At 40.7% G+C, this 144179-nt stretch overlaps 1 protein-coding gene across 3 annotated transcripts; it reads left to right on the top strand.

Annotated features, from left to right (window-relative positions):
- Nucleotides 1-57634: 57634 nt before the first annotated feature.
- On the top strand, nt 57635-121264 carry NUDT14 (nudix hydrolase 14). 3 transcript variants are annotated; one of them, XM_064511973.1, is made up of 6 exons: nt 57897-58028; nt 72374-72539; nt 87077-87120; nt 102083-102147; nt 107251-107485; nt 119379-121264. In XM_064511973.1, the coding sequence occupies exons 3-6, from the start codon at nt 87104-87106 to the stop codon at nt 119617-119619; spliced, it is 558 nt and encodes a 185-aa protein (XP_064368043.1). In that variant the 5' UTR covers nt 57897-58028; nt 72374-72539; nt 87077-87103; the 3' UTR covers nt 119620-121264. The 3 variants fall into 3 exon arrangements, with proteins under 3 accessions (XP_064368044.1, XP_025969886.1, XP_064368043.1); XM_064511974.1 differs by lacking the exon at nt 72374-72539 and having other exon boundaries at nt 57635-58028; nt 107383-107485; XM_026114101.2 differs by lacking the exon at nt 72374-72539 and having other exon boundaries at nt 57815-58028.
- Nucleotides 121265-144179: the final 22915 nt, after the last annotated feature.

The following is a 144179-nucleotide window of genomic DNA, read 5'->3' on the forward strand; positions in this document are numbered from 1 at the left end:
TTTTCTGTTGAGTTCGACAGAATAGTCTCCTTTCATGCTACTGAGGTTGAGCACCACAGCATACAGATGAATATGCCTAGCTTTGCATGCTGAAAAATACCTGCATTGCGTAACTTTGTGGGTATTCAGAAGTAAATTTGTGATTGCTCGGGTGAGAGCCTTCAAAAAGTTGTGCAAGCACAAAATTATGCTCTCAGTCTTGCTGTGGCTTTCTGCTAACAGCAAACGTAATTTGACAACTGCAGGTAGCCCAGGAGCTTTTTGTGTGGTCTGTAGTAGGAAGGAATTATCCACAAAACAATATACTCCCGATGACATTTCCATTGCCCCAGAAATTGCCACCTTTCTCTCTGCTGGCATTACTGTCATTACATTTTCTTGTTAACAATAGCCTAAGACTTTCTCCTCAAGGGGGGGAATAAAAGAAAAAAAAAACCAAATTCGACTGTCTAGATACTGGAAATTGCCCAAAATGCTTCATTGTGCTAAGCCATTGCTAACAGAGACCAAGGGAGGTTAAACTGTGTTAAACCTTCACCCAGCTGTGGAGTCACTTCAGATTTACCCTGGTGTCTGTGAGAACCGGGCTTAGCTCTGGGTATTCCCAAATGCTCCCTCCCTCTGCACCAGCTGCCTGCGCTGTATCTTTGTCAGCGAGATAACGCAACCGTGTGCTTTGCTCCAACATTGCCATCAGCTCTGTGACTTCCACAAAACACCTGTGAGCTGGCAGCTTCCTACGCACGGTTGTGCCCGTCTTCCCTCGGGAGCGCAGTGCATCTCTGCTGAGTGAGGAAGAGGAGGGGTGGCCAAGGCCTTGGGGCTAGCAGCCCCCGCTTCAACCCGTTGCTACTGCTTAGCTCTGCCTCCAGCCCCTCTTCGCTGCAGGGGCCTGATGTGGTTGCGCTGTTTGCTCCAGCAGTGGCTGTACCCTTTTGCCTGGCCTCTGAGACTGCTCTCATTTTTCTGGTGAGAGCAATACCAGAGTATGCCCTCTTCTTCCAGAAGCCAAGACATCCTGTAATCAGCACGGCTGCAACTCTATAAAATGTGAGTCAAACTCTGTCTTCTCCCCACATCCTCCCATGAAAACAGGGTAAATTGTAGCCTGCCTTTTTCATGAAGGGCAAGCTGTAGTCTTACAGCATGTCCTCACATACACACAGCTGTCAGAGGCTTTGCTGTTCAGATGAAAATGGAGGGAGTATTTTGATATTCGTGACTGACTTGGAAGGTATTTAGATGTTTCAGAAATGTACTCCAACAAAACTGATATCTGTAAGGAAGCAGTTTGATCGATATCATTCCATAGTACTTGTTAAAGACTCCTAGGAAATATGTGAAATTAGCAAAGGCATTTTCTGATTTGATGCAAAAACCTTTTCTATTCTTAAAGCATCTTAAAGCAGTGCAAAGAACACAATTTTTCCCCTTAGCATTCAAGGCCCACATACCTAAGGGCAGCTTAAGGGGAAAGACATAATAAAATGAGGGTGTTGTGTGGCCAGCCCCTGTCCAAAATAACAATAATACATAAATAGTTCTGCTTTTAAATAGGACTGGGTGATCCTTTGTACTTTCAGTATTTCACCATCTGCCAGGGCTAAAAAGAAGTACATGTAGCCAGGAGCACTGAGAAAGTTAGGGGAGATAGGCAGACACGGGATCGTAACCCCTGTTTGTGCCCTTGATGCTGAGAACTCACATCTGAAAAGAGATCTAGGACTTCAAATCTGTCACTAGTCCTGCCCTTCAGAGGTAGTCAATTGGCAGGGCATAGGTTCATCTTTGTAAAAATGAGAAACTGTTGGGGTGGTGGGGCAATAACACCAGAGGAATTCAACTACATTTCAAACTACCCACCTTATTCCCCTCAACTCTCCTATCAGCATTTCCTTTCTCTTATTTCCATAGTGAAGCCAGATGTAAAGCTGTGAAAGAAGTTCAAGATGTGGCATCCATTTGGAAACTTCCCAGGCAGTTGTACTAACATGTTTTTAAAGACTGCCTGTAGGTCTTTCATCTGGATTAGCTGCACATTCTTTCCTTGACTCTTTTTTTGTACTGAAGAACTCACTTGCTTTTATCCGCTGCAGGACAAAGTTCCCCACAAATCCCCACCTTAGAACTAGCTAATTTACACAATAGAACAGGCTTGCTTACCACGGCCTTTGCGTCTGTATTTACACGTGCAGGGCACCTGGATTCAAGTGAAGCTTCTTTTGGGGATTGACTTCCCCTTGCAAATCAGGAGTACATTCCAGAGCTCCGCTCACTTTAAGTTCACACCAAATATGCAAGTTCAGCTGGCTTGCTTACTCATTTGAGTAAGGAAAGCAAGAGCTGGCCTTCTACTTGACTTCATATATGAACAAGGTCTCTTTTCTTCTTATTTTTTTAAGTGATAGAATAAGTAAACAGAGATTTCTGTTTTCAAAGGGAGGACTGGTGGAGACATCTCACAGATCCTGTTATCCTGGGCTACTTCTCTTCCACCAGGTTGTTTTTTCATTAGTGAAGGGGAAAATAATATAGATGGAAAAAATTCAGGAAGATCTATGCCAGTGACACAAAGCTGAAGTGTTCATGTTTTGCAAGTTGTTTCTTCGCCTGTCTGTTCGTTGATAATGGAGTTTTTGACACTGAGCCACAGAAAAACAAATTCTTGCCTGCCTTGGCCACCCTATTGAAACACATCATCTCCGCTTTCCAATCTGTTTCCAGTCCCCTCATTAATCGTTCTTTCCTGCCCAGTTTAACTTTCCCATCCTGTTATCTTTGTTCCATGATATTTCACCCAAGACAAGGGTGATGCCTACCATACTAAATTCCTCCAAGAGACCTGGCAGAAAGAGAACATGACAAGAATCTGCAGGTAGACAGAAACCTGAATGGCTGGCCTTAAGCTATATTGATATTTTTGTAGTGATATATAAAGGAACTGCAATAAAAAGCTAGACCTTTGGCTCAGTAGGGCCCGTAACTTGTTTTTAGAAATGGCTGCTAATTAATCTTTCAAAGGAAGATGAAAAGCCCCTACATTACAGCTGAGCCACAGCATTACACAGGAAATTTTTCCTTGACCTTACAAAATCAGCAAGGTATTTCATGATTCTTATGGTATTGCCTTAATTCAAATATCTACAAATGTTATCAATCAACATCAAATAACTGAGTCCTATTCAAAACCCAGGTCAGCAAATCTATGTATGAGACTGGGTAACCATGTCATTGGTCATGATATACTGCCCTTTAAAATTTTTATTTTTCCTCCTTTTTGGAAAGGTTGAACTAAATGATCTGATTGTCTTTGACCCAGCAAGGGGAAATGAAATAAGAACAGCTGGGTAGGTCAAGAAGGAGATGAGTCATGTTACAGTCAACTCATCAGGCAGGGCCAGAGATCTGGACTACAGGAATTAGGACAGCTGAGTGGGAGTAAACCAATTTCAAGTGTATTAGACTCTTATCCAAATCTCTTAAAATGGGCTTTGATTCATACAAAGGCAGGGCCAAACAGAACTCAGCAGAAACAGGGGTTATTTTATAGAAAATATTTGACAAAAGTGAAAAACAAATTGCTTTCAACAAAATATTTAGTAGAAAATGTCAGCTCTTTATTTAAAAATATGGGCTGCTGTCTGAAAACCTGGATTTTTTTAGCATAAGAGCTGTTGCAGTAAAATCCAAACTAATTTAGGTAAAATGAATAGTCTATCAGAAATGTTGTCAAAAGATTTTCTTGCCCTGCCTCGATGCAAACTACAGGCACTTTTTGGATATTTTATTCCTGAAATGTATCATATAGGCCTAAAACAATTCGCTGAAATATTGGCAACCATTGCGAACAATACATTTGCTTTCATTTAACTATTAATGGTATTAATATAAAAAAGAGTAAAATATGCTCTTTTACATGTACTGATTACTTCCACTTACAAACCTGGGTTTGCTTTAACACTAATCTTCCGGAAGGGGAGACACACCCTTGAATGCTTCACGCTTTCTCCCCTATAAATCATGTGTAAACTCTTTTCCATTGCCAAAAACATATCTCTTCAACACTGCTCCTGCTTGCTTCCACCATATCTGCTGCTTATCCACTCACTTGACACTACAGAGTCCACAAGCAACATTGCGGGGGTGTCTCAAACCAAAACAAAGCATTTATGAATAAGTGAGAATAGCTGAGTCCACAGGACCTCAGATAACACCATAAATACAAGAGTGCCAAATGCCAGTGGGATGGCTAAAAACTCTCATCAGGTCAATGGAGATGAGGTAAAATTGGAGGCAAACGAAGGCAGGCAAACAGTCTTTAGATTAGGCACATGGGTTTTTGCCCCATGATTTTGCTCTGGGCACATTTTCAAGTTTATAACAGCTTTTAATTATAGCTCCAGTGTTTGAGGTTCTATTGGGGCTTTTTTTTTTTTCTGAGTAAAAAGAATATTGAAATATGATAAATGCTCAGACAAACTGGCAGGAAATATTTCTTGAAATCAAGAGAAGCAAAGATGAAGAAAAAGCACCAGCAACTCACATTTCCCTTACTAGTCATTGCAGTGCCTTGGGTAATTGTTTTTCACCAGGAACAAGAAGGAACACAAGCGCAACAGCAACATCTCCGAAGGACCGAGGAATGGCACTGTATAGCCCAGCACAGAGACTCCCATTAGCTCACCTAATAGCTGCATGGTGGGCTGTATTTAAGTATCATACAACTTCAAGAGAGCAATGAAGGACTCAGATCATTGACTGTGGTGGAGTCTCCATCCTTGGAGATACTCCAGACTCAGCTGGATATGACTCTGAGCAACCTGATCTAACTTTGAAGCTGCATTTGACTTTGAAGTTGGCTCTGCATTGAGTGGGTGTCCAACCAGATGACATTGAGAGGTCCCTTCCAACCTAAGTTATTCTACAATTCTCTCCAAAGCTGCTCACATCAGTTGCTTATATAGCTGGAGTGACATAAAGTAGCACAGTGATAATGCTTTTGTACAGCAGCTATAGGCAACAGCATGGGTAGCGTCTATAGGCAACAGCATGGGTAGCGTCTCTGTGTTTCCAAGGGTGAAGGGAAGATTTGAGAGCTGCAAAAGTCATGATGATCTAAGGCTATAAACAAAGCAGTTGTTTGGAAGTAAAGATAATTTCTTTTCATTAACCCAACTGATAAGGGTGGAAAAACAAAGATAAGTTTTGGGGCATGTAAGCCTTTTTTCAGGTCTGCTTTTTTCATTTCAGATCATCTTCAGTTGATCTGGTAAATAATCATGTTTAGTGCAGTGCTAAACTATGGAGAGATGACAACTCCATCCATGTTAATTACTCATGAAAATGAAGAATATGAGCTTAAGCTTTAAAAATATGTATTAAGTAGATGTACAGCCTGGAAGGAAAGAAGCATTGACCATATTTTTAAATAAAATATAGTGTAAAGGTAAATTCTATTAGTCTGACTTCAAAAGTCGCTTTAAATTTAATTTTCTTGGGATGCTCTAATTTGCATGGACTGCAGTGCAGTTCGTCAGAAATGGTGGTGTCTGCCAAAGAGAGGCACTGGTCTGGGAGAACAGAGGACATTTCAGGTCAGAAGCAAACAAGCTTTTCACTGGTGGTGAGTGGGTGCTTTCAAAGACCCTCCTAGTGCTGTGCCTACCTCATGCCAGCCCTGTGAGTCACTCTTACACAAGCAATAAACTCACCCAGATTATATATACTTAAAAGAAGAAGCCAGTCTTTACATCTTGGTTTTTTTTAGAGATGTCCTGTTTCTTCAACTGTTCAAACATTAAGACATCTCCCAAGTGCTCTGTGGCAGCTGTGTACATCTTGCATTCAGGGAGCTGTCTGACCATGTTGGGGCTGGTCTGTGGCTTGGACAAACCAGAACCTCCCATATTTTTGCCCTTATAACCCTTAGATTATTTTTTAAAAATCCCCTGCCATTCAGCAGCTGGGTTATTTGCACAGACTCTGAGGGGAACCCCAAAGCCCCCTCTCCTTCTGGTTCCTAAATGTCTCCAAATCCATGTAGCTCACTACCTGGCAGCCTCCCTCTACTGCTGCCTCCAACTCTGTGTAGATTAACCAAGGGTGAGGTTATCTTGGGGGGGGTGCTTATCTTGGGACTTGTTTCCAAGTGCTGGTATTTTTAAAGCAACTAAGGTTATATGAGGGGTGGATTATATATGTGAAAATAAGGTAATGATAATAAGGGAAATGTCATGGTGCGGTGGTTGGAAAAGGCACAAAGGACCTGTATCCAAAGACCACCGGATCAATAGAAGGATGTGCAACAACCTAATCTGATGAAGCACGGGGCAATGAAACACTCAGAAGCTAAAGCCTTTGATACAAGAGCTCTGTAGCAAAGATTCCCTGGATGCCATGAAGGTAAACTGAGGTTAGTAGGGAGCAGATAAACACGGGAGGGCACAGACTTCCATCCACCTGATGAGGGAACACAGTTTGCTTTCATCTAAGCAGGGCCTGTGTTTTCTAAACATTTCAGATGCTGCATTCTTGTTTTGGTTTGGTTTTCATTATTAAAAACACAGCAAATGAAACTCCCAGAAAAAAGCGGGAGGGAGAGCTGCTCCCACATTTTCACCTCTAAGTGGGTTGCTTGACCCTGCCCACAGCCCCACTTCTACTGAACAACAAAAATATAAATCCCTGTGGGACATGGGAAGATACTGTTTTTATGTACCAGCAGAGCATGACTCAGGTAAAGGTATGAAATCACTGCTCAGGAACTTCGGCATTTGTACGCAGCTCCAAAGCAATCCCCATCTTCTATTTATTGATTGGGTAAATCCTTTATTTCTTGGGTGCCGGATCTTTGAATTCCTACCTATCGCAGAAACAACAGATACCTTGTTCCTCTTGCAGCTGCATCCTGTGCACACAGAGGTGCCCCACGCTCTCTCAGACTTTCCCTCTTTGTTTTCTTTCTTGGCATCATTTTCTTCATTAAAGGACTGTCGCAACATTTTGTTTGTGAAGGAAACAATGACATTTACCAGAGCTACCACAAACGTCTGTAGGCAACGTTCCTTACGCTTATTCTTCACAAAGAATATTTTAAAACTTCTAGGCCAAAATGTCTTGAAAGCTAGTTATAGTTAACATGAACCTGTCTTGGCTTTGTGAAGCCAGATATTTCTCTAAGTCCCAATAAGGCTCTGAAATCCATTCTCAATGAACCATGTGTATGGGGCATCAAGGATCCCACTGCAAGGAGGAAGCTTGCTCATGATCTAGGCAGGGACCCCAGTACCAGGTGCTCTGCCTGGAGAGTGGAGTCCAGTCAGGCAGCAATAAACCCACTCGATTCCCTATATACATTTTAGCTGTGTAGTTGTTTCAGTGATGCACCAGGTTCGGGACATTCTTTCTGCAAAGCAACAGCTGATGGAGAACACCCATTTGACACCTATACAGACTCCAGGTCATTAAAAACATGCTCTTCTCAGTATGAGAGGAGAAACAGCATGTTAAATGACAGAAAACCAGTTCTTATGACTATGAGTCCTCAGGTGCCAAGGCAAGAACCTTGCAGGTTAGGAAGATGTGTCCATCCCCTTGCAGACACTCTCAGACCAGGCAATGGAAGACTAACAGGGCTGAGCACATTACAGGAAGAATATGTTTTCCTGGGAGCTACCCAGGGTGGACCTGAGTAGGAGTGGGCACAAAACCTTATTGAGCTGGGAGGTTTAGCTGAGCAATACGCCAGTCGTTCTTATCACATGCAAGTTTTGCCCCAGGCTGTGCTTCAAAAACCTCAGTTTCAGATAAATGGCTAGTGCTTTCTGCTCAGCTTAACTATGGTCCACGCATGGGCTTGTGCACCCCTTTGTCATGACTCAAGCTATCCAAGGAGCTTGTTGATGGGTTTCTACATGTTAGGTAATAACAAGCTACCAGCTGGATGGGTGCATTTGCTCAGACTCCAGCATTCGCATGGTGACTCAGATCACAATTTCAGCAGCATGCTGTGATAGTAATAGTGTAAAACACTTTGGCTAAAATGAGTGCACACAGTGTGAATATTATAACCCCAGACATGTTCTGGGTCCCTGTGACTACGCAGATCTCTAACAGTTCAGCAGGGGTTGAATTTTGTTGTTTGTACCTAGGAAATGTGGCAAAGTCAGCCCTGGTATAATTCCTTAGAGCTTGGGGTGAACTGAGACCTGCCTAAGTATTAACTGAGGTAATTATTCTATAGGATTTTGCTTGAACTCTTATCCTAGGACTAAGAAGAGCTGGTTTTGATGCCCAGACTTCCACAGACTCCTCCTGTCCATTGGGCCACGTACACTGGATGGGGATTGCTGGATGCCAGACACCATCTCTCCTCTGCATATACTCTCTGGTGACTGGCAGGAATTACACGGCGTGCCCTGCCTGCCCAGCCCCTTATTCTCCTCCTCCATTTTCCAACTTTGCAGTCTGATGCTTGCCCTCTGCAGCCAGTGGTCCTAGGAGCCATGCACTGGCTGCACACTTGACAGCTACACTCCTGAACGGGCTCCTGTTTGTGGGTGGCACGACTGCAAAATGCTGCTGCGCCAACTTCATGTCGCTTGCAGTCTCCCTTTCTGGCCGTGCTTTTTCCAAGGCACAAAGATGGGTTTGTTAACGCAGCGCTAGTTACCATGATTTAGAAAATCACACCTTTTGCCTTGTTGCTGGGAAATCTGTGGGTGCTGGATATATATATATATGTGTGTGTGTGTGTGTGTGTGTATGTACTATATACTTACATATACATGCATATGCATAGTTTATGTCTTATCTGTAGAAGCAGGCTAATATGCCCTTTTTTAAAAAAACAAACATTTATTGCTGACTTGTCAGGCATATTCCTTTTTGTTGTTTTTTTAACTTGGCCAGTTCTTAGAGTACAATAGTACATTGGCCATCTGTGCAGAGGAGAAGAGGGTTTTAATGAATAGACAAAGCAGGGAATGATTGACTGATTGGGACTGTTTCCCAGTCTCATTCATAGCAGCCATACAATGGAATCACTCCCCATTTACACCGCCAGAAGTGAAAGGAGAATCACGTCTGTTTTGAGTTCTTTCCTCAGAAGCCCGGATCATCCTCCTGGGCAAGAGACTTTAAAGCACGTGCTGCTGAAGCTAGGCTGTCTGGTTTATTCAGAACATACTTGAGACTTTTCAACATGCTAGTAAAATTAGCTTCTTCTTGGTCCCTCCAACGGTGTCAGGCAGCAGACGTGGCCTTTGTATAGGGCTAGGACAGTTTGTGTCCAGACAAACTTGTTTATGCAACCCAGTATGCCCCTTCCTTTTTTTGTCCCCATGTATAATGACAAAGTTCTAGGCACGTGGGCAGATCACTTTCTTTCCCCTTTTGTCAGAGTACAAATTTACAACAGCCTGTTTGCATACCGTGCGCTGGATTTTAATCAAGTTCACTGTAAGGAGAGATAATAAAAATGAGAACCATGATTACTTCACAGTTGATTTCATTTGAATAAAGAGCTGCTCAATGACAGATGGTTTCTAGAGCTGCTCTATATGTGAGCTGCCATGATGTTGAATAGTAAGAAGCTTGAGGAAGTATGCTGCTGTGGTCTTTGGATCCTTACTTTGTCTTATCTATATTCATGTTTTATTCAGAGAGGAAATTAGATTCCACACCATTTTTTATTCAGAAGAGAAGGTTGGAAAGGGATAATACACAGTATGCAAACTTGCCAGCCTCTCTCAGATCAGGTCCACATCCCTGGACTCCGCCAATACAGTTTTAACAGTATTCTCCACCAGCAAAATGCCATATTGTGAATGTAGCTTATATCAGGAAAACTGTGCTTTTGCCAGTGTGATTTGTTCCACCTCCACCCTCAGCCCAGAGGTGAATGAGTTATCCCAGTAAAAGCAAACCAGGGGTTTTTCTTTGTAAGACCTATGTGAGGAAGAGATGTCTCTGTGCACTGCCTGATGGGTTAGGGCAGCAAATCTTTGCAGCGCAGACATGAACCGTGAGTCTGTATCCATGGGCTTTGGAGTTGGTTACTTTTGCTGGCTTCCTTTGTCAAATCTATACACTACAGCATTACACGAAACTGTTGGGGACTTCCTTTATGCAGAGTTTGATTCTGCGGCACCAATGCCCCGCTGAATACATTGACAGAATATGTAACCTGCCCAAAACAAAGGCTGACTCTTGCAAACTCTCACTTGTTTGCAAAACCAGAGGTCTGCCGGTTGTGATCCACATTTATTTCTTATTGCAACATCTTGGTGACATTATTCTTGTTGGAATGGGTGGTTTTCATGGGCAACCCTAGAATAAGGTTTTTTCTTCTTAAACAAAATACTGCCCTCCCCACCCCCGATCTCTCAGTGATTGCATGCTTATTTGATCCCAGCTGCATTATTCTGATTGACTCTGCTCTGAGATGGAATGGAAAATCATTGACTTCATGAATCCAAATGTTAGACTTGCTTTGCATTTGGAACAGATTGTGTGCAAAATGAAAAAATCTACAATTTCTGAATTAGATAGGAAGGGCAAGATTCACTGAGAACGGGAATAGTTTCTATTAGGCCAGCTGATATGCTTGCAAGGGTTAGAAAAGCTTATAAGCACACCACCAATCTTGAGTTCAGAAAGCACCAATCTTCCAAACTAAGTACAGGTTGAAAACTATTGCTCTCAGTTCAGTTACTGTATCAGGAAGATCATCCAGGACAAAACACAGTGTGTGTGTGGGCTGTTGGTGTTGGAAGGGATTACTAGTAAAAGCTGAGTCCAGAAGGGCATTAGCCTGTGCTGTTCAGAGGGAAAGAAACAGGTAGTTTATCACCTGGGGAACACATAGGGATTCGCTGAGAATAGTTAGTGAGAAATTATAACATACCTTAAAACCTGCCTATAGAACATACCTTAAATGCATTTATTGCATCTGCAAATTTTGCATTCAGTAATGATTAAAACAGAGAAGTAAATATTTCAGCTCATAAAGTCTCATTAATGGGAAACGTTCCAGTGGCTTTAGAATGCTTTGAATTGTGCTCACAAAGGGCACATGCATCTTGTAGGGCTTTTTGGCTAAACTTTTTTGGCTGTTGAATCATGGTCTCGGCTAGTGACCACCTGTGACTCTTGAGATCACTGTGATTATTAGCTTAGGCAAAAGCACTTGTCTTCCATTCCTCCTTCCTGTCTCCATTTATCCTACCGGGGTATTCACCTGTTGTGTATTGTTGAAACCCTTGATTAGGGGGTCTCCGGGTCAAGGCCTGTCTTTGTGTCCTTTGTTAGATCTCTTCAATATTAATCCCCTTCACATTGGCAGTGTATGAAAGGTGGATTCCTCACAAATTCTTATTAAGTACCCAATTAATAAGAGCAAGAGCATGTTAAGGGCACAGCACAGAGACAATGCTCCATTCAGATGCTGCATAAAATCTTGATGCTGATACTGTCATTTGCTTGAAGACTGTCTGGGGCTGGGGATGAATCCCATGATGAGCAGTAGGAGAGGATTACAAACAGGGCTGGAAAATTTTTTTGAGTTTGGAATTCAGGGGCTTGGGGACATGAAAGAAAATACTGAATAGTTCCTTCATTTTTCTCTATGCACACTTTATATGGATTTAATTTTAGAAATTCAGACAGAACTTAGTCCTGAAAGAAAAGATGAATTTCTCTCAACATTAGCCCCCAAACCTAAGCATAATCAGGAGCTTTGTTCTGCTTGGCACGTTATCTAGAAGCATACAACAACAACAGAGCCTATAACAGTCATTCATGGCCATTTTGAGGAACCAGTACATATAGCATCTTCTCCTGGGTTATCGGCATTTCTGGGGACTCATGAGTTCTCCCATGTGCCAAAGGATTAGAAGTCCAGACAATGTCAGACCCAAAACCTGAACAGAGCAGAACTCCTACGAGCATCAGTGAGGCAACCTCCTGGCAGATAGCCATTGAATAAAAAGGATTTTGTATTAGTCTGACAGGAGAGCTGGCAGTGAGGTCACCCTTTGGGAGTGACAACAGGGAATTGGCAAGGTCTGGTTGAATATGACAGACATTGAGCTGAAGGGAAAGGTTCTGGTGGTCTTGGCTGGGACAGCAGTCAAGAGAAACCACTGGATTCTATGTGAAACGCCAAACTACATAAGATGCCAGACTATAAAATTTGGTTTCAGTTTAGATGGCTAAAAATTTCTGGAAGGAGGCTCAAATCTGATGTTTTCAGTGGTACATACTGCAAGGTACCAAGCTCTGAAATCTGGGTATGCTTCCAGACTCTTTCCCCTTGAATGAGTTCAGACTTTTGTCTTGCCTTGCTCCAAGCCTCTGCAAATACAGACACTGGAAAGGCTGGGTGCACACAGGTGTCCTTGAGTTTCTGACTCTATAATGGTGATGCCTTGAAAAAATATTCCCACGGTGCACCTCCGGCCATGGATGCGAGGTGATAAAGGCAGTTTTCTCTGTACTTCTAAGGATGCTGGGTGCTCATTTTGCCATTCATTCCCCTATAGAGCAGCCTTTAGGCTGCTCTGAATGGTAACAGGTGCTTCTGGCCCCATTGTGCCATCCCAGCTGTCAGGGATTTCTGGGGACCAGTGAGTGAGATTGTGTAGGAGTTGCTTTAGTGGCTCTTTGCCATTCAGGAATTCTTTTGCGCCAAGGGAATCCTCCAACAGCTGTTTGGGCTGGCTTGGTGACAGCTTTGTGCTGCAGGAGCTGGGCAAAGCAGCCCAGCTGGGCCAAGGATCTGGCTCCTTGCATGTAACTTGCTTATTTAGGCCTGTCGCCCTATTTTGTAGGTAATTCCTGCTACTGTTAGTGAATGCAGAGAGCTGCTGAAATTGGTGGCCTTTGCCAAAGAGCGAAATACCGGCTGATGTAATTGGAATGTGAGATCTGCAATGCTTGAAAATTCTGCCAGAAACTAGTTAAATGGAGATGGCATCTCATTAAAGGGAAGAATGGGGTCTCTGTGCATGTTTTCTGTCCTTAGTCTGGGCAATGGATCTCCAGCAAGCTTCCTCTGCAAAAGTTACGCATTTGAAAGAGAAGAAATAAAATGGCTGGTTCTGTGGATGAAACATGTAAGATGCAGGCATACCGCATTCAAGGATGCAACATCCAGGTGCCACAAATGAAGACCTGACTGAAGGCTACGTGTCCCTTTCAAACAAAGATATGCTTTGCCATGCCATACTTTTGGTTTGTGTCTGTGCCCTGAATGTTCTTCCTCATCCCTTTGTGCTACAGCCTATTCAGTGGCCACGAGGAGCATATCATAAGGCCAGCTAGCGACAGTGTCTCCATATCTACTGAGTCACGACTGGCAACGCAAGCTTCAAGGATCAGCTGTTTGCTTATCCATTTTAACAGAAAGCATGTGGCTTTACTCAGCTGCTCAGAGCAAAAAAAAAAAAAAAAAAAAAAAAAAAACAAGACAGACAACTGACTAATTGTCAAGAAGTGTGGACAGTAAGGCAGGAGGGGGAATCCATGTGACTGTTTTCTGAGTGTGGTCCTTCAGTATCTAGGTTAAATAGAATTTGCTTGAGCTATCTGATGTCCTGCATATGTAAAAATATTTGTCCTTACTCCAGAGGCAGTGGGACACCATATACTGTGAATGGGAGAGTAGCATACATGCACATGGAAACCAAAGAGGTGCCTTGCAATTAATCCATATGAAATGATACATCTTCTTCAGTGTGTTGTCAATGGGCAATCAGGTCCCAACAAGACTGTCAGGAAAATAAAAGCAGCAAAAAACAAACTCCTCGATACTGAGCAAGCCCATTATTTGCCTGCTCCTAAATATGTAAATAATGAAACAGGTTAAGCAACTGCAACTAAAAGAGATATTTTTGTGTTCTTGCCTACGTTTTGTAGCCTATTAGATTAAAGTCCAAAGCTGAGGGCTGCTTTAGAGACATGTTATTTGTGGGATGTTCAAAAGCTCATACTTTTCATTAGACAAAGCAGGCAACCACCTCACTGTCTTTGCTTTGAGTAAAAATGGGGCTGCTTTTTATCTTCAGTGCTAGTAAAGGATACACTTTATTCCAGTAACTGGACCAAGGAAGGGCATGCAATAGAGGCAGACATCATCTAGAACTGAGAGTAGAATATTTGCTGTTATTTGAAATATATCTCCCTGGGGAGGATGGTAAAAATACTCACCTCCCTAGTCTTTATTCCAAACACAGCTACAGAATTATGTGGCCTGGACTCAACCTTGAAATTAGAGCCTTGAAGGGACTTTCCCAAGGGAAAAGAGCTAAACCTGACCCTGCGCTTCCCATCCATTTCCTTCTGGACTTTAGTGAGGATGCTGCCCACAGATGGTGCCCATACAAAGTACAAGGCTGGATGGGCTGAGGCAGGGCTGCCGAGGGGCTTTGTCCCCAAGCCAGCCCTAAAAAGCTTACCTGGAGAAGCCAGAAATGCCTGGAGCACCACTGCGACTGCTGCGCTGTCTGCCAGGCTCTCTGCTGGGGAGCAGGGGGATCTGCAGGGTGTACAGCCTGTGCGGATGGGCCTGGCTTTCTGTGGATGCCCTAGGATTGATGATGTCCCTGGAAACTTGCTGGATGTGAACACCCACCTCTCCTCTCCCTGCAGCCCCAGCAAGTGAGACTTCACCACATAGACCATGTGATGGATGGGGACCTGGGCTTGAATTTGCGCGATGGGCACCCTCCAGACACGCGCTCAGCTGGGGGCTTTGGCACCCCCACTTCCCACCCAGGGGAATTGAGTGCCCACATCCAGGGAGCCAAGCTTGGGGGCGGTTTCCCACAGGAGGTGTGAGAGGCTGCACAGGTTTGGAGCCAGGGCTCGCAGCTATTCACATGTGGAGGTAAACATGTGGGGGGTGGAGGAAGGGATGGACTCTCCCTGAGGTGATATCCTCCCTGCGAGGGACTCTCCAGGGTTTTTTAAGCGTAGGCTACAGAAATCTTTTTGATTCGTAGGTACATGTTGCTCCTCTTTGAAAGAAAACAATTCCCCATTTTTTTCTTCCCCTCTCCAGGCTGCTTTAAAATCTTCTCCCATGAGAACTTTATCCAAGAAAAGAAGACTCCTCATTGTATCAAAGGGAGGTCTGCTGTGCGTGAGCCATTGCATCAAAATCAAAATAAACCTGGAAAATACTGCCAAAATTAAAAAAACTAAGTGCCTGTGTAGTGTGGGAAAATTTGTTTTGTGAGCAAATTAAAATGGGAAAGCAAGGGGAGACTTTCCTGAAATGGAGCCCAGAGGATCTCTTAGGGCCTGAATGTCCCTGGCCCAACATTTCCCCATCGTTTCTGCCTCCCGTGCTACAGAGTCCTCTCAGGTCTCCTGGCTCTTCCCCATCGCACAAAGTGCCTCCTTTGCCACATGATCCAACGTGCTGGATACATCCTTCTGCCCCTGTTGCCCAACACTAGAGAACGTGACAGTTCAGTGCACGAGGCTCAGTGCAGGCACAGGCCCCAGATTAATCCAGCTCCCAAGTCAGGGCATTGTCCAGACTAGAAGGAAAGGCTCTGGGCTCTCCTGAAACCTTATACAGTCTAACCTTATACAATCACAACCTGCCAACACAGGAAAGGGGCCAGCTATGATCTTTTCAAGCAGCACTTTTTCTCAGCTTGAGCATGAGTAACATCAGCTCACTGAGATTTTTTATGATATAATAAAATGCAATAAACATTTTGGGAGCAGCACCCACTTCCATTTTCTTTCTCAGTTTCAACCACTTTAAAAATTAGCACTACAAAATGCCAGGCAGTTACTATGACTGACTTACAGTCACTAGTGATGATGGACTAGTAGGAGGGAGAATACTGTTTTCTCAACACTACTTTTATCTCATGCTTTAAACTCCAACAAAGAATTTCATACGTATTTCTCTATACATTGCAACTTGCTATTGGGACTGGACTTGGCTATTGTTTTCCGTTAATTGCAAGTTCACTTTATATTTTATTTGAAATAAATCAGTTCTAAGAAACTGCTAAGAGGTCATTGTCTTAGGTACTGCATAAATGTCAGCTATGTTTTCATTTGCTCCTTTGCTTCCTTTTTTGTTGGGCTTTTCCTCCAGGCCATTGCCCCTTCTAGTTCAGAGTCCTTGAGCCTCTGTTTCATCCCCTCTAGTTTCCAGCTGAGCATTGTACTGTCCTTAGTGATGTAGTTCCAAATGCACACATTTCTTAGGGTTGAGATAATAATTTTTGGGGCTTTCTTTGAGTATTCTCGCTTGCTTTGGCATCACTTAAAAATGTTGTTACTGACTATTGTTCATAGGAAACAAATCTGCATTATTTCTATGCACAAATTCATCTCCTCTTTCCCTGTGGACCTAATCCTGTAATTGGATCCAGACACAGAAGCTACATGCACACGAGTAAATTAAACATGCCCAGCAGTGTTCCTGGGCGCTGCGGCCAATTGACCTAGAGTAGGCAGTGTCTGTACTAGTGGCCACCTGGTAAGTGCTTACTGGAAATGGCCCCTAGACTGGTCTAAGTGCTATGCCCAGGAACCATTCAAGAAGAGCAATAGTTAGAAGGGACCAAATTCATGCCAGGGGATGCTGTAACAGTCTGTTAGGGCAGACAGTCACAGCCCAGCACCTGGGAACGCTACTGCCATACTTGAATTTTCTTGCACAGCCACTGCCTCCTGAGTAGCTTGCTACAGAGACAGCATTGCAGGACCAGGGTGTAAAGGCTAGCCCACTACTTTATCTGGGTGTGTTGTTAGTCATATGGTGCAATTCACATTTGCTGTATATGACAACATACCTCTGGTGGCTCAGTTGCAGTAGTTAATGTCTTAGGTACTGTAAGAGACACCATGAAGTTTAAGCCATTGCCAAATGACACATTATTAGGATATATCATGATTTTTCATTCTTTGGCTCTTCTCACATGTTGTCTAATTGGAGAACTTAAGGTGGAAAGGACCTCAAAAAGATCTCACTCCTCACTGCAGGACATAGATGTAAAGATTCTTACACAAGGTCAGCCCACACGTCCAGCTGCCCCAGGACCCTATCTCTGACAGTGAGCTTTAGGAGGTTTGTAGAAAGAGTCCAAAACAGGCCATTATACAGTAATCATCCTCTGGGTGTAGTCTTCTCTCAGCTTTCAGCAATCAAGGACTTCCTAAGCCACACAACATACCTAAGCCTTTACATTCAATAAACACTAAGAGAATTTTCCTTCGTGAATTTTTCTACTCCTTTTCTGAAACTAATTATATTCTTGGCCTCCATAACATCCTGAGCAAGGAGTTCCACAAATTCATTAGATGTGGTGTAAAATAGTACTTTGCTGCTTGAGACATTGAGACACTGCATGTCTCCCAGTTCTTCTATTGTAAGAACAGCTGTTCTTTATTTACCTTCTCAATGGCATTTGGGACTGAAAACATTTTTTCTCAGATATTGCCTTTCATCATCTTTTTTTCCATAAGGAAGACTCCAAACTACTTGTTCAGTCTTCACATAGAAGTTATTTCTGCATAACTATCATACCATATTCTACTGTAGTTACAGATCTACTGTAATTCTGCTCTGTGCTTCTGAGATAGGGGTGACCAGACCCGTTTGAGTGCACTTGGATTTATGTGATGGCTTAATAACCATTTCTATCTTGTTCTGAATTCTTTTTCCAATAATTACTAACATCCCATTTGCCTTTTTGACCCCTTTTGAGCACTGGCATGATATTTTTGTAGGACTGTCCCCAGTGACTCCAGGTTCCCTTTCCTGATTGGTAATAGCTATATCAGAACCCCTCATTACACATGTAATATTTGGATTCCTTTTCTCCAAAGTGTATTACTTTGCATTTTCCAGTACTGGCTTCCATTTGCTGCTTTATCATTCAGTTGCTCAGTAATGCAAATCTCTTCTGCAACTCTCTGCAGTCAGCCTTAGTTTTGAGAGCCAGGTCCTAACAGATTTTGTGGAATCTCCTTGCACTGACCCTTTATCCTATCTTTGATTCCTCTCTCTTAAAAAGAGGTCAATTCACAGAGAAGCCCATCCATTCCTTTGCAGACTGTCTGCGACCTATACACTATCGCTGTCCTCCAAATGGAAGTCTTGTCATAGACCTGCCATTCTTCTCCAGTTGATGTTGAACTAATGAATTAAATCTCTTATGACTGTTATTGGGAACAGGACTGGACTTCTCTTACTCTATAAAGCAATATAATTTTCTTCGTAGACTTTGTGTAGCACTTTTAATGCCCACATATCAAAGTACTTGAAAAGGTGAGGGAGTATCAATATCTCCAGGTGACAGCCAGGGAAAGTGATACACCTTTTAGTAGTAACAGTATGCAGCATTCTAGAGTGGCCGGAATGCTATTTGTTGCATAAATTAGTTAATGAGTAACAGCAATAGTTGCTAATTAACACATTCAATGAATATTTATGCTGGCCTCTAGCCAGTTTTACATCTTATACAATGTGTCTTTCACTCTCACTTTCCCCTTATTTATTTCATACCATGAGCTCCCATCGGAAATGACCTATCCTGGCTCTGTTTCCCCAGCATCTGTCACAAGTAAAGCTGACTTCTTCCTTCCACCCTCCAACAGCCAATCACAATCAAATGTAAACCTCAAAAATCATCCCCAGCCTCATCATGCCCCTACCTTCCCAACGTAGCAGTAAGTCAGCACCCTCAGGATTTGCAAAGTCAAACTGTGTAGTGTGAAGAAGATGCCAACCTAAGAAAGGACAGAGCCCATGAGTAACCTGTGGGATTCAAGGTTACATCTGTCCATTTTTTGCCACTGTTGCAGACCAGCATCAGAAGAGGCTTGCCTTCAAAAAGTAAATGTCCTGGGACACTTAAAGCTTCATAGAAAATATCAAGAGCTTAATTTCAGCTTGGAAACCAATCTGCAGCCAGCATAGTTCCAAGCACATCACTGTACCCTGCAGAATATCATGCAGCCTGGACTAGTTTCAGTGTCTGGAATAGTCCCAAGCATGTGCATTACCCTCCTCTCATTAATCAGGCATTTTAACTCAGCACACGCCATGGGATGGTGAGGTAATAATTGATGCTTTTAATTCAGGAAATCAGGGGCTCTGTTGGTGTCACCTTGCCTTTTGAGACATCAAGCACATCTTTGGTCCAAAGAAGGGCAGCATTTAGGCATAAAACCCGACGACTGATGGCTTATGTCCAATAACAACCTCAGACAGGTGACTCCAAGAATTAGCCTAGTATTAGTCTTGCCCATGTTAGTAGAAAACTAATGCTGGTTGTGAAGAGCTGCAGAAAATATCACACTACCAGTGACTGTAATCTTTAAAATAGCAAATAAAAGTTTGGTGTTAACAAATGCAAGCTAATGCTTACAGGGAAAAAATAACCCTAGCAATGTCTATACAGTGAACATTACATTAGCTATTACCACTCTGGAAAGACATCCTGCAATCACAGTGACAGTGCTATAAGTACTTAACTCAATGTCCAGCAACATTCAGGAAGATAAACTGAATGTTGGGAACTGCTAGGAAGGGGAAAAAAAGACACCTCCCCTATGTCTGTGTTGCTGTATACATTACTGATGTGTGCCCTCTTCATCACTGCAGGCACGACTGCTTACTGTGCCTCGGAAAAATAGAGTAGGACTAGAAAGGTTCAGAGGAGATCAACAGGAATGATCAAAGCTACAGAAAGCCTTCAAAATAAAGAAATCATGTGGGCTGGGACTGTTCAGCTCGAAAAGAGAGCACTGGGAGGGCAGATGAGAGAGGTATGTGAAACCAGGAATGGCCTGGAGAAGGTGATAAAAATATGTCTCTCACAGCGCAAGAACTAGGGAGCCTTTACATGATTAAGTGTGAGGTTTAAAGCAAACACACCCAATACATAACCACATTGTGACACTCATTCCCACAGGATGTCATGGGAGCCAAAAGTATAAATGGGTTCAAAAAGCAATTAGAAAATTCTTGAAAGAAAAGTCCATCAAAGGCTACTAGACTGCAAAGACGAAGATACAGCGCTGGCTCAGGAAGTCCCTAACTACAGAAACTGGAAGGATGAAGTGGAGGAAATATCACTGTACTTGCCCTGCTCTTGTACTTTTTTGCTGAGCATCCGCTACTGGCCGGTCAGAGGCAGGATATGGTCTAGGTGACCCTTTGGTCTGACTCAGCACTGCTGTTCCTGTAGCCTGGCTGTTTTCCAGCTGGGCTAATTCACACGATGGCTGGTTGGAGGCTGTATTTCTTTAGGTCCTACTGTCATGTGTTATTCAAGTTATTCAGGAGGGAGGGATGCATTTGCCAATGATGGCACACCCTCACTGGAACCGTCAAGTCAAGGGTCATAAAACTTTGGACGTAATAACCAGAGTTGAGGAACTCAGTCCTGTGAGGTCAGGGGTCTTGATATATAAATGCAAAGAAAAAGTGATGACGAGGACAAGAGAAACAACAGCCCCTGGGTTTGCCATGGCCAGACTGGCACGGCACAGCTACCACATCATTCTGGCAGGACCTCACTAGAGTGTAGGAAGTTACATTCAGACTCATTTCTGCTGAGACAAGCCATCTCCAACCCACCATGGGGTGGGAATATGGCTGTGTAAGGGCTTTGGATCCATGCCACGCCCGGTGCTTAACCACTTTCTGCCATCCTCTATTTCACCAGGGTGTAACCACTCGAGGCTTTGCAGTGCAGTTCCTTGCTGAATGAAACAGGGACTCAGGGTGTCTCCTGGCTCCTGCAGGGCTCTGCAAAGGAAGGGAAGAGACTTTTCCAAGACTTCCCGGCCTTCCCATGGCAAATGCACAGAGCTGCAGGAGGTTCAGATAAGGCCTCGTTCCAAAAAAAAAAAAACCAAAAAACCCAAAAGACAAAAATCAAACCACTGAGTATGCAGGTAATGAGCAGCACCTGTGCACCTCTAGGCACACAGTGCTTCCCAGAGGAGCCCAGGGAGCTGCTCCACGTGCTGAAAATTATGCCGGTACTTCAGTGTTTTGTTGGACCGGGGCATAAAATTGAGCAGAAAAGCTCTCCTTTGCCTCACTTTGAAAAGCTGCAGTGTTTGTGAACGTCTTGCTGCAGATAAGCAGTTTAAGTGCGTTGTAGCAGTGCGGCTGTTTTTGAATTACTAAAATCCCAGCACTATACGCCTTGTCTGTGATAAGCCTAATCTCCTCTTCTCAGCATTATCATGCTAGAAATCATGCTGGAGGCCTCTATAATCTGACTTCATTTTGTATTACCCATAATTGTGAGAACTTGCTTTTTGCGTGCGTGTTTGGGCAGAGATTGTTTGCCAATGATTTTACACAATTATTTTACTCCCAGAAGTATGCCAGAATTAATTTTTTTTGCTCGATTCAAAAAAATAAAAAAGGAATTATCCCAGGGGAAAAAGAAAAGCGGGAGAAAAGAAAGTCCCTATTGTACAGTGTGACTCTGAATTGTACAGTAATAGCTTGAGTGGCACAAATTACAAAGTTAGAGATGCCAGCCATCCAGGCTTCACCAGTCAGCTTGGCGTATGTTGCTTCAGTGAACATTGCTGTGACAAAGGAAGTCCCAAAACACCATCTTTCAATGGGAAAAATATGTAATAATATGTATTGCAGATGTATCTTCAGTATTGCTACTCTGTAATTTATACAGATACAGTGTGGTTTTGGACCTCCTTTTTTTCCTGTTTTTACTAAAATCCATGAGCTCTCTTCACTCCTTATTTTTTCTTTTTCCAAACGGACTGTCAGAAGTTTTCTGTGTCTCTAGGGTCTGATCCTACTCCCATCAAACCAACCAGAGACCTCACTCAAGTGCATGTGTTGTGGGATTTGGGCAGAAGTGGGATGGGAGCTGTAGAAGCAGCTCTGCGCTGTAGCGCGTAGAGACACTGAACGCACACAAGCAGCTCTCCAGAGTCACTCAGAAGCTACAGAGCTCAAAGAGCAAAGCCAATATTTGCAGCTGCAAAACAGACCTGATGCTGATCCCAGCCCCTTTAGATCCTGGTCTGATATGAGAAAAAATGACTTCATAGTCTTTCCATTGAACACCTTATTAGTGATGTTAAAGCATCTGCAGTGACTGAGTGCTATGGAGGAGAAACTCAGCGTAAGCAAGATTTATAAAGCGGAACGCCTAAGAACACGAAACCAAAGATATTATTATGGCTAGTGAAACAAAGGCATTTGATTAATTACTGACATTGCAGCTAAAGAAGTACATTTTTAAAAGTAATTACTGTAACTAGAGATGTTGAGGGTGATAACAGGCACTAAATAGCATACAGTAGGGCTGGAGAAGATTTATGGGATTCCCCTGCACCTTGACTGTGACAGGATGAGTTCACTGAGTCCCAAGAGTTCATAGAAAGAGACCTGAAGAGCTGTGAGTCTTCTCGGAGCCCCTGGAGAGCCACATTAATTCACTGAGATGTCAGTGATATAGATGATATACTGTGAGTCATCTAGGAAGGGGAAGAAAAGGCAAGGTCACCAGGCGGTGGGCCCATTTCCCATACAGGGGATATGGCAGCTTGGCCCTGACCACAGTGTCCTGTGAATGGTCCCATGGGGGTGCGATGGGGTAACCGTGGTGCTCATGCTCTGATGTGCCGTTCTCCCCTGCAATCTCCAAGGAGGGGGTCTGGAGGCGGCAGGGTGTTCTGCCGCAGAGGGCCACAACAGCAGTTTCCTGAGGGGCCTCACATAGGGAGTGCTCTGGTGCACGTGGTCCCTGCTGTCCGGTGGTGCTTTCCACTCTCCTGGCTGAGGCCCAGTACAGTCATATGGCCTCCCTGCTCCTTTTCATTGCCTCCCAGCACTTAGGCCAGCACAGTTTGCTTGGGGAACACCACTACCTCCGAGCCACGTGTGCTGGAGGCAAGGAAATGCATCACATCTCCCTCTGATGTTGCAACCCCAAAGAGACTAGAAAACCGGCCCAGGGAGGGAAGACCTCTGAGGAGGGCCTCTTCCAGCCTCCTACTTTCAGATCATGATAGGACATCTCCAGCAGCTGAGAGCTGTTGCTTGCATTACAGACTTGAACATCAGAAAATGTGTAACTTTCCACTGAAAATTTTACATTACCAGTTGCCACACTTAGTCAGATTAGTCACTGGTGGCTAAGAGAGAAGTCTGGAGGAATACCACTATCTGCTGCCTTGTTATTATCTGTTTGCACAGACACCACCCACCACTGGCCACTCTCAGAGAGCACCAACACATAGCCAAAACTCAAGTTACACATTGCATGTTAATTTGTAAGCCACTTTTGCACTGTTTGTGCTCTGGCTTGGAGTTCGCATTCATAGTTAGGACTAGCCATGCATATTCACACAGTGACCGTAACAAGAGGAGTGCTCAGGACAGTGAGGCAGTCGAGTCTAACATTTCCACCTGCGTTCAAGTTGAGGACAGTACCTAGAATCATTGTACCCCTCTCTCTGCATTTTGCAAGGAAATATGGCTTTACTGATTACAAATCAGGCTGCAAACAAAGCAGGTTTCTGAAATGGCAAACAAACGGTGATCATAGAAAGAGAAACAAGTTATACAAAAATCAGATCTAAGAAGACAAGTTGCAACAATGAGCACTGAGGATTTGACTAAGGGCCAAAAACTAATCCAGTGTTGGTAGGTACTCTTGGACAACCGCAATGTAAAGACTTGGCACAAGATTCTATGCTGGGGTAAGCAAGGACTGAAGTAAATTGCACTAATCTGATTTAAAGCAACAGAGAGTCTCTGCCATTAAAAGCATAGATCCCTCTGGAAGAGCAAGGGGCGTCTTTTATGAGTTGCTGCATGACAGTAACTCCTTATGTGTTGAAGAAATATCTCAATGATTTCACTGGCAGACATATGCCTCTAAGGATGATTCAAAAGGTGAAAAAATAACAATATCCTTGAGCTACCCATAACAGTTGCTAATTTCCAGATAACTTCTTTTTTAATCAGTGAGACTGGCATATGTTGACATTCCTTCATTGCTTCTATTAATCAGATTTGACTATCTCTGTTTAACTATCACCTTCTTATGCCTCATGGCATTTTTTTGCATTTGTATGACAGCTCCATAACCTTATCTGTGTTGCCCTGTGCTAATGGCACAGAGTGTAATGCAGTAGGTTCAGATAAAGATGCTAATAAAATATGCTTATAGATGCCCATACCGTAATGGTATTTTAAGGAATATTATACCTCCTGCCCTCACCAGTAGAGGTCACTGCAGAATGGATGTGTGAACATTCACTTAAACCATTTTAAGTCAAACAAAGTGCATTCCTTTCTTCTCTCCCTCTAACAAATGTGCATGCAAACTCACATACAGAAATAGTCTTTTCTTTCTTTTTTTTTTTTATTTCAGAGTCATTGAGATGTGGTTCCAAAGAATGCCAAAGCCTGCGTGTAGCACAGTGGTTCTCCCCACAGCTCCAGTGACAAGACACAACGTATTTTTAATATTCTTCTGTCCCAGTAGGCCAGATCATACTGGTTTTAGCAGAAAGTACCCACTATAACCCAAAAGAATACAGCATTTTCTCAAAATAGCAAAATATTCTTATATCATTGCTAGCAGAGCAGTTATTTTTGACAGCAGACCTATAATGTAAGAAAAGGGTTTTTTAATTATTGTTCCTTATCTTAGTTTCTAAGGCCCTGATGTTGAATCTTGTAATGTCACTAAGATGTAATTCTGATTACCTAGTTCAGGAAAAAATGTGTCATTTTTCTTTCCTGGATATATAAACAAGAAGTGATTATGGACTGGATAAATTTCTCAGTGCACCCCAGATTGCAAGAGAAATATCGGAGTAGGGACTAAAGGAGATTGGCATGGAAGGTCAACCTGGCTTGTGCACCACTGTAAATTCAGCTTTGTTGCAGGAGCTTTCATGACGATCATCTGACCTGCTGTATAATCCTGATATAAAATTCTATCTTGAGTTCTTCTTCATTGCCAGGTCTTGCATATGAGCTTTTGGGAAGTCATCCACTCTTGATTTAAAGAGAAGTGGAGAATGCAACTTTACTCTAGTAATTACCTTCATTTTTTTGCTTTACTTCTACTTTGGATGTGTCTAGTATCAACAGCTAACCACTGGATTTTATTACAGATTTATTTTCTCCTTGAAACATCTGTTGTATTTTCCCCATGCTCATACTTGCAGACTACAATCAAGTCACCTCATAGCCTTCTTTCAAACAGACGAATTCCACTGAGTTTTTAGTCTCCTACCATAAGGTGCATTTTCTAGATCTCAAATTTTTCAGGTACCTTTCCCTGAAGTCTTTCCAAGCTGTCAACATCTTTTTTGAAGTAAGGACACGAAAATAGACAGAGCATTCCTGTGGTAGCCCCATTCTTTTGTTCACAGAGATAAAACCAGGTCACTGCTCCTCCTGTGTGCATTCAGGATGCTGTGCACCATGGCATCTCATTAGGAGCTGGTATTTGTCAGATTATTTCCCCTCACCCCTACTTCTTTTCAGGTCCCCTCCGATGCAGGAAATGGACCCTTCTTCTTTTCAAAGGGATGTTTGAACCCCTGGCTCCATGCACGGGAATGCAAGGCAGGGCCTGAACTAGGGGAAGAAAATGGCTCCCCTGATCCTTGGACCATTTGGCTTAGGACCAACCACAGGTTTAAGTTAGAGCCTCAGGGAGACTCCCCAGCTGCAGCAGCACAAAAAGGATGGAGCTGGGAGCAAGGGTGGAGCCTGCATTCCTCAATCTAAAAGGAGACTTTTAGTCTCTTCCTTGCCTCCCTCTCTTTGAAATGTCTCTCAAGAGATGGTTAGAGAACAAAGGAAAGGAATGAATAAAACACACATTATCAGCACTTTGCATGAGTCCTGCAGGGAAAGGTGGCAAGCGCTCTTGTTTTCTCCTCCCTTTCTTGTTCCTCCCTTGCCATAGTGACTCTCCCAGCTCCTGGCTGGTTTGGCACTGTCTCCTTGCATTTCTTTGCAAACTTCCCCTTGGAGTCACAGGAGATGCTGGCTCCCTCCTCTGTGGGCCTGGCTGCTTTGCTCCGATTTATTAGCATCCAAGGCTGATCCCGCTCAGTTAAAAATGGCTGGATCATATTGGCACAAATGGCAGTAGCTGGGGGAAGCATGCAAGAATGGGAACAAAATGCTGCACAACACTAAAGGAGAAGCCGTAACAACTGTGGGTGTTGTTGGAGGAGTGCTGAGTCACTGGGAAGCAAAGCAGAGCTGTGTGGCTCTCCAGTGTCAAGAAAAACTGCAAGGACTAATGTTAGATCCCAGAAAAACAACATTTTTTAAAATGAATGTATTCCCTGTTTTCTCTCTCTCAAAACCTCCCTTTGAAAACTACACTCTCCACTGCTGATACCAAACCTCTCTATTTATGTAAGATTTTAATTGAAATGAATTCCCTTCTGATCCATAGTGCTTTACACACACTTTCTCCAAGTGTAAGTAACTCCACTAGCATCATGCAATGGAAAACTATGCCTTACATCTTGTGCTATTTGGTCAGAGTGATTTATATAGGTCAAAAATCTTTTTGTATGCATTCTTTTATTCATTATTTAGGTTTTTGCACTTTTTTCTGACAAGTTCTGTGGAAGATAAGCATTTGCTAGCCTGGAATACATCACCATAGCCCCATGAACAATGCAAAGCCAAATCTATAATCATGCCATTAGTATTAATTTGCATGACTGCGTAATATAATCATACAAAAAGGTGGCTAGAGAGGGACTGTCCATTGTTTTTTGCCATACATGAACTTGGTTCAAAACAAACACAGGGTGGTAGTTTTGCATGCAATAGAAAGTAGATCTATGCAATTGCTTGCCAAAGGATATTGTGGATGATAAAAATTTACATGGGTTCAAGCAGAGACTGGACAAGTTCACAGCAGAGAAATGCACTGAGGTTACTATACATATAGAAACTACACCTAGCTCAGGGAGTCCCTGAAAAGAGAATAGTTGGATGCTGACAGAGTATCATGGGAAAGTATCATATAGGTTTACCCTTGTCTTACTCTTCCCAAGGCACCTGCTTATGAGTACAGCCCCAAACTGGATACTGGGCTAGATGGATCTCAGTCTGACCTGGTACAGCCACTCTCATGTTTTTATGCTTGTGGTACAGATAATGGTGATAAGGAGGTTGTAGCTGTGTTCGTATTTCCTGAAGTGTTTACTTCTTATGAGAAAAACGACCTAGATATTTTTATTTATTTATCATTATTGAATGTTTTGGGTTATGCATAGCTTTCAAGAAGCACTGTTGGTTCATGGCAATATTACTTATATTTGCTATAGATGAGCTGCGTCTTTATTTCTCAGATGAAAATCAGGACATTAAAAAAAGAAGGAAATTAAAAAAAACAAATAAGTGGAGTACACATGTTATTTTAACCCCAAACAAGTCCATGACAGCTTAATACACACAGACATTTCAACAGGCATGTTGGCTTTATAATCCATTTTTGGCGTCAGTGTAAGTGATGAAAGGTAGCCATGTGTCCAGATAACTCCATATGAATGATTTTAAAGCATGGTCATTTTTTCCATGGCACAGGCCCCTACCTGCCTTTTTAAAGACAGCCTTCATCCAAAATGCTTGAAGAATGACAGCTTGTTGCAGTATTATCAGTAATGTCACATACCTGTGAATGTGCAGCCCAGCCCTGCAGGGAGCTTGAGCCAGGGAAGAGGATGAAATGCAGCCCCTAAAAGCCTGAATACTCCAGATGGGCAGAATGTCCCCAGGGAAGAGCTCTCCTTTTGTTTCTATGGTAAGCAAAGAGAAACAGTTAAAAGAGACAGGCCGTGTTTGCATTAATATTTAGAGTGTTTTGGCCAAAGCATAGCTAAATAATGAATCTGAAGGTACTAAACACTGGGGTGTGAAGCTGGAGCTCAGGCCAAACAGAGAAAGAGAGGTGGCAGGAAGGCATCTTGGGGAAGCAGGGACTTTGTTTGGCCCTATGTGATGTCAAGTCTCTCTGGAAGACTGTAAGGAGAGATCAGACGACAAAATCATGATGAACTTGACCTAAACCTCATGAGGAAACACTGGTGTCAACTAGATAGCCAGTGGAGAGCTTTTACCAAAGCAGCTACAGACTGCAGCTTAGTGGAGAAAATCTGGTGAGGACTTGTCTACTAGCCAACCAGAATCACCTTGGCTGAATTAATCAGTGCAGCTTTGAAAGCAGTAGAAGCATCACTTCCTTGAAGGGCCAGAGATCACCCGAACTTCTCTAACCCCAGGCAACAAACAGGAATGAAGAAGGAGGAACAGGCGCTGAATGAACACCATAATGCAGGATGTTCCAACTACAGGTGAAGAACTGAGCTCAGAAATTACTGCCAAAGATGCTGCTGGGGGTGGGAAACAGTGAATCTCACTTAGTAATTGAAGATTAGATCTAGATGTAGACACAGATATTGTTGGTTTATTAATGCACCTATTCTCAAACTGGGTGGCATGTCCCCCTGGGGGGCTGGAATGCACAGGGTTGAATAGTTTACTTCAGGAAGGGAGAAAGAGAGCAAGCAAGTCAAGCAAGCAGATCCCCTGAACAGCTTCCTTCTCTATTACTGCCTGACTGCTCCGGGCTTGTTGTTTTAGGCATCCAAGACAAACAGGCCATTTCCGATGTCTACAGGCTAGGCAGGGCTGGGGTGCGGAGGAGCCCTTGTGTCTGCACGGCCCGTCCTCTCCACTGCCTGGCACGTGCCAGGTACTCTGACCACTGGTCTCAGCACTGTGCTGGCCACATTCCTAGCCCCATGCCCAGTAAAGGCCCCCTGGATTTAGGATGTGTTCCCTGAGGACCACTGTCTGAGTATCAGTTTTTCCAAGTCGAGGCGATGCCAATTTTTCATTTCTTTCCTTTCCTCATACACTCACTCAAGTTTTATCCGTAAGAAGCTTTGTATCCTAAGTGCACCTGGTGAAGCTACCAGTTTTCCTGGGCTTCCAATTTAGGACTCAAACTGGTTGTAGCCATGCACAACTGATGAAACTGTTAAGCATTCAGGCCTATCTCTGTGGTTGCCTGTCGCACCTGACAGGAATTTTGCATATCAGTGTATGAAATGGCAGTCTATCACAAATGAATAACATATTAGAACTGACCAAAGATCAAGGTACCAAACACGATGAACACAGTTGGTCCCACTGCTGAGAAAGGCAGTCTACACTGAGAATTCCTGACCTCTTCCATTCAGTGACAATGCCACCATCCATTTTATCTAATCATGTAAGTACTCGAGTTCATTCCTCTGCCTCTTGCTCTGCTGTGAGGGAGGCTGGTCCAGGTGCTTGCTCAGAAGAGTGTTCTACCACAGAGATCTCATTTTTGCCAAGGGTAGAGCCAGAGAGCTATTCTTCATCAGGGAGGTACCTCAGTCCTATGCGAAGAGCATGGGCATCCACCTGCCTGCACTGCTCTTGCCACTGATGTTCAAAATCTTCCTTTAATTCCTAGGTCATCTGGGAGCAGCATCAATGCAGAAGAAGTGTGAGGGTGGGTCATGAGAAAACACTGTGGTTCCAGTAAATTGATGCTGGCTGAGGTCCTATTGCAGCCCTCAGGGCTCATATCACAGCCTAATGGTTGGCAGAACTTCCCACTGGGATTCTCTGGTGGGAAACTGAGGGAAGAGGTGGTTTTAGTGGTCAGCAACCAGATCAACTCACCAGGGCCACAAGAGGTGGGTGGAGGCGCATCAGACTAAGTCCTGTAACAGTAAAGATCATCCAAAACTGGCTGAAAGGACGGAAGATATTCTGCCTTAGCCTCTCATGAGGATCACCACAAATTTAACTCCTTTGTCTAAGCTCAAGAAGGCTCTTAATTTTGTGATGGGAAATGCAGAGATTTAATTTAATGCTGGAGAGCTCAACAGCAGCCGTCCCTCATTTCTTTGAATAAACACCTTCTAAAAGTGGAGACTGACATGGCTTTGCGCAGAGCTGAATTTCATTCTAAACGGATATATTTGTTTTGGAATGGTGTCTGTAAAGCTGAATATGGTGCAAGTGTGCTGCTGGCAGTGGATTTGCTGGCAAAGTCCCTCTTGGCATGCAACAGAGTTACTAGTCCAGTCCCGTCTTTCACACTGGGCCTGAATCACCAGTGTGTTACTACAGTTTTTTCTGGTACAATTCCAGTGAAATCAGTGAACAGCTCCAGGAGAGCCCCTGAGTCACACTGTGCTCCCCGCCTGTGCTGCGAGGACAATGGCAAAGCTGCCTGCCAGCGGCTGACCCTGTGCAGGAATTCCCTTCTGGCCACCTGAGGATCCTCTTAGTGTTGTCTCTCAACCATCCATCCACACCTCACATTCTCTGCTGGCCCTACGTCAGGCAGTGTGGCGAGAACGAAATGGATAAATGGCTTCTGTGCCTTCTGCAAACTGCAAGAACTCTTTATGTTCCAGCTGTGTTGGAAAGAGTGAAGATGACAGAGAGGCTATAGTGGAAGTTGTGGGGAGAGGCCCAAACTCATTGTGAGACTTGCATCTGACCTATGTCCAAGGTAAGTGGTGCTTTATTGGAGGAAGGAGCTGAGTAGCTTTGAGTCAGAGGGTACACAGAGGCAGAAGATGATTTTGTAGCTAAGGCCCTCAACACTTGAAAGACTTGAAAGAAAGGATTTAGCTCTCACCACTGTCATGAGTCTCCTCTGTCATTGGCCAAACAACTTTATTTCTCTGTGCTTCAGTTCCTTCTCCATTGAATAGGGAATTCCACCTGTCTTCTCCCATCCTTTGCTATTTGTCTATATAAACTGCAAGTTGTTTAGGATAAGGGCTGTTTCTTATAAGGTGTAAATACAGTGGTTATGGCTAGCAGTCAAAATGGGAATTTAAGACTCCTATAAAACTAACAAGTTCCGAAAAGAAACCTCCTCATTCTGCAGGCTGTGTTTACAAAGTGGCTGCATAGGTGGTCAGTGCTTTGAGAAATATTAGTGGGATATTCTCTCATATCCCCAATCGCTTTGACCATTGTATGCTTTCAGTTGTATATGGCTATAGCAAGTCTCCTTAATCGCTAGCTGCTGGCAAATACACAGTCAGCCACCAGCCACTTTTGCAGCATGCCAGACGTGTAGTGGAATATGTGCTCCTCTCAACCCATCTGCAAAACAGACTACAGATGCCAGCTGCTTTGCTTAGACTGACAATGAAGAGAGAGAAAGAAAAGGAGAAAACAGAGCAACCGAAAAATATGTTCCCCATACTACTTTTAACTCATCTGCCTCTTGCCTACATACTTTTGTCTTGCTGTTGCCCTAGTTTTTTTCCACTTTTCATTTTTCTATTGACTAATTAGGCTATCAATGAGTTAATAAGGTTAGTGAGTTGTTATTGCACAACAATAAAATACAACATTTTCCTAAAGTGTCTCCACACTTATCTTTCAAGATATAGGACTTCTATTCAACATGATCCCTACTTGATGGTTTGGATAGTTTGAACACACTGACAAGAACCATCAATTCTGAGATCCCTTCAGTGTAATTCACCCTTCATTCACAAAGAAAATTAACACCGCTGTTTTCCCTAGGAATTATTCCTGATTTAAAAAAGGGTAAGATACAAAAGAGCACCGCGGTAATAAGCCTAACCTTGTTCTTTCTTATGTTCTTTCTTTCACTATGCTACTCTGACTCCATTGACCATGATAAATACACTCCTGGTTGATGCTGGCCAGCAGGAGTTGAAATGGAAATTGAAAAGTCTGACATGAAATCTAGTCAGCCTGCAGCAGGTACACCTGAAAAGTGCCAGTGTGCAAGTTCTGAGGCATGTTGGTATGACATACTGTTGTGTACAAGTTTACTAGATAAGACATTGGTCATCAGGATACTACAATGTAAGGGGGGAAATCATATCATCATGACTGTTGTGCAGGATCCAGAGTACCAGTATTTTAGGAACAAAATTAACTTCTTAAAACTTTTATCCTTCTGGTGCAAGTCTATACGCAAGTCCTCTTTTACAATAAATGTAGCTGGATTTGATTTCATGCACCAACACACATGAGTATGGCCGTATCACCTGAATGAATTCCAGAGCAGTGTGACTGCACAAATAATATAAAACAAGGAGCATTGGACTGGTTAGATATAGGAAAAAGAGCAAAGAGATCCTTACTGTGTGCAATTTTTCTTTGTGAAAACAAAATGAATGGAAGCAAGCAAAGGTTAATCATTCCATGCACTCTCAGACGAAGGGTGGTTGGTGAAGACAAGAAGTCAGTCTGGGAGCTTGCTTTTTTTAGCATTTAAATTTCTGTGAAATTCTGAATTCAGTCAGCACCTACCATATCAAGCTCCCCAGTTCATCTGGGAATCCTATAGACCCTCCTTGAACGCATAATGAATAAATAAAGATTGTTTGTGAACAGCAGAAGCCACCTTTCTTCTGAATTCAGTCTGTCTGCACAGACACACCATGTGAATGAAACCAATCTTTAATTCACAGCTCCTCTTAATTTGATGACAGAGGGGGAGAACACAAGACTGGTGGGTACAATGAGCTAATTGGATAAAAGGCATGTGAAAACACGATGCCTATAAAGTACCTTGTTTGCATATGCAAATGAGATAATTATGCAGGCTGATAACAGTTAGGCATAGCAATACATAGTCCATGTGAACTGTCCACAAATACTTCTGAGATCAAGAAATGCAAGTAAATTCCTTAAACATCCTAATCGGTTGCCAAAAGGAAATTCATTCCAGCTAGAACCTAATTCGGTGTAAAATAATGTAACTCATTTGATCTCAATGAAGATCAAAAAAAGACAACCATATCCAGACAATCTTGGATTAGGATGCTTTGTTTGTATATATTTACTATATAAAGTTGTTATGCAAAAACAAGCTAAATGAGATGAAGGCTCTCTGAAATCATTCATTAATTTCTCATGTGTGTTATTAGTGAGCTCACCACTGTGCTGCTCATACAAGGAGATACTAGGTCCTCCCAAAATCTGGCTTTGTAAACAGGATTTATACAAGTCAATTAGATAGTCAGACATTTCTTATTCCCTTATTTGCACTTAGTGATTTTGCAGTTCAAGTGCTTTTTGCTTACACAAATTTAGGCCGGCCTCTCACCTCTCAAACTATTAATGCACCTCTGAGACATTTTCTGGGGAATTATTCAGGTAGACAACATTTTTTCTACTTGATTTGCTATGAAATGACAAGCACTGTTAAACTAAAGGTTAATCATTGATTAAGTTTAATGACACTAAAAGAAACAGGTCATGTGAGAAAGCAATTGCACTTTCATTTTTGCTGTCACAGTTCATTTATAGCTTTTGATTCAAATTCCACCCCACGCAAAGAGTTGCTAACAACATCCTACTTCAAATTCTAATGTACTACAACTGCAGAGCAAGCATGTGAGCTGGCAGTAATCAGGCCATTTGTAAAGCATACACAGATTCTTTCATTCATCCTGGCCATTAAACTGTTTGAAAAGATTATTTTATTGTTCCGCATTAAGAGGCAACCGTGTTTTTGACAACTTGTTTTACAGAGAAATGGCCCATTTTATTTGTACACGAGACTGTTTTGTCATTTTGGTGCATTAAAGAGCCTCAAACTCATTGTTACCTGCAGTTCTTCCTACCTTGGCATCGACTCAAAAAAAAAAAAAAAAAAAAAAAAAAAAAAAAAAAGAGAAAAGAAAGAAAGAAAGAAAGAAAGGAAACCAGCTTGAAAATAGAGCATTTATTTTCTATGTGACCAACAGCTCTGTGTGCAAAAATACTTCAGGAGCTGAAAAGAAGTCATATATAAGTCTATGATTCTTTCAAGGGTGGCTACATCAGCAGAAAGCTGCTAGTGATAGTAATAGAGCTTGCTTCTGATCTCATCCTCCTTTGTACCACAGCATCTCCATGTGGTTCCAGGACATTACTCTTCCTTTACACCAGTATAAAAAAAAGATCAGAATCAAATCTTCCACCTGCTGAGGGACAGTTAATGTGCATTGTTAATCCAATATGCATCTATGCCTTGGCCTACTAGCCAAAATAATTAGCCCTCTAACGAAGAAAGAAGTCTTTGAAAACTTAGACGTGGGCAGGAAGTAAGCAATAGAAGTAGACCATGAGGCTTACGAGGTTATATAAAGCCTCTGTAAGCTTTCTTTTCTTCCTTTTCATCCAATTAATATGAAAAAGAAGGGCCCACTGCTCTAAGCTTTTGGGCACTCACATCAGGACACATGTATTTCATGCAGAAATGTTAAAGAATTTTCAAAACTGACCATGTTTGAAAGAACAAAGATAAAGACAGCAACATTAGCTTGACCTAATAAACACACTTCAAGAAAGTCAGGGTTTCTGTTACAAAGCTCTACTATAGGTGAAGAGGAACTGTGCTTTCAAAAAACTAATGGTAGGCCAAAAATACGATGTTCTATTTATATATAGGCTGTACCTGAATTCAGAGATGAGTCTGACTCTTGGGAACTAGACCACTGCCACAAGCAAAGCTCCAGAGAAGGGTTTATCTCTGATGCACAGATCTTGATGCAACGGACAAACCCCTCCAGGAGTGATTTGATGAAAATGGCTTGTTGGTATAGATCAGTCTCAGAGTATCATCAAAGGTGATATTAAGAGATCTGCTTTAAAATGGCAGTAGAACTGATTCAATAAAATGAAAGCCTCAAATCATTAAGATATTTCTGTTTTCAAGTGAATGCAGTAAGCATTATTCTAATATAACAACACATGAGGAGAGGTGCAATTCTGCAATATTGACCAGAATTTTTTCCCTTAAAATCTATTGCAGTAATGATCCTAAAAATGTTTGCATTAAAAGTTCTTATTTTCAGTGCTGCAGTATTGGAACTCTGCCAAAGGCTTTTTGAAGAGTCATTCTACATCCACATCTATTTTCACCCTTTCAAACCAATTCTATATTGTTACCGCTGAGTGGCGGAGCTGCCTTTGAAAACTTACAAAATAGGTGATTTTTCAATTGTGTAAAGCCATGTTTGGCTTGGGACATTTGAGTTCTTTGGAATAGCCTTTCAAAGTGCCTGGTCCAAAGTATACTGAAGTCAACGGAAAAACTCCAGGTGACTTCACTGGGCTTTGGATCCAACCCAACTCTGGAGCCTAGAAGTCTGGAATTCTCAACTAGGGTTGCAGTTAGTCCTAATTGTTCAAAAACAGAATAAGAATTTTGCAAGGTCAATCTCCATCACACATGCTGCATCTGATTTTGCAACGTACTGAGGGTCTCCTTAGAAGGCTGCAGGCATCCAGCATCTTGAAAAAAAGAAGTCCCATTTTAGGATAAACCTTCTTATGAAAGTCACAGCAGTAGATATGAAGTAGACTCATTACATTGCCTCTCTCATTCTCCACCAAGATTCATCCAGCTGTGCAGTTTAGTCATCTTTAGCCACAGGCTGTGGGTTGTGGCTAATCTACCCAACTTAGAAAGCCACATGGAAATTCACTTCTAGGGGACTATTCCCACCAGGAATGAGCTAACGAAAAAAATTTTAAAAAATACAAACATTTAAATCGAAAGTGTGATCTGATTTCTGAAACAATTCTTTACCCCTAAAGCCCCCACCCAAGGAACCAGTTATAAGCCTGTTTCAAGGAACTATATTGTTTAAAGAAACTGTAAATGCCACACAGTTAAAAGAGAGAGATGCAGCTAGATTTAGTTAAACAATTGACTAATAACTCAGTCAACAATATTCTTATCCTAGGTAGCAGTTATCAGCTTAGACAGCTGTTACAATCTTTCACTGTAATACTTAAAAGGCAAACCACCAAATTCAATACCATATTGTTTGTGTAGTAGTGTTTGTTTAAAGGTAAATCACTCATAAAAGTGTAATTTCCTGCTGATATATAATGGCGGATAGTGACAGGAAGCCAGTCTAAGCAGACTGAAACCCTGAGATATGCAGCTCTAAATTGCCAGCAGTGCTTTACCTCAACTTTAAAATGATTGTGTTCTTACATCCAGTCACACCTAAATTAGCACCAGTGTATTAGGCCTTCTTGCAGAGGCCTCTTTTCTTTTTGTGCAACAGCAAAAGATAAGAAAAAGTGCTACAATCGACACAATGAAGTCATGTTTCTCCAAATGAAGATTCCTTTCCTGCCGGGGAGACCCTGCTGGGCAAAATTCCCTTCACAGTCTGTTTTTCTTATTGATTTGTTACAGAATCATACTTATAGTTTGGTTTTCCTTCTGTTTGCATTCAGCTGACACACTACCTCATAGGATTTCATCATTTTAAGAACTGTTAATTGAAGCTCCCAGACTTACAGTGTTTCATTCATCGGTTTCTGAGTGTCAGCAGTGTAAAAAGAGAGCAACTGTTGTTGGCTTTGGAAGAGTTACTCTATATTCACGTCAGTATAACTGAGAACACAGTTTTACTTGTAAGCATGTCCTTGTGCGAGCTCTTCCCCAGTGGCCTCCTGAAGCCACACAAGGGCTGGCAGTGTGAAAGCCCTGGGGATGGTTTCAGAGTAGGCCTGAGAGACTGGCACTATATCAAAAATGGGACAAAATGTGCCTTGAGAGGAATCACCTATTACTTCCATTTTGGTACTTTGAGTGGAATGCCTTTGGCCCAGCTTTACTTCCCTAAACCTCAGGTTGTCCAGTCCAAGCCAGCTGCCTAAGCTGTATACTTTAGGTTGTGGTCAATTAAAAGACGTGAGCACCTGTGGAAGACAATCCATTCTGTGCAGTTTGGATACCTTTCCTGGTGGAATGAACCGGTATCCATCTTTCAGATGGTCTAGAGTGCCCAAGGGGAGCATATATGTATTTTCATTTCTGCATTTCTCTAAAGAAATATCCCAGCATGCCACCAGTATGCCTTGATGGCCCAGTGGGACAGCACTCTCCATGTGCATTAAGAACGCATTGGATTAAATTCTGCAGCCTGTATCTCAGGGACACACAGGGTGGGGAGGAAAGGACTCACATTGCGTCTCTCGTCCCCTTCTCTGCCAGGCATATGGCAAGAGGAGAGCCTACTTGCTCAGCCAGCAGATGGCTAACATTAGGCCAAGACCTTTCTTAGGCTTAAGAAAGGAACAACTACCTGTGTCCTCTCTTTTACATGTGTGCACCTGAAAGGCCAGATCAAGCCTGACCTGGATCTAAGCCACAGTGTTCAGAGGAAGTTTTGACAGGGTCAGGATGTTAAACTTTGTTCAGTAGGAAGGGTGACTGCCATGGAATTTGCACCAGAACTCTCTAGTTCTTCCAAACAAGAGAGGTTTCCAATATGTCTAGGTATTATATAAAAAAGTGCATGTGTGTATATATATATTTTTTACAGAATTCCTTTTAGCAGTCCACAGAAAGGAAATAGAGTCCTGAAAAGATCACAGAAAAGTGAATTAGTTTGCTAAATTTAAAATCATAAAACATTAATAGAAGGCTAAATTGGAAATCAGTTCCATCCTTCTCCACTTGCCAAGCTCGGCAGCAAAGCATGTAGCTCAGAAAAATCTCCCATCTCTCTCCATTAGGGTTTGATGCTATCAATTTTTTCCTGTAGCATACAAAAAATTACCTTTAATTAGCTCAGTTTACATCTGTACTGCCCAGCTTTGGAAACTTGTCTTCGGATATGAGAATCCAGCTGTCTTAAGTGCTTTATGAACCAGCAGCAGTAATAAATACATGAAGGTCCTGCAGGTCCTGGCACAACTGAGGCCAATACTTAGTACTGGAAATGGAGCTCCATTGAACATGCCATTACTCATGAACAATCCTGCATCCAATCCAGTTCAGCCATCGTTGTCCCTAGGATATCACAGCACTGAGAGGAACAAGAACAGTAAGACACCTAGCCTTCCAACGTCAGCAAGTATATCATAAATTATGACTTAGGTGGAAGACTAAATGTGCCTTTTTAAATCAGTTGCTTTTTTTAACACAAATGCATTTAGGAAGGCAAGTTTCCAGTGCTGTTTGAGCTGCTCATATTCCCTGCAGTTCACGTCATTAGAAGCGAAGGGGGATTCATTTCCTGATCAGCTGGATGAAAACCTTTTGCAGGTTGCATAGTTCACAACTAAATATAGCATTTGTCAATGCTTTCCTCACCCAGAGGAAGAGAAGATTGTCTATTGGTTTCCTCTTCATTAAACAGTTGCTAAAATAAAATGTCTTTGTTTAATTGAATGCCACTGCTGCCTCAGTCAGGTGCAACTCCTATTTCTTCAAACAAAAGGATAATAAAGGAAACATACAACTGCCATGTAACCTTGTCATTTGCTTTGAGGAGAGGAAGAGTTACAAGCCAGTCATATATTTCCCTTAGTGTTTCAAGGACAGAAGGGAACAGCTGTCAGTCTGGGGGCAGCAGGATGGAGGAGGATCACACACTATATAAAAGCAGAACAGGATTTGGAGTTAAACAGCAATCAGCTGGGAAATGGTTTGGAAAAGGGTATGAAGGACTTTCCCCTTGGTATCCAATTTTGTAATGGCAATCCTTTCTGCTGGACTGTTGGGTTGCTGCTGGGGTAGCTGGTTCTTCATCCAAAAAATTCTCTTAAACCAAGGGAGATTTTACAAAGGATCCTGGTGTGAGTGAAGACTCCATAATTTGGCACTGTCTGTGCAAAATGGACCTCTGGTATGAAGATTGAGTCACCAAACTGAGTCAAGGATTCAGTAACTGTCTCTCCCCTTTTCAGCAGATATTGCCTCTGATTATTGTTTGCACTGCAAACACGACTGAGAACAAGACCTCTTTGTACTAGACATGGTTCATACTCACAGAGGCAGGCCCTGCTCCTCCAGACTTGCATTTGAAATTGGTGAGAGAGACGTGGTGTGACAGCATTACAGAAACACAAAGGAAAGAAGTAGGCTGTCAGAAATCACACAGGAGGTTAGTAGCAGACTGATGAGAGAAGCCAGCATCCAGAATTCCTAAGAAAATGAGACCTACTATTTCCCCCAGTGTCTGAATGCTGATTATAAGGTGCTAATGAGGAAAAGTAGAAATATGGGGAAATAATTAAGGAAATCTTTCAGATTCACCACTTAGCTGATGATAAAATTCAGGCTGCTCTGTGAAAAACATATGTAGATCCATGGATCCCAGCCTCTGTACTGTGAAAAAGCATTGGAATCTCAGGCTTTTTTATTCTAAATTCATTAGCTCTGAATCTGTTCTACCTCCAGTCACAGCAGGGTGACTCTGTTGAAATCCATGAAGTTATAATAGAAAGGAATTCAGCAGAGAGCAGAAAAAAGGCACGTTACCTACCTTGCAGTAACAGTGAGCCTCTGCACAGGTTGCTGTTATAAAACAGTTTTGCTGTCCTATACATTACTCCCACATGAACCTGAATCCAACCCCTCTTCCCTTTCTCTGCATCTTAAATGGTACCGAACAGGCAAAGTTCCCTCAGGCTGGGAGCTCACCAAGCTGCACTCTGGCTGTGGCAGCACATGCATCCACAGCTCCTGAAGCCTGAATGCCTTCTCTTGCAGTAGAAGAGTAAATTTGGATAATGAATGCAATTCACAGATTTGTAATCCCACAGGTTTAATTATGGTCAGAGAGGCTGTCATGATTTTGTGATCCGATAGTCTGACCTCTAGTGTAAGCCAAGTCAGTGAATTGCACAAAGAATTTCCTGCACAACTCTGTGGTCTCAATTTGTGGTAGGTGGCAGTTCAGAAACTATGGTTTGCTCAAAACTCCAGATGATGGAAAATCATCACATCCTTGGTCAGGTATTCCAGCGGTTTGCTACACCCAGTGAGTCACCTTTACATAAATGCTGTTGAGCCTCAGAGGCTACCTATCCACTTAAAAACCTGGAAATCAATGTATTTTGCAGCCCCTATTTCCACAAAAGAAAGAAAAATCTTGTGCTGGGTCTCATTGCTCAGCCTAAAGCAACCAACAGTAGTCAGAGCAGGTGCTCAGATTATATGTAGATTCTCTATAAAGTGCCACTGAAGACGGGAAATGTTACTTTATACCTAAGTCAAAAAGTTACAAGTCAGTGTATTATCTAACCCAGACATTGTTATTTAAGCCAATCTTGGCCTTAGAGAGAAGGTCTGACTTTGCCAAGAGGCTCCTAAGGACATTGAAACGGCATTTCTCTTCCTATCTGAAAACATCTCTTGCTGAAACACCCTTCAAAGAAAATCACATATGCAGGAAACAGCAGTTACAGTAAAGCTTGTTTGTCCCTACAGAAGGAATGCGATGATATCATTTTGGAATGCAATTTCTTTCTCAGGTTTTTGTTTTGGTGGTAGGAATGTCATTTTCTTAAACGGTGAAGCACGTTCTTAGTCATTCTTTCCTCTTCCCCTTCCAAATTTTGCTTACAAATCAATTTTCCCGTCTCCTGCCATGTGTTTTTCCCAAACTGTCAGATATTCTTCGCATGTTACTAGTTCAACCATCTGATGTCAGGCATCCCAGCAGGCAATTATAAATAGTCATTTACTATTAGCCACGGGGCTTATTTCTCTATACATGTAAGTTCCAAGATGTTCTTTGCTATTCTAACTTTAAAGTGTCACTTATTTGCATTTGGCATAGAGGATTTGGCCATTTAAATACACATGTATATCCCTCATGCTGTGATAAAACACCAAGTGACATTTTGGCACTCTGAAATGAACAGCGAATACCTCAGATTGTCCATTTTCAAAGAAACCCAAAGGCATCTGATGTTTCATTCTCAGCAAATCTGACTGGGTGCCTCTCTTTTACAGCTCCTCCTGAAAGTGTCTGTTTCTGACTGGACATGTCTTCAGGTCTGGGTTAGGTCCTCAGCCCAGGACAACGTCCATCAGTGCTGATGAAACTGGCCAAGACATGGAGGTATCCTTTGTCATGCCTCTTCTGTGGAACTAGCTCTTTTCCCCGTTTTAACCCAGCTAATCCATGTTACCCACTTCCATTGCATCCTGTATTACATCATGTTTCCACTGCCAATTGATGTTACGCCTAACTTAACCTTAAGTTACTATCCTAAACTAGTCCATCAAGCCCACAAGTACCAATGCCCCAAATGGACTGTGATGTTGGTGACAGCACTTGCCCTCCCAAGAGGTAAACTCTGTCCTCAGAGCTCTGGCTCTCTTCAGAGGAGCAGCCATGCCAAATTGCTACCTCTGAGAGCACCCCATCTTGTGGAGGAATTAAAATTCAAAACTGTCCAGAAAACAAAACTTCTTACAGAAGGATTTGACTGTTTAATAGTACTTGCACTTCTGAAGTGATTTCCCACTGTGGATCTCAATGTGCTTTGCAGCTGATCAAAAATTTATCCAGTGTCCTTTTCTGGAAGCTACACCGGGAAGTTCTCATGGTTGGAAGGTTCCCTTTTCCACAAGCAAAGATGAGTGTGGCTTCCCCAAAGGACAAACACTAAGGGCAGCAGTCTGGGACCTGTTCAAATGGAAAACAGTTCCCTGCTGGCTGGAAGGACAAAAAGAGCTTCCTGTTGCACCCTAGCAGCCCGAGTGACACCTGACTGAAGGGCAATGTGTACCAAAACAGTGAGTTACAAAAATCCTACTGATGCTTAAAAATGTGGTTTTTGAAATTCGTGGTTTTAAAATGAACACCCAGTTCTATTCAATCCAATGGAGATAATAGAAGAATAGCAGGGCACTGCCAAAATGGGAGTCAATTCAAATGTAAAAATGTTGATTCATGTGTACATAAAAGCTGAGCCGAGATACCTGAGTCTTAAAGTCATCTCATTCTAGTATATGTCATGTCTCAGGGATGACATGGTGCGTTTTCCCAGGTTTTCTTCTCAGAGAATGGTAACGTTTACAAGCAGTCAAACTGCAACTGCTGCTCAGGATCATCACATCTGTAATAACAACTCTACTGAAACCCTTGATCTTTAACGTTCTATCTGATCTCCAAGGTTAATTCCAATGGACACTATTGAGTTCTTCTAATACAAAAGTCTTCCTTTTCCTTGAAGAATGTTCGACAAAGGCTAAAGATCTGTAACTGGACATAGAATCAAAATTATCTAATATAATCAAGGACATTGCAAGATCAGAACCTGACTTTGCACTAGAAGAGCTGTCACTACAAAAGAATTAAGAAGCTTGCTTGGGCAGCTGTAATACTGCAAGGATCCGTTAATACATTTTCTTATGTCTTTTACACTGGCTACAGAAATGATTATGCAAAAAACAGAGGCTTCCTACTGATTTAAATCAGGATTGTATGTGGGTGTAAGGGTGTGCCTTCACTGGAGCAGTTTACATGACAGGAGCCAGAAACCCAGCTCAACACGTCTGCGTATTCTTTAACAATTAGATAAAACAGCAATAAGTTCATAATTGCAATTCCACAAGGTAATTTCATGTGCCTGGGAGATGACAATATGCATACGATTAAAAGAGGAAAGCTTTTCACGCCTGCATACTATATTATATTCCTGAATACCCCAGTCTGTTCTATTTGCAGCACACGAGCAGAAGGGAGAGCAAGGGTCACCTGAAGCAGTGTGGAGGTACGACACGGGGAAGAGGGAATCCTTCTCAAAGGTGTAAATCCTTTGAGTTCAGTTCAACAGAAAATATGAAAATGCAGCTCTCTGATATGCTAGTTCTTTTTAGCGTTTTTCTGCTTTTTGGTTGTATGCAAGAGGAAACATCTTGGGACAAGGTTCTTAGATCTAGTATAACAAATAGTATATTAAAAAAACCCTTTTATTTTAAACATCTTTGAAATTAACAAAGCAGCTCAATTTCTGAATTATTATATTTAACCTGTCTTTCAGCTTTCCTTTCCCCCCAACAGCTTTAAATCTCTCTGTGGGTGGAGGTCTAATGTTGGCACATGCAATTCTATACTTTAATCATTTTTTAACTGCAAGATCAAAGCAAGTAGGGTTTTTTTACTCAAGTGTCCTGTACTTCATAACTTAACTGTTGAATGTCAGGCAATAGGTCTTCTCAATGCACTGTGTTAAAAGAAATCTTTCCAGTTATGACTTCCACCAAGGGATGTATTTGAGGGGGAAAAAAAGAAAAAAAGGAGAGAGAGAATGCTTTAATAATCATTATATATGAAAATTAGTGGCAGTACAAATAAAATATAACAACCTTATTCCTACATTTGCTCTAGGGCTGCATGAGCAGTGGACTGTCTAAGAAAGCTAGTAGCAGACATCATTAACATCTTCATCCTTTTTTTCTCATTTTTAACACTTTTCTTCATGTTACCCCACTCCCCCACAGTATCTCAGAGAAATTAATGCCTGGCCTCTGGCCAGACTGTTTGGGTGAATAGTCCCCAGGATATTATTCCTCTGGCCACGGCAGCGCAGAGCCATAGCATGAGAAGAGTGAAGGCATGTTTTACCCCATGTTGTCTATCCATCCCTATATGTCCCTGAATCCTGTCTATGTCACTGTTCTCTGCTGCTCTATCTACAGTGAATTCCTCCCATGCACTTGCCAGTGTCTCACTCTCCTGGGTGGCTGTCAGAGGAAAAAAATTTTCGAGAGTCACGGCATACTGGTTCTTTTGTTGACTTCGCTGGCTTCCAGTCTGGCAGAATAACTGTAAGATAGGGCAAAATTTTGATCCCTGCTATCTACATCTGGAGAAAAGATTTCTCTTAAAATATCACAGGCCTCTCTAACATTTTCACTAGTCTCACAGGAGGCTGACTTAATCATGCTTAGCAGTCCAAAAGACTTGTAATTTAGCAATGCCTTATTGTGAACACAGCCTAAACTCTGACCTCAACTTTTCTGGGAGTCCCTTTTGACACCTGAGCAGTCCTCCTGAAACGTGCCATTCAGATGCTCCACATGCATGTGCATTCGCAGGACTGCATTCCCACACTAGCGGAGCACACGCAACCATTTGCACTTTGTTGTCAGGTTGAAATCCTCCCAAATACTCCTCTGTCACAAGCTGTTCCAGTTAAGAAGGCATGCAATAATATTCCTAATTACACTTTACTTTGATGAGAGATCTAGGCATTTTTAAAAATGCATGTTGTATAGGCTTAGGAGACTCTTCATTTCTAATTCTTTGCATATTTTGGCATGAGCTGTGTCTCCGCCCCATGGCAGGCTCCAAGCCCTGCAGAGGCACGTGCACCTATTCTGTCAAGGCAGCCTGGGTGCTGGATGCCAGACCCGGTGGAGCGATGTGGGGTTATATTTGTTGACTCACCCTCATGCTAAATCCACGAGGTCTCATCACTCCAACACAAGAATAAAAAAGCATCTGAGCTCTCTGGGGACTCAGACGGAGGGGTTTTGCTGAAAAAAAAATCCTGCAGAACTATCAAGTTCAAGAGAACACTTAGTACAAGATTTATATTTTGTTGATTACAATGGTAATAAGCCACAAACACAAATTCAAAGAGTAAGATTCAACCAAACCCATGTTCTCTTTGAGTGAGATAAAATCTATACCGTTTACACACCTATCTATTGATGTGTTCCTGGATAAGACGTGTAGTTTTAATTAACTGAAAGTACCTGTCTTTTACATTGAACTTGGTGCTAAAAACAAAGAAATTCATACAGCAAAAATGCCATATTGGCTGAGTGCATCAGAGGTCTTTCTTTTGTGCTGAGAAATTGGTGCATGCACTGCTTTCCTCTCAATCAATACACATTAATGTGTAATTGGTGGCTATAAAAATATCCACATCACTTTGCTAATTGTCTTGCCAAACAGGCATCAGCATTTATACATTAAGCTTCTCAGATGCAAGTTCCACAGATAAATGCTTTTCTATTAGTGAAGCAGCTATGGGGAATGCAATTATCCCTAAAATAAGGAAGGAAAAGAAGAAAACCTAAAAACAAATGTGTCAATATATAACTATGGTTAAGCACAAGAAAATTAGATTCTTCACCATAATTATTTAATATAATTCTAGTAAGAAATATTTCTATTAGTTAAACAATCATGTCAAAATTATCTCCATTTAATCCATATCTACATAACTATGTTTGTATGTATATATACATATTATCTGTATGTATGTATATCTCAAGAATGTTGTGTTTTTGTTGGATCTCTCAGGATTAATTCATCAATACAGATCCCTTGATTATACTAAAGGACAATTTTAGGTCAGGAATTTATTTTTACACTGAACCAAAAATCTATGGGAAAGAGTATTTCATTACAGCTAACTTTGAATCTCCATCCAGACCCAGGTCTCTAACACTGCTTCCTGGATATCCTCTGTAGCCTCTGCCCAAACCTTTTGCCATCTCACTCTCTTAACTTTTGACACCACCCTGTTGTTTGACGACTGGGATTTGTTGTTCCTCTGATTTTGCCAAGTCCGGTTGCTTCTACTTCTGTAGCATATTTAGAATTCCTCCAGCCCTTTCTATCTTGAAATTCTTGGCCCTACACAACTGTTTTACTTTGGCTGCTAGAAGCCTACACTAACCTAACCAGATTTTGCTTGAATACACAAACCTTTTTAACCATGTCTGGTTTTCCCTGGGCATATCCTTGTTTACCAAGTCTGGTGGTGGTGGAACAAGTACAGTAATACCCAGTAAATGAAGACACTGAGGAAAATCCATGGCTGAGTGTTTAAAATAGACAAAAGTGGCACAAAACAGAGTTGAAGATATGGCTTAACCCAAGACTCAGGTTTCCTTTATTTTTTTGGAGGATAGCTATACCTGTCTAGTAACTATAGCTTCTTTCTGATGTTTCCAAAATTGAAGCATATGATGCACCATTTTAATTTTTTATGCCCAGCTTGCACAAAGGTGAATGCCAACAACCAACTGTCTCTGGATAATGGCAAACAGGATTCAGAGACTCTAGGATTTTCCCATTAAAGCTGATTGAGTTAGGGAATTATGGCTAATAATGTCTGTTAATTACATCAGTGGATTGCTAGTTTAATGTACACTGGTAGATAAATGTAGTTGTTGGCTTTGGTGATGGCAGTGATGAAAGTACAATATACATCTATGCTCTTCTGCTGCAAGTAAGTTCTTCCTCTATAAACTTTCCCAGTGTTTTAAGTAAAATTTGGCCTCAATTTTAGTAGCAAAGTTTTAAGAAAAGTTCAGATAACATTTATCCCATGACCATTTTTATCAGTATTATCTTCCTCCTTGGGTAGATTAGCAAGAGCACTAACTACAACAGTTTTCCTATATACAAAATGCACGAGATTACTTTCATTTAAGAGTTGCCTCATTGGTTTACCGAAAGACAAAGTTCATCTTTCTTTTTTTTTAAGCTTTTTATAAAACCCTTTTTGACTGAACTTGGAAAATGTGACTATACAATGGGAAAGGCCAAGCCCTTCTTTTTTTTTTTGTATGAACACAATGGCAGGATAAGGGAGGCACCGCTCATTACAAGGAATACACTTTAATCAAGTTGCCCAACACCAAATATTCATCTTACACCACTCTAGATGCCAATGTTTGTTTTCTGTCTGGGAGAAGAAACAGACAACACTTTATTTTAATAAACTTTATTTTAATAAAAAATCTTTCAGAATAAAGCAAACAGATGACCTAATTTGGAGGATCTAATTCTATACTTAGTTTGCAAGTGATTTAGGAGGTAAAGATGACTGGAGCTTCTCCCATTACAGCGTTCCTGGAGAAGATTTAACACTTTCCTGCTCAGTTTGCTAGCTGAGAAGCATGAGATCGATTGTGACAGGGCTTGATTCTGCTCATTTTCTTTCAGTAACATTTCCATTACTATCACATACAATTTGGTTTGAGTGGTAATAACTTTGGGGCTGGAGTGCTACATTTTAAAGTTTCTGGCTGCCACCAGATTACTAATAACACTTTAGGCCTTCAAACATCTTGTTCGGTCTGCACATAGCATCTGGTAGCAACACAGATTTACTTTATTATCTGCAACTGGGTAGAAATTAAAGCCTGAAGACTCCTATTCATAGATTCATCTCCTTTAAAGCCAGATGTCTTGTCCCTTTTCTTCCAGCAGCAGTTACTACCCCAAAATCAAGGGAAGGAGGAATAAGAGGAAGGATGAAGAGGCAGAAACATAAAGCCTAAGTCCTTTTCCCCCTACGTCACCTCACATACCAAAGGAGAAGTCCTGTTCTCACTGAGACATTCAGCAGAAGGTAAGGATGTGACGTTCAGAAGGTAAGGATTCATTTTCCTCTACTGTAAACAGCAACACCACGTCAGCAGAGAGTTTGTCCAATAAGCTGGAGTTGGAAATCTAGTGCTTTTGTTGCCCTGAACAATTAGTTTTTCCAGAGAGGCTGTGCAGAAATCCTGCTGAATTTCACCCACAGGGAGGGACCAGAGACCTCCTGAGACACATAGCTGGGGCAAAGGAGTGACTCCCTGGAACCTAGAGCTGCAGATGTCCCTAGATATCACTCCACATAAACCAGTCACTAAGACTTCAACACAAAGGGCTTCACCAAGATCAAAACAGTTGGAATCAAACATTTCATCATTCATTAGTCAACATCTTTTCTCTTTTTTTGCTGTAAGAAAATTGTTTTCTTCTCCTCAGAACTTCTAAAACCATTTTGGTATAGCAATCTGTTCTCCTTGCTTGGGAAGTGTAGAAAACAAGTGGAGAAAAACAAATTTATTTCCTATAGATTGGAAATCTTCTTTTCTGGTCAGCTCTGTTATTGAGCCAGTTATCTATGTCCACTGCCAAAGGAAGTAATGGGAGTTGTCTATGTAAAACAGAGGTAGCATAAATCAATACGAGAGAAAATTGGGTTTCTCCTCAGTAACAGTCAAAAACAAGCCTATCAATGATGTGAAATGAGACAGGGCTCACTGCTGACCTGCAGATTTCCTGTACTTTAATGATCCTATCTAAGTTGCACGACTGCTTCTTTAATCTGAACAGTATCAGCCTTCAGACTGTCTCTCAGGGTATCAGTCTGCTTGCAGACACTGCTGCACTGATTTCCATCTGGTGCATGTTTAAAAGGTTTCTTCACAACCTTAGGGATTAACTGCCCTTTTTTTTAAAGAAGTTTAGATTCTGAAGCCCACTGAAGAAAACAATCACCGCAAAGAAGTACCAAATCTCTTGCAAACTCGCCCCTGATCATTGGGCATTCAAAGATCTGCTAGCAGCTGTTAATGTAATGTTATGGATGTTTAGCAGGACTTCCTGTATCTGATGAACATAGCTCTTTCAGTGATGAGACAAAGTGTAATGCTGTCCCAGGAAAATAAAAACGATGCAACGTTCAGTCAGGAATTCACTTATTCCATGGCCTGGAATCACGAATTGATCTCATGCTTCTGTAACAAAGATCTCATCTGTAGTCTCTATGCACTATAGGCACTGAAACTACTTCTGAATGAACACAATTATCCTGTTCCCAAAATGAATTGATTAGCAGAGTTGTTCCAGAAGCTAGGTTGATACAGGCAGCATAATGCAGAATGTCATTTAGACAGAGTCAAAAAAACTACAGTAATCTTAAGTATTTTTAAGTATAAGAGTGCTAACAGCATCATCTGATTGACAGAGAAAATAAAGGCTTTTTAAGCACTGCTATAAACATGATGTTCCTGAATCTGAAGTAGACAGAATGGATGGTCAAATGTGTATGATGTGAGCATGGAATATGAGAGGAACGGGCTCTAGTTATTTTCCTGCTGCTTTCCTCTTGAAGCAATTAGACATGCATGTGCTTTTAAAATGATACTGCTTTTTTCTCTATGCGGTGTTGCACAGAGAGCCGATCGAGGGATATGTGAAGCAAAATGAAAGATTGGGAGGTGAGTGAGGTGACCTGGTGGTGTTGGAAACAAAGACTATGTAAGTAACATAGGCAACTTGTAAGAAAGGCTTTCAGCATCTTTTGCCAAATATCTGACTCGTGGCAACAGTACAAGCAAGGAAGTGACAATGAACTAGGAGTTTTGCTTCATCAATACTATAAAATAAACTGCAGTTAAAATGGGTGTTGCCCAATCCAATTGTCAAACATCGCTGCCACAATACAAAGACAAATGTTTATTGGCTTAACTTTGAAACTGCAGTAAATGCTCTTCTATTCAATTAGATAAACAAATACAGCACTGAGTATATAATAGGGTCCTTTCAAGTAAATTATGCTTCCTAACTCATGTGTAAAAGAAAAATGACTTTTAATGTTTATATTCCTGTAAAATAAGAAACCATCAATGCTCTCATTCTATTATATTCCACATATAAAAACTAAAATGAAATGAAAAGGGTTTAAATGATGTTCATTTGATGATAATGTGAGCAAAACAAAGAAACACAGTCAGGCTGACATCCCAGCTTTTCTTCTCACTTTTATGAGAGAGAGGGAGAAAAAATTCTCAGTTCTCTTCTCATTTACAGTAGCACAAATCCCCAGGAACTGCACTGACTTCAGTTGGTTATTCTGGATTTATGGCAGACTAAAAGAGATTAGAATTTGGTCACACATGAATGAAGGACAGAATATCCACATTCTCTCTAAATGTATTTTCCTTTCTTATGTACACAAAATAGCCCCGCTATCCTTAGAAATGACAGATTATGTGCTATTGGTTTGCCTGATCGTCTAGCAATATTTATTCAGGTACCAAGCAGAACACCTCAGGTAAGTAAGTACCTAGTTACCTTCTACAGCAAATGTATCCACATTTGTGTCCAGAAGGAATTGCATTCTCTGCGGGATCAGGGCATTAGGCAAACAGCTAAAATGCATACATACAGCATTATGCATCCAGTGATGAGAACCACCTGTTTGTGAGTCTGTTCTATTGTTTCTGCCAAAGATTGGCTCTAAGTCACGACAATCTCTCTTACAGATATATTAGCATACATGGATTATGTGTCTTTAAAATACCAAGTAGAAAACTGTAGCAGTTATTGTAGAGAACTGTGGTTAAAACAACATATAATCCCTGATCCTGATGAAGGAGCACATTTTCTTCATACAGCCAGTCTAGTCTACTGGAATACCAGATCCAGTCTCAGCAAAAAAGCAATACAATGAATAGCTCCCTACGGATTTAAAAGCAATGACACCTCTTGCATAATATGAACCAAAGAGGATCCTAATGCCCCCCGGGACTCATCAGTCTTGTTCGGCTGAGATGCCACATTATTCGGCACATGCATATAGCCAAACTAAAGGAGGAACATACAGAGAGCCTTTCCTTTGGTCTTGACATCTATCAACGCTGAATACGTCCACCTCTCCTTCTGGAGGCTTTCTAATAAGGAGGCTGAAGGCAAGGAAGAGGCATTACAAGAGGCAGCACTGCAAATGCAAGGTGCAAACAGACTGTTCCAGGAGATCGAAAGAGATTAGGGCTGGATATCCCTGGGCCGAGTCCAACTGTGAGAACACTAATGCCCAGGTCTCCAACTGAAATGCAGCGAGCTGAATGCACAAAAGAATAAAATGAGTGAGATGGTTCACAAAGAAGAGGGAATGTGGGACTTTTTGGTTGTTGATGTTTGTTTTTTTTGGTTTGGGGATTTTTTTTTGCTCAGCTCTAACCGAAGTATTGAAAATGTCTAAATGCACAGAACCTGTATTAAAATAACATTGTCATGGTTACAAAGACAAGTACTCAAAAGTTAGGAAATGTCAATGCCAACAGTTATGAGGGCCCAATTTAGGATGCCTCGGATCTTATTTTTCAGAGCCCTGGGTTGCTGTAGAGCCCTGTGTATGATCAAAGAACAAGTCTCTGACTTTCTAGTGAGTTCTCAACAACAGATCAGATCAGCTAGTTGCAAGTGAATTAAATCACCCCAGCTTAATCATGATCTGAACCATGATTTATATTGCTTCATGACTTGAACTCTCCCACACTTGCATCCTGTTGCCCTGTCTCTGCACCCCAGCTCCTCCAGTGCAGCAGTGCTACCAGACTCTGTTCGCTGTTTTGTCCTTCAATCAGATATATTCTTTGACGGATGTTGCATTTCCTTGGAGTAGTTTGAGAGAGCTTATCCCAACCTTCCCCAGAGCTTTCTCCAACTTACTTCTAGCCACAAGAATCTCTCAAAAGCATTTAGGCTGTTTTGTTCTGTGTTTTGATATTGATGAGCTGGATTCCTAAGCACTGCTGCAATACAAATAAATAACAAAATAACTTAGTATGCTTAACGAAGAAGGGATAGGAAAATGTAAGTCCTTCCATTTCCATTTCATAGATCACATATATAAGTGTATGTCTTTATATTTAAATATGTCAAAATAAAAGCCAGGTACCTGCTCCCTACATCTGGTGGTAAAAAGTCCAATCAACTATTTTTTTCTTTGGAATATATCAATTTACTGAACAGAAACATTTCATAGAAACAAGTTGATTTCAATTAAATTCCTTTGGAAAACAGGCAAGCTTTCACTGGAAATCTGCCAGCCCTGGCTTCTGAGTGGCCCAGCTGGTAGTCTCCTGAGAACCAGGGCTTCCAGCTCCCACAGCTTCAACAAATCTTGCTAGGCAAACTGCCTGAAGATTAAGGACCCTTGGGCTTTGCCTGTCTGCAGTCCAAGGCAGGCTACCAGGCATACTGTCATGGTAATTGGAGAGCTCAAAGATACCAGGGTCATGGCTAGAGTCATGGCCAACATTCAACTATCCAAGAACTCAGGCTCCAAACCTTTTTACAGACTATTTCAAACTATTGGAACAGCAAGATTCCCTGAGAAACCAAAATACTTTTCTCCTTACAGCTATACTGCACACATACGGGCCAAACAAAATCAGATTCTTTTTATTCCTTTACTTTCCTTCAGCTGTTCCTTATTTACTGTATGTTAGTCTTATTTGCTCCTTCATATAAATTAGTTTGTAGCTCTTTGGGGAAATATACTGTTTTTCTACCTGTATTTGAACAGCATCTAGCATAATGAGACCCAGACTGTAGCTGTACATGTACTGTAATATAAACAACAAGGTGTTATCCTTTTTCCCTCGTTAGAGAGGAGCTTATTGAAAAATCAAAGTCTTCCCTCTAATCATTTCCATTCTGTTAGCTGCAGGCAACATTTGTTGGATAGTAATTAAAATAATTAAAAACTATCTGAATTTTGCATGCATATTGTTTCTTATTTTTTCACAGGCTATGTGTTTGTTCTTTCCCTAGCTAAAAAGCTAGAAATCAGAATTTATTTCCCCCGTTCTCACCTCCCTCCCTCTAGTTTATACCATATTGCAACTTGTCATATTATATTATGAATATCTTATGAACTGTCTTATTGATTAGTTACATATTTATATTTAAGAGCTTTTTTCCTCCAGTATTTTTGGAGAGATTGATTTGACATGTCATGATCTCCGTATCTATATTTATTTTGAGTATATTTAAATTATTTTTCTTACCACATTTAGTACAAGGATTTTAATGATGTTATGCAGTAAAAAAGCTTTGCATCAGCCCTTCATTTCAAAGGGCAGATGGGTAAGTTTCAGATCGAATGTCAAATGACACTATTCTGCTTCATGCAGGTGAGCTTTCTACTATAGCCACAAGACAGTACTTGACTTTGCAAAGTAAAGAGCAAGATGGTCTTTTCTTGTTAAAGGAGACACATTTTGGCTTTCTGAAAACAAGCAAAAGCTAATGAAAAATCTGAGAGAAAAAAATTGAAATATTCCTCTACCTTGGAATGCTAAACACCAGCAATGCCACACACCATTCCTGTCTTGCTCATGCTGCCAGTCTTTATGAACCAAATTCTGCAAACCTATACATGAATAATTACTCCGAGCTCTTCTGACTGGGGCTACTCATGTGATTAAAGTGACTCTGAACCAAACGACGGTGAATAAAATTGTTGTGCATAATGTTATATATTGCAGTGCAGACCTCGGATTTTGTATTTAGTAATGGGAATGTAAATTATGTAAAATGAAAAAAACAAAAGTCTCTCAAAAAAGTTACTACTAAAACAAAACCAAATTTCTCTAGGGCTCTATTTACAATGCCAGAAGAATTGCATAAGCACGATTCCTGACTTTCATGAATGTAACCAGGGTGGTTATGCCCCAGAATGGAATAATAATTAAAAGCTAGATATTGGCAGCTTTAGGTTTGCTTTTCCTCAGAAGCCTAAGGGGTAAACTTTAGAAGGCAAGCTTCAGAACAGCCACTTCGTTATGGAAAAAACCCTGCATTTGATCCCCAGAAAGGCACTAAATACTGAAGTCTCTCTGGGAATGCAAGAACAGTCCAAACAAAGACGACACACTTTCATACTCCCAAACGGAAGGATTCCCAGCATGAGATTACAAAATATACTGAATCTTGAACATTTTTATTCATTTTACCAATGGGTTCTTTACAGTAAGGTGTCCAGCCTTCCCGATACCCTTATTTGACCTTAGCAAAAAATGCATACGGCCCAGGGAGCTGAGAAGGAGGAAGTTCTGGGAGTAGTTTCTAGGCAGAGGACAACAGCTCTGCCGGCATCCCTGCGGTCTACGCTGGACAGGGCTGAACCGGCCATGCACCTGGATCCCTGGTCAGCCAGCGTGTGTTGGCTTCAGCAGCTTCTGCTGGCTGTCTTCTGTTCAAACCCGGGGATTCAGATTATCGGTCACCCCTACATGAAAGCCTTTCTGTTAAATATGTGGCATTAGCAGCTCACAAGCCACAGGATTGCCACAGGTTTTTTCTCTGCAAACATGAGGTTTAGAAATGTGCTTTTTAAAAATGAAAGGTAAGAATTGCAAGTCAGCGCACCTCTGGTTGCTGAGGCTTTCAGACTGACAGTATCTTAGTAGCTACAATATTCACAAATATCAAAAGAAATGTAAGAAAACAATGATACTCTGCAATACAGTAAGTAGCTCTCTGGCGATAAGGAAGGCTCAGGACTCAATGACTCTTGTTCATGGACAGTGGCATGTCAAAGAGCAAAGTTAGCCTGATAAGGATCAACTGAATTTAAAAGTGTGCACACACACACACACATGCACAAAAATCACTACGGAAAACGTGTTGCCTAACTGTGCATGAATGAAGCCAGCAGCTCAGGCACTGTGCTAAGCTCCAGCAGGAAGAGGGAAGCATTTCAAGGGACATTCCTGCGTGTCCAAGGTAAACAGTGGGGCTGCAGCCTGCACAGATGGGCTGGGGCAGGTGGCAGAAGACCATCCTGAGTCACCCAACTCACACTGATACACACGCAGGTGCTGACCAGGGGGTTTGCTTGGCTCCAGGAGCTGCCAGAGGCAGGCGAAGAAGGGCAGCAGTGCCAGGCTTGCGCAGGAAACATTCCCTGTTGTGTCCCAAAGCAAACAGCAATAAAACAAACTGCTAATAAGGATGCAACCTGACCCTCTGCAAAGCACGTGCCCAAGGACTGTGTATCTGTGTGTGCAGAACGGAGGGAAGGACCATGTCTGCAGAAACTGCAAACTTAAGGGGATTTTTTAAAAGAAAAAAGAAGTATTGTTTGGGTATTTTGCTGGTAATAAAAGTTACTCACAACATAATACAGAGCAAACACTGCTTTGAAGGAAAGAGAAGTCTGTTAAACAAAGAAACTTACCCAGCAGAAATAATTCCTTTTTAATGCTAATGTTAACATTTCATTTTTTATAAGAAATTCCAGTGAATTTTCCCCCAAGACTCTTTAGTTCCAGACACGACACTTCTCTCTTTTATTCTCCTCTCCCTGTTGACCTACCCTGCTGATGTTTCCTTCCAGGAAAGAAACAAATTTTTAATCACATTTTTGCCTTTCTTTGTTAGGGTATTTATTACACAGTTACAAAAACTGTTCTCAGATCCTTTAGAACCTCTGCAGGTAAAACATCTAGATTTTAGTAAAGTATTTTCCAACAGAAGACCAGTAGATACAGGAAACCAAAAAACTCATGAGGAAACCATCCACAACAACATTCACAATATTATCTATGTTACTTTAATAGGCAAGAGCACAACATATAATTCAGAGGCCACTTACAAAGAAAGGCATTTCACGTTGTAAAAGGCAACCTGCCATTCTGACTCCTTCCTGATTTTCTGGGAGTAGAATTAACAATGACACTTAGCAAGGAAGATGTGATGGCACAGGGCAATTGGTCTGTGAAGCATCTGCAGCTATTTCAGTTAGAAGTGTAGTAGTAAATACGTATAGTGGACTGCAAATAAACTGTGATAGCTGATAGTGATTTAGGACCTAAAAAGTCTGGCAACTCAAGACCTAGGGAGAATATCCTAGAAATATAAATGAGACTTCATGGAGTGGCACTAGTTGAAAACAAAAGTTTTGAAAGCAGTTAAACATCTGTTTAGTATGGGAACGATGTCACTGAAACCAATAGACACAAACAAAGCATCTGAACACCTTGGAATTATGAATATCTGTTTTCACAGATTTCTAGAGAAAAAGAAACACAAATGCTTTAAACACAAATGTTTTAAAACAGGAACAGACACATAGAGATGTCTAATAACACACATTGGAGCAGGAGAGAGAGCTGCAAGTTAATAGTGAACTGAGGTTACAGATCCATATGGGGCAGCACTTCTTCTGAGCAAAGCCTGGCCTCTCAACGTCCTCTGGAATCGAGTTACTTCAGCAGGAGCGGCTAGTACGTGCTGGGCACGTCTGTCCTGGTGGGACTTCGTGCACTGTGTGAGCAGAGCTACCCTGACTGCAGAGCGGGACAGCTGCTGCAGCATCTCTGCACCAGTTAGCGTAGGCAAGCTACAAAAGCAGTGCAAAGGAGATGGGAAAGCAGAAGTGCCTATCACCCATTCAGAAGTTATTCTCCCTCACTATTGTCCGTAGGAAGATGTGGGAGCAGAGGGAGATTTCCTCTTCAGGATTGTTCCTGGACTGGCAAAGCTACTTTGTTGACACAGGATATCGAGGCCTTAGATATCTAGGCCATAATGAAATTCAGGTCCAGTTGCTCAACACCAGTTGCTCAACCAGTTGCTCAATGCAGGACATATTCTTCCTACTCATTTTCTCACTCAGATTTCACCTGTAAAATTATAACACTAAGCAAGTCATATATGGGCTTCCCTTAATCTCAGATTGTTAAATCCTTAGTTCAGCAAGCACACTCACACTGAACACCATGCAGTGCAGAAGTCCGCAACTTTCGATTACGGTTGCAACACAAGAGCTTTTCAAAATGTGATGATCTTTTCCTCTGACAATATGCTCAACTGTTCCAGGTATATTAGAAAGATCAGGCCTGTGACATATCACAACCCCCAAAGCTTCCCACCTAAGAATGGAATAAGCAATTCATCACACCCTATGACATGTTCCCAAAACCACACACACTCAAAACCTTAAAGTGGTGTCAGAATGTTTATTGAAGAGGGCAATCTCACTGGCTGAACCGACCAGGGTACCCAGTAACTTTTAACATAAGCAAACAGAGATACTGTAAACTCGCTATGCATGGAAACTGTGTTTATACTTAAATTGGACTTGGAAGACTGAAATAATTTAATAGAAAAATATAGCTTAAGTTCCCAGGAGGTTTGAATGACCTCAAGATCATGCTGAAGAAACAGAAACGTAGGGACAGATCCAATGATGCACATGGAGTTACACAAACATTTTCAAATAGACAGATAATAAAGAATACTGAGTTGCCTATTTGTTATGAAAGTTTTGCAAATATGCTTTTTAAAACATAACACTTTTCAGTTCCATAAAACATATTCTAGTATTTTGTCAGTTGTTTTATCAGAATTGATGGCAAGCGTGCTGCACATAAGTGCTACCTCATCTACTTAACAAGTTTTGTAATAGTAGACTCCCTTCTTCTTAACCACACTGCTATGACTCTTACTACCACATGAGATGCTGATAAACTTTCTTAATGACGCAGTGAAAGCAGAACAGAAAATAAAGAAACAGATGGGAGGAATTCCAGATTATTCTCAGTGCAGTCAATATACTGACATAAAAAATAATTCGATTTATATGGCAACTGAAATAGCTGTATACAGAAACAACTGCATGGAAACCGAACACAAATCAGAAAGATAATGACCGTGACAAATTGCGAGAGTCTAATACTCATGAGCGTATAAATTCATTATTGGGAATATTAAAAATAGCAAAGACAACATAATCCAATGTTGCATATTGATGATCAAACTCCTATGAATAGCAGGAAATTGTTAAATCTAATAATGATTAGTTTAAAAAACAGAATAAAGGCGGGTCACTATTTTGTAACTTCGTAGCTGAAAACTGCCAGATGAGCTTGGTAAAACCCACATTTGTTCTTCCACCGGCCGGGGAGCACACCCAGGTGCGTGGCTGCAACTGGACGGTGGTCACGACAGGGCAGGTTTCAGAACCACCAAATTCACTGTTACAGGTTACAAACGACCGTTGTTTTTCAGGTTACGAGACCGAAACGTAGCGGTTACAAGTTATGGTTTACAAGGGATGGGGTCTTCTCATGGCTAGGCTTTCGCCACCATACGTGTTTCCTCTTTGATATAAAAACCCTGCAGAGGCAAGCGTACAGGCTCCTGCTTTAGCAGCAAGGGCCAGGGCAAAGCTTTCGGCAGGCCCAGGGAGGCCCGGGACAGGGCCCAGGGGAGGCTCCCCGGCACTGCAGCGTGCTGGGGGAAACAACTGAGAAACAGGAACGGCTCCCAACGCTCCTGAGTTAACAGCCTCGCAAAGACGTTTTGTGCAGCGAGGCAGGAGACAGGGCCGCTCCGCGCTGCTGCGTGTCGCTGTTTTGGCGATAAACTCCGCCGTTTCGGCTCCCCCCGGGACACGGAGGGCGCAGCAGCGCCGGGCCCAGCGGCGCGGCTCAAGCGGGCGGGAGCAGCCGGGCGCTGCGCGCGCCTCTCCGCCTTCCTCTTCCTCCTCCTCCTCCTCCTCCGCCTGGCGGCCGCTGCCCCCGGCAGAGATGGAGGCCATCGAGGAGCTGGTGATCCAGCCCTGCGCCTCCTCCCTCTACCTGCGCCCTTTCCGCCTCTGCTACCGGCAGGTGAGTGGCGTCGGCGGCGGCCCCGGGCGGCGCGGGGCAGCCCGAGGCGGCCCGGCCCGAGGCGGCTCGCCCCTCAGCGCCCGCCCCTTCCTCCGCCGGGGCTGTCTGGGAGGGGTGGCGTCCTCCGCCGCCGCCGCCGCCGCCGCCGCCCGCCCGGCTCGCCGCCGCCGCGCAGCGCTGGCTCGGCCGCCCCGCAGGCCCGTAGGACGTCCTGTCGTGTCCCCCCCCGCCATTTTGGGCCGCTGGTGGCGTCGCCCCCGGAAGTTGCGCCTCAGGCTCATGGCGCCTGCCGGGCCAGCGCTCAGCGCCGCCGCCACCGGCCGGCCCGGCCGCGGACACAGCTGCCGCCTTGCCCTGGGCAGCCCTCCCTGCACCCGGCAGGCCGCCAAGGTGGTCGCTGGGTGTAAAGGGAAGGTAGCGCGAAGCAGGCCCGCCTGCGAAAGCAGCCCGCTGGGGCTGGTGGGCCGCCGCAGCTCCGCCTGGGGCGCGTTACCGGCGCCGGGGCGGTAGGTCACCGGTGTGCTGGGCCGCCCGCGCTGCGTGTCGCGCTGGCCTCGGAGCTGTGTGGCTGAGCCATGCGGTTTTTCCTGCTTGCGCGCCTGCCCTAAGACAAATGGTTATTTACGTTGTCAAACATTATGTAACTGCTGCGCGAAGGCCAGCTTTGCGACACATGTGCGTTGGAAGCGGTAATAGGAAATCCTTTTCCTTACGATGTTTATGTCTCCATGAATCACTTTCCAGAGGATCCCTGAGAATTGCAACCCGCAACAATAGAAAGAATGTAGCGCATAAAATGAAAGTAGTTTCTCATACGGTGGAACAATAAATTTTCTTTGATGAATGTTTTCTGCAAATGGGTTTCTGTGTGGAAAATGGTGGTTTCTCTAGTTGGGAATTCAACGTTGGTCAGTCCAGTGTGAGCTCTTACCCGGGAAAGGTGATGGAAGTGCGAACACAGAAGAGTTTAGGCAGCCCTAGAAATAAGTACTTCACACCATGTTTGTTCACTCTCATTCGCTCTTTTTTATTCCTGACTTTCTTTCCTTCTGAGGACATCAGTTAGAAAAGTAAAAGAGGGAATGCATATGGAGGAGGTGTGCTTAAGTCCAGTAGTGAGATAAGATACAAAAAAGGAAAAATGAGCTTGAATAGCTTGCAGAAAAAGCAGATGCAGATTAACTGAATTTTATCTTTTTTTTTAATCGTACTTTATTCTCCTAAAGCAAGCTCTCTTCTCACAGTTTGAGATAATTAAAACATTTTGACTTGCAAACAACTGTAAGTTTTACACTGAATTAATTATTTCTTTTTAGGTATCAGAAAAAAACCTAGAGAACATTTTTTCATACTCTGAATTTTTGCTGGCTTATTTTGTAAATGACAGGTCCTGTTTTCATTTCTGAGTCATGCTGTATTTGCATGGAAAATGGGGTTCAATTAAAGTGTGCAAGTCATTGTTATAAAATTACTTTTAATGAAATACAAGTCTCTTAAACGTGGTGAGTATGTTAAGGAAGAAATAAGGATGTGTTTGTTCAGGCTGTACGTTCGCGTGCTGTGAGTTGACATAGATGGGCATCACCACCAGAAAAAGTAGACGTGCCCTTTCTGCATGTCTTGCTGTTTGCTCTCAGTTTCTCTCCTCTTGTACAAGTGCTTGTGCAGCAGCATAGTGAGCTGGATCAGGGATCTGGTCCAGGTCAAACTCAATCTAGTCTAGCCGAAAAAAGAAGTTAATTTTAACCTAAATAAGGTTAAAAGACCAATAGGGTCTCTGATACAATTGAAATGCTTGTGCTAATAATGTGGTGGTTAGAAATGAGTGTTTGGGGGCTGACTGAGGGCAGAGATTGTTTCTTTTGGCCAGTACATCTTAAAATGTACATGAAAATATAGCATATATGGCCTCTGTACAGAAGCTGGCTTGGGTTCAGCCTGCTGTGAGCATAAACTGAATGAGTGCACAACTGTCAGCACCTGACCCAGAGACAGGCCCCAGGTTTATTAAAAACACATTTTGCATTTAAAAACTGACTTACTAGCCAAAGGAGATGGTAAATATTTTTAGTCATTTGACTATTTCAGCGGTGTTTAGGCCTGCTGAAAACCCCATGAAATACCTAAACAGTTAGGTCTCTAAAATCTGAGGGAGTTAGGTGCCTGATCTGCTTAAGAACTTTTGAAAATTCCTCCATTCACCTGAAACTGAAAATGATTTAAAATTAGCCCTTGATCTTAATAGTTTTATGGTGAATAGATCTTCCCTGTATACAACTGTTTTTTTTTATTCACTAGCTGGAAAAAGAAACTTTTCTGTTTCTCAGTTCCCAATTGGTACTTTATCTTAGAGTGAATTTAGTTTTCCCCTTCCACAGATTCCCTCCATTGGCTTGCTAAACTCCATCCAAAACTGAAAGTCTTTCTGAATAATAGAATAAGCAAAATGAGGAAAATTTAAATAACGGCATTTGTTGTAAACTAGTTTGGATACTTATTCAACACAGTATATAGCATTGTGCCATAGCTGGAAAGGTTGAGGTGGTCTTACAGGTATTTTTTGAAGCTATAGTTATGTGACCTATAATTCATTGTAGTCAGAATAAGACTCATTGATGCATATTTTTATATTTAAAATAATTTTGGTGAATGATAGTTTAGACTAAGATTGTCATTTTGAAATTTAAACAGGTATATTCCTGAAATAAGCATAGATGCATCTGTTCAAGGTCGTATAAAAATAGAATGCAAGGTTTTTACTTCATTTGTTTGTTTTTTGTGACTACTATTTTTCTCTACAACAGAAAATTCAAAGATTTTTTACAAACAGTATATGATTTTAATATTTATCTCTGAGCATTCATGAGCTCTTATATTACAGGAATGATTCTTAATCATTTCATCTACTTGTGTGGAGGTAACTTTGGTTCCATTGCAGTAGCTAAAAGAGTTAAGTCTTCAACAGTTAAATGTAAGTTCAGATATAGATGACTTATATTACAGTCTATCATACAAGTCTGGCCTTATCCATGCAAACTACACCCCACTGAGTTGTAAATCACTGTTGCTCTAGCTGGTTTGCAGACCACCAGGACTCTGCAAGTTACCAGGAAGCGATCCATGAAATGATTGCAAATTAAAAATATACCCTGTATGCATACATTCTCATGCAATTGGCAGTACCACATTGGTGCTTTCCAGCAGGTCTGGTCAACTACCTTACTGTACATGCTAAATGTTTATGCACACCTTCCTCTTCTTACTGCTAAATGAGATACAAGATGATCTGTGGACTTTTTTCCCTAAGGGGGGTGGGGAGGAGCTAAATCTAAACAAAATGCTCAGGAAACTCTGTTGTAAGCCCATACTTGGATATGCCTTCTAAAGACTGTGGTCACACCAGAGCAAGAGTGAAGCCAGAGCCTAGCTGTTTTTCTGTTTGTCAGAGGCACTTAACACATTCAGAATTGTTGGTCCAGAGATTTGTTTAGTATTTAGGCTAGCTGAATATTTTGCTTGGGTGTCTAGATGTTCAGACAAGGAGTTGTGGACACATGAAGGAACAAAGTCGTATGTACTTAGAATCAAGCCAGGAGGTTATTTTCATGTTAGACAGAATTTCAGCAGAGTCTTTTTAGATTTGTACTGGAGTCTTAAGATTGCCTGTGTTCTGTTTTAAAAGCTTGAGTTCTGTTTTGGATTGAAGCTTTTGTATCTTTGGAGATACATTTGGTTATATATAGAAATACTATAAGAGCAGAAGGACAATGTAGATTTCTGGCTATTTAGTTACTGAGGTTTATCATAATTCTTAGGAGTTCCTGAAGTTATGGCAATTCATGCCAGCCATGGCTCTGCTCCTCTAACTGAGGGACATGAGACCTCTTCATATGAGGCTTTTTCCCTCCCTCTTTCTCTGACTGTATTTTTCTTTAATGAAAGTAATGAGCTCTGCATATTTCTTACAAAGAATAGAAGTAGGTGTACGCCCTTATGAAAGCTTTCTGGGCTTTGAACCATGCGTGCATGGAAGCATCCAAGTTATGGGGAGAAGCCTGGCTCCAGACACATCCCTGTAACAACTAATTTTTAAATGATTTGTGCAGTCTTTGTACAGTACAAAGGTAGAAACAGAAGCCCGGTAAAGGAGTCAAAGGAATGAAAAAGCTATAGCCAGGTTTGTATGGGCAAATGCAGAGGGGTAAGGTAAAGCTTAAAACTATGTTCTTCAAAATAGGCATCTAACAGCTCCTCAGAACAGACCCCGCGTTTCACTTGGAATTTTTAGCTGTGAACCCTCTCCTGGCAACACAGCCCTTAGTCAAGAAATATGTTTTATTTTAAGTGGGGGGAGGGTGGTGAGAGCAAGAGATGGCCAAGGCACCTTACATAGCCTGCTGAGTATGCTGTTCGTTTTGTCAGTAGGAACCCTGCTTATATATTCTTTTTCTGCTTGATTCAGAAAGAGGAGAATTCATTTATCTCATATATAGGATAGCCATCTGGCTGGTTTTAATGTGTACTTGCCCCTAAAGTGCAAATTGATTTGTTGTCTAAAGTGGGCTCTTTTTTTTTTTTTTTTTTTTTTTTAACATATATCACCTCCTAGAGGATTGTCTTCTCTACCAGGAACTCCATGGCAAATCTCTTTTCACTTTTTCCTATTGAAGTTTTTCTGCTTTTCATAAATAATTTATTCAAGAGACCAGAGGGATGGCTAATGAGAGATTAACACTATGCCCAAGGGCTAGGGCATTTCCCTGGGATGTGGTAGAGTCAGGCTGCAAGATCTTGCTTCAATTAATATTGCTTCCCACATCACAGGAGAGTGCTCTCATTGCTGGGAAACACATTTGTGTGTAAATCTTCAGCTCTCTTTTGTGTATGTTAGCCAGGCACTGGACTATATATTAGATAGAAAATACCAAGTTTAAGAGTCGTGCTGAGACCAATGCATGAAATAAACTCTGAGCAACTGTTGAGCAGCGTTGTCAGGATTTTGGGCAGGATTAAGTACCCAAATGGGAATCTGGATTCAACATAGACTTAATCAGCAGCGAAGCAGGAGCTTCAGTGGTTCCATATGTTGGATTTGGGCCCTAACATGATGCTTTGACAAACAGGGCTCTGGTGAATCTTGCTGCAGTAACTTAAGAGGTTGCTGTGTGCACTATGTCCCGGTGCTAATCAGCAGAAGGGAAAGTATTTTTGCTCCAGTTCTTTGCTGTTCCGGTTCAAACCCACCTTCATTGGCAATTTAAGCTAAACTGCTGAGCTTTGCAGAGGACAAAGTGAAGTGCCTTTGCATATTCTTTTTGGTGATCTCTATATTGGATCCTTCAAGGGAAGGCAGAGTATCAGCTCAGGGGAAGCATCTGGCTGGGGGAATATCTTCTTAAGCTGTTTCAGAAAGTTTTGCCCAGAGCCCACAAAGCCTTTGTGGACCTAGCCCAGACTCCTATAGCTTTGCTCTGGCAAGGGAGTTGTTGCCACTGCTTCCTCGCAGTCTATAAACATATGCATGCATTCTGCCCAGGATCTTTCAGAAGTTTGCTGCTAGACTATTATCAACGGTCATTAACTTTCCCAGTATGTATGTAAGTGAGGTTATATATAAAATCTGTGGAATGGTGAATGGGCATCTTTTTCAGTGATATGGGACAAACCTGGAAAGCTCTGTCCATGTTGACTTCAGAATACAATCAGTAATTGTACATCAGAACTTCTTCCTCTTTTGTGAGCTTCACTTTGCTTCCACAGTTCAGAGTAGTCCAGGGCCTGAGCAACACTATTCCACTATTATTTTGAAGTTTAGAGCCATTCATTTTGAAGCTAAGAATGTGAAAAATGTTCTCTTTAATACTGTGTTAATGCATGATGTTTTCTTTCAGTGTTAAGGGAATTAACTTTTAATAGCTTCAAGTTTTGTAGTCATTCTAAAATCATTTTCAAGACTCTTGTAGACTTTAACACATAATGAACATTATAATGGATAGGAAGTGTTCCTCAGGAGTAGTGTGCAATTCATGAGTGTACCAGAAATTTCTTATTTCTAAGCCTAGATTTCATACTGCTTTTTTCTGTGACCGTGAGCAACCACTCTATTTCTGTGTTTTTGCAATTTACATGTCTCAAAGATGCCGTGAAGATTAAGACCCTAATTTTATGATGAGCTGTGTGCTTGCAGAGGAGAAGCAAAGCCTATATCACTTATGTCATGAGAACTTTGAAGATGAAAAAAGCAAAGCTGTGTGGTGTTCTAATAACAATCTGATTTTACGTTCAGAATTTTATGTACGATAATAGCAACAAGAATGTGCCCAGCTGCCTGAAATACTCTCTGGAACTTCCTTCTGCTTTTTTTATAAACATAAAACATTCTTTTCCATTTTGACAGACAAGAATGATGCTGTTGAGGCAGTAAACATTGTTAAGTTACCTGTTCAAACTAGTAACGCTCTTCTGTTGACTCTTCAAAAGGCTCCAGTAGTAGGAAATATGCTACCCAGTAAGATGTTTATTTTATAATTCATTTTTTCAAAGCAGTAGTGCAATAACTGGAGATGTATTTTGTCTGCAAAATTCATTTTAATTTCTTCAGCTTTTCTGATCTCTTATGTCAGTATACAGTATTACTCTTAAGTACAAACAAACCACTTCTAGCTTAGGAAGTCCCTGAGCTGCAAATTGCTGGAGGTTGAGAGCATCTTGCCAATGTGTTCTTCATCAAGCGCCTTGGCCACTGTCAGAGGTAGGATGCTGGAAGAGACTTATTTTTGATCTGACTGATCTGACTGCTGCCATGTTAATGGCAAATTATGGTTGAAGTGCAATATGATTCTTTTATATGCATGAAAGAAAGGTAACACAAAGTTTTAGCAATGATAGCATTAGGGAGTTAGATCCTGAGGGAACACATACTTTCTTCTAGAGGAATTGTTCTTTGCAATAAGGGCACAAGTTTAAGAAGAGAAATTAAGGAATCTAAGCGTATCCATTTGTGGCTCTGCCATGTATCTTGCATGCAATTCTGGAAAGTTGTACGAGTTATTTTAGCTTGAGATGTTTAAGAATTACCTCAAAGGCAGAAGTAATAAGTGGAGTTAGCAAATAAGAGAAGTAGTTGAAAAGAACACCAGCACTCTTCTTTGTTTTAGTGAATATTGTGCTGTATTAGTCTTAATTTCTATATCCAGTATGCTTCAGCAAGAGAACTTAGGGTAGTTTGAAGTAAATACATGGAAATTAGTTGGCAATGAAAAAACTTCACGTTGTTAGATCACTCATATTATGAGTCAACAAACTTAACGACAGCAAATATCTCTTATTGGAAAGAATATGGCAATGTCGATCATGTTTCGTATCATCCTTGCGCAGAGCTGAAATAGATCTACACTTAGCTAAGTGAATGCTAAAATCTTATTTAATGTCATTAATAGCTAGAACATGAGTGTTTGGGAATTGGATGGTTACTGTGAAATAGCCATGAAATTGAAAGCTAGTATTAGGAGGAAGTACGTAAGTTGTAGTTAGGTTAAACGAATATTTTTCAAGTTCTGATACCCTGCTCATTGTTGGCCATTGGACTACTTGTAGGTGGCTCACATACGTTAGCTAAGAAAAGCAGATCAACTGTCAGTAGTTTTTAATGTGCTACACTAGGTTTGCAGCTTCACTGGAAGATGTTTGCAGGTCTGCAAATGAAGAGGTTGGAAAAGCATTGGTTTTGACAATACCGCTCCAGTAGCCTCATCTGCAAGGGCTTGTCTACACAGGACTTCCGTGATTAGCTCCATGTCTCGTTCTACAACAAAGAGTTTGGTTCTGTTTACGTTAAACCATTTTCAAAGTACGACTGCACTTTGAATTCCTACCCTACCTTAATCCATGTTAACTTTCCAGTGTATGCCCTAAGGGAGCAGTAAACTAAACTGAATGACTGTGTCCCCATAGGAATTTAATGGAGTTTAACTAGCAGAATTCAAGTTCATCAGATTAATTTTCTAGGTGCCCTGGTGTAGACAAGCCCTAAGAATGAAAGTAATTTAGTTCTCAGGGAATTAAATGTGCTATAATATCCAACACTGAGATTTTATTATATTTTTGTGTGTGAAATATGACTACTATAGTGTATAAAGCAGTTTTTTGACTTTTTGGTACTATGACTTTTGTAGTGATTGCAGCTAGATCTGAGAAATAAACTAGTATTCATGTGCTTCAACTACTAAATGCTGTATTTGTTTTTCAGTTTGGATCAAAATACATATGTTTGCTTAGATAGCAGTTACTTTTTTTCCCTGGTACAAAAAAGTCTGTCCTCTGAATCATTATTTCAGCTCTGACACTGTGTGCATTTGGTGTGTTTTAAAGCAGATGAATACTGTAACATTTTAAGTGTTTATAGCAAATCTGAATTTTATGGAAATTTGACATTTTCCACAAATGAGAACATTCTCTAAAATGTCTGAGTAGATAAATAGTTTTTGATGGAATGAAAACATACTTCATTATATTCCAGAAAATTCACGTGCATTTTAAATAGTGATTTTACCTCAGCTGCTGCCATACTTGAAATGCAATTGTATTCTCAGCTACAACTCGCAAAAGGTCAGTTCCTGTGTTCTGAAAACTTTACATATGAGTTGATGTTGCATAAATAAGTATTTTTTACGCAGCAGGCATATAAAGTTAACTGCCTGTCTGACTTGCATTCAGATGACTTTTTCGACATAATTTTTAGCTAGAACAAATCTTTTGTGTCAAAGAACTTAGTTTCTGATAGTATTATCCTTCAGATACTGGTCAAAATCTTCTTAATACATAAATAGTAAAGTTTACAGAAGTTTAAGCAAACTAAAGCTCAGTTTTTCTTAGCGGTCGACTCATGTCACACTAAAGCCATGATCGCTGATCAAAACAGAATTAATTATTTGTTTCACGTTGTGGTTGCTGTGTCAAAATCCTTTAAATGCCTCATGGAGCTGAGAGGGAATCTTACAGCCTGTGACAGAGCAGCTGGTCTGGACATGGGCTGATGCCCCAGTTGACAGGTTGTTGGATTAGAAAGAATATCAAAGGCAGTGAGTAAGATTAGGGATAAGTGAACATCTGACAGCAGTTTGCAGCAGGGGAGAACAGATGATAAACAATGGGAGCGGGGTACGTGGGGGGGGTGAGAGGTGAGAAGGCCATGGGAAAAGTGTGGCGGCAATCACTAAAGCTCCAGGTTGCTGAGCCTCATGAATAGAACAGGAAATGGGATTTGCTAGGACAGATGTGCTGAGTGGTGATGAATACATTATAGGGAAATGAGGCTAAACTCCTAAAGGTGAGAGATGTTCTTTCTCGGAAAATAGAAAATACGGGAAAAGTTTACCCTCCTGGAAGAATAAGCATCGATATTTGAAAAATAATATAGAAAGAGAAGCAATACAGATGGTGATTTTAATTAAATTATTGTTCAGTAGCATTTGTGACAAACTATAGGTCCTTTACTTCTAGAATAATGATATTTCAATATTATTACAAATATATTACAAGTGTTTATTTTAAAGCTAAAGCTGCATGAATGATAGAATAGTTTGAGTGATGGAGCAGCCTCTTTGGAAGCAATGAGTGGATAATGCTCAGTCATATTTTCTGTATTTGGCGTATGTTATATAGCACTCACATAACATATATTTGATCCTGCCTCTGTTAAAGAGAGTTTTGCTGGGTGATCTTGTGAGGTCTTTCCAGCCTTACATTTCTCCAATTCTGTAATGTGATTGTATGCTTGTTGAAAATTATGCATAAGCGTAACTGTTCCTTAGAATATTTTTTCTATACTTCATGAAGTTCTTTGTTTTCAGTTCTTCCTGGACCCTTTTCCTATAGTTGTGATACAATTATCGCAGAAAGCCAGCAGAAACTTTCTGTGTGCTTTCTGATAGGACTGTATGTCGGTTCACAGACTTAGAATTCCTTCTGACTTTTTTTTTTTTTAAGGAAATCTCATGGAAAAAACAGTCCTCACATTAACACTTTCATAGTATATTACTTTAGCAGAAAGAGGGTATGCAGCGGGAATGATGGTTGGTGTTACCCTGAGAAAGTATTGGTAAGATTTATTTTCAGAGCTCTAGGAGGTTATTCCACAATATATTCTCCTAGTTTGTAAAAGGAAAGAGGACCTTGCTAAAATAGAGTAGAAACACAAACTGTGAGAGTCGCCAACTGGAAAACAAAAAGCTCCACGGTCTAAGGACAAGAGGTGACTTAGCTGTAATGGAAATGCCCACCATCTGTCTTTCCTGACCTCAGATCTCTCATATGTGCCGCCTCTGTCCTAAGGATGCAAAGACGTCTGCCTGGCCTCGTTTAGTCGCCGTTTGCTCCTGGCCATGTGTACTGTAACCGTAGCTCTAATTTTTAAAAGAACAATGAATTCTGGCTAGAGTCTGGGATGAATAAGTATGTCTTATAACCTGGTGTCGTAAAAGGAGCTGTTTGTGTTACAGAAATGCTACGTGCTGTATTTTGACCATGATGGTATCCCTTGAATATAACACTTGTAGTATCAGTACAGCACTGGAGTCGCTCAGATCCAAAAGTTTCCCCAAATCATTGATCAAAGATTATATTTAAAGTAACCATAATGATACATTAAAAAATAAAATAGTGGTGAACACAGCAAAAGAGAGAGGAAAACCAGCATGCTTTATTGATCCTGATTTGGACAAGTACTAGCCTAATATTTCTGTTTTCCGTAAAACCCTGATTTCTACATTTGGATGAAACTATAACTGAGAACTTAGTTTGTTACAAGGAGCTGCCATTTTTAAAGAGCGATTAAAGGCTATTTGGCAGTTGGCTTAGGTAGTTCTTTTGTGTATATCTCAATTTTTAAACTGTTACAGAAATTACAGAAATGTTACAAACATTTCAACGGTACTGTCCTAAAACATAGAACTATATATAAATGACTAATCAGTTCAATTAATCACTAATTCAATGCTAGTTATATATGACTTTTAAGGAACAGGTGCATTTCTTTGTATTTGTGTTTTCTTCAAAATAGCTGACAGGTTAGAAGGATGTTTCCAAGTTACTTCTTGTATATTTTTGTTTATCTTTTTTTTTCCCCCAAAGGAAAGATGATGAGGAGTTGGCCAGTGCTATAGGAATTAGATTTCAACTTAGTCTTTCAAAACTGAAAGGTAAAAGTGAAATTAAGAAAATAGCAAAACCTCGAGCCAGTTGCATCTGTCGCTTTGAACTGATATTGGGGGGGTTGGGGAGAAGGGAGAGGATGAAAAGCGCTGAGGATCTTTGTGAGGAGGGTCTGTGAGAAAGTCTTAGGAGAAAAATCTAAAGGTTGTTACTAAGCCTTGGCTTCTGTTAGCCCCCTGCTGCTGTTCTTCATCAAGTTATTTTAATGGCTTTCAAAGCAAGTGAGTGGAAAATGGTTTCTCTGGAACTTTAAGGAGACTGAGCTGAAAACTGTCATTGCTTTATAAGTAAAACACATCAAAGATTGATGGAAGAATTGCTTGTTAAACACATCGTAGATTTTAATTAAAAATGGAGATATCATAAAAGAGACATCAAATCATCATAACTGCCTAAAGGTGAAAGTTTAATGGCTTGTCATCTGCTCAGGAACCTGTGTTAAGTATCTCTTTCATAGCTTTTGTGACCCTCTGGATGTGCATGTGATTTTTTATTTTTCTTTCCTCCTTCTGTAAGGAGGAAAAGTATGCAAGCATGAAAATGTAAGTGGTGGTTACTGTGCTTTTAAATTTTCTTTTGCCTGTATTCAGGGATGGTTTTTTTCTGATATTTTTAATATCTAGTGCTTCAAATTCTTAAATATTTTTCAAGAATAGTTATTTTTCTTTCTGTTACAGCATATTAAATATATTCTGTGTGTCCACTCTCTGAAAAGCACGTTTGTGTATTACACAGTAATCGCATGAGTTTGTCTTCTGCATGCTGCTCCTCTCCCTCTTCTCCTCTCCCCCCTTTCTTTTCTCTCTGCAGTCCTCCCAGTCAACAAACAGTGTGTTTTTTAGAGTTGGGTAGTAGATTTCTTCCTGATTGGAAGAAACTATTTAGTGCACATAGAAAACAGTGTTTTCACTGAGAGTTTGAGGTTTATAGTTTAGAGCCAAATTCTCGTTCTGATGTGTGAGGCTGCATATGATCAAGGTGCATTTTTAATAAGCAAATACAAATAATTATCTTACAAGATTAAAAGAGTTCTTCAGCAACCTAATAAAGCACGCAGTACATTATTCATTAGTCCATCTTACAATTTCAGAAATGTTAAATGTAGTTTCAATTTTAATTCATGAGTTCTTTTTGAAGTTAAAGAGCTAGGTGTTATGCATGATTCTGACTCTAGATCTGATCATCATGAAGAAAATTGTTTTTGCCAAGAGCCTGATATATGATGATTTTAACTACTGGGTTATTTGCACATTCTGTGCTTAGAAATGGTATGTATCACTGAAAAGGATAACATTATTAGAGTGATTCTGTAAGGCTTTCATGATGTACAAGTTCACTGAAAATTGGGACTAGGAAGACTGACTATGCAAACAATGTTACATAGAATTTGATAACTTGGTGTTATTATTTTAACAATTTTTGTCAATGAAATTTGTCATTTTAGCTGATGTTTTAGTTAGCCATAATAGTCGAGCATCTTTTTTCTCCTAACTGTATCACATCAAGATGAGTAAATGTTTTTTTAAAAGTTTGTGTGAACCTGTCTGTTAACTGTCTCTTACTGAAACTCGAACCTGAAATACAGTCCATTCTTGTTTGGTATTTTCATCATTGAGCAACAATTACCAACTGATATTTGCGAACTTGTAATGGAAGTAGCATTATGTTTTGCTGCAGAAAAAGGTTCTAGACTGTAAAAGGTTCCAGATTATAAAAGGCCAGGTCTTGTTTTCCATAGTATATGTTTTTATAAACTTTTGAAATGCTGCCTGTGTTGAAAGCAGTGACATTTTTGGTGCTCATATTGGTGAGGCCAGGATTTCACTCACATTGTTTCTACTTAATCCTAAATTAGGCAAACTCCCAAGCAACTTGACTTACAGATTTTTTTACTTAGAAAGTAAACACTGGGCTGCTGTGATTGCAGTCACCTATTTGACCAGAAATCACACATTCTGACAAACTCAGCTTAAGTCAACATGTGGCGAAAATAGGGGAAATAGATAAATTTGCATAGAGTATAACCTTGTAAATAATTTTAAAACATATTTAGGATATGAACCTGTATAGATCTTGTGTATGTTCTTATTTTGAACTGATGAAGCAAAGTATAGCTACTGGCTTCATTCAGCTTTGTTCTGGCTTTAGTACAGATGTTTATTATTGTTTGGTCACTTAAGTATGTTAACTTGGAGCAAGAGTATTAGAAGAAGAGTTGGCTGTCAAGCTTTTTGACAAGTCCGTCCTAGATTTTTATGTCTGTGTCTGTGCTTAGTACTCTGCTTTCAGTATTGTAACATTTCTGCCACTTTAAAATATGGGACATAAATAGGCAGTTTCTGTAGGTAGTTTTTAGCAGAACAGCCTCTCAGCAATGCTTTAAGGAATTGAGTGATGTCTCCAAATAGAATTTTTTATTTTTTTACATGGTTTACATGGTTACTGGCTTATTTTGTCTGCAAGGTTTCTGTTGTTCTTTAGAACAACATTTCATAGTGCTGCAGCTTTATACAGCTTAAAACTTGATCAGTAACTTGTCTGATTTGTCACGCTCAAATAAGTTAAAGAATAATAATAAAGCATTGGCCACCTATTCAGTGAAACCAGGGTCAATAATCCTTAGTGCAGAAGTGACTACCGTAGTACTTTACTGGATAGTTCTTCCAAATGTGACACCTGATTGTGTTTCTGTAAAGCATCTTTTCTCAAGGATAGATGGTCCACCTGTCAGTCTGGACAGCCCTGTTTCTTTTTATCTGGTTGCCTTCTCTTTGATCTGTCTAGGAGTTAAAACCTCTTGGCAGGACTCTCGCGAGGATCAGTGGAACATATGAGCCTCCCTAGAGCGTTATGGTACACTCCATAGAGAAAGATTAATTTGTAGAAGTAATAATACAAATGTCAAGATTTAGTGTAAGAATTATGGGGGGGGGGGGGGGAATAGAGATCTGATCAGACCCAGCAACTGAAAACAAGCTAGTCAGTGAAATCATTTCACTGAAAGGAAAAACTGTTGGAATATTTGCTTTTAAAGTATTTCTTAAGAAAAAAGAAATGTAATAGGTAGATTTGAAGTCTATCAGCCAGGCAAACACTGTGTTTTCCTTACCCTCTGTGTGTACGTTCTTCTACAGCCCTTACAGAGTGTGCCTTCCAGTGTTGCACCGAGTGATGTGACAAGCCATACCTAACACAAGTGCCTTGGGGAGAGGATGAAAGAGAAAAGAAGCAACTTTCTGCACTGCTGTGTTTTCTATATTTTTTTAGTTAGAAAAGTGTATCCTGCTCTTGCAAAAAAAGGTGTGTAATTGTATCTGTAATACTTGTGGAAGCTAATTCTTCATTCTCACACCAGCCCTACTGAATCTGTGGAGCAAATTTATAAACTTCATTCTTTGTCTAAGATTTACAGTTCGTATGTATGTGCTGGGTTCCTGACATTGCATGCTCGGAGAGAAGAGACCTTGAGGTGACTTGATATTTTGTGAAAGGAGCCAGCAGAAACAGCAGTAAATACTTTTGACATGCTTACAGCATTCGGTACTCCTGAAGAGACATGCTAAAAATCCCTAGACCTTGTCTATAACAACGCTTGCAGTAAGTGGTAACCTTGAGTTCCTCTGAGACTTCAGAGTGTAGGAAGCGTCCTTTCCTACTTTTATTTCACCATGGAGACACCACGGTGCTGCACCTGGCTTTGTTCCCAACTTTGTTGAAACTTAGGATCTCCTAAGTGCTGCTTGCTAACCTTGGTTAATCTTGTTAATGCTGGTTCTTTGTTGGCATGTACCAGATTTGTGTGTGATGCAAGGCGTACAGTTCATTGAGCTATGTTATTCCTGGATTGCCTTGACTTCTGCATCAGAAATATTTTGTCCTTCGTAAGTTACAATTACATGAACAGATTTGTTAGTTATTTGTAAAAATCGTATTTATCTGACCGATGCTATTGTTTTACAGGTGCATTTGCAACTTAAAGGAGAAGCTAAGTATTACAGATTTCTTTTTGCTGAATCCAAGTTTTAATAATACAACAGTCTATAATAGACACAGGCTTTTTCTTATCAGTATTCTGCTTCAGGTGACAGTGGTCTGCAGCGAAAATAGAATTTTGTTTTGGAAACTAGCACTAACATTTATCTATTGCATAGCTTTTGAATGCAGCTGTCTGAAAATGAAATGGTCCAGTACTGTGGCAGAAGAGGGATAGCTTCTTTTTCTGCTCCCTGTCAACTGGAGAAGATTGTAATCAACCCATGTAGAAGTTGTAGTGGAATTTGTTAGGATGACTAAAGAGGTAATGAGAAATATAAGACAACTGATGGTAGTGATTAACATTTGGCTGAAATACTAGTGGCAACTTAAACTGTGGTTTTATGGTGTTCTCAGTGTTGTTTTCCTGAATGGCATAGTGAAATTAGTGATGAAAGGACAATTTCTTTCCTTCCCCTTTTGGATAAGGGTCATGACCTAGGGTAGCCTAGAAGAAGTTATGCTTGTAGGCATAGTGGTTGCCTTGGGACTGATGATTTTAAGATTCATTTTCTCCTTTTAGTGACTATACTCATGTCTGCTTCTTTCCCTGCTGTGCTTGCTCAGATGTGGTGAGAGCCCTAAATCCCAGTGAAGTCAGTGGAATGTCTCTCTTTGAGTTAGAGGTTCTAAATTAGGTTGTCTTCAGTATTCCCAAATTCTTTGGTGTAAACTATCAGGGGAATTACTGGAGTTTCAAGAATGTGATTTGGACCTAAGCAGGGTTTGTCCAGTGCTCATCATTCTGGAGAGTCCTTTTTGTAAGGGGTTAAAAGAATGTTTTTACTAATGAGTGCACAGTACGAGTAGAGGAAGACGTTTAAGAATAGGAAGTGAGATTTACCATCTACTGTGGTCTCAGACTTTAGTGATTTGCTATGGGTAGTTTATATTGAATCTTGCTGTGTCCTGAAGATATCCTAGCACAGATGCAATTGATGTGGTTACATTATGTCAAGTGCAAAATTATTTCCTCTGCCAGTCTGTCGCTGGTTATCACTGGTCTGAAGCTTCCCATGTAGGTAGGCCCTTTATCTCAGTAACGCTGTTGTCAAAAGGAGTCAGCTGCCAATGGACTAGAAAAGATTAAAAGAGATTCCCCAGAGTCATTTTTCATTTTTTTGGTCTCTCTAAAATTTTTAAACAAAGCTTCTTTTTTATATAGTTAGTTGTGTTTCAGTAAAATTAGGTAGCTTGGAAAATGTCTTCAGCAACTTAGGTGTATAAGTGCCATTTTTTAGAAGAAATTTGGAGGAATCTGTCTCATTGAATTTCACTAAGTATTAGGCTCCATCAGATAGCAGAGCAGAAATAGCTTTGTAATCCTGGGAGATATATTGCAATTTTGAAAAATGTCATATTCTGCGGGGGAATTTAATAAAGACATTTAGGCTGCCTTTAGAGATTCTGCCATTTGTCTGAAATGATAGTGGTTCAGAGTAAAGTCTTTAAATTCACATCTTCCATCATTGGGGTGAGTGCCTGAAAAGAGACATTTATGGCATGCTACAGAGTGCTTTCTGAGATCTCTTCTTTTGAAGATGTTCTACTTTGTATGAGTTATCATTATAAATTGCTCCCCAGATTCGTGTCCTTATTAGTGAACTACAAAGTCTGGGTTTTTTGTTACTTTGGGTTTTTGTGTTTCTGACTCAATGTGTGAGAATTTCTATAAAGCAGGACAGTTCTAGAAGAAGAAATGAAACAAAAAACACCTAAGAATTCTCGGTACCGTCTGGTTTGGGTATTTGCTTGGCGTTTAATCTCTGATCTGGAGCCAGCAGATGTGCCTTCTGTAGCACCAGAGAGTGCCATAAGCACTTGACTGTTGGTGATAATGGTGTTTGTATACTCTTGAGTAGAAATGCTGTTCTGACTCTGGAAAGACTTTTGGCAAAACTTAACTTTCTCTTTTCATAGGAAAAAATGGGGGAGTTGATTATTTTCAAGAAATACTGTATACTCCTTAATACTTAAGTAATTTTGGAAAATTGGATCTATATTTCTCAGCCTCTTAGGCTGTTCAGAAAATTTTATTTTTCATTTACCTTTAATGTTCATTGGATGTATAATGCGTGCAAAAATCTATCAAGCATTCCATGTTCATGCTGTATGGGGATGTGCTTTTAATCTTAGTGTGTCTGGTTATCACTGTTGCTTGTGCTGGTATGGAACTGAGAAAACAAAACATCGCGCTTTCTGATCACGATTTTTCCTAGGACGGTTCTCTCAATTCCTTTGAGCTTCTGATCCTCAGAATTCTAAGATATCCGTATTAATCCCATTGAACTAAAAAAAGTCAAGCATGTCCCTAATTATTTGCCAGATCAGCATTGTAGAAGGTAAGCGATGAAATTACAGTTAACACTTGTCCGGGGAGGGGAAAAAAAAGGATAAAACCTAGTGAAGTGGCTGCGTGACATTAACCGAAGCGCTGTAGCTTTTTGCCAGTGTTAAACCAGCATATGCCAGCAAGAAAGAAAGCAGTTCTGCCTCCTTCCAGTTCCAGCAACTTGTCTTCATCTCCATGCTGTCCTGTCTCTTGTGTGTTACCTACATTTATGCAGTGGCACCATGACTAAGATAGAGGATTTTTTATGCTGAGGTTGTTTTAACCAGATTACATCGTTACTGTGGCTCAGTGTGTGGCTGCAGAAACGTTTGTGGTGTTTGCACACAGGAGGCCATGAGGAGAGCTGGAGAAGAAGGGAGAGTGATATTATTTTGAGGGCAGTTCTGATTTAGGTCAGATTAAGCATACATTATGGCAAAAGAAAGGAGTTTTTCTTTTGTCTTTGATGCAATAACTGATAATTTCCAAAATTATGTAAATTGTGTGAATTTTTTCTGTAACAATTAACAGAAAAAATATAGGGGAAAGATTCTGTAAATACCAGTTGAATGACCTTTGTAGTTTTTCAGCAAGTATGCATATAGCTGGCTGTGTGAGATGTGTAGTACATAGAAAACAGTACTTATTTACAGAAGAATACTTTGCTGTCCCATCAACCGAATGCACAATTTGCAAATGGTATTATCACTGTTAAATCCTCTTTCTATATTACAAAGATATTTCTTAACTAAGTCCAGTCAAAGTTTTGGATTTCATATTTTACTATCACTTTAAGAAAAAGTAGTGGTAGGAATTTTTTGGAAATTGGAAAGTGTATATTCCTTTCATCCTTGCAAAATAAGGTTGTTACAGACTTTTGAGGGAAAACACAATTTAGTGAAAATTTTGAAAAATAGGCAGCCAAACTCAATAATATTATAAGAATTTAGGTAAAGCTCATAACAGTTTAATACTTGATTGAAATGTTGTCCGTTAAATTAAATATGCTAATAGCAGCTTGTTTTTGAAATCTCTACCTATTAGCAATTGTTTGCTTTATTGGAGTTAACTTGGTACTAGAAGAGCCCATCTGTATCTCAAGTTATAACCTTAAGTTATATGCTGACCTGGCAGTAAAATGATGTTAGTGAGAAGAGTCATAAATTTGACCTCTGTGCATATCATGTTTCTTAATGCAAGCACCATATCCTTATTCTTTATAGTGTAGATTTCTGCATGCTACTGTGTTTTGCTGTGGAATAAAGCACATGTGATATGTATATGCAGTTGCTCTTAATGATGATGTACATGAAAAGCAGAAAAACAGACAGGAAGGAGATTTTACTTATATTAATGTATTCAAATATGCTTAACTTTCATGTTTTAAAAATTTCATTCAAAGGTAAGTGATCTTACTGATAGTTGAATGCCAAGCTAAACTACAACAGCTCCATTGTTGAAAAGTACACACAAAAAACAAACTGTGACCTGAAAAGTAAACTTCCAGAGGATTATAAGAGAAAGTTTACTTACACATCAGGTATCTTAGTTGTAATTGTTCTGGCAGTTGATGTACATAAAATGAACAAAGTGGCTTGGCCCAGTATTGCATTAACAGTTGAATAAATTAATGTGTTCTCCATTGTTTATTTTACCTCCTAAAGTGTGAAAAAATTGCACCTTTGAACAGTAAACTCTATTGCCACCACCATCTGTTTGCAGTTTCGTTGCAAACTCCTACCAGAATAACCCTCACTTTGAAGAGAAAATTGATATGGGTTGTAAAAATTATAGCCTGTGACCTTAGGTTTTATGTCCCTTTAGGTATCCCTGGTGTGGTCTGTACTGATACGTATTATGACTTCTTCAAGGAGTAATTCAGTGTCTTCTAACTAATTTCAGATAGGAAATCAAGTCCATGCCTCAAGGTGTCTGCTGTCACACAGAGCTGAGCACCTTTACCCCTTGTTCAAGATCCTTGTGCACAAAGTGTGTAGCACAGAGCACCGCAGATTTGCCTTGCCCAAAAACCGCTGTGTCAGCTTGAGCTGTCGCGCTAGCGTGTAGGACCAGTTGTCCCCATGAGCCTCGCTAGACTTAGTTTTAATTGTGAGATTATTAATACTGTCAATGAAGGCCTATTAGTGACAGTCGTTTGTGTTTTCGACGTAAAATTCATTTTTATAGGTTGTTGAAAAGTCATCAGTCTGTATTTTTGGATGCCGTTCCCCAAGACACTAAAAACAGTGTTTTCTAACTGAAACATTTAAATACTGGTAAGTTTAAAAACTGCAAAGCACCATTATTTGTAATCATGATGCTTTTAAGATAAACATTCTGGATAGTTTAGTAACGAAATCTTACAAGCTTTGTTTAAAAAACAAACACCTCCCCTTTCCTCTTGAGCTTAAACAGTGGCTTGTTTGAAAAACAGTAAAATTCCATAACACTTAAAATCTTTTGAAGTAGTTCTTCAACATCAGCAAGTAATTCTGCAAATTGCTTTTGAAGATGAGGCTTCATTTACTTCAGCATGTGCAGTCTGATGGAGTCGATTAGTGGGTGTGGACTAAAATTGTAATTTAGGCTTTTTTGTGTGCATGTGTCTTTCTCTTAAGCACTCCTTATCAGACGGATCTCTCTACTCTTGGAATAATTTTGGCTAGACCAAGGCTATTTGGTTTAATAGTCATTGGTGAAAATGTAATATATATATAATGCTGTAACATTGATGCTAGCTACTAAAAATGAAAATTTAATCACCTTTTTTGTAGGGCATATTTTTTCCCAGTTCTCTGAAGCAGCTCGCTGCATCGTTACACAGATGCCAGCGATGGGGTAGGGGTCAGAGCAGAGATGTGCAGTTTGGGTAGAAAGGAGAGCAGCCTGGATTTAGATTGTCTTACGCAGTTATGGAGCTGTACCCTCACACCGAGTGAGTTTCACAGAAATCCTTCTAATTTAAATTAGTAGTTATTTAACGTACCTAAGACGGTTCACTAATATGGATACATGTCTGCAGAAGGGGAGGAAAGAGGGCCAGCTGCTCAACTTGTGCGAATTAAAATAATTTTATTGATTTTTTTTTTGAGCTGCATGTTTTTATGCCAGTTGAAAGTACTTCCTTTCGTTTTGAAAGATATGTAATACTTTCTATAAAATATATAATTATATAAAGAGAAGACAGCTTTTTTCCTGTTTATTACAAATCAAACCTTTAAAGTAGGCAAAAACTGTGATAAGTCATTATTGTAAACATTTAAACATTTTAAACAGTGTCCTGTTCAGAATAGTTCTTTTTCAGGCGAAAAAGTTGAATATGAATTGTCCTTGAATTTCTGACTTTTCTTTTGCACTATTGTGTGTGGATGAAGAATTTTAGATACAGCATGACAGCTCTCTAGTTTCTATAAATGAGAGAGAGATACTTAAAAAACCCCAGCCCTCTTCCCCGCAACTTATTAATTAAAGAAAGGTATTTTATGGGAAATAATGAAACTTTTAAAGCATATTGAAGAAGTATTTCATTTTCTTTGGAAACCTTTACAAGTCCAAATTTGCTTTAGCTGTCTTTCTCTTATAAATTCTGTTATTTATACAGATTTCATAATATCATGTTGACAGCTAATGCTTTATTTTTTTAACAAAAAAATTCCAAACCATGGGGTAGATGAATTTTTTTGACATATAAGCTGCTGGTTTATTATTATTGTTGTTTACATAATTTTTATGTGGCATAGTGCTGAAAGTACTATGAAATTTATTCAGACAGTGCAAGGTAATTTGATCAATAATTTTATGATATGATGGTGAAAAGCATAAAGTATTGGGACTTGAGACTGACCTGGAAATACAGCTTCTGCACACACATTGTTGTGACATTGGAAACATTAATGCATTGTCTGTATATAACAAAAATTATAGTGCATTAATAATTAAGTCAGCAAGAAATGGTCTGTATTAGATTATATATCCTGATATGTTTCCACTGAAAATTGCTGTAGATGTGACATCTGATTCCATTAACTGAAAAAAAGAAATGTAAGAAGGAAGTTTCAACTGATAGGGACACTTCTGCAGAGGGGGAAGAATTCATTTACAGAGGGATGAGGGCTTAGCTTGCAGCGTCCAGTATCTCCAGGCTCGCTAGGTTTATTACAGGGGAGGTCCGCTCTGTTTAAGCCAGGAACTGTGACTGGAAGAGAAGCAGCAGCTAATGCACATCTACTTCAGGGCAAATTTTCCCATCATAGGAAATATTTTATGAACCAAAAAGCACTGAATTACTAATGTGCTGCTCTTGCTAATTTACATATTGGCTGCTTTTATTGATCATAAAAATTGAGTATGACTGAAAAGCATTAAAGTAAAGCCAATTTAAGAAAATAAGGGTGACTGGAAACTGCAGAACTGGCTCAATTGGTGCAGATTTTTGTCTGTCTTGGTGAGTCTGTTACTTGGGTTCCCCAGCTGTACTGCTCATGTGGTTTATCGTGAAGAAAGCCCATCTACTAAAATGCTGAGTTTGGTGTTTCCCTGCCATGCAGGTCTGGGCAACAAGTAGTACTTCAGCAAGAGAGTATGTAGTGAATTTCCAGGTAGAAAGAGGCTATGCTGTGCACAGTAATATTAAAGAGTATAGATAAGTTTATAGAAGATGGGTTGAATTGGGAAATGACTGCAGTAGAAAAACAAGTTTTACACTTGTTTTTAAAGAAAAAAAAATACTCTCATACCTTAAAAAACAATTGAGAACAGAAGAAAGCAAAATCTGATTATCCCTCTAGGGAATTTTACTGCTTTGTTACATGTAAATGATTAAACAGGGACTGTATACTGGCTTGGCACTGCAGACTCCAGCTTAAGACCGTTATTTGCCAATTAATTCTCTTATCTATTTTTCTTTACCTGTAGTGTTACCATTTTATTGCACAATGAATGGTCATAATCCCTTTGCATTAAGGACATTAATTGCCTTTGTGTCTTAGAACTGTGGAAACAGAGTAAGTGGAGCAGTGAGGACAGAGTTATTTTTATGCTATAATTGCATCAACCTCAGGAGTTTTTCACAAACATGGAACATTTATTTCTTGGATGACTGCTTTAAATCCAGTCCAACTGGTAGAGGCTAGAGGATCATTACTGGTGTTTGTCATTTTAACTCTCATAACTTGTGCATGTGGCTTATCTATACCATAATGTATTTGCCTTTCTTCCTTAACTGCCTCTGTTTGTTTACACCAACTTTTGTCTGGGTTCTAACTGAATTGTAAGCTCACTGGGCAGGAACTGTTCCCACTACATATGTTTAGTGCATATCACAATGGGTCGCCAATACCCTTGTTGTCTCTCCTGTAAAGTAAACAATAAGAAGTTAATCATTGTCATGGAAAGATTTTTTTCTTCTTTAGTGACGTATGTGAAGTTGATTTGCTTGTTTTGGACATATGTATGCATTTCAGAGACCTCCAACATCTTAAGTGATCTGTCTGCTTACCCTTTAATCAGTCTCCTCAAAAGTCTGTAATACAGGGTGTGGACCCCTTGGAGATGATATTAGTGTGACTGTAAAGTACCTGGAACCTTAGTTACACTCTGTCCAAGCAGCAGTTTTCTGTGGATAAACATGGGAGATATGATTAGCCAGTGCCTTCAATTCAGTAGTTTTTCTGATTAGTAAATACTTTAAATAAGGGCAAATGAAATAAACAAAGTTGTAAGTAGAGTTTGGGTAAGTATATTTTCTGTTTCAGTCACGCTGTCTGTCCAGGGCTCATTAAAACAAGCCTGGCTGTTACTTAAATTGGTACAATTCTAGTACAACTTTTGATTTGTTGAATGGTCTGAACTTCCAATAGAGTAACTGCAAGAAATCTGTCACTGTAAAGCTGCATGTTGAGCAGTGATTTTAGACACCCTCATTTTTAACAGTTGCTTGATAATTACCACATATATTCTTAAGAGTAAACTGAAAACATGTTAGTATAACAAGTACAAGAATACCATCACAAAAATCCCTTAAAATGTATACCCCTTACCTCAAGAATAAACTGGTTCAAGAGCTTCTCAGGAGGTGGACCATATACTGGTGCTGCCCTCGGGGAGAAGAGGAAGGAAGGCATTCAAGCTGCCCCTAGTGAAGGGTAGAGGAAAACTCCCAGGTGACTTGTCTTAGAGCATATCCAGGATCTCTCACATGCATGGCCAGCATCACCATAGGATCAGAGTGCCAGTGAATGTTTCAAGGTTTCCTACTTTGGTGAAGAAGAGGCCTGGCCTGATAAGGAACACCAGGACAGTGCGGTGGGATGCAGCTCTGAAGCACTGGCTGGGCAGGCAGGAATGGGATGCAGTGCTAATACAAGGCCTGGAACCCAACTTTGCAGTAGCACCCCTAAAGGGATGTTAACACAGGTACATAGTGTGCTAACAGGAGAAGGAAATGATCAGCAAAGGGGACAGTCATGGAGATTAACAGAGCGTTGAGGCCGTGGAGTCATGTCTAATTTGTTGTTGTTTAACAAAACATTCACTTTATTACTATAGCTTGCCCTGTTTACCTTCTTTATTTGCTAGACTGAGGTGAGCTAAATCCTCTTGACTTTCTCCAGTAAGGGCAGCCATCTAGGAATGATCTGCAGATGCTGATTGCTATCCCAGAAATGGTCCTACTAAAAATGGTTAGCCTTTGCACATTTATTCTGACAGCTGTTTGGCCATGTTGTTTAGATGCTATATTCCCTAAGCAGGTGGAGGAAAGTAAGTATGGCTATATTCCAAGCAGAGTGAATCTTCAACCATTTTAGCAAGAGACAGAATGTAGTTTGGAACAAGAACTGGGAAGTATTCTGATTAGAGGCTGCGGAGAAGTCCGATTCACCTGTAATAGATGGTATGAACAAGGTCCTGCCTGTGACTTTGGCAATATGCAGGTGCAGGGAGAGTATTAGAAAATGGTTTCAGGGATAGAGGGAGGACAGAGAATGTGGCCATCAGATATGGACGGTGTCATAAAGAGCTCTCTGCTTGTAGGAGACATATCTGCTGAAGTCACATCCACTGTCAAACACTGGCTTTGCAGCAGACAGTTGTCCTGTAATCACTTGAACTGAGAGGGATCAAGTTCTTGGGTAGACTGTAAAGCATATAGCATACTGTAGTAATTCTGATAAAGTTGTCAATGCCAGCATCAAGTCAGTCTTGTAGGCAAGGTGAACAGGATGGGTGACACACTAATGTGGCACATTCAAATAGTGTAGATATGGTCATTTGTGCTTGCTTTTGCAGGGGAAAAAAAGGACTATGTTTAATTTGAATGCTACCTTGTCTTTTGATGTGCTTCAACTGCCTTTTCTCAAAGACTGGAAGATTATTCTGGGGAAGCATTGCTGTATGCTTCCTCTATTCTTAAGTTTACCTTTAGGCATCCACTATTAGAGACATGATACTGGGCAAGATGGACATTTCATCTGACCTGATATGGCTTTCTTATGCAATTTGTGCTTATGTAAGTAATCTGTCTTCTGTGTAATATGAAACCAAGTTGTCTCACATGCTGCCTCTCCTGGAATACAGCTTTATTAATTTACACATACTATATGCACTGGTTCAGCGTTGCAACATGACAGAACCTGATCACTGAGCACAGAAGTGGAGTGTGATTACTTTGTGATTAAAGATTTACCAAATCAAATTTATGATAAACGATGTTGTTGGAGTACCAGAACTGCCATTCTAAACAGATAAAAACTAATATAAAATACTGCTGACATATTTGTCTTTGTAAAACATCACAGGAAACATTTCCTATTTGAAGGATAATTGTTTAAATCTGTTTCAAATGTAATAATACATTCCTTTCTTCTTGCCATCATCGGTGTTCAGATCTCACAGTGATCTATTACAGTTACTTCTCCCACTTCATTGAAAGATACTTTGATCATTCCTTAGACATTAGAAAATGGACTATTTTTTAAATATACAAATACATATTTATTAAAGTGATGGAGATTAAGCATTTGAGATTTTTTGTTTTTCACAAAGATGCTTCCGGTTTTTGGGGGCAACCTTGATCATTGCTACCTTTAATTCTTTGCAACTATCTGTAGTTGTGATGATAGCAGAGCATTATCAAAGCAGAAGCCAGGATATATGGAATGGAACAGTTTAGTGTAACAAGTAATCATGGCTACTTGGCTTTTAAAAGCATGAATCTTTGATCAGTTTCTGCAATTAATTTCGTTGTCTTATAGAAAATATAAGATAGAGATATTACATACAGCTTGACATAGTTGGTTGGAAACTGGCTAGAATTAATGTTCTGTAAAGTATGTAAAGCAGCATAAGAACCATTGGTAACTGTTTACATGCTATTAATAATTAGCAACCTTCATACTAGTCTGTTAGGAAAGAACCGCACATTGGATACAATAGAAACTCAACTCCATACGGTTGGGTTCAAATTACATTTGACTTGGACAATAAGGCATGAATGGTGCTCATTTGAGTTTCTGCCACTGTAAACAATGAGATGTTGGAATGTTTCATTTGTTTATTGATTTATTTATTTGGACAGGTGCAAGTTGATCATATAAAATGGATTTTTATTCAAATAGGGCCAGAAAATAGCTTAACAACGTTTTCCAGTCAGAGCATATGATAACCAGCATCATGAACGGATAGATTCAAATTAATTTAGCCTGTGGCTGGTTTTGAATTGAGGTCTTCAACTACTCAAAAACAAAACTATGTTCTGGAGAAAATGTTTTGTGTGTTCTGCAGCCACTTAGAAAATAGAGAATACAGAATTATTTTTTGATTAATTTCTTTTTTACATAGTCAGTCTCCTTTATTTTCTGTTAAAGATCATGTGCATGTATGTGAGGTAGATTCTGTTAATGTTAATGGGGTTCATCCATGAGAAGAGGGCATTCAGATCTGATGGATCCCATCTGGATGAGGTTTGTTCTCCAGGGTATAATTTTCCTTGGCTATTTGAAACTCTTTCATGAGTGCTTCATGGCAATCAGGTTCTATAATTTGCAGAATGATGTCAGGAAGAAAGGGCCAGGAGGATTATTGCCAGGATCATACCATAGGAAGTAGTATCACAGGATTAAATTAATCCTAGGATAGCGTTAATTCAGGCTTTTCTTTTTTTTTTTCTTTTTCTTTTTCTTTTCTTTTTTTTTTTTTTTGGTCTTCTCCATCAGCTGGACACCCACATTTCGCCCAAGCTGACACTACAAAGGCAGAAAGGATGGGAGCATATCTTACCATTTGGGGCAGGGGAAGGTTGAAGCTGGAGAACCAATATGATGGTACATGCAGAAGATGTTATCTCTAGTCCACAGTTTCCCAAACTACTCATGTCAAATAACAAATTGCACAGTAATCTGCAAACAAGAGAAAATCCCACAAATAAAGCCTTTTAGGTAGAATTAAACCTACAAAAGGGTTGAGAGGACCTTATACAGTTAATAACTTAAATTTTTCTTGCTACACAACATTGGTCTATTAAGTTCATACTATTAAGTTCAAGTGTTGCAAGTACGTGCAGTGTCCCAGTGCTTTCAAAGCTGTTTCTGTATCTCTCACCAGGTGAAACAGATTGGATATACACTCCACTTGATGAACAAGGGCTTTAATGTTTCAGTTCACATTGAGAATTTGTTGTCTTTATTTCTCTTTCAACATAATGTTGCCTTTAAACAATGACATGGCTTCTCCTTCGATCCACGCGTGTGATTCCTGTCAGTGCTAACAGAAGTTATGTGCAGACACTGATGGAAGAGTAGACTAGAGTTTCTCTTGAGGTGAACAACTGTTTATAATTAGAGCTGTGGGAATGAAGGAAAACCCAGCTAGCAAGCAAACAGTCACTCTTCCAGAAAGCTTGGTAAACTCATAAAGCTCAGGAGCTTAATCTCTGAACCAGAGTGCTTGTTATCTAATCCCCACCAGCTGTTGTGTACTTGGTAGCCATGACATCTGTAATAGAGCTGAAGGGCTTGTCTATATTGGTTGGCACCTTTACCCACCAACTGAACTTGATTCTTCTTTCATTGCTCACATTTACCTGCTTTAAACCATTAACCGGTTGCTCAGGGTTTGATCATCCATTTAAGGACACTTTATAATAGATAGCTTCTACTGCTCTTCACATTAGGCACATTTTAGACATCTAGGTTTTCAGCAGATCTGTTTTTTGCCTTGCTGATAAGAGAAAAGTAGCAACCAAAAGGATTTCCTTTGGTTGAATGCAGATTTCTTATACAGACTTCAAACTGACCTTGGAGAGAAATCTCTGAGTCATATTTGAGCTGAAAAATATTGATACAGTTCTAAAAAATATGATACAGCATTGTATATGGGTCTCTGTTAACTGCTATGTATGTATTCACATATATGATTAGAGAACACAGAATACACATGTAAGCAAATGTGGGCATAGTCTTTTTAACTGTGGAAAAAACATTTGTTTTTATGGGTCAGTTTCAGCTGTGCTACAGTAAGTTTAATTCTTTTTAAGGTATCAGAGGACAGAGGTTGGTCCAAGATAACTTACAAGTAGTTGTGTGAACAGTAGCACAGCAGCTACTGAGAATCACTGTTAATAAGATGTCCGAACAGAGACATAAATCTGTTGCAAACGTGTTCAGCAGTTCTATGCCTACCTGGTTTCTGATAGTTCAAAACCAACATTACATTACTTGCGGGACGGTTTTTGCCAGTATATGTCATAATGCTGGAGACAGAAACCCAAATCATGAAATACATCTACTAGATGGGCTTGAACTCTCTCAGTCTTGAAAAAATAATTCATTTTATGTCTCCCAATTCTTGGGTGAGCGCTGTAACTTAAGCCTACGGTATAAAAAAAATAGAAACCACCACCACAAGCAGGGCTGAACAAAAGCAGTTGGGTAGGCTGTCTTACGTTGAATGGAATGCTGTCACTTTGTGTTAGACAGACCATGGACAAAACTACAATTTGGGGTCTTTTAGGGGGTTAGAGGGAATGATGTCTTGTTCTTGGATCCCAAATGGGTTTGGTTAGGAGGTAAATGCTGAGCTGATCTGTCCAGCTACAAAAACAACACTACTGGGCAGGCACCATGGAAGAACTTGCATCCATGCATTATTTTACAGGTGAAAACTCTTAGCTTCCTAGCACCTGAGTGATTAGATGGAGGTTTTGAAGTTGTTGCTATGGTGAGAATTGGGTTCAAAGTCTACCTTAGTTTCTCTTTAGCTGTCAGTGTGATGTTGTGGATCGAAGCTTTTGATCTGCTCGTGACAGTTCTCAACTTCTGCAATACTTATCATCAAAATCCGGGATAATGTTCTTATAGATAAAACCAACTATACCAAGTCTTGCAAGAAATTCTTGTTAAAGTGTTACTTAATTTCATTTCAGTCAGTTTTCACTTGGAATTCATTTCATTGATGCACTTTTTTTTTCTCTCCCCAGAATGGCACTAAGAAGGTCTGGGACTGTATGAGGACACATGACAGGTAACGGGTGGAATTACACTATTTCCTTTTGCCTTTATGTTGTATTTCACTCCATATTTTCTTCGATAGGCCAAATCCTACTGTGCTGAGTCTCTTCTTTGTCCTCCAACTTACTCTTAAAGTCTCACTTCTTGTGTAATTGTTGAGTTGCAGATGCAACTCAACTATTTTAGATAGAATTAGCAGAAATTTTAGTATCTACTCATGGTTTCTTGTGTCTTTGAGTATTTTTGTCATTTTTGTCTGCCTTTTGAGATATTAGAATGTGAGCATACTGATTACTTTAAATGTATTGCACATTTTCATGCTTATATAGAAGGTGGAACTAAAAGTTTGGATTGTATGAAATTTTCTTCTTTGTGAATTTATTACCTGAGGGAAGGACTGTGCCCCCCACATACGGAGACTTAACTCTGCTATTTGTGCCATTAAATGTCTGTGACCATACTTTCCTCAACTGTGAATGTACAGTGGTGGATAACATCCTAATATAGAGACTGCTGAAAAGTAATCTAAACTTTCGGCCATCCTGTTCGGTTTTGTTACATGCAATTATTTGGAATAAGGTAACCTCTGTTTTAGGTTTGAACAAATTCTAGTGTTACACTAACTTTTTCCCCCCATTATTGCTATATAACGATAATGTTTCAGGCAAAGCCTAATTCAAGTAACTTTGAAAATGTTTGAATACTTTTGTGCCATTCGTTCTATATGCCAAAACCTTCTCCTAAGCACACAGGAAGAAATGGATGGTCGGTGACTTTATTCAGTCTTTCAAGTTGTATTTATCTTATCAGGGAAGAAAAGGAGTAACTCTGGACTTCAAAGATCAGTTGATACAAAATAATAACAAATAAGGAATATGTGAAACAGACCCAATCTCAGATTTATTGAATACTAAAATATTCATTTGTCTGTTCTGATTGTATTAAGATTTAATCTAGCCACTGAAAATTTAGTTAGCTGAAAAATACAGATAAAGCAAAGGTAACAACTTTTTTTCCCTAGGAAAAAGCTTTTCTTACTCTATTAAATGTAAAAAAATGAAGCAATGTACTAATAGCAAAAGATATTATGACTCGTAACTGGACTCATGGTTAGAGTATTCTTCTAGTGTGTGAAATAAGTTGGTAAAATCAATTGCACTTTGGAATTTTTTCTCTGTCAGAACCCTTTAAATCCTTACAGTGAGTGGTTTTTATGTGTAGATACCTGAGATTCATATAAAGTGGTGGCAACTTTTTTTTATCAAAATAAAGATTATGAGGGTAAAAGTTCCAAGAATACTAGGAAAATATTAGATTGATTAAAAATGCTTATAATATTTGAGAATAAGGACAGAAAAAGGAGTGATATTTTAATACAGAAGTTCACACTTGCTTTTTGGAATTTGCCTTGAAGACAGTTTTGTCTTTGCACTTTTTCTGTCCATATGGGCATGTGCCTAGATTTATGGTCAGAGGTAAAAAGGCTGAAATGATAATTGATTCTTGGAAATGTAATACATGCCCTGTATTTTCAAGCAAGTGAATCCAGCCTTAAGTCACAGTGAGAAGAAGAACGTGACTTCTGAACGAATAAATTATTGTATTATTATTTTTATTTTAACTTTAGGTTATCATTGTTAGTATATGCAGCTGAGTGGGGTAAATATTAAAGGATCAGTTTTTCCAAGAACTTCTTGGGAACAGTATTTCTGAAGGACTTTGGTGGACATTTTTAAAATAGTTGAGAACATAACTGTATAAAAAGGCTACAGCCACATGTCGTGCCAGTCATCTCTGGTCACATAACATTTGTTAGCTTCAGATGTACAACAGCTGCCATCCTAACTTACTAGTGACTACTGTTGTACTGTAGAATGTGTAACACTCTTTCACAAGTAAATTCATTGCAACTTCTGAAAATGAAGGAATAACATGAGCTTTCTGTATAGAATACCCATGTTTTTGCATAAATTCTCTTTATGAATATGAAGCCAATTATTACCATATAGACTAGTCATGTTCAAGATCCTTTATAATGCATTAAAGCCGCACATTTGTATTTCAGTAGGACAGTTGTGAGGCTAGTTACATGGCTAAGCATTCCCTGGTAAGCTGTTGCTTCTGTGTAATTGTCTGATGACCTCTGGTTTTGTGCCACCAAATAATTGTGCTTCATTCTGGTCTAAATTTTGTATTTGTGCTATAGTTATTGTATTTTATTTTATAAACAACTGGCTTCACCATTAATACTGTGAAAACTGTTCACATTTGTTCTGGAACATTAAACAAACACATACACAAATATTATAACTGAAATAATAGCTTTTTCTTTTCAGTATTCTTAAGTAGTTCTTACACATTTAAACTAAAATCATAATTTTGCACACAGTGGCATGTAGTTTTTCCCTTTTTCAGTGTTTAAAAATAAGATATTAAAGTAATTATGTTATAATGTGTTCATATAGGATCATATGCCATATTATTAAAGCCAGTGGTCTAGCTGCTCAACAGTAAAGAGGACATCATAGTTAGAGGGCCCTTAGAGGCTTGTTACCCTTAATGAAGCACAGAATAATACTCAAGAAGAGTAGGGGCTTCTGGTATACATGTCCTGTCGTTCAGGATTTCCTAGTCCATAAAGTTAAGAAATAATTGTTGTCTTCAGGAATATTGTAGATGTGTTGCATAACATTGTTTTCTCGAAAGTATTCAAAATTTATTTTACTTCTGAAAATGCTGTAGTGCTGTAAAATGCCCAGAATTTTTTAAACTCAGGCTATTTACTTATATTGAACATGCACATTGGGATGCCAGATCTGTAAAGTACATATATGTATATATTGTATATTTACATATGGTTTGTATGTATAATGAATTTAATGATATTTAACACCAAACCATCATTGTGCAAGTCATTATGTAACAACAGACACCGAGCCTATTGCCTGTCTTCATCTGGCATTCTCTTTCAGTGGCACATGGAAGCATGTGCTTAAGGCTGACTTCATTGCTATGTAGTCGTGAACTAAAGTATAAACTTAGAATTTGTATGTTTGGTTCCTTTGGGACATCTGTGTTTCTTCTCATTTCAAATGAAGTCAGCATAAGCAAAATGTAGTAGATTTGTATCAGAATATAGCCTTGAGACAGGAAAATATTTAGCAGGAGAGATCAAATTATTTTTGTATGAATTTATCCCTTTCAACTGTTCAGATCAACAGCTGATTAAATCATACAAAGACAAAAACATAAAGACTGCAGTAGTCACCTTAGGTGTGAGTCACCTCCTTTTAAAATCTGACAATATATTGCAGTAGGATGCAATACAAAATGATTTAACCAAACAAAAGCTAACTAACGTTGACACAAGGTGAAGTAGCACAAATTTATGAGAGCTGCTTTTCTTAGTTATTGATGTAGGCCTCAGCAGATGGAGGCTTAAGCAAAGTGAGCTTCAGTGTGTGGGTCCTGAGCTTTCTTAAGCTCAGGAGCATTCAGAACTAGGATATCAGTCCTGGAATCACCTCTGCTGTGTTTAGTTTGTAATTTATGCTAAACAAATAATTGCTTACTCTCAATTCCTCCATGCCAGTTAAAAAAAATTGTGGTGTTTTGCAGAATCGTTACTGGCTCACACAATAAACTGTTACCAAGGCAGACCTGCAAAACCTCTGTTGCCAAAAATCAGCTGAGTATCAGTACAGACAGAAAAAGCAGCATTTCCTACCATATTTGGGTTTACATTGTAATGGAAAGAAGACTGTCTCCCCAGCACAAGAAGACATACCCACAGAGAGTAGTTAAGCCCTGGAACAGTTTGCCCAGAGGTTGAGGAACATCATCCTTGGAGAAAGTCAAAACTTGACTGGAGAAGTCCCTGAGAAACCAGATAAAACTTTGAAGTTTGCCCTGCCTTGAGCAGGAGGCTGGATCACATGATTTCCAGAAGTCCCTTCCAACCTGAGTATTTCTATTTATCAGTAAATTAAATACACCTAACCAATGTTACAGTTCCCATCTGACAATTGTCAAAAACCTATCAACTTCTCAAGAAATCTATCAACTTGCAGGCCACTTATCTATCTGAGAATAACACATTTCCTGTTCTGGTCCTGCAGGGTTGCATTCAAGTTAATGTTGCTTTGAAGAACATACAGATGAACGCTATTAGAGTTCATTTATTACATCTTCAGAAATAACACTGAAGAGCACTAAAAATGAAAGAAGAAAAGTAATAATCCTTTGTTATGCCTTTTCAATTGTAATTATTTAACAAGTTTATTGAGTTTATTGCTCGTAAGTATTACGTAATTCTGTCTGCTGTTTTCGGTAGTAACGTACAGCAAAAGATGCTTTCTGCAGTTATTTCATGTAGTGCTTTTGTTTGTAATTGAGTTTACTTTTCCCCTGAATACTCGACTGATTTGTTTGCTTATTACGAAACATATGCTCACAAAAATCAACTGGAGTGCAAAAGATGAAACCTTAAATGCAGTGTATTTCAAGATGCTTCTTATATTTGGGCCTATCAGAACTAAGTAGAAATCTTAGTTGTTGTGTGGATGGTTTTTTATTTTATTTTATTTTTTTTAAGATCACTGCTATTAAAAATAAAACACTGACCAGGAGGACATTTTCCTTTTACAAATTTATAGTGATTTTCTATTGGAAGTAGAAACATACCAAGTATTACTAACTAATCATCTATGCCTGTAACAAAAAATTGTCCTCTAAAACAAGACTCACGGTCCAGTTATATTCTCCCGTATCCTAATTTTGCTATATTTAGTACAGTAAGAGCTTGAAATGTAATACTTAAGTTTTACATTCATCTACTTTATAAAGCAATAGACCTAGTTCGTTTCAGGTTTCAGCAACTCTCCTTAAACAGATTCAAGGCTTTTAAGAGACATAATTTGGGAACAGATGAAGGTCAGTGTGCAGTCATGTGCCTGCTCTTGTGCTTCGAGTAATAATGTTTGAGAACAGGAGCATAACCATACGATTTGCTGGTTGACAAGTAAAAGGACAGCTTTCACATTGTGTTGAGAATGAATATAAACCAAAATTATGGCTACTTTTGTATTTAAAAATATGAAAAAATCAGTTTAAAGCACACATTTAAACAGAAAAAATTGAGACTGAATTGCATACAAGATTGTTAAGCGAGTTTCTTATAACCCTGAAAATAATCATGTGACAAGGAAAAGGCATTTGGACCAAAACCTTACAACTATGCCTGTTCTTCTACCCTTGTTATATTGTGTCTTGAACAACAAAAAAAATGTCAAAGGCACATGTCACAGTGGCTCGCTAATAGTTCCCGAGTTAAGAATTCCTGCTGGAAAAAAACTTTAAAAGCCATTTCTTCTCTCTGTAGAAAAAGGAGGAAAATAATGTCCTGTCTCATAAAATGTGTTTCTTTTAAATTGAGAGTAATTTACTTCACATCTAAAATGTTTGTTGCTATTTTAATTGAACTGTTTGTTTTAGGCTTTATCGTTTATCTATCACAAAGAAAACTGAAAATTACAGTTTTCCATCAGGAGGAAGTTTGCAGGTATTCAAGGAAATCTTCGCTACAGCGTATTGTCTCCTGCAGGTACAAGCGTCGTTGTCGTGTACAGGAAGAGTATTATTGAAGTATGTTAAAATTCATGTAACTTAGCCTGGAAAAATGACTATACTCAATTTGGCGCCACGTGCCGTGGATTTACCTGAGCCCGAGGGCTGGCCTCTGGGTGCCGCCGCGTTTGGGCAGCGTGGCTGCGGCGGGGCGAGCGAGGAATGCTGCCGGCGGGACAGCTGCGCCGCGAGGCCGCCGCATCCCCTCCTTGCCGTGAGAGCGGGCCGGAGGATGGGTCGCAGGAGCTGCGCACGTGGCACCGAGGAGCTGGCGTTGCTATTCTGGCCCAGGGGCTGGAGCAGGCGGCTATGGAGACAGGGTGGAAGCCATGTGCCCTGACCACAGTATAGGAGTGGATTAAATTCCTTCTCCTATTTCATATGCCAGATCGTTTGGGCTTTATGGAAATTTAATCCTGTATGTATTTTTCTGGTTTATGTCCTAGTGTATTATAAGACACCATGAAATATAACTCAGATGCTCTCTTTGTGTAAAAATTATCACAGTAGATTTCAAATGGATGAAATGCTGCTTTTTAACATAGGTAAACTTTCTTGGGTGGCATGTGCCTTTCATGTACTGTGATGTGCCTTTGTGCTGTAAACCTCATCTTTGTAACGTCTCCTTCAGGGTGTCGATGGTGTGGAATTTTCGTGATTATCTTCAGAGATAGTGCAGAAGATAATGCGCTGTTTAAAATAAACTGGGTGCAGTTCAACAAACAACAAAAATGATAAAAAGTTTAAGGAGATAATAGCTGAGAGAAAAGGTAATGATGGCTTGGGCATGTTCATGCAAAGGATAACACAACTGAAGAGAAAGGAATTACTACTTATCACAAAAATGTACAGGAATGTAATAAAGCAGACAGGAATCATTTAATTTCATTAGTCATCAATGACAGCTCGAGAAATAGTGGTCTCCTACAGAAAGTGTACTTGAAATTGAACACTAAGAAACCATTTTTATCAAGAGACAATAAGACGGTCTATGAAGGCATGTTCTGTAATCGCTATCATTGAAAATACTCAAGTCTAGGCAAGGTATCTGTTTAGCAAGGATGCTATCAGGATAATGATATTTTTCCTGCTATTAGAAGGAACAAACTTAGTAACCTGTTAGTTTCCTTTCAAAGCAGTAATTACATGATTTGTTTGCATATGGTATTTGCAAATAAAATGCACTTAATGCCTGATTTCTATTTTTTTTTTAATGCTGAGGCTTGACAGAGCGTCTGCTTACATGCCAGGAATTCTGCAGGCATATTTACTGTCTTTTAGATGTCTTATTATTTGATTATGTTGTTAACTTAGGATCTGATCTATATAAAATCATACCAATGAGGCAAAAATAAATGTATTTGACACTGTAAAGATATCAGAAGAGAAAAATGCAAAATCAAAAGCCCAATTTTCAGATTCTGATATCCAGTTTTTAGGTATCTGCTATTAAAACACCATGTAGCATGCAAACTCTCTCAGCTGTATCACTGAATTTGGATAAAATGTCATTAAATTTTCTATTCAGGGCTTCACTTCATTGGAAAAGTTAAATGTTGGCCTAATTTTAAGAACTGAATCCATAAAAATGCTTAAAATTAAGCACATGTATAAGTGTTTTGGTTGATTAGTCATAATTTTCTAAATACAGGTTTATGGTGGCCAAATTATAGGATCTAGTTTTTACAACTTTAAGAGTTTCAGTTTTCAGTATTTTTAATACTATGCAAAATGAGTAGGCATGTTACTCTGTTACAGTGACTGAACACAAGAGTTTTCCTCTTGCTTCCAGGTGGTTTTGGATTAAACATGTTTTATCTGGAAGGGGTGCCAAAAGCTAACATGGTCTAGAGATGCTAGCATGGTTCTGGTCAGCTTTTGGGATTGGTAGGAGTAATTTTATGAAAGCTAGGAAGTGTTCTGTAATCTCAGTGTATACATTTTTGAATTTTAGCTGAAAATATATCTTAGAAAGGAAGCGATTTCTGAATCCAATATTTTAGAAATGGGAAAACTAGGTAAAATGTGATTAACAGTAGCTATTTCTCAATCTATGCTTCTTGTTAATCATGGTGAGACTATATGCGTATGCCTTAGAAGAGACTGACTGTTATTTACTTCATATTTGATTTTTGGTGCATATGAAACAGAGTTGCTGGTTTGTGTTTTACTTTAGCTGATGCATAAAACTCAAGTGGTTTTTTTTTATTATTATTTTCTGAGCTGTCCTTGAAAGTTGGTATTGTTTTAAAACTTTGACTTTTGCCATTTCAGAATGCAGTCATACTGCTGCTGTTTAGATAGATCATTTATTGTTTTTATTATGTGATAGCATTTATAAACAGCAATTTCACAAATAATTAAGAATTGGAACAAAAGCCCATCAGATTCTTGACATCTGTTGCATATAATGGCCCACAAATCTTTACTTAATCAAATCAAATAAATTAGAATAAAACCTGAATTTAGTTATTAAAATATTTTGTTAAAAGAATCCAATTGAGATTCAGTGTGTCATTTCCAAGGGTATCCTGGGATACGGGCCAAAATATGACACTTAAAGAATGTTATTGAGAGCAACCTGCTTTGATGTCTCATTTATTTTGCAGTTGAATTTACTTTCTATTTTTTTTCTTTGTTATATGAAAATAGGGTGCTGGGAGGATTATTTATTCCCCCAAAGTTCTGCTGCATCTTGTTCTTTGATGGATTGATTAAGCATTCGGGTACGGATTAGTGCCTTACAAGTAGATAGAGTTTATATTTTAAAAGTGCATGTATATGGATTTGTTAGCACTTCTTAATTCATTCTTCCACCAGTCTGATGATTAACCAAACATATGCTTCCTGCTCTATGGTGTCATGAACAACTTCCTGCTGCAGTTCAGTTTACTGAAACTAATCTTCCTTTTGATTTTTTCCAAAGTAGTAGTTATTTTTCTTAAATGTATGTCTCACCATTTTATTCTGGTTTTATTTAATACTAAATATATTTAAATTGTATTGGAAGATCATTCAAATTTCATCAGAACACAGTAGTCTTCTAGAGGTCTCTAATTATCTTTTGCCAAATCCACTTTATCTGTGATTAGTATGACAGGCTGAATGTTTTTGTCAGGAGCTTATAGCTTTGCTTTTGTAATAGGCTGCATTTTAAGCAGCCAATTGGATTGGTGTTGGCCTTTGAAAAATGTAAAATGCTTTGAAGGAAGACTTAAATGAACCAATAAAGATTTTGCAAGCACGCACATTTAATCTAAGGACTATCTGCATTATGGTTAAAAGCTCTGGGAAACTGAAGGAATTGCACTGCAGGATAATCAAAGGGTACAGCTTTATTGCATGTCTGTTCTGAAAATGAAGGGACTGTTTTCTCTGGCTTAAGATACTAGGTGCTTCTCTGATAAAAGGGAGAAGATAACACTTATAGATACCACATTATAAGTTTTCCGGGGCATGTTCAAACTATGAAGAAGTGAATGGTTAATTTGAATAGAGAAGTAACACAGGGATTCTGTTTCTTTACTTCTCACGGACGCAAAAATACTTTTGACATAACTGAAGATGAACTACACTCCGCTAATGTATGAATCCCCCACGAGAATTATTTTTTATTATTAGGTCAAACAAGTTTGTGTTGTTTGTTTGCTTTAAAATTGAAAGTGCAGCCATTTTTCTTTAGAACAAGAAAAGGATGCTTGTTAGCTATCTTGCTTTTATCCTGATCTGGGGTATTTCTCAGAGGTAATATTTTAAAAAACTGAATGGAATGATGGTCTCGATGTGGTAAACCAATGTGAAAGATGTAGTTTCCAACACTGTATAAACAAAGAAAGCTAAATCCCTATAACTTTAAGAGGAAAAGCAAATGTATACTTTTAAGCTAAAATAATTGTAGCACGACTAAATGGTTTATTTGTCTCTTACTAACTTTCCTTCTAGATCGATTCATTACTCTTGCCATTTGCTCCTTTATGAGCCATATAGGCAAAAATATTACATGTTTTATATCCACATGCTCTCCAGCCGAGGTAAATGTAGTTATGTTAATATTCTGTGGTTGCACATTACTTTGGGTTATTTTCTTCTGATTGTATCAAGGGGATTTTTAATAGCAAGTATCTTTTGCGAATCAAGGGGACTGCCTGTATCAATTACTTGCTTTTATTCCTGCCTGTCATCTTTGTACTCACTGTTTTGGAATCTTCCATTCTATTTCCATTCTCTTCTCTGAGAATGGTAACTGAATAACCACATGTTCTGATATTAAGGGTTTTTTTTTTTTAAATCAAATAACATTACTTCCCAGAGCCTCCTTTATAGAGCTGAGATTATCATTTGTAAGCAGCACAAAGAATATTGCAGACTTTGAACTAATTATGAAATCATTCTTAGCCTTTAAGGGTAGGTTGAAGTAGCAGAGGTTAATAACTGGGAAGTCCTGGCTTTTAATGTGTGGGCAGCCTTTTTAGGTGCTTTATCTTCTGTTACTCCATTCTGATCAGAATTTGTGTCTGTGATATGCTAGACATCTATACAGGGAGATATTGAGTTGCTCTTACAATGATTAAAGAAAGGTCAGTTTCTCTGCCCTTATTACCTCATCAATTACTTAGCATACTGTAGTATTAGTACAAGATTATCTTTAAAAAGCCTTGTCTCCAGCCTTGAGAGTCTTACTTCATTCACAGGAACACAAGAGAATCTTGTCCTTTTCTTTGCTGTGACTGTGCTATGATGTATTTTTTGCAAGTACACATTTGTAAAGTATGCGTTAAGGTCATATCTAAGAATAATGAAAGGCTCAGTTAATTTTATTTATTAAAGGACTTTAAAAGTTTGTTTCTGTCTCATGAAAAGCAATTAGTAAGTGTTAGCAGTTGCTTGTGGATTAACTGTAGCTGAGGTCAACAACTGACAAATCATCAAGAGAGAAGATTACTGAAGCAATGACTACAAGGTGAAATTCTGTTTCTACCCAGAAACACAAGAAATCACAAAACTTACCAACAACCAAAACCTCAGAGGAAAAAAAGCAAACCAAAAAAGCTCCTCGGAGTATTGAAGCTTTCGATGTACACATTCTTGTAGCTTTGACAAAGCTGATTTAACTTTCTTAACTGCTAGAAGATGCTTCAAAAGAATTAACTTTCTGTCCTCTATATGTGTGTGAAAATTTTAGCAGGTTGTCAGTTTTCATTTTAGTTATTTTCTAAACTTCTGTAAGAGATGTTTTGGATCATAAAGGATGTATTCAGGTGGATATCTTCTCTTTTAATTAGAGTCTTAAAGCTGGGAAGAGGAATTAAGATTCTGGATTCCCATGTTGTAGATGGCCATGGGTCAGCTGTATGTAATTTCTACTCTGTGACTTACATATCTTAGGGAAGCCTTACTTCCGTTACAGAAGCCTAATACCTGCCTATTTCAGTCAGTTGTTGTTTTTTTTTTTTTTTTTTTTTTGAGTTTAAGTGATTAATAGTTATGTGAGATCCCTGACTGAATAGTGCTTAAAAAAGCATTAGAAATGAGTCTTTTTGATGTCTCTTTAAGAAAATGTCAAATACCAAGACTAGGCACATTTCAACTGAAAACCTGAGTATGCAGTAAAAGTTCAAGTACAGGCTAGCTGGTCTTTGTAGATGTCTTACATTTTAGGCACGATTCTTCCTTAAAATAATTCAAAGCTACCTAATTGTTCATGTATTTACAGAAAGACAGAATGCTATCTTACGTTAATGCACCTGCTTACATCCTTGCTTTCCTTGGGAAAAGTCTGCCATAACTGGAGTGGTGATTTATTATCTGTATAGAACTTCAGGAGGAGGCTGAGGAGGTGTTGGGCTGAAGGCAGAGCAAGCCTGCGATCTCTGCTGTCCCTGGAAGACTCTGTACAAGCCCGTATCGTCTCTTAATGTCTTCTTTTGGTGTGGTCCCTAAGGCAACCTCCGACAGACTCAGCGGGGAGGAGCCAGGGCTCCTTCGCTGGTCCAAGGTGATCTGTGTCTCATTCGAAGCAGAAGCAAATTACAACTACTGAATGACACGCAGAGCACATTTTGAAGAGTTTTCTCCCCAGCCACCTCTTGCCTGCAGAGCTTGCAAACCCTCAGCAGCGGCAAGTGCTGCAAGTTGTACCTGCGTGCGAGGGTTGTGCCATGTGCTCCATGAGTCCCAGCTGCAGGTCTGTAGCTTAGTGGCATTGCATTTACATGGGTGACCTGTTCTTTCTGTTTCACTGAATGCCACATGCTGGAAGAGTAGCAGGCAAACATATGCAATGGTGGATTATGGTAGAAGTAGCAATCTACCACCCAGAATGATAAGGTTGGCAGGTCTAAATTGGGATAGCGTTTCATTTGTGCAGACATGTTGTGGCTTGTTTTTAAGGTATGGAGGCAAGCTTTGGGTCCACTATCATCCTGTTACATCTGAGTACTTTTTCCTCTGTAACCGCCCCCCCCCCAAAAAAAAAAAAATTAGCCCTGTAGACTGCTGTGAGATATGTGCATGAATCCTGTTGTTAAGTTAGGACTTTTGATGTTAATGTCAGATTAAATTCTTGTCCAGGATTCATATCATTCCAGGAAAGTCTGTTTTGTTTTTTTTTTCCTTTTAGTGGTTCTGTGTAATTATTCTGATAATGTCTAACTTGGGCTAGGCTGATCATTTGTGTCTTTTACTTCCAGCAACGTTCCCAATATTCACTGTGAATGTTTTAATTGTTCATCTTATATTTTTACTTTTTATTGATCACTTTAATGTATATATATGTATAATTCTTTAAAATAGGATTCATTGTAATATTTTTAAAGAATTTCCTTGAAACGTTAAATACATATATAACATTCTATGGTATGTTACCATTGAAGGATGCATTTTTACCTCTGCTTTTACAGTAGATAGTCATGTTTAACAGCCTGTATAGTTGGTGAAAATAGTAATCTTGAAATAATTTTTTAATAAATCTTTTACATGATGATTTAAAACTCTTGAATGTATTCAGTATGCTGTCCTTACCTTATAGGCCAGACCAAACAACTGAACCCACATATTTGGGCTGTTGCAGCAATGAGGAACCCCATTGAAAGCAATGGCTGAGGGGATCCTCCACTGAGATTCAGTTGAACAGTCTTGCCCTAAATTACTCTGATATTCAAATACCTGTTGTTAATGCAGTTTTGGGAGGGTTGTCGTGAGTTGTATATCTCATCATCTATGAAAATATTTCATGCTGTCTTGTTTTTTGTGGAATAAGAAATACCACATTGCATTTGTAGTACAACACTCATCTGAAGAAGGTTTAAATTTGAAGCTTCTTCTCTGTAACTCTCCAATTCTGGTGAGAAGTATTAGGACTTGTATGTTGTCGTTTGTTAAAAAATGTAAATTTATGTTCAAAATTGTTTGTCAGTCTCTCAGAAAATTAAAAGTAATTAAACAGAAAGTTCTACAGATTTGTGCCATTTCTGTACCCTCTCATCTCAAGATGGTGTGAGAAGCAGACAATTGTAATAACTTGCTGCTACTCCTTTCCAGCTTAATTTGATCTTGTTCCTTAATTCTGACAGATTGTTTTTAATTTTCCCATCTGTTCCATAAAAATCTCAAATGATTGACTCTTAGGAAAAAATAATGCCTAATAGCTGAGCCATTTTTAATGAGAGTTGGTATGAGTTATTTAACGAGACATACTGAAGAAGGCAAGCCAAAGGAAAGACTGGGCATGGAGTGATGGGTGTAAAGAAAGGTAAAAGGCATGTGTTTCCTTCAGGAAGTTGCTGCTGTTCCCTGTAACTTTAGCTTTCAACTGCTGTTGTCTCTGATTTCAGGTATTTTATATATTAACCACAGTTAAATTTAAAATAATAATAAAGAAAAATCGGGGGGAAAAATTCCCCTTGTTTTTAGTGCTTTTTCTGCCCTCAGACATTACCACTTTGGGGAAGGTGGTTAAAAAAAAAAAAAAAAAAAAAGAAATGGTCAAAGAATAATACTTCAGTAACCTGAAAAACAGTTTAGGCTCTAATTTAACTTCAGCTCACAGCCACACTGTAACTCCCAGATACTGTGCTCATCAGAAGGAACCCCTGTGTGTGTAAACAGTGTGAATAGTCACTTCCAGTATCTCAGAAGGCTAAAACCTTTGCTTTAAAATTGCCTTCAAATAACGTCTCCTGGGCAGGAAACTATCAATATGCAGTATGGATCTTTGAGATTAGCAACCGTGAATATAAATGTTAACATCTGGACTTTTCCTTTCTGTTTTTGTCGTTATATATTACAATAAACATTAATTTTATTTTTAATAATCATCAAATAGCAGTTTCTCTGGCAGCCTGTGAGACTTTATAATTAAATCAAATAGTGAAAATAAATATATATCTCTTCCACAAAGAAAGTTGAGAGTTTGACTAAACTCTGCAAATATGCCATTGTTAGTCTAATCTATTGTAGAATTCATAGAATAATAAATGAACTTTGCGATTGCATACAGTGAGGCATAACAAATGACAGAATGCTACCGTGGTAATGAGCATAATGTACACTTGTTTTTGTGGGTTTTTATAGGATTCCAGCCTAGGAAAGAGACTTTTTTCTTCATTTTTTTTTTACCAATTAAAATCTAGGAGTAATGAACTGCAAGAGGGAGTGGGGAAAATCAGTGCTCTACAGTTTTTGAGCCTCTTTGAATGCTTGGCCTGTCAGGTTTTCCTATGACATGTCTTTCAAACAGCCAGGGGGATGGGATAGAGATTAAAATGTGCTTTTTAAGACACAGAATGTGTTAGCACTTAAAACTGCTTCTAATCTGAATTTGTACACATTTAGACTTGGATGGTGTCTGTTTAAGGCCCAAACACAGCAAATGGCCATGAATAGGAGATACTCTGTGCTTATGCACAGGGAAGTCTCTGGTTGTGGTTGGGACTAGATTGTGCCTAAGAGTTTGACTATCCTAATCTGAGACGGATATGAGGGAAGAAAATATTTTTATTTTAAAGAGGTTTTTTTTTTTTGTTACTATTGTATCCGTAGAGTTGGTGTGGACTTTTTTTTTTGGGGGGGGGGGGGTGGGGGGGAAAGAATTGATTGTCAGGTTACTTTGTTTGCATGGGAGGAGACAAAAGTGACCTAATTTTAGATGAATTCTCTTAGGCTTTGGCAACATGACCGATTACCTATTACTCTTGATGCATTTTGGACAAGTATCTTGTTGCTCTGTGGCTTTAGTAATAAATCTCCTGTGTGTTTATGTAGTTAAAACGAAATTCACAAGATGTAAGTTTAATTGTGCTGCATTAATCCTTCATAAAGCATTGATCTTTGTTTTTTATCTTCTCCCTTAGTGTGTCAATCCTGATCTTTAACACTTCTCGGCAGTGCTTTGTTGTGGTGAAGCAGTTCCGCCCAGGTAATCCTCTTTTTTTTTAGATTTACTTTTGCTCTCTAGTGAAGCAAGCTATTAAGGGGTTTAGCGGTTAAAAGTTGGTGCATCTGTGGTGACAAAATCTTTGTTCCATATTCTGTTTCTTTGTATTTTAGCCCACACTTTTCAGTAGGCCAGAATTTCTAACCAAAGAAATTTCCATTAGAGATGAAACAAATGACCAGGGTAGCCTGATGTTCTGCTTTTGGGGTTAGTCATTGCCCTCTTTTTGATGAAATTGCAAACAAGTTTATAATGAGCGTGCTTGTATTTGAAGTTTCATCTTGACCTGTCTAGTATTCAGTAGGCAGCTTATGTGCCCAAGCACAATAGTCCTTTTTTTAAAACAAAAAATAGTAGTTTATGTGGTATTGTACATTATATACTTGGGAATTTAAATAAGAAAAACTCAGGACTATTTATACATTTTCATCAATCTGTGGAGAGTTTTGTTTTGCCATATATTATGAATTTAAGGTAGTATACTTTTTTTTTTTTTTTACTTTTTGTATCAGTTATTTTAATTCATAGTATTATTTACTTTTTGAGGTTAAAAATCAAATATGTATCCTCTGCATGTTTATTAAAAAAAATCACAAGATATTTCGCTGACTGTTGCTAAGAGACCATTTCAAGACTGCTTGTGGTAGACTTTACTGGAAACTTTCTAGGGTAGTGTCATCCTGTCCTTACCAATAATGATTGACAGGCTGTTCGGTGTTGTGCAGCAGTGTTATATGGATAGTTCATGTTTCCCCTGCAGCACTATGTTTACTATTATAGGGAGAAAGAGTTTGTTTATCTATTTATTGATAATTCACTGTCTTCTATTTGCCAGCCAAATAAAATAGCTTTTATATCTGTTGCCCTATTTGAGGCAGTCTTAGGCAGCTAGACTGCAGAGGCTTTCACACACACATGCATATATATTGATTAATAATGGACTGTGAAATACTCCCCCATTGTGAGGACACAAAGCAGTATATGATGTAAACCTTTGTTTAGGAAAACCAAAGACAAACATGTGAATGAGAACATGTAAAAATAACCATTATTTTTTCCATTAAGGGCATATGCTTAGATTGTGGGGAGGAGGTGGGAGGATGCAAAACATGGGATATAGGTCTTACAGTAACACAGACATGTCCATTATATCATCTCCATGGAAGTACCAAACCTGCTAGAGGACTCTGCCTCAAAAGACTGGATTATTTTTGTAATTCAGAGGCTATTGTATTGTATTGTAATAAGAGGCTGGAACTGTTCAGAAAGCTGGCCGTAGGCACTGGTGCTCAGTCAGACATCCCATAGCAGCTCAGTGATTGCAGCCATGCCCGTACATTACTCATATCGCTATAATTGTGTTTCCATTACCTAGTTATTGTCTGCCTTGATTGTCTGCCTGGTGTTTCCACAGAACAAAAATTAAAGCCAAGACTTTTCTCATTACTTGCGCCTATCAGGATCCCACCAGGAAGACAATAACACAGCTCTTCACTTGTGAGCAAACAGCTGCAGCTCAATCACCAGGCACATCCCCGGCACGCATGGTTGTTGACATATGTGCTTGCCTTTCCTTAGGGTGTGGTTTTGTGGTCAGTTTTTGCCCATTTAAGTCTGTGCTGCTTCTGAAGGCAGCAGTTCCTCTTCATACGTACATTCGCACCTCGTCCCCTTTGACAGCACAAGCCCTTATGCAGCCGTGGCAGAGATCCGATATGGCTGAAACAGATAATTTTTTACGCAGGTTAGCTAGCTGATCTGACCAGTCTTAGGAAATCCATGCTGGCTTGAAGGGATGGCAGAAGCACACATCTGGGGTGAGGTAGAAGATAGGACCAGCCTTTTTGGTGGCACTGTGGACTTAGGTCATCTTGAATGATAATAAAATCATACATTTGGAAAGAGCAGAGAGAGAATGAAAAATTACATATATATCTCAGTAGTTTCCATATCAGATCCTCACACATGACTTATTGCCAAGGTCCTGGGCAGTGCTCAGTTTGGTAGTCAATTGACCACACATTTTCAAATATAATTAAATAACATGTTCCTGGGGAAGGCTAGGGTTGGTACCTATAAACATGTGCTCTGTTTTTTTCACTGCAAATATAATGACCATTCAGTGGATTGTGGTGTTTGTTTTTCAATGACTCAAAATAAACAGCAAGAAAGATTTGAGTCATAAGCCATGTTTTGTTTCAGGAGGTACTAAACACTGGTGCAATCGAAGAGAAACCAGAAGTTTAAACAGAAACTAGTGTGTTCCCCAGTCAGCTAAATCCCAGTTATCCCTCCAAATCCATACTGTTGTCACTTTGTCTTTCAGGAGAGCAAACAAGTCTCTGTATGAGTCACCTGAAAAGGCTGCTTTGAATAGCAGTTCTCATCTGATTTGACTAATTCTGTCTTACATTGTCCCAGCTATGTAGAAGGAAATTTGAGTACATCAGTTCTACTGGAGTCTCTGCTCTGAGATTCCTTACAGCTGAGTGACTCCCAAGTAATTAATCAAGATTCTTAATGAGCCCTACATGGTTGTCCAAGTCCTCGTTGCACTGCTGCTCATCACTGGTATACATCTGATGATGAAAGAGATTGCCCTGTGATGAAGTGGCTGTTCCTAACCAAAGTACCGTAAGCCACGGGAAGACAAGAGAGCAATCAGACACATGGCTAGAGGTGGATTGCTCTGCTGGGAGATGAGTTCTTGATTCTAACGTCTGCTCTCAAAACTGGTTATGCATTTGAAGTAAATTGACAACAAAAATAGTTCTGGGAGAAGGAAGAGGAGAGTCACAGGTTTCCATCTGAAGATCATGCTTTAGCAAATAGGCCACAGACTCATATTCTGCCCATTACTGTATCTCATCTGGCTTATCAATCTTGCATTCAATTTTTCAACTTCAGGAGAGGTGTGGGGGACCCCTCTGTTCCCTGATATTAGCATTCAGCTTGGTGTTCTAGACTTTCCTAATTCATGAACGCTATGAGTTTGAACCTTCCTCAGCCTGGTGAGAGTCAGTGGATTTATACCCTGATTCCTTGGTGAAAGCTCTAATTGTTGGACTCTTATGCAGAAATGACTAGTAACTTTCCTTTTCTTCAGAAGCTGGCTATTTGCTTTGAGTGTTGGTGTATGCCAGGGTATGCCCTGAACAGAACTGCTGGATTTTGTCCTTCTGGGAACATAGGGTTTGATCTACGTGGAGCCCAGTTGTGCTGAGAGACAAGTAGAATGGCAGGTGCCAGCTGGAATGACAGGATTTGTTTCAGGGATTCAGCAGGCTTTGAACAGAGAGTTACTTTAATCACAGTTCCATGCTTCAGTACCTACCATCTACCTGCACCGTCTTTTGGTGCCTGAGTCCTTTACTGGATGCATGTGTTACTCCTTTTTTTATTTACTCTTAGAGGGATATTAATACTGAAGATTCCTTAGACTCTTAAGAGTCTTTTATTTGGCTTAGCTAGGAGAGATCCTGAAAGTAGTTGTCATTTATGGTAATTATCACAGCTTTTGTAAGTTTTTGGAATTAGGACAATATACACCCTCCAGGGATCTGTCTCTCAGACTTTGCATGGAATAATTTTGTTCCTCCTTGCCACATTAAAAAAAAAAAACAAAAAAAACCTATGGGCTCTACTCATCCCTTTAGAATAAGAAATAGAGGCTCCTTTCCTTAAATGTTTGCATCTTAAGGGTCCAGATGTACCACCTGACAACAGCTTTAAAAGTCTTAAGTTCTGAACAAGTTTTTGCACACATTTCTGCACATTATGGGTTGTTTTCTTTTCTTTTTTTTTTTTTTTTAAGCCAGATCTAAGCAGCTCCCTTCTCAGTGTACTGATCTTCTTGCCCTGCACTTTTGAGGTGTCTCAACAAGTGTTGTAGCAGGAGCCGAGGCACCAAATTCTGGGGTACAGATTCTTTCCTAGAGACAAAGTGCCTAAGAGTAGGTCACTGTGCCTTTATGCTACAACAATTTTTTAGGGCCGTGCTTGTATATCATAATTTTAAGAAATAATGAACCATATCCAGTAACTTGAGGAAGAAAACTGTTCTTTAAACTCAAGCTCTTTTATATACCAGTTCTATAAGATTTGGAATGGGGAATAGAAAATAAGCTCATTTGAAAACGATGTTATGCATATATAAAATATGCATGTAAAATATTTTAATTTGATAAAAATAATCTCAGATTTTAAAATAGTTTTTATTCTTGGTGTTTTATAACACTCTGGTAACTACAGTAACTTTTCATTAAAAGCAAGGATAGACGTGAGGAAATTTCAAAGAAAAAACAGATGGAATTATACCTGTAAATTAAAGTTGTAGTGATCTGGAATTGTCAATAGTGATTCATTGTGTATTTAAATGCAGTCCTGCAGGTTTTACTCGGGCAAAACTTCTGTTGACATCAGTGAAAAGTTTTGCTTAAATACAGGCTAAAATATGTCAATTGCACTTTATTTAGGAGTACATTACAGTGGCAGCTGTTTGTAGATTAATTCAAAAAGTCTTTTTTAAATTCCACACAGGAATCTGTGCAAGGAACTATATGTTCAAAAGAGGATTTTTTTTTTTTTCAAACAAACATGCATGCTTTTCATATCCTTTCTAAATAACAGCTGAGTTGACAGGCTGAAAGACTCATCATTGTGCACATGGTACATAATGTACAACCCAACTTTCCTGCAAAATAACTGCATAGCTTAAGTTAAGTCCTGATATCCGTACTGCCCAGCAAGTGGAAGCTGTTTAGAGCTTCTGGGATGTAGACTTGTGGGATGAACTAACTTCCATTTTTTTTTGCAGTGTGCATGAACTAATCCCAAATGATGTAAGCAGAAATAATGTTTAAGGATAATTCTGCAGAAATGGCGAGAAAACCTTTGTATTCTAAAATTCTAATTTCAGTGTGTCATAATTTTAATACACAACTTAGCTGACTGCCTTGCCACTCTCAGATGCCCTGATGGTTATAAATTCCCAGGCAAAATTCATGCTCTGTGTCTTTTTTTCCATTTAGTATGAGCACAGTCAGAAAAAAAACTATTGTTTCTTTTTCTTTTGTATTTTTTAAGCTGTTTATATGTGTGAAGTAGAAAGGCATTGTCCTCAAGTCTTCCAGAATCAAGACAAGGAGAACTGTCATTTAGAGGATCCTTTACCTGCTGTAGTAGGAGTGACCTATGAACTCTGTGCTGGCATTGTAGACAAACCAGACCTTTCTTTAGAAGAAGTAGCACGTGAGGAAATCTTAGAAGAGTGTGGCTATTGCGTTCCTGCTACAGACCTAAGGAAGATCACCTCTTACAGGTAAATAGCAGTAAGGTAACACTCCTAACTTTATTGTTTCAAAGACAGATTTCTGAAGTGGCTTGAATGTAAATTAATGTTCCCCGTTTAAGTCGTGTCTTGAAGAAACAAAGGACATATGGAAGTATGTGAAAGGTGTAATCTTCAGAAAGTGAGAGGAGTATTTACAAAGATGTAACAAATTACATCTCAACTCATAATTATGGGATGGAATTTCAAATAAGAATTAGACTATTGTGATTTGTTCCAAAGACTATTAAAGTCTCAACTGCATTGGAAAAAGTTCATAGATCTCTTAAGGGCAGAGTTTGTTATGATGTTAGAAAATATTTTGTCAGAAACTGTCCTGCTTTACTGTGTCAGGCTTTGTCCACCTCTGATTATTATTATTCCGATTAACAAGAGAAGCTGCCTGAGATGGACTCTGATTTTCCATTAATAGAGCCCTGCAGCAGCATGACAATTTGCACGATTAGATCTCTTTGTAGTATCAGGGCCATAAAATATAAACAATTCAATTTTGTGAATTGCACAGTAATGAATATGGGGGGCTGGGGCTTAGCTGTGATGGTTTTTACATGCCATTTATTGCAGGGCCTTAAAAATCTGTTGAAATAGATATTAACATGTATTAAAACATACATTAGGTATAAAGGGAAAACCTACTATGAAAGAGGAAAAATACAATATGTCAATCATTAAAAAAAATCGAGAAATTTTGCACACAGCTTTAATACCATTATAGCTCCTTCCCACCCTGTAGTATTGTTATTCCAAACATATGTATTAATTTTACAGAGAGAGCTGCAGGTTTTTTACTTTCTTTGTTTTGCTTGACATCTCTGTTGAAGTAGGCCCTGTCATTGGTTTTTAATTTGGGAATTGAATACAAATCCACAGCTGTCAATCCTGGCAAATGTTATTTCCTGCTGGATTAACAAGCAATGCTTCGGAGGGTGTGGGGGGGTGAATCACAGGAGCTGTCTCTTATAACTCCTTGAAACTAGATTAAGGGTTTGTTCTGCTGAAAGAAAAAGTGCTTTCTAGGTTTATAAACAGAAGCTGCCCATAGCATTTTGTATGTTGTGACATTGATGGACCATAGCATATAAATACATACATGCACGCATGCACACACCCGTATATGTATAAATACTCAGTTTTGACATGCAATGGATACAGGCCTTTATTTGCCCAAATACTATACTTAAGTGGCTTCATGTTGGACTTGCTATGTTCTATATTATCAAGTGAGTTTGATTCTAAAGTTTATGGTCTTGCTGTTGACTGCGTTGTGTTCTTCTTCTGTTAGCCAAAGAGGCAGATCTGTCAGGTCCTTGAGTATTTGATGTAAAGAAGGGAAATAATTTGTCCCCCTATAATCTGCTAAGAACATTTTTTGTAAGAGTGACAGGTTTTTCCAAATTGTTTATACCTTCATTCATGCTGTGACTGTCATACAAAGCTTTGACATAAAATGTGACATGAATGCCTATGCAATCTGTTAATGATTATAGTACATTAGGTAATTCTACTATGATCTGTCATCTCAATGACCCATATAATAATTGCTTTATATTATTTATTGATCCACTCAGTATCAGGTCTGAGAGAAGCCTTAGAAAACAGAAATGGAAGGCATTTTGAGAGGGTCTCATCTAGACGACTCCTCTTCCAAAACTGAGGCTCAGCAGGATCTGAAACATTTCTGATAAATGCACATTCTCTGTTTTCTCTAAAATCTGTTCATTTCATAACCTCTCCAAACATTCTGTTTCAAGTGTGTACCTATCTTTGCCTTAAGCAAATTTTTTCTCATGTCTTGTCTAAATTTCCTGTTCCTCACTCTGAGTCCATGACCTATTCCCCTGTTCACGGTGGACGTGAAGTACTTCTGTTTACCTGCTGCATATTTGTTTGAACATGTGCCATCTTGGCTTTATTTTTGCCTATGCAAAACCATTGTAGTTGATTCAGGCTTTCTCTTCAGACTGTGATTTCTAAGTATCTGATCATTTCTTTTGCTGACCTCTACCTCCTCTTCATTTGGTCTGCATCTTTCTTAGAAACATAGTGCCCAAAGTGGAATGCAGTATTTTAGCAGAAGCTATACCAGTATCAGATAGAGTGGAAGCATTACTTTCCTAGTCTTACAGATGATTTTATTTACATGCTCTAGTATGATGTTCACCTTTTTTGCAGTGGAATATGTTGTTGAGTTATGGTCTACGATGCCTCCCCAATCTCAGAATTATTTTCAGCAGAACTGCTGCATTGTCATTCACTTCCTGTCTGTATTTGTGCTGTTTGTTATTCCTCCCTAAATATAGAACCTTGAACTTGTCTTTACGGAATTGCATCGTATTTTTCAGACCATTTCTCCAAATTATTGGGATGATTTTGGCTTCTAATATTCATCTCTGACTTCTTATAAATAATCTATCCCAGTTTTGCCATCTGCAGTCTCTATCTCAACATGCAAGTCCTAAAACAAAATACTGAATTATATCGAATCCAGGCTGGTCCCCAGTGGAATCCTGTTTGATGCCTATATCCAATTTGATCTTGTTACCACTCCATGAGTACTGTTGTCATACTGGTTTTGCACCCGTTTCATAGTTTCATTTCTAACTATATCGAGTTTTCCTAACTTCTTAATGAAATGAAATATTGGATAGAGTCCAAATCCTTAATAAATTCAAGTGATATTATTTGTTTTGCATGCCCTATCCACAAGACCTTTTATCCTATTATAGCTGAAATTAGTTTGACTGCACATTATGTATTCTTGACAAATCTCTGTTAGCTATTGTTCCTATCTTGATGCAAATAAGGCCACGTGAAAAATGTTTATATAATTCATAATTATTGAGTTAAGACTATTACATCTTTGTAGATAAAAACTCAGAATTGCATGCACATCAAGAAGACTTCCATACGAGCAAGGTTTTCTGTGTCAACACACTCTTCAGTCTGAAAGCAGGGAGTTGTCTTGTATTCCTAATAACATCTTTTCTGGCACTGTGGTAATGAGAAGGAAATTGCCCGCATTGAATAAAAGCAGGACTTGAGCTAGACCTAATGGAAGGATATGAAAAGGAGAAGACACATGAAATGTAAAGGGAGAATTGGTTTTAGCTATGAAGGTAAATACGGTTCTGTAGTTAATGGATTGAGGAGAGGGCACAAACATTGTGTAGGGAGAATTTAGACTAGGGGAAAAAATGGAATAGAAGATCCTAAATAGAAATAGGAAGAAGAAATGGAGCAATGCTGCAGAGAAAAAATATGCAATGAAAACTAATGAACTCAGAGAGTATAGGTTCATCAATGTGGAGAACTGTACCCTTTAAAGAATCTTGTATTCAGTAGTTGAAGGTACTGTATTATTTAGAGGTTCGTGGTTCATCATGTTGGTCAGATGGAATTCAGATACCAGGTGAATCTAAACATCTGATTCAGGTCCATGTATAATGTAAAGTAGGAATGCTGAAAAAATATCCCAAGGGCAAACCTGGAGCACTGAAATGTCCCAGCAGAGCTGAAACTCTGGAAATGAGGAGAGTACTTAGATCATGTTTAAGCTTAATTTCACTCTGCTGACAAGCAGTAGGTGCCAGTAAAGACTGGAGGTTATGTGAAGATAGCATTTTTTTGCTGATAATAATGGGGCCTGCAGTGGTAGGTTTGGGGGTTTGGGTTTTGGGGGGGGGGATAATGGAGGATGTTACAGTTCTCAGTTGATCAGAAAAGGATAATTGCAATAATGCTACAGTATGCTTAAGCTCTGTCAAAGCTCCTGTGACATGATCCAGTAGAAGCTGGACATCGAAGTAAGCAGATCTCAGACTCTCTCTGAATGATCCACAGAGTAACAGGAGTTGAGGAGGAATCAGAAGCTAGGCGTTGGGCAATTGACACTAGCTGGGCAAAAGTCTTAGGAACAAGTTGTTCCAGCAACAAGAGGACAGTGTGGAGTGGCTGAGTGAAGGAGATTGGGACTGGGGGCAGATCAGGAGAAAGACAAACATTTTAAGAGGGGCTTGACTGGAGGAGGTCAGAGGAATCAGGCATTGAACTGTGCCTGTTGCAGAATACTGCTACCCAGAAGCTAGATTTAAAGGAGAATGGTTTGTTCTGCTGTGTAGATGGAGGCAGTAATCATTTTGAAAAAAATCTGTATTGTTGTTTTCACCCTGTATGGTGAGTTTTCCCTTCTTAGCATACCTACACAAACTGCTACTTTGGTGTTTAGCACGTGGGTAAGTAACCTGCTAACTCTTTTCTGTTTTGTCAGCAGCTGATCTACTTTTGGAGGTTTCATCTTCCATTATGAAAGTTTTTGTTGCCCCCACTGTTGCGTTGAGTTCTAGTCAACTGTATGTATGGCTTCATTCAAAAATGGCATAGATGGTTGGGATGGTAGATGGGATTTATCTAAAGGAACCATGTGGATCAATAATAAAATGAAGCTGATACTATAGTAGTATCATCATAAACTGAGCCTTAATGAAAATGATTGTTGATTAAACTGTTGATTTTTAACAGCCCTAAAGTAAATCTATGAGGTTCTTCCAGTTTTATGTTCCTAAATGTGAAATTTTGTAAGTGAACAAGTCTTTAGACTTACTCATAAATCAGATATAATTTTTTTTTTCTATCACAGTATCTATCCTAGCAGTTTGAGTTTGAATCCTATATGGTATTCAGCTGTGAGTTCATTTCTTAGGCAGAACTACTTCCAGCTATCTTCCTTGAGACTTGTTTCTTTACAGCAGAGGGGCAGGGAAATATGTTGTTGTTACTATTAAATATGTTGCTTTTATTGTTATTGCAACTTACAGCATTTTCTATTAGTTCTTGAAATGCTTGGTCTTCTTGAATATTTATAAAATGATTTGGACATCAGTAATGCATCACCGTATCAGGATAAAGATTACATAGTTTGTGGTTCAGCTTCTTTCCCCTTCCTTCCATCTTTGTTTTCGGTCAGAGGTTGTAATAAACGGATGGGTACGAACCGGATACAATCAGAGCTGCAGGTTCTAAGCCCTGCTCTGAAGAAATCAGATGGATTAGTTTAAGGGCCTGACTATTAACACTGGTACTTTAATTTTCATACATTTGAAATTTTTCCAAAGGTATGCAACAAAGAAGAGTATTCATAGAGTTAATATTGGATGTTCCAATTACTGTGCTATGGTTATTAGCCACTGTGCAATGACGTAAAAAAGGTTTGTATTCATAGGTTATTATGTAGAAAGAATAATGGTCTTGAAAATGTTGGAGTGCATTATAATTAGGAAGATCACCTGCTAGTACACCTGTTGGATGATGGCATAATGTAATATAATTTTATGTTAATTACTTCTATGCTTTTTTCCCCTGCACCTGCTGCCTTTAGTGTCAGAACTGTCCAAAGGTCCTAAGAAGTGACAATAGGAGCTGCATGTCATTGTTCATCAGTTTGCATGCTGCATGCCTAAATAGGTCTTGATTTCAGCACAAATAGCAGAGATTTCTGTTGCATTTATTTGTAAACATGTATTGTATATTCACTGTGTTCCCAAAGTCTGCATCCAATGATTTATATTTTATAAATGGATATATTTCATTTAGGAATTTCATATTAACTATGCCAGATTACAATCAAAGAACATATTTCTATGTTGGTATGAGCAGCTAAATGTTGATTGTTTATTTATCGTATATTTATTAAATATTAAGAAAAGATGAGAAATTTAGCTTTTAATTGCTGTGTATCAGAAATCTGAGTTAAACCATTGATTAAGTTTTCTCAGTGGTAAGTCAGTTTGTATTTGTTTATGATAGAGTATTCCCCCATGTTTCAGCAGAGCAGGAGATTATAAAATACTCTTTTTTTTAACAGCATTTTTTCTGTTCCTTCAAATTAAAATATTGAATATAATAATGTGCTTGCATAGATGAGAATCTAGACATGAGGAGAGAGGAAAGCTAATCTTGAGAACATGCTTTGAATTTTGACCCTGCTTACAAATGTGTACACACACACACACACACACACACACACACACACACACACACACACACGTTGTTCAAAGCAGAAACTCTGTTACTGAGCATAGGCAGTCACACAGGGTGGACTCAATCTCAATTGTGGCTTTTAGGCACTACTAAACAATTGATTTTTTAAAGCAATAAGATTCTGTTACCCACTTGTAGTCAAAAATATTTATGTAATGTAGCTTTATAGTTATGGACTTAGATATCAAATAGCAAAAAGTCCCATTTTGTCATCCCTATTGCATATGCTACATAATTCCTCATACATTTAATAAAAGGAAAGAGATAAACAAAGGCTTTGTGATAACTACTGTTGCAAGGTTTCAAAAGCAGATTGGAGTAACAGTCTCTCCCTTGTGTTTTCCCTAGTCTAAGGGGGAAGTAGATAAAAAATACAGTAGGTATAACCTTATCCTGTCAGTCTGTTCCCACTCCTGAGTGGGAGGTGAAGAGAAGCACTTTGCAGTAATTCTGCAGAGCCTGCATCTCCACTGTGCTGGTACCTGCAAATGTGTTGCCCACAGCTTTGAAAGCCATACCATGATTTGATCACAGTATTTGAGTGTTTTATTTGAAATGCAATATGGGAATGCAGCATACAATCTTGTTAGGATGTGTTAAACTTACGTCAAAGTTACTATTGTGATAAAAAACATAAAACTTTCATATCCTTACTTTGGCATGTTTACATTCATAAACTTGTTGTCAGAATAGAGGTTTCTAATTGTCTCTGAAAAAAAGCGAAAAGTTTAGTACTAACAGATTTCAGGTCTTAAAAGTCTCTTTCTGTTGAAGCTGCAGAGTGATGAGCTTATGCCCTAAAGATCTGACAAAGAGTATTTGTCAGCCATGTAGCTGTCACTTGAAGCAACTTTAAACTTCTCAGGAGGAAACCAATCCTCATGACAGAGACTCAGGAAATCAGAGGTGTGTTTTCTATAGATCATTTGCATTTGTCCTACAGTAGTGAATAAGAGTCAAACACTGTGCAGACGCATCAAAATATATCTAGAACAGCCAGCTAGGTCAAGCCAGGCTTAGCAGGTCTGGATCAGTATGAGCCATGACATGCCTGGTTCGGGCAACATGGTGCTAACCCTTTGGAGTGAGACCTGAAACCCTAGCTGTCAGCGTGGGCCGGTGAGTTCAGATCTTGCTGGCCCTCACCCAAACCAAGCTTCTCGTGTACCAGCAAGGGGGAGACACCTTTGCCGGGAAGGTGGTTTTCCCAGGGTGAAACTCATCGCTTCCATTACGGGTGTGCTGACCCCTGTGATTTCCCCAGATGCAAAGCTAATGAATATCGTTGTAATCTGTTAATAGGTGACTCATTTGAGATCGTGGCAAAAGCACTTTATTTGTACTGTAAAATACTAGGGACAGGAAAAATATTTCACAGACCATGTATGGAGGAAGAAGGTAGCAAAAAGGAGAATTTAACCATGAATAAAGGCACATCAGAATTCTTTAAACATCATATACTGAAAGTGCAAATAATTGTGCAAGAGGATAGCAGGTTGTTAACGACACATAAGCCTGAAAACATACTGAAAACATAAAGGCAGCCTGTTGCTTCTTTACCAAACCAACCTTCTACTCCCTCTTTACTTTCTTCATCCTCCTGTCCCAATACCTAAAATCACATCATGAAAATGTATACCTATTTTTAAAACACTTTATTATTTCAACCAGATGGAGACTCAAAACTGCTTCAAAGCAACAAACCTGCTAACTTGGTTTTATGTAAAAATGAAAGGTACAAAGACAAATGGAATGTCAATAGTGTTCTTTTTGACGGTTTTCTAAGGACATGCAGAGTATAAGAATATCTAAGCCTAAAAATGTTGCAAAAGACAGCAGTAGGCAATAATGGAGAATGTTTAATTTAGTAAAGGGCATTCATCATGGATCCACGTGAAAATGATAAACTGACAAAATAAGCCAGAGCATTTAGACAATGAATTATCACATAAAAAGATACAAGAAATAGATCTGTTTTATGAAGTAAAGTACAATCCTCTCTCTGTCAACCTCTTACTGAAACCATTGAAATAGACATGTAGTAACACAGTAAAAACAGCCAATATATACATAAATAACATAATGTAATAGTCTCCAAAGTCAGCCATCTAACTAGCAAGGGGATTATAAGTAATTTTAGAAATGTTAAATGTGCTGTTTTGGAGGTGGAAGAGTAAACTAGAATAACATGAAAATTAGTGGCCATACTCTTTGATCTTACTTAACGCTAATTTGGAAGTTTTTATGAGTTTTAATGAATAATCCACAGCAAAGTTACACCAGAAAAAGATAAATAATCAAATAAGAAAGAATGGGCAAAATGAATATGTGGCAATGTCCGGCCTCAAATACATATTGTCACAAATTTTCCATTGATTTCTATGACAAATAATATGCCAGTATATGTAGAGGAATGCCACTTAAATTGAGGGCAACTTTGGGCAACATAACAAAGGAAAGATATTGATGTCCAGCACTTTCATCTTTTCAAGTGTACTGAGCAGCCACTCTTGATATATTTAATCCAGAAGCAAAGAAACACTGATTTAGCGGAACTATCATATGAGTAAATAATATAATGAAATAGTAGCATATTGAAATTGCTCTCTTCTGTTTGAACTACAGAGGCAAGAAACTGAATCTTTTATGGTGCTGCACCTCAGGAAGCAGTTTGCTTTTACTCAAAAGAAAAGATGTGTGGAGAGTGAACTCATGTGATTTCCACAGCTGCAGCTATTTCAGAAGTGAAAGGTCATGAGTGGTATAGGAGGAGATTATGCTGTAAATTATCAAGCCAGAAAGTTTTAGTAGAAGGGTTTTCTAAATAAAGATTGTATGTTTTTTTGTACATAACCTTTAGATAATGTCAAGCTGACATGTGTATAGTCCATTTCAGAGCATTTTCATTCTCCAACTATAGCTCTGTACCAGTTATATTAATATGAGAAACAGATCAGAAGGGAAAAGAATGTATTCTGCACCTCAGCTGATCTATGTTTTCCTTTTTATTATTTCTTGGGTGGCATTCAGTATGAAACAAACTTCCCAGATTGTTACTAAAAAACTAAAAATCGTTTACACCAATTGCAAGAGGTAGAGCACACAAGATGAAACTGAGATTTGACACTAATCAGAAATGATGTAACATTAAATATATTGTGAATAGTGCTGTGTTTCTTCATAGTGCCTATGGAGATTAACAAGCTTCATTTTCCATCTTGAAGATTTTACAGTGCAGATTGTTTGTTTTTATTTCTTATTATCAATTACAAAAAAATCGCTGAACCCCAAGTGTCCTATTCTTTTGTAATTACTAAAAATATAATTCTTCTAGAAACACTCAAAGAACATGTATCACTATAGATAGAGAAAAACAGATCTGGATCTCTAGTTGATAAGGCAAAATAAAACTGTTTCTGCCTCCTCAAACAAGAAAAGAAGAAGAAAAAGAGGGAATGGAAAATGAACAAACAATGTACTATTTCATCATGAATGCTTTCTCTCAGTAAGGCTCTTTCCAGTGGACGGAACTAGGAGAGCGAGGAGTTGGTAGCGTATGGGTCAGCGGTCGGTGACAGAGAACAAGGTGGATAAGCTGGAGGCAGATTGTTCACTGAATGACTACAGCTTAAATGGCCAGCAGTGGTGGACTGTGAAATAGATCTGTTTGCTCTTAATCAGTATTTCATTTCCACTGTTGTTGTTTTTCTTTTTAACGTTATACATTATTGCTTGATAAGACCAAGAAAATATATTGTATTTAAACACAAAGGGAATGTAGTAAAAGTGTGCCATCATCCTCACAGCAGAAAGAGCACTGATCATACATTAGCATAAAAAATGGCATTCCAACTTTTGAGAGCTGGTTGCTGATAGCAACTTGATAAAAAATCACTCTACCTTACTTTTATACTGAGATTAGAATGATTAAGCCAGCATGGTGGGCCCAGCGCACAACTCCTACTGCTTTCCAAGACTACATTTGTATAGTGTTGTCTCCTAGTTGGAGATTCGGTTGTGGTGAGATGAGTGGCAGCACGCCTGACGAACGGTGTTATTCTTCCAGGCAGCTTCCCATTAGAGAAGGAAAAAGGGAGTGTAGCACGGGGGAATCCTGAGAAGGCATTTGATCTAGTGCCGATGGCACATGTAGTCTGTGGATGATGGTCAGCTCTGAACGGCTCTTTTATTGACAAACTTTCTCTGACGGTCACCATAATAGGATACAAATACTAAGGACAGTGGCTGCAAAAAACAGGTCCTTAGGGAGAGTAAATACTAAATCAGATTGACTGAGAAAGGAGGTCACATGCTTTGGTGAGAGTGGAAGAGAAAGGGAAAGCTGTTAGTCTAGTCTCTTGCTGCATGCTAGTAGGTCACGTTTTGTTGGTAAAAGCGTGTATCAAAAAATAGTATAGACACTCAAATTTAGTGATGAGCACAGAATGAAAGAAATTGCATAGTCTTCATTCTAAGCTCTTGGAAGTGCCAGACAAAGGCACATGAATTTCTGTAGCACGTTTCTGACAGATACAGGAATGATCGCAGGGGAGTGAAATGACTTGCCCAAAGTCACAGTAGTATTTTTCAGAAAAGAATTCACTTGTTCACTCCCTATTCTGTCTTTAAAAAAGAGTGTATGTCAATGTAGAAAAACAGCTTCAATAACCAGTATTAGTTGCCCAATCAAAATAATTCCAGGTGTTCTTAAAAAATTGAGGGGCAAATGATGAATGGAATGTGAATGGGGTGTGATTCATGTTGCATTAACTGAGAGAGACTTAGTTATCTAGTGATAGGGTAAGCATGGATATACACATTAAGAGCATAATAATGCTACAAATCTTAGAATCCTATGTATGTATAATAATATAGAGACTAATTTTTCAGCTTTCCTGATTCATAGCTTCAGTGAACTTTGGATCAGGCTTCATTCAATATGAAAAGTCACCTGTAATCATGTGAAATGAAGAAGTTGCTGTCGCAATGTGAATATTTTCTTAGAAGGACCAAGTGGATTATGTACTTATCCCTTATTTAAAAATACCTAAATGAAATAGTTCTAAGGAAATAGAGGATTAACAAATAAGTACAATACACAGCAAGCTGTCTAGCTGAAGAAGGACTACATAATTTAAAATATCCTCAGCTAAATCCACTGTAACAAATCTAGCTGGGAGACTGAATTACTTCAGAAACATGTGTGCTTAGGGTGGTCCATTTGGGTCAAGGCTAAAGTTCAGGAAGGATAGAGAAAGACTGAGGCTGCCTTTCTATTCTTGTACCTATCCAGTCCATGAGTAGAGGACTCCAGCTGTGAATGGACATAATCTTCTTAAGAATCAAAAAATGAAATATTTGTGTAAAAACAAGCAAGCAAATGTAGGATACAAATACACAGTGGAGCTTCATTTTGTTATTTGTAGATCTCTGTGGATCATGGTGTGATCCAGCTGTCACTGGGATTGGCTGAAAAAGTTTTCTCTCAACTTCAGTATACATGGAACTGTTCACCAATTCAAAGACTATCTTTTTTTATGTCCTCCCTAACTAGCATCTTTCCATAGCTGCAGGATATATTTGAAGATGAATCCATTTCAAATGGAACTGTATTCAAAAATGTTGATTTTTCTGCATGAAAGTTGTAATCAGTTTCTGTGTTAACAAAACTGCATCTATAGGTACTAAACCTATAAATTAACAGAGGATAACGATATGTATTTTGGCACTGTGTAGGGGACACAAGTTAAGGATCCAGGTTTCCATTCCTAGTTCCTTGCTAACTTCTTTTTATCTAAAACAAAATTTCCTCTCTACTTTTTTCCAGGTCTGGAGTTGGTGTGACAGGTTCTAGGCACACCTTATTTTATGCAGAAATAACAGATCAGATGAAAACTGGTAAAGGAGGTGGCCAGCCTGAAGAAGGAGAGCTGATAGAAGTTGTAGAAATACCTTTAGAAGACTCCATGAAGTTTGCTTTTGATGAGAGTCTCCCAAAGACACCAGGTGTCATTTTTGGCTTTGTGTGGTTCCAAAACAACATAGCACCCAAGCTACCAAAAAAATAAAATCAAAACATCAGAGATTGTGAGAAAAGCTTTCCCATTATTTCTATGCGTACAGAAAACTCCAAGTCTGCTTGCCTTTATCAACTCAGATTATCACAAAGGGAATCTTTCCAAAAATAAACTTTGAAGCAAAATTAGAAGCAAAATCCTGACCCTATTTCCACCAGTGGCAAAACTCTTACTGGCTTCACTGGGGCTAGGATTTGTCTCTGAGAGGCAAATGTTGATTCCCACACAAAACCTAAATGTGTCCAGTCTTAGAAGCTCTCCCTTTTTGTGGCACTACTCTACCACTGTTCTGTGGAGATGCTCAGAGCCTTAGTGCAGCTGCTACACAGGCCTGTTACTATGGTCTATAGATACTAGCAGCTGCTTGTTCACTGTAGTTCTCGTAACTGGAGGTTTTTTTGGTTTGTTTGTTTGTTTTTGGCTTGGAGTTCTTTGGCCAGCAAACCTTAATAGTCAAATATCCTAACTATATGCCTGAATTCTGCACGGTTTTCAGGGAGGAGCTTTCTCTGTGATGCCTAGCTCCTGTAAAGAAAATGTTTGCATTTCTGAACATGCAGACCTTTATTTCGTAAGCAGACAGAAACACATTTGTAAGCTGTTCTGCTAATTTGTCATTCTGACAATAGACCAGCTCTAAAACTATGTATTAGAGTGTATTCCAACTGCAGTGCTGAGCACCACTGATGAGGATATAGGGATGAATCGTGGGGGCTACCACTGGAACACATATCTCTCTGTTTTATGAATAATCCTTGATTAATTAGATCAGACTTAGTCCTCCAGACCAGGACTTGAGAGGCCAAAATTCTTTTCATTTGATTATGAGATGACTAGTACAAGTCCTTTCTTTGAGATGTTGTGCATCTCAATTTCTTTATTGCTAAAATGAAAAGAATAGGACTTACTCCTCAGTAAAGCTTTCTGAAATGCAGTGATCGGAAGTGCTATATTGAGAGGTTTTATTATCATTTGTGCAGTTTACAGTGTAGCCTGTACAACCTGCACCGATACTGAGCAACACAGTTTGATTCAATAAGTCGTCTAATTAGAATGTATATTATATAGTCTATCAGCATAGTTTAGATGTAGACTGTCATATGAAACTTAATAGCATGAAGAGAGAGAATTGTCTGGCAATTTAATTATGCACTTGTTCATGTTACTCAGTTAATGTTCATTTACATGACATTACATATGTTTGTAGGACTACTGAGGTACTATGTATTTTCAGGAGACCAGTACTGGGAATGTGCAACTAGAATAAATACAGTACAGATACAATTGTATCCAGTGACTGATTTGAAATTGCTGCTATTCTACTGACAGTTACAGAGGAAAGCTCATTGGAAAGTCATTGGAGAAAGAACAGTCTCAGTCCAAGGGAGTCAGACACCTTTTATGAAAGTTCAGACGCATTTACATTGAACTGTGCCTGGTCTGTGGATGAGTCAAAGGCTGAGTTATCATGAAAAGTAAATTAATTTTGTCTGTCTTGTGTATTTACATTGGAAGGTATTTTAAGGCTGGGTCTCAGCTCCTGTGCGTCTTTACAGTGTCTAGTAGAATGTGTCCTGATTGTTGCTGAGGCCTTTAAGGACTACTAGAATATGAATAATAAATAATACAAGTATGATACAGGCATTAATGTCTTTTATTCCAGGCTGTAGCTGCCAAAGTATCTATCTCATTCCATCAAAGTTATTACACAATACCTTTTGAACTGTTCAGTGTCAAGCTAATGAATGTGTATGTATATAGTCAAAAGCTTTTCTGCTGCATAATGCAGTAATCCAGAGGGGAAAAAAAGAAACTTTCCAAAATGGCATTTCTTTATTTATACTCTTTGCTTCAAAATTACAACTGGACAAAACGTCTCCATTTCTAATTAGGTTCTTTGTGTGATGCTGAGAGTTTTCCCCCAGTCAGATGTTCCTTCTCCTACTGGAGCCATAACCTGAAATCAGTACTTCGCAAGATACAGTCACATTGCATTTATGACCTTGGTGAGAGCACAAAGCTTTGACCCAGCTATGTTGGTGACAAGCATTCAGGGTGTGATTCATCTGACTAAATATGCCTTTCAAAGATTAGTCTGTCTAGAAATGCATTCGAATCTTGGCACCTGCATTACATAGGACTCATCAGAGCACCACTGGAGGAAACAGGTCAGCCAGTGCTGGATGGGCTGTGCCACCACACACCAGCAGCCTTTGTCTTGAATGGCAGGCTGCCCGGCCCTCACAGGGAGAGCACATCGTCACGCCCAGCCCCTGGTTGCAAAATCACTGTGTAAATCACACACTTGGTGCCAGCAAGTCCTGCCCTGGCTGCATGTCTTTCTCTGAGCTGGACAGTTTGAACATGCACATAAAAGTCACCCACACGAAGTCACTTCGTCTGTCCCTCTGTAACATACCATCACTTCCCAAGATGGGATGTGTTTGGGGGAGAAGGGCCAAGGGCAGTGCCAGACTCACCAAAGTCTGGCCCAAACTGCTTCATACTCAGTGTCTCAAGTGGTCCAGCTGAGCTGTAGGTTTCTCCAAGTCAGCTCTGCCATCACACTGTTGTCTGCAACTTCTAACAACCATGGATGACCCTCAGACATTTCCTCTGCCACCTCATAACACATTTCTGTGGGTCTCGTGCACTAGCATCAGCTAATTCTTCCTTCTCCAGCTTTGCCTGTACCCCAGCACTGTGGCCTGAGTAACTATTTGTGATGAATTTTGTGCTTCTCTTCTGAACCATCAGAGCAGTATGTGAGCTGGGGAGATCTTTGGCATTTCTTCACAATCTAGAAGATCTCATATGACAATTTGAGAAGCATCATCCCCTGCCTCCCTAATCCATCCCTCCCAGGCAGCTGGTCCATATGACAGACACCTGGAAAACCCTAGGGGACTGTGGTGGCTCTCAAACCTTTATATCCAAGGGAGACTACACCCATGTCTGCCTTCCAGACCTCTTGCCAGGCATTTCTCCAGCAACTACAAGTGGACAAGCTCTGCAGAAAAGCTTTTGTGAACAAAAAGTTGTGGCGTTAGATCTGTTTGTGACACAGAAGAGCAACTAAAGTCAAGTCTTCTGTGCAGGAGGGACCAGGGGAGTTCAGGCCAGTCTCCTTGATGTTCACTCCCTGATCACAGCCTTTCTGCTTCCCAGGATATTGAGATCTCTGAGTAAGGATGCAGGATTTGAAAATAGGGAGTCAGGGACCACTACCCTAACATCAAGCCTGATAATATCCATGGGAGCAAGAAGCCCTCAGTGCCACTGTGGCCCATCTCCCCGCCTCAGGCCGTCTGAATAAACAATGGTTTATTCCAAATGATTTTTAGGTACTCCCACCTTCTGACACTTCTACTTAGAACAGAAAACCAGTGATACTGGGTCAGACCAAATGTCCATCTAGCCCTGTGCCCTGTCTCCATCCATAGACATTAGCAGGTGCCCAGGGAAGATTAAGAACTGAACGAATAAGCAGTGATATGTTTCCTAATACTCCCCCAGGTGCCAGCTATTTTCAGCTAAGGAGATTTGTAATTCTCAAACAGAATCAAAACAGTTTTGGGTTTCATTTCAGAATCTGGGAATTTTCCACAGAAGTGATAATGATGCAATATAATAAAAGTGGTACATTAAACAATGTAGTATCTGGCGTTTTGCTTTTCACTATTAAAAATAAAAGTGTCTTCATCCTTTTCGTTCTTACCTGTTAATTCCTATGGTGATTTTTATTAGTAATTAGGAAGGTTTGAAAATGTGGGAGAAAGGCTTTGGCTGTTTCAAAACAGTAGGTAATTCATATACATAAATATACAGCCTAATAAATAATAAAACTTATTCATATATATAAAGATACATATTCATATATAGAAAGATACAACGTGGGCAATTCAGATACCACTTCTCTCATCAGGGCTCTTTTCAAAGATCGTAATTAGAACAAACCTGATATACATCTGCCAAGTCCAGGCAGTGCTACTACGGGAATCTCAATCACATCTGCATTTTAGACGCATCCTTTCTCCATGCTACCACACATACATCCATGGAGAGCAAACGTTTCAGAACTTGCTTGTAACGAATACTGACTCCAGCATACAAAATTCTTGTCTGATCTCATCCAACCATCCCGTGAAAGCTGCGTCTTTTTTTTTTTCGAGTTCCATTGATTAGTCCGTATTTTAGAAAATGACCCTTTACATCGCTCTAGTCTTTATGATGCATCTTTGGGATATAGTGATTGTCTAATGAAAATTTAAAGAAAGCATGAAAATAGATAACGTTGGATGTCATGTAATTGTCAGGCTTGCTATTACATGGCAGAAGAGAAGCCACCAACACCTTGCAAGCACATGGACCTCGTTTATTATTGTTGTTTATTGTCCCATTTGTAAAATATCCATGGGCCCTAAGCTACTCTCAAGTCTGATGGCATTAGTCACTGAACAGTGATATCATTAAAATGCCGTCTTTAAAAGGCTGACGTTTTAATGGGCTCGGACACGTCGCCACCAGCGCGGGGATGGACCAGGTGCTGCGCCGGCACTGAGTGACGCATTCGCGCCACGGAGACCTCCTGGGGCTGAGCCCACCTGGGCTCAGCATGGTGAGAGCCTGACCGCGCTGAGCAATGCTGTTTTGCACACAGCAAATAGCAAAAAAAAAAAAAAAAAAAAAAAAATCTCTATTTTTCTTACTGGTGTCCTTGGGCATGTACCCCTGGGTGTCGCAATGTAAACGCAGTCCGTGTTTAGCCCTGTTCCCCTGGAGCTGTCAAGAGCGGCTTGGAAAACCTGAGCAGATTTTCCAGTTACTTAACGGCCCTGAAAACGAAACGAAGCTGGCCCCATCCAGCCGGCCCCATCCTGCCCTGCCGCCCCCCGCGCGAAGGGGGCGGCGCTGGCCCCTCCGCCAGCACGGCCGTTTGTTTGCGCGGATGTGGTGTTTGATCAGCACTTCTGCTCGTGCGGTAATGGGCGAAAGAACCGGACAAGGCACAATCAAGCACTCGAAAGTGCTAGAAACAATTTAAGAAATGTCCTTGGGACAAATGGCAGGCGCTGTGCAAACAGCTCCCCGGGATTTCTGCGAGGGGCCCTGGCCGCCCCGGCCCACCTGACCCCGCAGGAATGCGCCCGCCGCGAGCCGCGAGCCGCGAGCCACGAGCCGGCGGCGGGGCTCCTTCGCGACGGCCTCGGCCGCTCTAACGGGCCGCTTCCCCCTCCCGACGCTCCTTTCGCAATCAAATAAGGAAGCCGAAACGGGAGGTATTATTGCCAGCCAGCGCTGGGACACCTCCCTTGCTTTCGTGCACGCTATGGAGGTGAGGGACCTGCTGAGCACTGCACCCTCCCCTCTGGCCTCCCCGGAGCTGAAACTTGGGTTTGTCCCCGCGCAGCTTCCCCGCTGCGGTTTGCAGACCTCCCCAGCCTGACTGCGGGATACTTAAAGTTCAGGCTAGCCCAGCCGGGCACAGGCTGCGGCTCGAATGCTGTTGACCTCGCGCTCGCAATGCAGCAGGGATGCGAGGGCTTGAGTTACGGCAAGTCGCCCGCTGCCAACCCACCCCGCCGGCCCAGCCGCAGCGCTGCTATCGATCAGGCGTGGTGTGCCAGCGTGGGCACGCTCGTGCCATCGCTCCGGCCGGGGCAGCAGGGCTCGTCCTGTCCCTCCCCGTGACGGTCGGGGAGCTCAGAGGCTTCAGTCTAACCCAGGAATGGGTAAAGCCGCTGAGGTGACATTCAGGGAGATTTGGGCTTCTCAGATATGTAAATACTTCCAAAAATCCCATTTACTGCTCTGAGCAGCCTCCAAAACCAATACTTTTTTTGCTTTCTTAACTAACTTCGAGGAGCAGATTTCCAAGCAGGGATCGCCCCATGCGAGGTGCCTGTGCTGGGCTTCTGGGACACGTCTGGCGCCAATGGCGAGGGTGGGTTTGCAATGGGCTCCTGGTGGGCCACCAAAGCAAGAAGAGGGCAGAGCTAGGCCGATGCAGGGTGTTCATGAAAGCTGCACTTGCAAGGGCCTCGTATCGGCCCTCCCAGGCAGGGACGATGCGGGAATCCTTCTGATCCGGCGTGTTTGCATGGGGAGGCAAAGCTGAGCTCCATCTTCTTGGCTGTGCTGCTGTCCTCGTCTCTTTGAATGATTTTGTTCACTTCCACCGTGTTTTCTTTGTTCTGCTTTTTTTTTTCTGCTGTCACTTTTCCATGCAATCTGATCCTAGTCTCTCAGATGAGCACAGTCAAAATACTACCAATACATCAGAATTTTAAGATCTCATGCCAGGGGCTCTTACATATTCAAGGCACTGAGCAAACGTTAACAGTTTTATTGATCACAGCACAGCGACAGCTTTCTCTAGCACAGAGTTTAGCTCCTTGATGGACGCTAATATGTAGATTAGTCTCTCTCACTGGCAAAAGCCATGTGTAAATATTCTGTGGTTACTGCTACAGGTCTGTTGCTAGCTAAATTAATGGAGGTAGGGGGTGTCTGCAAATGTGAAAAGAAGCAAAAACGTTCAGGTGAAGGCCTTGCCTTCTAAGGCTGCGTGACTAATCCTAATGCTCTGTCCTTTTTCTATTAATCAAGGCTGATTGGCAAAGCTTTTTAATTCAAGTCCCTAAGCAGGATGATCAGAGTTTACTTAGCTAGTGTTGATTTCCACTTGACCAGACGACTCTGGAGTAAGGTATCGTCTTATAGCACAAACCTTCTTAGGAGGGATAAAGAAACCGAGCCCTCCTCGATCCTCTCTGTTACCTCTTCAGCCCTCCCAGGTGTCCCCAGACAGCCCTCCTGGCCCGGGACCGGCCAGCCAGGGCATCCCATCGGCCGTGAGCGGGGCCGGCCGGCACCGAGGGGGCTGGTGGGCAAAAAGCAGTGGAAAGCAGCTGCGCGGTCCCGTCCTGGTTCCCGGGTGTTCGGTGCGTGGCCGCAGTCCCAGCTCGCTGCAATATAACACAGACCTGGCACCAGGAGCGCGCGGCATGTGGCACATCTCCCTGGCTATTTTTAGCTTGCTTTTCCAGAGAAATGAGGCTGATGCAACCACCCTTTGTGTGCGGGGGCTCCTCGGTACCTGCCGCCCCGCTGCAGCTCGGGGCCGCGCTGTCCCGCTGCCGGGTTTGGCTGCAGAGGGATGGCTCCCCCTGGAAATGGGCTGGTGCAGGAGCTCCAGGACATGTTTAACAGTATTATTAAATAGTAACGAACCCAAGGGGGAGGGATGGGAGCAGCAAGCATCACCCAGAGTAAGCTCTGCTGCTCATACCGATGTTTCTCACAGGGTTTCCCATGCCATCTGCACAGATGCACCTGCTAAGCATTGCTCAGCAGAGAGAGAGAGGAGGGAAATATGTAATGAAACTGGTTTAACATTGAACAAAGAGATTTGGTTTTACTTAGTAATGTTGTTTCCTTGTAAAACACGTGCTCTAAGATCCTGTGTTTCTGCAGAAGATCAGAGGTCCTGGTCACAGGCTTGAAGCTTAGCGTGCGATTACTCTTTGCAGGACTTGCATTTACAGTGCTATTGCTTTCCGGCTAGCTTCATACAGCAGCACAGAATTAACCTGGACCACTTACTCTTGATACGAAAACTTTTATTTTCTTTTTTAGGTAGTATGGTCAGATCCTTTATGCAGAATAAGAAGTTTTTTGTTGCTTCTTTGAAGAAAAGTAGAAATCTGAGTCCAGGAAAGGTGTTAGGTCTGGAAGTAGGGTTTTGAGCCAGGCAGGACCACTCCACACACGCGGAGGCACTTAGGACCCAGGCATCCGGCTGAGATGCAAGGGGCAGGATGAAGCCCTGAGCACTCAGAAAGGCCTGCCAGGCTGCAGGGCAGCGATCTGCTGGCTCTCAGAACATGTCCTGCTGTTACGGACATTTTCCAGCTGCAAATAGCCTTCATATATGTTGTTCAAAGCGGGAGCAAACTGCTCGTTTGCAGGAAAGCAGCAAAAGGCAACAACTGCGCTGTATGTTTTGGAGCTCCTCTCGTTTCCCCAGCAAAGGAACAGGGGCTCTGCCGTGAAACACGATGCTGGGTTATAGGATTGATACCATGGAGTTGGTGGGAGCCATCTCTGCAGGTCAGGAATAAAATATTTCCTTCCCCCAAACCCATTTTGGGGCAGCTGCATTGCTGCAGGGCACAAAAGTGTAACTGCAACCCAGGGACGTGAGGAGCCGTCGCAGCAGCATCCGACACGGACTGGGGCGATGTTACTCCGTAGCAGCACACGGACGCAGTGCTCAGCACACCAGCCAGCCATGTGCATGTGGGTTACAAATGCTCTAGATCAAATTAATTCTTCTGAAATTCCTGTAATTTTCAATGGTATGTATGTACCTATGTACATAAGTCCAACAATTAAAAACTGTCGGCGAAACACCGGGACTTCGGAAACTGCGTTGCATTAACAAGGCAGGAATCCCTTTTATATCTGCCCGTTTCTTTGATCCAACCATTCATACTCTGCAACGGGATCTGTGTTTGACTTCTTGAATGTGTTCACAACTTGTTTATGGCATTAAAACATTTAGTTGTTGCTGTTTAGTGTATCAGTGTATTTATGTACTCACAACAAAGATCAAGCATCTTGGCTCATAATACATGATCTTGGCTCGTAATAGTTCAACAGTCGCATTTAAAGAAATTTAAATGTCTTCAAGAAAAATATTAGATGATTCCTCTAAGGCTGTGTGTACACTAATAATTCTGTTAGGCTACAAAAGTATTAAACACATTATTAAACACTGGAAGACGATTGCACTAATGCCCTTTACAAAGCCAGCCTGAGTTTTAGTATGCAGAAAGCTGCTTATCTGTTCATTTGGACTAAAAAGACTCAAATGCCTTTTAATTATTAAAAGGTCTGAACTATATCTCAGTCTAAACTTGGAAGGCGGAGGAGCTACAGACCCCTCTGAGACCTCTAAATGCAGTAGAGCCATCTAAACCCAAACTCACCTTTTCAGAACGAGCACGTAACTTCAGGAGAGATCCCTTATTTATTTACTTTTTTAAACTGAACTTCTTTCCCGGTGGTTTGCATCAACACGCTTTACGGGCTTGGGCTTTCCAGTCCCTCAAGGAAAGTCCCAGCTTCGAGGACTTCGCTGTCCAAAGGCGATAACAGGTGGAAGTGCAGGAAGGGACGCGGCGATCGGCCCCGTGCGTGTGCAGGCGGGTTCAACTCCCCGCCGACACCGTGACGCCAGCGAGTCCTGCTTCGGGGACGCCAGCTCGAGCGGGACGGAGGTCGCGCCCACGGCAGTGGGTGTGCACCCGCCGCGACGTTACGGGCGCTAACGCTAGGGCGCTTTCCCAAATAACGTCAAAGACGTTGCATTCGGGGACGAAACGTGCTCTTCCGTGGCGGGAGCCCGCCTGCCTCGGGGGCTGGCAGGGGGCCAGGGCTGCAGAGTGTCTGCGCCGCTGACAGCTCCAGCCCCCGGCGGGACCCCCCACGCCCCGGCGCTGATCAATACGGCCCCGGGCCCTGCCCTAATAAGGATTGCAGCAGCGACCGGCGGAAAAGGGGAATTTGCACAGGCTGCAGAACCGTAATCTTCATCAGCAGCGACCCTCCCTGCCGGTGCCGGGTGGCAGCTGTGCAGCGCGGCGCGGCTGGCTGCGGCGGCCTTGCTGTGATTTATGCCGCTCGGCAGTCTGCTCTGGACATTTATCTTAACGCGACAAGCAGCGCCTTTAATGTATCGATAGCCAAGATCTATTTTTTCAGCCGGCCGGTAAGCATGTGCGGTTGGGAGGGAGCGGCTGATTCCCGAACAGCCCCGTGGTGAGCTGGCAGAAATCGCACCGAACCTGGAACAGGAAAAGGTAGCTTTTAAATGTAAAAGGAGAGGGGCATCTTCCTCCCCCTTTCACCTTCTGCTCTCCCCTCCCCTAAAATTTGGAGAGTGGGATTTTAAACTCTCAAAGCCAAATCTGCTTATTTAGCGCAACCTAATGCAGCACTGTAATCCGGGGCGATCTCCGCCTCAAAGGCAATCATTTCACTTACAAGCTGTTAGAGCTTTGAAAATGGAGCTTTTCTTGTTGAACACCAGACCCTGGGTAAAAGCCAAGGTTCGAAAGGTTAAGGGATCATGGACAAATACAACAGACCTACCTGACAACTGGGCATGTTTTCTATTTGCAGATTTATGTGTCTGTCCTGGCATGTGCTTTTCGTCATGTATGCAGCAGAAGTGCTGCATTCGCCACTTTAAATCAAACAACAAAGGACTAAAACAGTAGAAGGGACTAAACTGAGTTGAATTAATTTGTTTATCCTGCAAATCAACATCTGCTAAGGCCTATTTCTTTCGACTCTGAAGTTGTCATAATGGAATATTTTGCCTTCTGCTCCGTCTGATTATGCACTCGCGAGCCAAAGGCTCCACTTCTGCCCACAGCCATCAGCGGCAGCTTTGCTGCTGCGCTCACAGGGAACAGGGCTAAACCAAGCTGTACTTAACCTCCTTTGTTGGGGGAATGTGTCTTCCCCAGTAAGTCGCATGTTGGTGCCCAGCTAAGAGGATGTTTCTGCACTGAATTCATTGCACGGCTGCTTTTCAGCACGGATGTAAATCGTCACTAAAGGTGACACTGAGCCCAGAGGCTCAGGTCGGCTTCGGCAGAGGTGGGAGGAGAGCGCATGGTGGCACCCAGAGCCCTGTCCCCTCCAGTCCACAGAGCCCACAGGTGTTGGACTTGCGCCCCGGCACAAGTGAAGGCAGCCCCTGGCCACAGAGAGACCTAGAAAGGCAAGTAACTCGATAAATATCCACCAGGAAAGTCCTTCCTCAGTCCTCGTATGGCGGTCCCCAGGCTGGGACAGCCACAGGGTGGGCATGTTCCTTTTCTGATAGCCTAATTAGATCACGTCTGATCACCTTGAAGGATATCCATTTCCTTCCATCCCTAGAGAAGTCCTGGTGTCCACTGCTTTGATAAAAGGACTGTGGTTTAACATGTTAAGGTTTCATTTATTTTCTTGGAAATCTGAGGTATCCACCACCCAAGAGAGCTCCTCTGAAAGCAGAAAAGCTTATGGGAAATTTTCAGCTGGTCATTCTCATAGTGGAAATGATGTGGCTTTATTTGTACCTGTTGGGCCAAAACCTGCTTGGATGCAAATAAATATAGCTCCTTTGTTGTCAGACAAGGGTCTCTCTTGACCTACACTACACAGAAAGATAGCATAATTTTTTTTGCTTTAATTATTTTGGCGCAGATCCTGAAGCTGTGTGTCCTCCTTACAGGGAGCTGTCAGCACTGAACTCCAGGGCTGCTGTTGAGGAAATGGGGCACGTGCAGTGTTTCCAGAAGATCCTATCACAGAACTGACTAGAAAAAGGACACGGGGAGGAAAACATACAGAGAAATTGCTCTTTCCTTCCTGGCTTTCCGCTCTGGAAGCAGAAACAGTATTTGCAATGGTCCTGATCTCAATGTTGCTGTTTCGAGCTCTTCTCAGGAGTCTTTCTTTTGCCACTCTCTGCTCAGGAAAGTGTCTCCAGCGTTCGTCAGAGACTGCCCATGGCTCACCCCGTGCTTTGCAGGACCTGCCCTGCAGTTCCTCACCATGTTTTCTTCCTTCCTTATAACCCTGTTGCTGCTGCAGCTTATCAGCAGCTCTGGCTTGAGGCTACCCCAGTAACTCTTTTTGAGGTTTCAATGCTTGGCCATTATTTCCTCTTTTGAGTTGCAGAGCTGGGTGCAATAACAGGCTTGTCCAAATGTTTGATATTCACAGTTGTGGGTTGCAAACTACTTAACTCCCCTATCTAAAGTCATCTTCGGCACACGAGCAGGGTCTTTTTTAAGTAAGGCTCATTTAAGAAAGAACATCTCTTTAACAATATTGAGCCTCATACATCTAGAGTTTTCTGAGAGAGGCTTGGGGAGATAAAGAGTTTTTGCCCTTAAGTCATAATCTTCAGATCTGAGCTCTTTTCTTTCCATTAGAAATACGTCCTGGGAAGCACAGCTGCTGAAAGCAATCGCTGTGTGTTGGCCTGTTGGCATACACATGACAGGGCTTGGGAAATTTGTTTAACTTCTCTCCATGCACTGATAAAAGGGCTGTGGTTTGCCTACAGCATCTTCCTTAGCTGTTGTCTTTGGATCCTCTAAGAGAGCAGTTACCTCAAACATCCCATGAAGTTTGCTCCTGGATGGGAATTAATAGGAGCAGAACTTATGGCAAAAGTTTAATACTGCCATTTAAATACAGACATAACATTAAATAAAAAAAAAAGTCCTCTGATAATCAGTCTGCACATTTGCAGACGGTGGCTGAACTCCAGGTTCATTCTCCAGACTCACTGATGTTGCAGAAGTGCCCTAATGAAGGAAAACACAGCAATGGTCCAAATGTTCCCTGTAAAAATGCAGAATAAACAATTGAAGTAAAGTTAGTGCTGCATTCAGCTATCGAGATGCTACTTAGCAAATGGGCACAAGAGACCGAGGAAGAAGGTACATAATAACCGGTCCTTCCCCCTCCAAGCACTGGAAAACTTCTGCATCTCTGAGCTACACGGCTGGGCTGTTCAGCTGGATTTCAGGATCCAACAAACAATGAAAGAAAAAAAGCGGTATAGTAGAAATTCCTCTGGTGAAACCCTGGCCTGATCAAGTTGATCCATCAGTTTTTGTAAGGCTAGGATTTTACTCTCTATCGGTTGGCCTAGGTGTATAAGCCTGCGTAAGGAGTGTGGCAGCGGCTGGATATAACTGACACGTCCCAGCTATCTCCAGAGTCTGTGTCTTCAGGTCTTCTCTGAGAACGGCAGTGTTTTTCTCTGAGCTGAAAGGTTTGGAAAGGGAAAATAAAGGTAGCACTTGAGCAATATCCACTCCCAGAGTCTGGGCAGGAATTTGGAGCACTTGAATAGTCCATCCCAAAGGAATCTTTTACAGGTCTGCCTCTGATCCTGGCACATGCTGAGGCAGGACTAGGGGAATCTGTAATCAGTGCTGTAGACATGATTTAAGACCCTATAATACGTATCTCGCTATCACATCACAGTGCTTTGAATTGAGGAGCCCAAAGTATTGTATTTTCATGCATATAGCCTGCATCTCAGATAACTCACACCACTGTAAAAGTACTGTCCTTTGCAAACAAGTACTTAGCTAATCTGCATCCTCAGATAACCTGAGGGTCATCTCAGAGTATCAGTTATGTATGCAAAACCATGAGTGTAAGGTGGCAAGCAGCAGGTCCCTCCTCCCTTTTGAGCCTCTGCCATCCTTTTCTGCTCCCGCCCTCCTTCCCACAAAAAAGTTCTCTCTGCAGTCCCCACCTCCGTCCTGGTGTGCAGAAGATGTGAGTGGTGGGACAATAAGGCAAGCATCATCTTGTGGAGTTCACATCTACCCTTGCCTCTGGGTTTGTGTTCAGTTTTGTTTTTACATAGAGCCCACGTGAAACTACAGCTGTTGAACACAGTCTATGCATCATACTGCAAACCTTTTCCACCCAGATCTGCGTGCAGCTGCCACACACCTTCTTCATCCCAAATGGCTCCTGGTGCAGCCAGCGAGCAGGGGCTGCTCCGCAAGCTCCTGCAGATGATCAGCATGGTGTCAGCTAGCAGCCGCCACCGGGAGCTCCGGGCAGGAGGGCAGGAAGGCAGCAAGGAAGTCACAGGTTTGCCCCCAAGCCCCTGCTGAAACACAAAATAACTAATTCTGCCTCTTTTGTGTGTGTTGCCTTCTCAGAAGCAGCTCTATCCAGATTATCTTTCTGCATTTTATGTCCTTATTCCTAAATCGGAGTGCAGACTGTAAAGCCTCATTGATACAAATTTCCACTCCAGCCTACAGAGGCTTGACAGGGGAGCCGGCAATTTGCAGGGATGATTTCTGGAGCTAAGAGCCTAAAATTAGACTTTTAATGCCACACTCAGCACCCAAGAGGTGACCTGATTTGCAGAAGTGGGTGGAAATTTCAAAACCTGGTCTGTGGCTTGAAGCCCAAGGAAGCAGCTGAGCCTGCAGCAGCTCTGAAGTCAGACCAAGGAGGGCCTGTTTTTTAAACCCTATTTTAGGCTGCTCGAGCAGGTCTGCAGCATGGAAAGACACCACGCACCTGAAACCAAACTGCTCTCTCATTAGGAATGTATTTCCAAAAATATTGACAGTTTGCCTTAATTCTCATTAGAGACTTATTTGTGGCCAATTTCTCAGCCCACCTTGCCTCCTCCAAACTTCTCTCACCTGCAAAATGTATGTCTGCCGCTTTGAAGCTCTGCAGTTGAGCAGTTTCACTCATGCATGTATTCAATTGATGAGATAATGACATAATGCATTTACAAACATTAGTTCATGAACACAGAAATTTGCCAGGGGCTTATTTAAGAGCTTAAACACATTTCACGGTTTTAAAATGAGCCAAAGAAATAACTAGTTTGACGGTTCTTCTGGGTATCTATGAGGACAGCCAGCTTCTGCAAGCCAGTGACACACACAAGTTTTTTTTTTTTTTTTAACAAAACCTATGAGTGTCTCAACTCCTCTTTGCACATTCTGCACCTTGGGGCATATGTTTGGTTTTGACCAAGGTCATCAAATGAATTAGATCCTCATTGCATGGTTTGTTAGAGAAGTCTTTGAAAACAACTGAGATTGTGAAACATTCTTTTACTACACCTAATGCACTGCAAATAACAGTGAAAAACTAACAGCAGGCTGGAATGTTGAGAAAAATCACTTTGATAAATTAAGTGTTTAAAATAAACTTTAATGTTATTGATTTTAACCCATGTTGGGAAACTGAAGCAATGAGCATTCTTGCCAGAGCAAATTAGTTCAGTTTAAAGTCTCCATAAAATTAAAAAAATAGCAGAGAGAGCGAGAATTATTCTGTGAAAAATTAGAGAGGTGGGCATCACCTCCAAAGAAAGGCTAGGGCACTCTTTAAACCTTGGTCTAGTTGTATCATCTTATTTCACAGAGAAAGATGAGCATCCTAGCTAGGGCAACATGCTTATACTTTGAGAAGGTGTCGGATCATGGATGCAGACAGTCAAAATGCACATTGCCCTCCTCCTGGCTAGGATGAGCTGCTCACCCTGCTCCTCGTGATCATTTATAGCTGTACTGGGGCAACAGCACAAGGTCATCATCCAGCGGCCTCTCATGGTGCTGGGTGTTGAGATAGGGCCCTTCTGGGCAGTGTCATTTAGAAGACGATCACAGGCAATTTCTGTTACAAAAACACCTACGTGTCTTTGGTAGCACATAGAGAGAGTGTCCCACTGTTCAGTCTCTTTGTCAACAAATGAGCCGACACAATTTGCAAGTAGGCAATGGAGGTGGAGAAGGGAGGACTATGTGATCGCCTCAAATTATCTATGAAAGGGTGGAACAAGAAATCAGCAGCTGCTGGGCCAAAGCCCGCAGGGAGCTGCTAAGGCTCTGGCCCCAGCCTCACTCCAGTGCTGGGGACCTGGTGTTGTCTTAGCCCCAAGTCAGACTGGAAGGAACAACTACGATGATCTCCTGCAGGCAGATCTCAGCAGAGCCTTCAAAATACAGGCCCGAATTTGCATTGCTCACGTCCACAGAGAATGGGGAGTATTTGCAGCCTAAGGGCTGAAGTCGTGTCTGCCCAGACCTCCTGCAGCAGAGATGTTTGCACTCCAGGCAAGTGCCTGCGGTGCGTGGGCAGAAAACCTGTGCCACACGGGGCAGGTGCTCTGCGGGCACACAGCTGATGGACGTGCCGCACTGGCACAGATTGACATGCCTGGAGCATCAGGTCCATTGCCTTGCCAAGCTGGCTGTACAGGGAGCCAGCCCCATCCCTGGATACCAGGATATCCTCTGTGCAAATTGCCTGTATCCTCTGAGTCATCTCTTCTGCCCCTGGGGAACAGGGAAGCCGTCAGGGCTTTTCTACTCATTGCTTTTTTTTCTCAAGGTGGCTGGTTGCTTGGCCTCGGAGATCTAAGCTGAATGTATTACAGTTTTGACTTTCCCAGGACTTTTTCAGTTTCCCTCCCCTCCTCTCATTTAGTCTCTCATTTCTGGGTGCGCAGGTCCCATTTCTGCTCATGGATTGTGTCAGGTCCATCCATATCTGTTTCATGGTAGTCCAAGCAGAAGACACAACCTTTAAACTGTGAGACACATTCTAGCAACTGTCCAGGACAGACAAGAAATGCTATGTTTAACCCAGGCCATGTCACAAAGCAGGCACAGGGCTGGGACCTTAGTCTTTGAACTGAAGGATTTCAGACTTTACTGATCCATCCTGCTCTATAAGCCCATCTCTGTGCACAGGCCCTGAACTGGGCAAGGCATAAAGTTTGTAAATGATGCTTGCTATGGCCATGGGCTTTCTCCTGGAAATCTCCCAGCCAGCTGCTGCTGTGGCCAGGTCCTGCTTGGCTCACGAGGTCTGATAAGATCAGAGCTGGAGATACTACAACCAGGGACCAAAATGACTGGATGTAATCTGATCCTTATTGGTTGTAGGAACGAGCTCCTAAAGATCCACTTGAGGGTCACTGTCCAGGTTGGTAGCCTCCCTTTTTGTGGTTTTCCTGTCAGCAGTACCCTTCTCTGCAGAGGGGATGTTCCTGATACACATTTTAGGTCTCTCCTTTTATAGAAGTACAAAATAGCACTATATTTGTCTCTAGGTTTTGATCGGTATCATCACATAAAGCACCGCTTAGCCCCCAAAGGGTCTGTGCTCTCCTTCTGGCTCAGAGTCTAAGGCTGCAGAAGCAAGGAGGAACCACAATCTCATTGATGAAACAGCTCTGCTGGACTCAGGGACTGGGGATCTGTGATGGGACTGCTGGGCTGTTTGCACATACCAACACAACCTCTCTGGGTAGTAATTCTACCTCAAGTCCAAGTCTTAAAAAAAATCAATATGCACCATTTTTGAAAGCCTATTAGAATTGGCAAAGCCCCTGGTGTGGGATTACAGAGAAATTTGAGGTGCAAGTAATAATAACAATAATAATAATATTAATAATAATAAACCTCAAACAAACTGATTTGGGATCAAACATGATCCCTTAGATGTTCAGTGCAGGCTGGGCTCCATGTGGCAACAGCCCCTGTCCTGCCCCTGCCATGCTGTGTGCTGGTGGCCACAGCACTACCTGCATTTGAGACTGAAGAGCCAATTGTGGTCCAAAAATGGCAGAGCAGAGCATAAAAAGAGGGTGTGATTTGGCCCTGGAGATGTATTTTTAGACTTTCTATTTTAGACAACTCATCTCTAGCATAACATCTGTTGGATCATTTTAGAGCTGTGATTGTTTACTGGTGACTGACACCGACATTGCAGGGATATGATAATAGTATTTTCTGTGCGTCTGTAGATACATATTACGGGAAGGCAAGAGGGACTAGTAAAAGAGCTGTACTTAAACACCGTGGCAAAGGGAATACATTTTGAAAGCAATCATTTTCTTGCTACTTGTAGGATGTTCTAGTCTGTAAAAGACGAAGCAAGCTCTAGGCTAATGTTTGCTGTTCAAAGATTACCTTGAATTTGACCCTTCCGCTCAATTTACTTTGTAGAAGCTGCTGAAATGGTCATGTCCAAATGTCACATAGAGTCAATTAATCCAGGCTTTGCCATTGCAACTCTGTCCAGGGACACAGGGTTTCTGCATTATCAGTTTCTATGAGAGACTTATCTGCAGGACATATCAGACAAAGGAGAGTGAGTGTTTTTAAATGATCCAATTGTGGTTTATTCCAACAAAAAAAAAGGAGGGAGAGAGAGGGAGAGAGGCAGAGAGAATGACCAGTTTCCATGAGAAGAGAATCAATCCAGGCAGAATTTCCAGCAAGGCACATTTAGACGCGGCGAGTAATGGAGATTACATTGATTTTCCTCCATTTACTGTAAGGTAACTGCAAACGAAACTGTAACAGGAAACTTGGAAATGCTCTTCACAGAAGCTATATTTAGGCAGACACACTGACATGATACCACTGAATAAAATAAACATGCAGGAGACAACCAGTCCTGAGAGACTTTCAGCTCCATCTGCATGACACACAGTAAGGGGAGTGAGTTATTCTCAAGCCATCTATGCGACCTTTACTGCAGGAAACTATAGAAATGCAGGCTGCTGTACAACAACTTGGTTAAACTGGGGGCATCTCACTTAAACACGAGGGGTTTGCTAAAGCAAAACCTCCGCTAGCTGGCCTGAGCACAGTTCCTTAGGGCTGCTGGCGTTCCTTTTTATATAACAGGATAATTTACGACTTGCTGTCATCAGAAAAAGCAACAATTTGTTTGCCATGCAGGCTGGTAAGAGACGAGTTTTCTCAGAAGTCCAGGTCATTTGTGGAGTTAGTGGGCAGCTGCTTCTTTAAGCCCTCTGGCATTGTATCCTGCATGAAATTAAGCTGTGCACCAGGTCCGGCTGCCCGGTCTCGGTGATGCCATTGCACTGCATACACAGAGGCCTGATTTTTCACAGGGTGCCCAAAGCTTTATCCAGACTTTTCTGCTGAATTTCTTATTGCTGCTTTCCCATTGGCAAGGGATACCTCCCCCCCAAACCTCCCAAGGTCCCTGGGAAAGGGAGCCGCACTGTGCTCTGGGGCTTTGCTCGCTTCTAGGTTCTGCTGGGGTCTTTCCAGAGCAGCCATGGACAAGTCATTTAACTCTGTGTAAGTGGGAGTGATGACGCTTTCCCTCCTCACAGTCTGCACGTGACCCACGCTATGTAAATATTTAGTATTTGAGCCAACTAATGCTTGCTGGAGTGGCACAAGTGAATATCAGATCTGCAAACATTACGTCCAGGAATGCAGCAGAGAACACTGTTTATTTTTATGAGCTAAGTGCACACCTTCTCCCCTTAGCTGTAAAGGCTGCTCTGTGATGGGAGGGAAAAGTGTAAATGGCCAAACACTGTCCCAAGTCTGAGCTTATTCCTCCTTGCACAGCATCCACACTGAAGTTAACCTTGCAGGCACTAACCACTGGGTGGTCAGAGATGTGAAATGGTCTTTTCACTAGGCTGGGAGGCCCTGATAGACCTCAGGGTGCCACTGCCATACCCTGAGAGTTTGGGAGGACAGAGACCTTCTGCAGGTAGCAGTGAAGCTCTCTGCCTGGCCTCTGAAGAAAGGGGTGCTCAAGGCAAACACACGCAGAGATGGGAGAGCAAAGCCAGAGCATGGTGTGGGGCTGGCGGTGTCTGCAAAGGAGGCGTGGAGAGCTACACCAGCTGGGCTTTCCCTTGGGCCTATTTGAGAGATGTGTCCCTGCACAGCTGGGGAATAAAGATAGTACACATAGGCGTAGAGCATATTTCAACCCAAGAAGACCCATGTAATCCATTCTTTGTTATCAAGCAAGCCCATTGTTTCCAGTCTCTTGTTTTATAACAAGTGCCAAAATGATGGATTCATTTGGAGGAATCAGACACTTGAAATCAAACCTTTGTTTTTGCATAGCTGGCGTTAAGTCACTTCTCTGTGCATTAAAGTACATTTTATCTATATGCCCACCAGAAGATAAATTCATGACTCTTGACAAAAATTGATCACCAAGTTGGTATGGTTACACGAGCAATGCCTTGTTCCATTTCATACACGCTCATAAAGTTTTATTACATTAATCACACAAAAGCGATCGCTAGGCCATTTTTTTCTGCCAGGCAGAGGCAAAACTCCCTTGCTCTGTGGTTACAGAGTGCAGAACACGTTAAGTGCTGAAGCCGCAAGCTAAGATAAATATGGTGTGCAGATATTTCAAACATTTGCAATGGCTTGAAATCCAACTGTTTCCAGGACGCATTTCTGTACGAGTTTCACTTGTTACAGACAAGTGTCTGTAAGTCATCTCCTAGGCTTTTATCCTGTGCATGCTTTATCTTTCAAATGACCACTGTGGTAAATCAGCACGAGACATCTACTATAAAAATCTGCTGCATGACAATTAGATGTGCTTGCCGGTGCCACTCATCCCTGTTATATTTAGCAACGTGAGCACCAGGTGGGCCAGTGAGGGCTAACCCGCCGTAAGAGGATGAATGATCTCAGCCCATGGCAGCCTGACTGCGTGGGAGGGGAGGAGTCTTCAGCACAGACCAAGGCAAACAAAGAATATTTGCAGTTTTTCAGTTATTCTGCTTTCTTTTTCAACAATTTGGTACAGGTCAGAGGGAGGTGAAGGAAACGCTCCCATCACTAGTCAAGTGGAAGAGAGATCTCTGCAGCCCATCTGGGAAATGCTTCTCTACAGCATCAGTAGCTCTGGTCCAAATGGTACCCACTCATTAGGAGCCCACTTAGACAGGCGACAGCCAGATAGCTTTAAATATGAGAAAGAACATGCTCTAGTGTTTGCACCCTCAGGAGATTACGTGATGGGGTGCAACGTTATGGGAGGGAATTGAAGCCTGGAGAAGGGTGAAATATGCGCTAGGGGTGGCGGACAGAACACAAGCCGTCGAGTGCCATCTGCTGCTATCTTGAGATCATGTTAGCACTGTGAAGGGCATGACACTTAGGGGTCTGCCTAATATGGAAGGAAAAGCAGGAATGAGCTCAGTGGTGCTGCATCTGCCTTTGGAGGCTACGGATGAGCAAAGGACGGGTCTGGAAATTGTATAGATTCACCAGCTGCCTAAGCACAGCCCTGATGCAGAGCGTAGCCATGCCTCCATGCTGGGAAGGAAAGCCTTTCCCAGAGTGATGTTTTTCTTACCATAAAATGTTAGTAATGCAATGTGGGGTCTCTGTAATCAGACAATTGATGCCCTTTCCTCCCTAGCTGCAGAACCTGCCGTGGTGATGCTTTTCACTGGTGCAGGGGTAGCTGGTGCCTGAAGAGAGACCCTGTCACTCACACATTGCTCATTTCTGCCATGCAGGGCCTCCTGGCATCTGGAGGAGGGGAGATGGCGTCTGCAAGGAGTAGAGAAAGGCTGGGAAATCACTTGCAGGAGCTCAGGAGCAGCTGGAGCACTCGGCATGAAATAGTTGCTTTGTTACCTTTCAATCCCAGTGGTCTAGCACTGGAGTGGTCTAGCACCAGTCCCAGTGGTCCAGTACCCATGTGACGCAGTTTGCTAGGACCCTTTGGGACACCATGGGATATGGGAGAGGAGCAACTGTGTGTCATGCATCCTCTTTTTGGTGGTGTTCCTTTGGTGACCCACACATTGCATCTCTGTGTGGTAGCTCCATCTATCTTTGGAGAAGACAAGGAAGAGTTGTTCAGGCTGCCCAAAGAATCTAGCACCTAGTCCAGCACCTGCCTGATGGCCTGGACAGCCCCCACCTCCTTGCAGTGACACCCAGGCTCTGTAACAGGGGTAGGCTTGAAGAGAGGATCCTAAAAACCAGATTCCTACTCCACATGGATGCTGGGCTTAGCCCACTGGGATTGAAAGGTAACAAAGCAGGACATGGAAGGATCATGGCAGGGCTTTGCCAGAGGACACAGGATAGACCCTGTCACAGCCAAAGACCCCTTGCCCACTCCTGACACCTTCCGCTGATTTTCTCCTTGTCTTCTTCCTAGATACAAAGCCAGGTTCAACACCAGAGTCCATGCCTTGTCTGTACCATGTACAGTAAGCTGTATACATAGGGTTGCGGCTGCTGAATTACTTTACTCTCAGATAATGTAAGACCTGCAATTTTAAAACAGATGCTCTAGTGATTGTTCCATTGTAGCATTGTGTGAGTTTGGCCCCTTCTGTCATTTCCTTAAGAAAGACTGACTTGGTTAAGAGGGTAGATTCATTTGTCAATGGTGTAACAGCTGCAGTTAAATTCAGTTCTCTTCCCCTTCATGCAGCTGACATAAACATGTCCACAGGCCTACAATGATCACCCAGCCTTGATACTGTGTCCCACAGTATGCAGTACTCAACACTGAAAATGGTCCTTTCTTTAGAAATACACTTATCACAGAAATGATGAAACAGTATCTGGGCGGAAAATGCATTCTCTTTTGATGACATACTTCCCTTGTATACTGCAGAACCCTTTCTTCTTCATTGACAAGAAGAGCAAACAACTAAAACTTCTTTTTCACCTAGATTGGCCTTGGTGTGTTGTGAGTTACTCCACATGGTCATTTCTTTGGCTGCATTGGCAGCAGGACAAATCTGCACAGAATTCGTCGTTTATCTTCAGTGTAGACTGATGCTGTGAAGTCCTTCTGGCTCAGCACTTCCTTGGGGATCAGAAGTTAGATCTGATACGAACGCATCTCGTTTTACCTGTCATGCTCTGCAAAGAACGTGTACTGACCACCAAAGAGATGGTCGGATGGTGGACATCCAAAGGAATATACTAGGGAGATGAAACTTAACGTTGCTTCGGTTTGAAATAGGAAAGGGGTCATGCTTCCCTCCAGGACCTAATGGGGATCTTTGTGAAGACCCAATGCAAATGTCCGTGGTGTGCTCCAATATTAAAGCCAAAAGTGTTGTACAGGGGCTTAATACCTAGGAAAGAGTGGAAAAAATGAACAAGTGTTGTATCTGTGAGCAACACCTGTTCGCATATGAGTCAACTCCAGAGCAGGAGGCTCTTGAAAGAACATAACAAGGAAAGCAGATATTTAAGAAATTAGTCACAAACATAATGGCTTAATCAAGAGCCTATTGGAGACAGTTGGTCTCTGTCGTACCATAAATTTCTCAGGTCACCTGGGGCGAGATACAAAGGGTAAAGTTTCATATTAACAGCAACTCTGGCTGAGTGTCTCCGCATCTCTCTCCCCCTTTCCCAGCCAGTGCCGGGAATATGCCCTCCCCACCACACACACCTGCTCTGACACACTTGCTTGTGTGGCATCTCCACGAACCAGACCAGGAAGCTGATCCAGCTGGAAAATAACAGAGGGAAGAATTAAAAGGAAAAATTGCTGTTGGTTTTCTTCCTCACAGCCAAATCTGATCTCTGAGGGTGTCCTTGCAGGAGCCCCAGATACAGTCCTACTGGCACGGCCATGGGGACAGAGCAGGGGCAAGAACAGGTGGCCAGAAGGAAGGGTGAGAAGGGTTAGTGTGAGCTGAAACCACAGCCAAAAAGGCAGTGCTTGGCTTGAGCTAATGAGCCCGGAGAAGAGTCAGTGGCTCAATACACTGTTGAGTCATAGCAGGTCATATATGTATTTATATAGGGAGGAGTTAGATACTGCTACAGTACAAACCAGGGGAATGGAGAGTTAAGATGCTGGAGAATATTTGCATATTTATACTGTTTGCATTTGGAGACTGATGAGGTCTCCAGTGGAAAATGGAGATTGAAGGTAAACCAAGTATATCTCGCAAACAGAAAAATAAGGATTATTCCCAAGAAATTTCAAGCTAAATGATCTGAACATAAAAATTCAGAAGCTGAAACTACTTTGTATTAATAGCTGTCTGCTTAATTTCAAGTACTGACTGGAATATATCCTATCAATAGACAGGAACAGAGAGCACACTGCTATTAGAAAATTTAGTTGAAACATTTCTGCTGAGACATTTTTGCTAGTGGAAACAGTAATTTTCACACATAAAAGCCTTTCTCTATTTTGTAAAACCGATTCAGGCTTTCCTGAGGAAAGCCAAAATGCTTCAGTGCAAGTAAAACTTCATTTTGTCCAAAAATACCTCAGTAGGAAAAGGGGGGGCAGGGGGGAAGAGATGAGAAGAGGCTTTTCCTAGTCCACTCTAGCTATTAGCCACTTTATTGGTTGATACGCCTTGATTTCATGACCTCTAATAAAAAGTTAAGCTACAGGACAGTGAATAGAGCCTGCACTATGAAGTTCTTTCTTTCTTTCTCTACAAAATGCCTCAATAAATGTTTGGCACAACGCAAAAAGTTCTGATAAGAGATATTGCCAATAAATTCCCAGCTGCATTAGGTTGTAAACATAAAAGACAAACATTCAAAAAAAAAAAAAAAGAAGCAACAATTTATGTTAAGAGCATTCGGGATGGAAAAAGCAGTTGCTATAAACAAAGAGGTTTGAATTAGATCCTGCTTTTGGTCAGCCCACCTACTTCACTTTGCCTCAGTAACCGAGAGCAGAGTCTGGCTTTTTCTGTGTAGCACTGCCATTTGTATATCAGCTGTATGAAAATGTAGTATCAAACTTAAATTGCTACTTCTTGTCAGTTCCCTGAAGGCAAACTCTTTGCACAAAGAAAGAAGACTATGCGGCCACATTTTCCTTACAGTAAAACAAATGAGAGCAAGGAGGGAATAAAAGCCACCAGCAAAACCCACTCCTTCTTGTTTAAAATTATAGATGTAAGCAAAGAGCCCAGGGAGCAGCCCATATTAGGCAAAGTGCACGCTTTTCTTGTAAAAAGTTTGAAGAATTGAAGATCTGCTGTCCCCACTTATAGCCGTCAGCGCACTTGTGTATTGCAAATGAAAACAACAGACGACGCGAGGATACCGGCGCAAAAGCAGGGACTTTAAACTCTTTGCTGTCAGGACTGAGAGGTGTACGTGATAAAATACTCGGTGACAAGACACACGCGGTAAAACACGTGGTCGCCC

This window comes from Dromaius novaehollandiae, chromosome 5 (genome assembly GCF_036370855.1).
Source record: "Dromaius novaehollandiae isolate bDroNov1 chromosome 5, bDroNov1.hap1, whole genome shotgun sequence".
Classification (NCBI taxonomy): domain Eukaryota; kingdom Metazoa; phylum Chordata; class Aves; order Casuariiformes; family Dromaiidae; genus Dromaius; species Dromaius novaehollandiae.

Bases quoted from the DNA above. Each gene is read 5' to 3' on its own strand.
- NUDT14 (XM_026114101.2), top strand. From the start codon at position 57,948: ATGGAGGCCATCGAGGAGCTGGTGATCCAGCCCTGCGCCTCCTCCCTC. The intron at 87,121-102,082 runs GTAACGGGTGGA...CTTCTCCCTTAG, and splicing joins TGTATGAGGACACATGACAG to TGTGTCAATCCTGATCTTTA. The intron at 102,148-107,250 runs GTAATCCTCTTT...GTATTTTTTAAG, and splicing joins GGTGAAGCAGTTCCGCCCAG to CTGTTTATATGTGTGAAGTA.